General features: G+C 37.0%; 15 protein-coding genes and 3 pseudogenes across 19 annotated transcripts in view; 10 read left to right on the plus strand and 8 right to left on the minus strand.

Annotated features, from left to right (window-relative positions):
* LOC112087728 overlaps positions 1-3,053 on the plus strand; it is a 5,700-nt gene extending 2,647 nt beyond the window's left edge. Inside the window, exons 3-15 of the mRNA XM_024157599.1 lie at positions 133-222; positions 480-656; positions 725-805; positions 875-970; positions 1,049-1,126; positions 1,213-1,281; positions 1,357-1,416; positions 1,510-1,605; positions 1,707-1,738; positions 1,805-1,874; positions 1,953-2,173; positions 2,254-2,338; positions 2,424-3,053. Coding sequence (XP_024013367.1) covers positions 133-222; positions 480-656; positions 725-805; positions 875-970; positions 1,049-1,126; positions 1,213-1,281; positions 1,357-1,416; positions 1,510-1,605; positions 1,707-1,738; positions 1,805-1,874; positions 1,953-2,173; positions 2,254-2,338; positions 2,424-3,053 — 1,785 coding nt within the window. The remainder of the gene's footprint in view (positions 1-132; positions 223-479; positions 657-724; positions 806-874; positions 971-1,048; positions 1,127-1,212; positions 1,282-1,356; positions 1,417-1,509; positions 1,606-1,706; positions 1,739-1,804; positions 1,875-1,952; positions 2,174-2,253; positions 2,339-2,423) is intronic.
* A 432-nt stretch (positions 3,054-3,485) lies between these two features.
* Positions 3,486-4,267, plus strand: LOC18021115. The gene is made up of 2 exons (XM_024157600.1): positions 3,486-4,181; positions 4,247-4,267. The coding sequence occupies exons 1-2, from the start codon at positions 3,486-3,488 to the stop codon at positions 4,265-4,267; spliced, it is 717 nt and encodes a 238-aa protein (XP_024013368.1).
* A 4,193-nt stretch (positions 4,268-8,460) lies between these two features.
* LOC112087730 lies at positions 8,461-9,756 on the minus strand. The gene has a single exon (XM_024157601.1). It carries the CDS (start codon positions 9,754-9,756, stop codon positions 8,461-8,463), a length of 1,296 nt encoding a protein of 431 aa, XP_024013369.1.
* A 2,344-nt stretch (positions 9,757-12,100) lies between these two features.
* LOC18021116 (putative F-box protein At3g47150) lies at positions 12,101-13,981 on the plus strand. Its single transcript, XM_024157602.1, has 2 exons — positions 12,101-12,166; positions 12,809-13,981. The coding sequence occupies exons 1-2, from the start codon at positions 12,101-12,103 to the stop codon at positions 13,979-13,981; spliced, it is 1,239 nt and encodes a 412-aa protein (XP_024013370.1).
* Positions 13,982-32,074: 18,093 nt separating this feature from the next.
* LOC112087731 lies at positions 32,075-33,003 on the minus strand. Its single transcript, XM_024157603.1, has 2 exons — positions 32,881-33,003; positions 32,075-32,815 (listed from the first exon to the last, which is right to left on the minus strand). Exons 1-2 carry the CDS (start codon positions 33,001-33,003, stop codon positions 32,075-32,077), a joined length of 864 nt encoding a protein of 287 aa, XP_024013371.1.
* A 3,904-nt stretch (positions 33,004-36,907) lies between these two features.
* Positions 36,908-37,516, plus strand: LOC112087732. Its single transcript, XM_024157604.1, has 2 exons — positions 36,908-37,360; positions 37,439-37,516. The coding sequence occupies exons 1-2, from the start codon at positions 36,908-36,910 to the stop codon at positions 37,514-37,516; spliced, it is 531 nt and encodes a 176-aa protein (XP_024013372.1).
* Positions 37,517-42,479: 4,963 nt separating this feature from the next.
* Positions 42,480-43,646, plus strand: LOC18021117 (putative F-box protein At3g47150). Its single transcript, XM_024157605.1, has one exon. The coding sequence runs from the start codon at positions 42,480-42,482 to the stop codon at positions 43,644-43,646; it is 1,167 nt and encodes a 388-aa protein (XP_024013373.1).
* Positions 43,647-48,420: 4,774 nt separating this feature from the next.
* Positions 48,421-49,654, plus strand: LOC18021118 (annotated as a pseudogene).
* Positions 49,655-49,918: 264 nt separating this feature from the next.
* On the plus strand, positions 49,919-51,172 carry LOC18021119 (putative F-box protein At3g47150). The gene has a single exon (XM_006404377.2). The coding sequence runs from the start codon at positions 49,919-49,921 to the stop codon at positions 51,170-51,172; it is 1,254 nt and encodes a 417-aa protein (XP_006404440.2).
* Positions 51,173-52,067: 895 nt separating this feature from the next.
* Positions 52,068-54,471, plus strand: LOC112087733 (annotated as a pseudogene).
* Positions 54,472-63,871: 9,400 nt separating this feature from the next.
* On the minus strand, positions 63,872-64,377 carry LOC18021121 (copper transporter 2). The gene has a single exon (XM_006404379.2). It carries the CDS (start codon positions 64,344-64,346, stop codon positions 63,876-63,878), a length of 471 nt encoding a protein of 156 aa, XP_006404442.1. The 5' UTR covers positions 64,347-64,377; the 3' UTR covers positions 63,872-63,875.
* Positions 64,378-66,031: 1,654 nt separating this feature from the next.
* On the plus strand, positions 66,032-66,672 carry LOC18021122. Its single transcript, XM_006404380.2, has one exon. The coding sequence runs from the start codon at positions 66,032-66,034 to the stop codon at positions 66,641-66,643; it is 612 nt and encodes a 203-aa protein (XP_006404443.1). The 3' UTR covers positions 66,644-66,672.
* Positions 66,673-66,833: 161 nt separating this feature from the next.
* LOC18021123 lies at positions 66,834-68,105 on the minus strand. The gene is made up of 5 exons (XM_024158002.1): positions 67,859-68,105; positions 67,727-67,769; positions 67,259-67,359; positions 67,064-67,145; positions 66,834-66,971 (listed from the first exon to the last, which is right to left on the minus strand). Exons 1-5 carry the CDS (start codon positions 67,973-67,975, stop codon positions 66,955-66,957), a joined length of 360 nt encoding a protein of 119 aa, XP_024013770.1. The 5' UTR covers positions 67,976-68,105; the 3' UTR covers positions 66,834-66,954.
* A 9,096-nt stretch (positions 68,106-77,201) lies between these two features.
* On the minus strand, positions 77,202-78,700 carry LOC18021248 (protein THYLAKOID ASSEMBLY 8-like, chloroplastic). Its single transcript, XM_006404382.2, has 2 exons — positions 78,255-78,700; positions 77,202-77,815 (listed from the first exon to the last, which is right to left on the minus strand). The coding sequence occupies exons 1-2, from the start codon at positions 78,696-78,698 to the stop codon at positions 77,426-77,428; spliced, it is 834 nt and encodes a 277-aa protein (XP_006404445.2). The 5' UTR covers positions 78,699-78,700; the 3' UTR covers positions 77,202-77,425.
* A 4,524-nt stretch (positions 78,701-83,224) lies between these two features.
* LOC18021249 (putative cullin-like protein 4) lies at positions 83,225-85,107 on the plus strand. The gene is given in 8 exon segments (XM_024157606.1): positions 83,225-83,366; positions 83,480-83,595; positions 83,673-84,013; positions 84,100-84,237; positions 84,239-84,281; positions 84,396-84,521; positions 84,618-84,884; positions 85,018-85,107. Coding segments are annotated over 8 exon segments (1,263 nt in total).
* Positions 85,108-94,908: 9,801 nt separating this feature from the next.
* LOC18021250 lies at positions 94,909-95,284 on the minus strand (annotated as a pseudogene).
* An 8,102-nt stretch (positions 95,285-103,386) lies between these two features.
* Positions 103,387-103,752, minus strand: LOC18021251 (inhibitor of trypsin and hageman factor). Its single transcript, XM_006404385.1, has 2 exons — positions 103,683-103,752; positions 103,387-103,583 (listed from the first exon to the last, which is right to left on the minus strand). Exons 1-2 carry the CDS (start codon positions 103,750-103,752, stop codon positions 103,387-103,389), a joined length of 267 nt encoding a protein of 88 aa, XP_006404448.1.
* Positions 103,753-104,618: 866 nt separating this feature from the next.
* Positions 104,619-107,901, minus strand: LOC18021252 (subtilisin-like protease SBT4.5). 5 transcript variants are annotated; one of them, XM_024157924.1, is made up of 10 exons: positions 107,785-107,901; positions 107,549-107,643; positions 107,277-107,368; positions 106,894-107,146; positions 106,284-106,791; positions 106,096-106,190; positions 105,792-106,007; positions 105,576-105,687; positions 105,278-105,485; positions 104,619-105,157 (listed from the first exon to the last, which is right to left on the minus strand). In XM_024157924.1, exons 1-10 carry the CDS (start codon positions 107,869-107,871, stop codon positions 104,619-104,621), a joined length of 2,205 nt encoding a protein of 734 aa, XP_024013692.1. In that variant the 5' UTR covers positions 107,872-107,901. The 5 variants fall into 5 exon arrangements, with proteins under 5 accessions (XP_024013692.1, XP_024013694.1, XP_024013695.1 ...); XM_024157926.1 differs by having other exon boundaries at positions 106,141-106,190; positions 106,281-106,791; XM_024157927.1 differs by having other exon boundaries at positions 105,792-105,984; positions 106,118-106,190; positions 106,281-106,791.
* Between the last annotated feature and the right edge of the window lie 5,268 nt (positions 107,902-113,169).

Here is a 113,169-nt window from a genome sequence, read left to right on the forward strand (position 1 = left end):
TAGCTGTTAGGCATTATGTTTGGCTATTTGTAAGTTTATGTTTGATTTTTAGTTATCTGATGTATTGTTATGTGTATATGTCTATATTATGAGGATAAATAATGGTGGGTAATGTGTGCTGGTGTGAAATAGGTTGAGAAATATAAGGAGGGGGAAGTGGATGAGCAATCCGATGCAGTGGGCAGAGGCGGTGGGCTGGAGGAATTGGACAGCGTTGAATGTGTAAGAATAAAATAGATAGCTAAATAAAGTTTGACCAATTCTGATTTGATTTAATGATAAATGTGTATTATGAATCACAATACTTACAGTCCCCAACGCTGAATCAGTATGGGACTTGTATGTACGAAACGTTAGATGTATTTTTTTTTCTCAAAGTGAATGTCTAGATATTGGAATGTATTAGTTAAATGTTTGGGCAGCTTACTGGGTAAGGATGAAATGGTTATTAATAAGTAAAAGAGGACTATCATTTACAGGAACATGCAAAGTTAAACATTCAGCGGGAAGAAATGGTTGTCGTCAGTCCTAAAAATCAGAAACTGTTAAGTTCTGATATTGACTTGTACGCTGGGGTAGAGCAGCGTTTAGGGGAAGTACTTGATTGTTCAACGCCTGCGTTTGGACGGATGCAGGACGAAGCTGCAAGAGCTGAGGTAATATGGTCCATTTAAATATAAATATATTAGTTGAATTAGCATGTAGTAATGGTTTTTGTTGACAGGTTAGCGCCCAGGAAGGATCGCCAACTCATATAATTGCCTATGTCATTGGGAACCTGGATAAGGAAATGGTGGATGAACAGGTTAGTCATGGATATGCAGTGGTGGATGTGGGAAATGTTTAGTATAATTATGAAGTTAAATGTGGACAGGCACAGTTAGGGAATAATAGTGATTTGAAAGAGTTTAAGATTATTCCGGAGTCAAAAGGCGGGTTGAACAATGATGTATCTGGATTTTGCGCTGATGTATTAATAAGTTGGAACTGATAATATTTTTAAGTAGTTTATTCGTAAGTAAATGTTGAATGTGCATAAATTTGGCAGGGTGAAACTGCAGTTGAAAAACTAGAGGATGAGCGTGTGGGTGATGAAACCAACGGTGAACAAACAAAGGCGGCAGAGGTGAGGCGAAATTGTATTGTTACTTTAGAATTTGGAAATTTTATTTAGAGGAATCGCATTTTATAACTTAAAGAGTTTTACGACAGGTAGAAAAGTCTGATGCATGTTTTCAAAGAGAAGTCGATTTAACATTTGCTGAATGGAAAGACCCGAAGGTATGAAAATGTGGTGATATGGAGAAGGGTTTTTTTGAAATGTGTTGTTGTTACAGCTCTTTTTTCTGGTAATAGGATGGTGTGAAAGAGAAAGATGCGGAGCAAACACGTACAATAAACGAAAAAACGGATGTGGTAAGTGTCTATCATTTCAAGAAAGCAAGTCGCTTTCAAAATAAGTGGATATGTGCAAATGGATAACACAAAGTATAATGTCCATCGTAACAGGGTATAGTGGAAGAACCAGGTGAAAACGTACTTGTTAGTATTGAAAAGGAGATAGCGCAGTGTGAAGATACCGAAGGAGCTTTGCATGATATTGTGGTAATAAGTGGATAACATGTTATTTGTTGGGGTTGTTCCTAATTATAGTTTGTGTATCACCTCAGCATGTTAAATGAAAAATTTTGAATCGTGTTTGTTAGAAGTCTTCTGTGGTTAGCGATATATGGATACCGTAAGAAGACAATATTTTTCGTGTCCACCTATTCAGAAATACGGGATGAACTGGTGATACAGAAAGGGCTAGTGGTGCAATGGATAAGGCGAATTTAGAAGATCGCGAAAGCGAATCGGAAGATGGGAATGCAAAGGTGAGAAACATCAATACAATAGTCTGGTACTTTGATAAAAACTTGAGATTACTAAACATAACTAGCATTGTATCGCAGGGGGTCGCAGCAGGGTCACCGACCAATAGCGAGAGATCGTTCTTATCGCTGAGTGATTCATCTCCCCCACCACAAGCTCTGAAGTATAGCCCATCAGAGGGAGAGATGGAGCTAATTGGATTGTTAAGTAAGCGGTCGTTATATCCTGGTGATCTTTTACCAACATGTGATCCGGAGCACTATGAATTGTTTCTGAAAACACTGTCTGCGAACAAAAAATGGTTAGTTCAGTCAAGTGACTATCAACACCAGTATGGTTATGTGCTGCATTATTAAATGGTATGGCCGTTTACGTTGGCAGGGAACACGTGACCAATAGCGGATGCATGGTGGACAATTTGTTTTTTTTGGACTTGGCGGACCAACAGAAATGGATAGGAACTCATGTATGTGGATGGTTGCCATAGTTATTTAGGTAGTCATGTATGTGTATGTTTGTTCGGTGGTCATATATTTGTTGTGTGATGGCAGCATATGGAGTTTATGATGGCATTACTTGGAAATAGGCATGAGCGAGTTTTGGAAATTGAGCACGGTTGTTTTGCGTCCCCGTGGTTGATAAACCATATAGTTGGGAAATCAAGGTCATATCTGAAAGCGAAAGATCGGAAGAAGCATAGGTGGGATGTCCAAATTAAGAAAGCTGTACAGTTGCCCGGAAAACGATGGATGGAGGACGTGGACACCATCTATGTACCCATGTGTTGGAACAATGAGCACTGGGTCGGTCTGGCTATACACCTAAAACTGTGGTGCGTGGAGATTCTTGACCCGCTACCGTCACTTAACTGCGACCGGAAGGTGACACGATACATGGAGCCTGTGGTTGAATTCCTCCCACACATAATCCAACATCTTTGCCCACATGAATCCACATCCGCTTATGGGTTAAGCAAATTTAGATGGAATCGTGTGGGAGGTGATTACGAGAATGGCAGAGGTGGTGACTGTGGTCCAGTGACATTGAAGTTTATTGAAATTCATGCTAATGGAGGTCCCGATAGAGGAATGCTAACGGATGGGAAGGTGGACGCTATAAGACGGGAGTATGCTATGGATCTATACAAGGAGCTTATTGTTCTTTTGTATTCAGAGATGTAGTATTGTGAACTTAATGTATGTACTTGTAGGTACGTTAACGTTGTTTTTTATGTGTGAACATGTGTAATAAATGAAGTTAGTTGTTGATTATTGTATGCGGTAATTATGGTATATTGCATGATTTGGTAGGTAAATGAAAGCTTTTAATAGTATATAATAACGATATTGAGCGTGGATAGATGTTAGAAGAAATAAGTGGATATGAAAATACAGTGGTCTGATCTTTTGCTGGTTGATTATAGTAATAAAGATTATGATATGGACACGTTGTACTAGTTGACGTATGGACAGCATTAGTGGACAAGGAGAGTTAGTTTGTTTTTTTTTTTGATAATTTAAAGGAAATCGATGTTAGGGCAACAACTAGGATGGGGTATATATAAAGAAAGGTTCAGTTGTTAGTTGTGTCGTGGTAAACCAAAACGATAGAAAATGAACAGAAGGGGTAGAGGAGTGAGGGAACCTGCAGATGTAACTTACCCTGAACTTTCAGAGTATGTACAGCATCTGAAGATCGCGAATCCAGGTACATTAGCAGAGATAGAGACGTACAATGACGAATCAGGTTTGGTGCGTTTTAAGTATCTGTTTCTGTGTTTTGGAGCTAGTAGATTGGGCTTAGGTTGTGTTAGAAAGTGCTATGTGTTGGCTGGGGCTCGTTTGGGAGGAATGTATAAAGGTAGTATGTTAACTCTAGCCGGACAAGATGCTAACTTGCAAACATATCCAATAGCTTTCGCTATTGTGGACGGGCAAAATGAGGGAGCTTGGAATTGGTTTATGGTGCAAGTTAAGAGTATACTTGAAGACTCGCCGAATATGTGTTTTATCATGGATCTTAGTCGTGCAATTATGAAAGCGAAATGGAGTACATTCCCATTAGCGGCGGATGTTTTTTGCGAGCAAATGGTGGAGAATGATGTGAAAAGAAGATTCAAAGATAGGTATCTGACGGGTTTGGTTGAAAAGGCAGCGTATGCGTATCGCAAAGTAGCATACGCAAATGGGCTGTTAGAAATAAAGGATAGAAACATAGAGTGTTGGAATTTCCTGGAAAGGCTTGGGAAAGAGAAGTGGTGTCGAGCGAATTTTTCTGATGATCGGTACAACCTCAGGACAACACAGATGGTAGACCATATTAATGCAACTTTAATGGTGTGGAAAGATACTCAAATTCTTGAAACTGTGCGAAGGATAATGTCCCCCATGTGTGAATGGTTTGCTGATCGTCATCAATACGCGTGTCAACATGGGGGGGGGGGGTGTAACGCCTGCGGTGTTACGGCAAATGGCTAGGAATCTGGAGGCAGTTAGGGTGGCCAGTTCTAGAAAACTGGGGCCTAAAAATGTAGAGGTGGTTGATTTGTGTGGAGAAAAGAATATAGCCATGTTGGGCCACAGGAAATGTCAATGTGGTGAGTATGATAAGCTGAAAATACCTTGTGGACATGCTTTAGCGGGTGCAGCTCAATTGGGCGTTGATGTAGAAGAATTGGTTGGGCAATGCTACAAGACCTCAATGTGGAGACAAACATATGAAGGGCTCATCCACCAAGTCGCAGAAAATGTAAACTTGTATAGCGATGCATCCACTAAACTTCATCCACCGGTGGTGCGTGCGTCAATTGGCCGTCCACGTATGTCGAGGTAAACAGTGATTTATAAAGAATGGTATACTTTACTGTGTATGCGAGGTGATGTATATGTGAAGTAGTATTTGTTTTGACGTGCAGGTAAGAGTGTGCAAAAGGTGAGCGAGTTCAGAATGGAAGGAGCGATATGCGTATGAATGATTGTGGGTGTTGTAGTGCTGTTTTATATTATCGGGAGATGTCGATGTATTAGGAGTAATATTTGTGTTATGTTTAGAAAACTTTCCCAGATGACGATGTATTAGGAGTAAGTTTTATGTGTTTCATTGAAAGGTTGATGATGTCCACGAAAATGGATGATGTCCACGTTCAATTAAATCTTATGTTTGAGTTGAACGTTTCCCTGAAAGGTTGTTATTGTCCACGAGACGCGAAGGTGTCCACGTACTCGCAATTTTAAAGGCCTGTTGCTGTCCACAAATGTTATCCATTCATATTAAGTTTGGTGAAGAGTACCTGCTTTGTATCCATGAATATTAAGTGTTATTGAAGTTTGTAGTCATGGATTCCCGAAAATGTTACGGGAAAACGAAAGATGGGACCCATTCCCACGCAAAGCCTTATTAGGTTTTCCCACTGAATGAGATGTCTTTTTAAGTGGAAAAGAGTTTAGGTAATAGAAGAAAGAAGTCGGCAGAGCGTTAGATAGATAAGAGGTCGATGACCTATAGCTATAGCTGGAGTTCATCCGAAATGGCAAGCTTGCAGGGGATTGAAGATTTCCGGTTTGGTATACCGGATCTTTGCTACTGTGGGAATCCTGTTCGGTTGGAGACGTCATACTCGGAAGGTCAGGAAGGGAGTAAGTTTTATAGCTGCCGGCGTAGGGAGGTAAGCCTAAAGTTCTTTTATATGATATTGTCTGGTAATGGTTTGTAATTTTAAAGGATGGTCTTAGGAAGGAGGGTGTGATATTCGTAAATGGTGGGATGAAGCGATAGTTGAGGAAATCCGTCATCTTAAGGCCGAGTTTAACGAAGTGTCGAAGTCAGTGAAGTACTACTGTTCGGACGGTAATGGTACATACATTGACCCTCCTACTATGTGGAAAGATTTGGAGTCACTACGTGGACAGGTTACTGAATTATTGGAGTTGGTGCGTGTTGGCGGTCATGACTACCAAGTTTTGAAGGCCAACATTTCAGAACTGAAGGGAAGCCTCAACAGACACGGGACTGTCAAGGAGGACCGTTTGATTTTTTTTTATGTTTCTGATGGCATGTCTGGTAGTTGTAGTTGCTGTTTCGGTTCTCCTGCAGAGTAAGATCTGATTGGAGTAATATATGAAATTTCGTTTGTAGGGTTGTGTTGTAGTGAGCTTGTATGTTGTTTTGAACATTGGAGTTATGTGGAGTTATGTATCGGGGTGGCTCGACGCCGTTTTAGTTGTCTACAACGCGTTTCATTTAGAGTTGAGGACAACTGGTAGAACTTTTGTTTGTCAAAGGCGTATGTTTGAAGGCACTTTATGCAGTAATTTGATAAAGGTTTATGCAGCTTTATAATTATGTTTATAATTCTGGTAACTAGCAATCCTATATTTATTAAGTTTTTTGGATGTAAGAATCCCATTTGAGCTGTCCAGTTCTCGCAATGCAACGCTACAAAGGAGTTTTGGTATTCTATTCCTTACTGTAATGCATTAATTGCGTGGACAGATGCTGATGGACAGTGTGAGTAGTGGTTATTTACCGAGTTTATCCACTTATGATGACCATTTGTATTGGTTATATATGTTGGAACGGCGAGGAGCATGAGCGAAATAGAATCCACATATAACCAGAAACTAAAACTTGTTCGACGAGTGTATCCATATATTGATGACCATTATGTTATGTTTAACTATGGGGGAGCTGGGAAGGGGCATCCATGAAATATGAAACCCCCAAACGAGTATATTGACATGTAGATGGCGAAAGTATAAATCTAATATTAGTTGGTCCAGAAAGGTGCATCCATGATATAGTATCCACCATGCTGTTGTCCAGTCATTCCGTAAATGACCATCACGCGTGTGAGCATTACACTTTTATTTAAAAGGGAGGTGGTGACTTTGCTGTATTTTTAAGGAACCTTAATACTTGGCCGCCTTAGGTAGTTGTGGACTTTTTTTGCCGGTTCTTCCCACTTGTTTGTTTGAAATGAGCAATACATCTGTTGGTTCTACTGGGACAACGTTGGGTCGTGACAGAGGAGGAATTGTGGGCATTCCTAGAAAATGTTGGTGTGGGCAAGGGATTGTGGCTAAGATATCTAAATCGGAAAAGAATCCGAACCGTAGGTATTTCCGGTGTGTGTTTGTAGTAAAACAAAAGGTATGTGGTTGGGGATATGTTTCCCATCCGGTTTGAATATGAAGTTCCTACTATATTGTTAGTAAATTTTTTGCCATAATTTGTAGTTAATGAATGATAATCACACTTTCGCGTGGAGTGATGAGGCTTTGGCGAATGAGTGTGAGGCTTTGGCTGCTAGAACGGACGTGTTATTGAACGAGATATCGGTAAGATAACAAGTTTGTCAAAGGAAAAAGCTGATGAAATTGTGCAGGAGCTCGGATTAAAGATGGAGGAAGTTATTTGTGAAAGAATAGATAAATTGGTGGTCGAAAAACAGAGCTGAGGAAAGTGATTATGCGCACAATTGTTGCTTGTATTTTTATCGTAGTTTGTAGCAAGCTAATGGTAATATGTAAACTTTTTGTTGTAGTTTGAATCCGAAGAACGTGTATTTGTTATAAAATTAGTATCATTATATCAAATTAGATCAAAATTTCGTTTGTAGCGTTGTGTTATGGAGTAATTTATGAAGTTTTGTTTGTAGAGTTGTGTCGTAGTGAGCTTGTATGTTGTTTTGAACATTGGTAACGAGTAGTCGAGGTGGAATTATCTATCTGGCTGGATGAACACATTTGAGTTGTCCAGTAGTCGTTGTTTGGGGATGAACTGTGTCCACTGCTACTCATCGACAATGTATAATGGGTATCCACCGACATGTGTCCATCGAGAAGATGATCTACGAAGCACAGTGGATGGGTATTAGAAGGACATACGTATTTAGAAAGTGTTTGTAGCGTTGTGTTATGGAGTAATTTATGAAGTTTTGTTTGTAGTGTTGTGTCGTAGTGAGCTTGTATGTTGTTTTGAACATTGGTAACGAGTAGTATCGGTGGAATTATCTATCTGGCTGGATCAACACATTTGAGTTGTCCAGTACTCGTTGTTTGTGGATGAACTGTGTCCACTGGTACTGTTCGACAATGTATAATTGATATCCACCGATATGTGTCTATCGAGAAGATGATCTACCAAACACAAGTGGATGGATATTAGAAGGACATACGTATTTAGAAAGCAAGTGGACGGCGTAATATATGTTATCCACGAAGAACAATAAGCTGTGTATAGATGTAATACGTGTGGCCAAACCGAACCTTGAATTGCTTGAAAAGCAATTGTAAAGTAACAATACAAAAGCATGCATATTACCATTAGATTGTTTTATAATGGTAACCCCAAAAAATGGTAAACATCATTGAAAGAGACAGAATTTAGCTCGACACCCAAAAAGAAATATAAGTGGAGCATTACAAAAGATGTGAACTGGTCACATGTTAGAGAACTAAGGTTAAATGGGGTTGTTGCATTTTTTCCTGTTGTGACCAGGAAGTCCACATCGGCCACATTTGTTTGGGATTGTTTTTTGACACGAGGACCCTGAAAAGAAGGGAAGATGAGTTAATATGGGTTCTGATGTTAGAAAGATGAAAAGGATAGGGAAATGCTTACACGGATTTCTCCTGTAGAAGTATAACGAGCCTGTTTGGGACGACCGGATGGCCGTCGTGTTTTCGGTGGTAGCAAAACGATGGAGCTAATCTCCTGGGGTATGTCGACGTCCTTGGGGTCTCCTTCAGGCGATATTATAGCTTGATAAGTGTCACACCATGTCTTTGTTTTGAAACAATCAGCCACAAGCGATCCATAAGGGAGACCGACACAGTCAGCAGCCATTAGGGCGTGGCCACAAGGAATCTTCAATCGTTCGTACAGCATGCAGGTGCATTTGTGGTCTTTGAGTAAAACGTTGTTTTTTTCTCCAAACTGGCCTATTATTTCCAAACTCCAGCTAGAAATGGTGTTGATTTTGCTGCCCTTGGCCTTTTTGAGATTGGAGGTTATTTCTTTATCCATTTCTGGAGTAATAATGCCCTTATGGCGTTGGGATTTTTTCCGGCGAGCACTGAACCAACGCGTCATCATGGATTGAATGAACTGCAAGAGTTCCAAAATGGGGGAGCTTCTTCCTTCGCGCAAAGATTTGTTAAGCTGCTCACAAGCGTTGCTTGTCATTAGGTTATATCTATCTCCTTTAAAATGAGCTTTTGCCCATGTGGCAATACCGATATCGTGGAGGTATTTAGCACAGGCTGGATTTGTAGAACTGATTTGCGCAAAGATAGCACGAAATCTTTTTACCCGGTAAGCAAAAGCAGCCATACCAACCAATTTAGATAGACCCTTGTTCTTGAACCTTGACGTAACATTCCTTTGCAAATGAACAACACATGCACCGTGATGTGCTCGGGGATATACATGTTTAACCGCCGTTAGGATCGACCGATGCCGGTCTGAAATTATAGAAAGGTTTGTACTGTCAGCCAATATGCGTTCCAATTTTGTTAAGAACCATTTCCACGAATCATCGTTTTCGGAATCCACAATTCCAAAAGCCAGTGGATACACTTGGAAGTTAGCATCCTGTCCACATGCTGTTAACAAGACTCCCTTAAATTTCCCAGTCAGATGGGTTCCATCCAACACAATAATATGCCTCAGCCTGCGGAAACCAAGGATTGAAGCAGCGAAAGATAAGAAAACGTACTTAAACCTAAGTAAGTCTAGTTCGTCAGTTTCTGTCTCCAAGTCAGCCACAGAACCTGGATTTGCAAGTTTGAGCATGTACAAATACTCTGGTAACTTGCTGTAGGAATCATCATCAGAACCTCGGAGACCATTGACAGCCGTTTCTTTTGCTCTGTAACATTTCATGTAAGAAGTATTAACTCGAAGATCTTCAAGGACGAGTTTTTGCAAATCCCTGGCCCTTGGACCATTGACCGGATCGCCAAATTGGGCTTTATAGACAGCTGCAATTACTCAAGCGGATACTTTTGACGCAAAAGCCTGTCGGTTCTCTATGCCACAGGAGTGTTGAAGATGTGCTTCAGTAATTTGGTAATAGCCGCAGTCCTGTAGTTCCTTAGCGCGAACTCTCCACTCACAAGGTTTGCCGGTACAAGTAAGCACAAAATAGTTCCATTTGGTAGTAGTTTGTTTGAAATGGAACATTTCTTTGATGGCATATATAGCGAGAGCAGTTTGGCAATCTTCCTTAGATCCAAAAATCTTACCAACCCTGATGGTAGCTTCGCCTTCGTCAAAACTATCTAAATCCGGAATATCTGAACAGTCGTACAAAGTGTCATCAAACAGAGGTGGTATGTCGAACTCTTCGTCATCAAGACTTTCAAGGCGCTGACGAGACGGTACACCGGGTCTGTCTAGCAAATCGAATCCTGGTGGATTGTGTAATGTGTTCATTGAGGCAGGTGCATTTGAAAAGAGTGTACCAGAATTCCCGCCCGGGGCTGACGCGGAGCATGAATTGTTTAAAGAGGCTGGCAATCCATTCGGAGGATCAGACATTAACTCAGCTGCATCTGAACCTCCAAACTGGTCAGCAAGCAAAGGAGCCCAGAACTCTTTGTCATACTGCCGGGGAACCCCGAGAAGCTCTTCTTCTAGGTCAATATCTAAATCCCCATTGCTGCAATCGTCAGAGACAGATAGTTGAGAGTCGCCGCTTGTCGAAGTAGAGGTCCCTTTTGAACTACCACTCTTAAAAATCTCCTCTAATTGCTCCGCGTGAGTGATTAAATCTTCATCGTCGTCGATAAGCTGATAGTGTGTAGTGGAACTACCGCTTTCAAAAAGGCGTACACCGGGGTCGGAAACAGAAACGGGCTGAAATGATTTGCGCTTGAGAGGAAGCAGTGGAGTAGTGAAGCATTGGTCATCCTGTTCTGGTGGGACAAACGATGGACATGGACACTCAAAGTGGACAAACATGTTCATAGCTGAACTGACGCGGGAATGTTTGATATAGTAAGATATTGCACTCTCGGTTAAGATGAGAACCGGCGGTGTGGTAATTCCAGTCACTAATTCCTTAGTATTAGGAGGCCAGTAAGATAATGTAGCTTTCTTTCCAGCGTTCCCTTCAGGGAAGAACTCACGTTCAACGATTTCTGTAAGCTCAACAATATTAATGCCTTCTTGAAATGACACCATTCTCGACATCAAGTTTTTGTCAATAAGGAATTCCCACTTCTTGGCAGTGGTGAAAACCCATTCACCAGCAATAACAAGGCAGTGCTCTCCCATGGAAACCCAGAAAGAAGGAGTTTGAATATAAAATATTGTCCACTACAGTAATGTCCACCGATTTGGGAAGAACAAGAAAAAGAGGTTACCTCTCCAACCATCCGTGACCGTCGCTTGTCTGAACAATGGGGAACAGCAGATCCTGATTTACCCTAATCTACAGCTGTAATCGTTTCCATGTAAATCTGACTTCTGATATCTACCACAGGGACACTTGTCAAGCTCTCGTTCTTTAGATAGAGAACATTTACTGCATATTGAACGGTTCAGATATAGTAAAATTTGTGTGGGACCAATCATTTGTAGTATGGTCGTCTGCTTTATCTTATTCACATGTGAAGGCATCCACCTACGGTCGTCCACGTTACTTTATCCAATATGTCGAGTATGGTAGGCGACGTGTCTTGTGCACTCCAGGAATTACATATTTGGTCATCCAGATTGGGTCTACTTTGTCTTATCCGCATGTAAAAGGTATCCACCTGTGGTCGTCGACTTTGACTTATCCATTATCTCGAATATTGAAAAACGCCGAGTGCTGTACATCTCACAAATTACATTTGCATATAAAAATGTAAATCTCACAAACTCTGATATCTACCACGGGGGCCACTTGTCAAGCACTCGTTCTTTAGATAGAAAACGGTCGTCCACGTTATGGTCGTCTGCTTTATCTTATTCACGAGTAAAGGCATCCACCTACGGTCGTCCACGTTACTTTATATATTATGTCGAGTATGGTAGGCGACGTGTGTTGTGCATTCCAGAGATTATCCATATTTAAACGGTATCCACCTATGGTCGTCCATTTTATCTTATCCATCATGTCGAATATTGAAAACGACGGGTGCTGTACATCTCACAAATTATATTTGCAAAAAAATATGTATTCTGAAGGATATTAGACGTGATTTTAGTGTACGGGTTATGTGGATATAGAGAACGAGTTATGGATATAGATACGGCAGGGATGTCGTTCACCAAATCTGGACTTCTCGAAATCAGGCAAGAACGTGTTATGGATATAGATACGGCAGGGATGTCGTTCACCAAATCTGGACTTCTCGAAATCAGGCCAGAACCTTGTTCCCGACGAAGAAGTTTGCGAAGTTTGCAAAAAAAATGGGAGGTGTTCGGGATTAAGCGGGATCTGCCTTTCCGAGCCAGCAATTTGGGAAGTTTCCGTTTAACCAGAATTAAAACATATAAGAGAGCATCAGATAAAATTGGAGAAGAATTTGATGAGGCAGATCCGAACGGTGAGAGAAGAATATGGCCAGGGGTCCGGCTATGCCGGAAAAATGTTTAACGGTGTTTAAAGATTCTTCCGACGAAACTAGAGAAGAGGAGACACTCGGTAAAGAATTATCGAGCTCGTTTTACTGAGGGGCAAAAATGTCCTAAAAATTTTTGAAAACTCATAAAAGTCACCTAATAGCAAGAAGTGCCTTTGGCCGTAATATGAGTTGTAAAAAGTGTCTTTGAATGTAAATATCTCGACAAAATATTATGATTAAAAATACCCGAAAATTAAAACAATATATAGGAGCGAGAGAGAGAGTTTCCAAATTTCTATCAAGCTCAACAATATAAGGGGTTTACTATTTTAGGGTTTTTAGAGTCTCAAAGCTTTTGTACGATACAAGCACCAATCTAGCCTATGACGCCGGTCTACGTTCCTCTCGATCTCCAGATCAACACACTCTTAAGACTGCCTGTGAAGTCTCTATTGAGATTTCGATGCGTCTCCAAGCTTTGGTCATCAATCATCACTAGCCGAGATTTCAGGAACCAGCACTTGAAGATTGGTGCTTCCTCAGCTCCTCCTCGTCTACTCATTGCTTTTGTGGAACCTTACGGAGAAAAGGTTCTGGTAGTCTCGTCGCCTAACCCAAACGCACCTTCCTTCTCCTCTTGTTCCTACAGAGATCTGAGCCTAGTCAAAAACATTAAAGGGAATATGATGTATAATGCTTGTCGGGGCTTGATCTGCGTTGGAACCGGTTTCAAAGATGTGGGGATTTATAACCACAGCACAAGGCAGCTACATACTTTCCCCCAATTCAAATTCAAAAAAGGTCCAGAAGTGTTCCCACGCCCCAATTACATGTTAGGGTATGATCCTGTTGAAGATCAATACAAAGTGCTTGCCGTTGATGCTTTTTCTGATCAGAGATTGGAGCACAAGGTTGTGACATTGGGAGGAGAAGAAGCTTGGAGAGAGGCTCCATGTGTCGCCTGTCCTCACATTGTTTCTACACGGGGGTTATATATGAACGGAACCCTGTACTACGAGGCCTCGAGGAAATACTTGGATTACCAGAATACTATCTATATAATTGTGAGTTTTGATGTTATGCTTGAAACGTTCAACATCATCAAAGTACCAAGCAAAGTTTTAACATTGGGTATGTGGTTTCCTTATCCTTGGGTTGATACAAGTGAAAGTGATAACGACACGGATAAAACTCTGATCAACTACAGAGGAAAAATTGGAGTGGTTGAGAATCCTCGTCTCAAGGGTAGTTTTAGAATGTGGGTTGTGGAAGATGCTGAGAAAGAGGAATGGTCCATGAGCACTTTTCATCTCCCTGAATCTGCTGCTGCTGGCCTTGACTTCCTGGTCATGGATACCTTTTCTAACGGTGAGATTTGTCTGGTTCCAAAAGAGTTGTCTGATCCGTTTTGTTTGTACTATTACAATTTGGAGAAGAAAAGCATGAGAAGTGTCAGAATTGAAGGACTGCCTGTTTCCGAGTTTAAGCGAGCCGAAAGACTTTCTTTGACTATTTCAGATCATTATGAGAGCCTCATGTTTTCAGAAACCTGAAGTTAATTTTGGGTTTTTTTTTGTTTTTTATTTCTTTATAGATTTATACTTATTTTATTACAGAAACAGAACTTTGTTTTGATAAGCACCAATATTCATGTTTGGAACTTATACTGTATTTTCCAGGGATTTTTTGGCAAATTCTTATGACGAATATTCTTGTTTATGGTGTTTTGAGAAGCACCACAGTTTATATATATGTTGGCCTATTAACTAGTGATTTTTATTTTTAAAATTACTAAATTTGGGTCAAGCTTGTCATATGTGCACCTGAATCAAAGATATCTACCATTGCCCTATGATTCAAACATTCCAGCTTAAAATCATTTTATGTCTATCACATCCTTTTGACTCTCCTGAAAATGTCACAAAAAAGTAATATTGAACGAAGTAAAAACTGCAAAGAGAGTCACGATATTAATGGCCAGTTGGTCACAATGGTTTGCCAGTAATTAATCTGGATGGCTCAAACAATCGAGTATATCCGATCCCGATATACAATTGTGTTTCAAGGTTAAAATGATTTTGTATAAAAAAAATGATTTTATATCCTTTCATGGTTTGAAGATTAAATATTTTCAACTAGTGAATTTTCTCGTGCAAAGTGCTGATATAATTTTGAATTTGATTTTGAAAATCTAATATTTGTTTGAATGCATTTGTTTTTTTATCTTCTATTGTTGAATATATTTGTTTGTTAGATTTTTTTTGCAATTTAATGTTTGAAGATATGATCGGAGAAACAGTGTAGAAAAGAATAGCTAAAAACATATTAGTATCTTGACGTTGGGCTTTGTTTGTTTTTATTTTTAATTTTTGAATTTTGAGGATACATAAGGCAAAACATTATGATTATCTGAAAGAGATTTGTTGAAGGTGTTTTAATATCTGGTCAATTGGGAAAGTAGAAGCCAACATTGTGATTATGTTGACTTAGAGTCTTAGAGTAATACCGGGTTAGTCAATTAATTCCGGTTATGATAATTGGGTAGCTCTGGTTATTTCTGGTTTGTATTAAATCAATCCCTAATCTATTGCAGTCGAAGTTTAAAGTAATTTAAGTACTCAAGGATTATAAGAATGACTCTCTTATTAAGCTTTAGAAAACTCTTTCAAAAACTAAAGCACTCAAATTCAACATCTCTGCATCTCCTTATATAGAGGATAAAACCTTTTCCTAATAGAATTATGAATTTCTTTTTTTTAGATAACTCCTAAGTATGTTTAGATAACTCCTAAACATATTTCCTAATCCTAATAGAAAATACTAACTTCTAGAATGTTAATTTCAAGTTTAAGTCAACATTCTCCCCTTTAAGTTTGACACCACCTATCTCCAAGTTTTGAATTCCAATAAGCTCCCTCATTTCTTTAAACTTGATTCTTCCAAGGGCTTTTGTTAAGATGTCAGCTCTTTGTTCACTTCCTGGAACATGCTCCACTTCTACCTGACCATTCTTCACACACTCTCTTATAAAATGATATCTTCTATGTATGTGTTTGCTCCTTCCATGAAAAACTGGATTTTTGGTGAGGACAATTGCAGATTGGTTGTCAATTCGTATGACTACTCTTTCATGCGCAGCTCCGGTGATTTCATCTAGTAGATCTTGAAGCCAAATCCCTTGTTTTGCCACTTCAGTACCAGCCATGAACTCTGCTTCACATGATGATAATGCTACTGTATCTTGTTTTTGTGAGCACCAAAAAATTAAGCTTTCGCCAAAGTAGAAAACATGCCCTCCAGTGCTCTTTCCATCATCTAGATCGACATTACGGCTGCTATCGCTGTATCCTATTAACCTTGGTATCCTTTGGCCTGATCGCTTAAAGACTAGACCGAAGTTAATAGTACCTCGCAAGTATCTTAAACAATGCTTCATAGCTACTCCATGTGGTTCTCTCGGACTCTGCATGTAACGACTCAATACTCCTACAACATAAGACAAGTCTGGTCTTGTGTGGAGTAAATACCGGTGACACCCTACATTCTTTCGGTAAGTAGTAGCATCATTCTCTTTCTGTGCTCCTGACTTTGCAATCCTGCTTCCCACTACAAGAAAAACATCATTTTACGACGACCAAAATGGTCGTTATTTCGTCGTAATAAGGCTATTACGACGAACTACCAACGATTACGAAATCGTCGTAAAGTCATCGTCGTAATAGACAAATCGTCGTAAAATCGTCGTATAATATACGACGGTTTCGTTTCGTCGTAACATCGAGGGAAACAAAATCGTCGTAAATGCGTCGTACAGTTTACGACGATTTTACATCGAATTGCGTCGACTTGGTCTTCGCCTGGACCGTCGTTAAGTGGTCGTTAATGGTCGACGTAAGATCGTCGTAAAATGTACGACGCAAAAATCGTCGTAAATCAATCGTAAAGTATTTAATCATTTCGTTGTAAAATCGTCGTAAAGCACGGACGTATAATCGTCGTATTTGTGGTCGTACATTTTGGTCGTAAATTCGTCGTAATATTTACGACGAATGTACGACGGTTTTCAATAAAGATATTACGACGATTATACGACGTTTAATATAATTGAAAATTAAAAAAAAATTAATTCGAATTAAAATTTAAATTAAAAAAATAATTTACAATTTAAAATTTATTAAAATTTCAAATTAAAATTTCAAATTAAAATTAATTTTAATTTACAAAAAAACCCTACAGCTCTAAATCTAAATCTATATCTATATCGTCGATCCCGTCACCGGCCTGCTCCCCATCGTCCTAGACGTGTTCCTTGCCGGGTCTTCGGTTTGATGCTTCCGCCGGCGCCTGATCTCCGGCTCTAGGAGGCTCAACCCCGAGAGATCGGAACATCTCCTCGTCCGTCTGCACCGGCGTTTACGTCCTAGTGGATGACCCGGCGGCAGACGATCCGACAATCCCATCAGCCCGCAGCTTGTCCAACTGCGCCATGAGCACCGGGTTGTCGGCTCCCATGATCTCGAAGAGACTGTAGAGCAGGTCGATCCTCGTCTCGTAACGGGTCCGCATCTGATCGATCTCCTGGCGGATAACCGGATCCGGGACCCGGACGTGACCAGTCGCCGTAGCTCTCGGGGTATCACGGATGGACCCCATCCCTAATACCCACCCCTTTTTCTTTGGGGCAACCTAAAAGTATTTAAAAACATTATGGTTAGAAATTCAATTTAAAACTAAAGTTACATTAATTAAATATAGTAATTAAATTTACCTTTTCGAAAATCTGGTCCATCTCCGCCACCGTCAGCGCGGGGGTCGATTGGACCGAGCTACCTCCGGGAGACGTTTGACGCGCCTGCTGAGTCAGCTGCGTCTGTCGCTCCTCGATCGCCGCACAAGTGGCGTTGTAGATCTCCTCCGCTCGAGGATCCATGAATTCGCTGTTCTGCTTCTTATGCGTCTTGGTGAAAACCTTTGTCATCGGAGGAAGTTCTCCTCCGTTATCTTCGACCTACAAAATCAAAATGAAAAAATTAGTAATTTTAATTTACTTACCATCATAAGCCGTCTTCCGGCAAAAGGAATCTGACCGGAAGTGTGCGGAACGTTCTTCCGATTTCCCGCATCGTCAGTAGCGTTCCTGAAAAATATTTTCATTAGAATATATTATAAGAATTAATGAAAACAAATAATGTAAATATTAATGGAATTAACTACTTACCTAGATCCGGAACACTTGGCGGGCGTAGTCTGGTTGTGCGGATCCAACCAGTACTAGACAAGGCCCCGCCAGACGGAATTGGCCATAGGCGCCAGCTTGGCCTTGTTGCCGTCAACCTCCCACTTCTGTTTCCAGTCGGAAACGGTGTTGTTGAGGCGGAATTTGACCTTCTCCTTGAAAGCCGTCTCCACACGTCCGTGTGCGGATGTTTCCCAATGCCAGTTTTGCTAGGAAAAAAAAAGTTAGTAATTATTGTAAAAAGTTAAAATTAAAAATTAAAATTAAACGAAATTGTAAATTACTTACCGAAAAACACTTGAACCAAGTGTCAAGTGTGGCCTGATCCAGCTTCTTCCAGCTGGTATGGGGTTGTACGAAAAACCCCTTGATGATATCCGCAACGACCGACTGCATTGTCGGTCGTAAACCTAGTCAAATAGAAAGAGAAAAGTAAATTAATTTCAAATATATAAGAATAAAAATTAATTATTTTAAAAATATTGTAGGAAAAAATTTACGTACCAAAATGTTCCCGGGGCTCGATCCGGGTCGAGTTTGTTCATGGTCTCACGACCCGGCTGTGCCAGAAGATCCTGTACCGTAAACTGGGCATACGGTACAGGCGGGATCGGATCAGCTTCAGGATCGGTCGGTGCGGGAGCCGCTGGTTCGGCTGGTGGTGGTGGAGGCGGTGCCGGCTGCGGTACAACGACCGGTTGGGAAACCATCCGTTGTGTTCCCGAGGACTCCGGGATGGCTGATCCGGTCGTCGAGGTAGACGGGGCCGTATCGTCAGAATCGACCAGCTGTCGGTAGTGAAACCTCTTAGCCCGAGGAGCCATATCAACAGAATCTACAAAATTTAAAAAATTTTGTTACTAATTTTTCAAATATTTATTTAAATTTACAAAATCCGAGCCTATCTAAATTCCGAAACCTAAATCTAAATTCCGAACCTAAATCTAAATTCCGAACCTAAATCTAAAAGAATATGTAATAAAATTATTTTAAAACAAAAAACTTACAAGTATTTGGCTAGGAAGAGGTTTAGGAGATTAGGGAGGTAGAGAGAGAAAGTTTATTAGAGAGAGAAGGGAGAAGAGAGGAATGAGCGACGAAATGGGGAAAACTCGCGTCCCTTATATAGATTTTGTGATCGTCGTAAATTCGTCGTAACTTTACGACAATTTTACGACGACGAATTTACGACGATTTGGTTGTATTTCAGTCGGTCCACTGCATGACATGACACGTGTCATGATAAGAGCGTTTGACCGTTACGACGGTTTTACGACGATTGTACCATAAACCGTCGTAAACTCGTCGTAACGGCTAAACATTTATAACCTTGTACCTCGGATCAAGAGCCTATCCGGTGCAAACGTTACGACGGTTTCAGAGAACTTAGTCGTAAAACCGTTGTAAAGTTACGATTATATTACAACGGTTTTACGATGTTTTTTAAAAAAGTAATTAAACCCTAAATCTTAAAAAAGGGATATTGCATAAAGAACAATGCGAAGGTTATTGTATCCTAACATATAACAAAAGGTTTACAACTTTGCATGTCTGATGGATTTATGACATGACATAGTAAATATTGAAATTCCGTAATCTAATGTATAACCTTTTACTCATGCATTTACGAAAACATGCATGAACATGTAAATATGTATGTTTTTTTTCAAATTTTTGATTTTGCTCAGATTGATAGCATTTCATATAAAATAAGATAACCAATCAAAAACATTTGTGAAATACCTTACAACCAATAAGATATAAAATATTCAAATTCTTGGATTTCAACATTACGACGATTTTACGACGAAATAGTGTACTCGTCGTAAAACCGTCGTAACTTTACGACGATATTACGATGGTTCGTCGTAAAGACGTCGTAATGTTGAAACCCTATTCATTCAGGGCTTAAAACCTAGACTTAGGGTTTAGGGTTTAGAAAAACCGTCGTAAAACCGTCGTAAAATCGAATTTTAGGGTTAACATTCACTAAATACAATGCATGAAACTCAATCAGATTCATCTTCCTCTATTACTTCATCACCATCACCGTCTTCTTCCGCCAAATCGTCATCATCGGTTTCAGCAAACTCATCATCACCTTCTTCTTCTGTATCGTCGGGAAGATCTTCAACTTGCCTGTTCCGAGGGTCTATTAAGAAAATCTCCTCATCAACATCTGGTTCAGACAGATCTACGCAAGTGTCCTGTTGAAGTGGAACATCCTCAACCCCTATAATCTTGCCCCTCGGAGCCACTTTAACTACAACTAACCATGAAATTCCTGTTGATCGAACTCGAGGGTATGGCAGAAACGTTACCTGTTCTGCTTGAGAAGCTAATATAAATGGCTCAAACCTGTTGTACCGTCGTGATTTGTTCACGTCAACAACTCCAAACTTGTTTAGACGTACCCCTCTTCCAACAGTTGGATCAAACCAATCACATTTGAAGAGAACAGTTTTCAGCCTTAACAATCCAGGATACTCTACTTCAATTATTTATTGCAGAACTCCATAAAAATCTATTTCACCCCACACACAAACTCCATAGTTAGTTTTCGCCCGCTTTGCACCGTGACGGTATGTGTGAAAACATAGCCCTGAGTGAAATACATGGAGGCTGTAGTTATTTTTGCCATCGGACCTAGTAGTAACTCATGGAACCATGTTGAAAATTCATCCGGATCATTAGGGTCCACCTAATAAGAAAAAAATTCCGCTTTAATTTCTTGATTTGGATATATAGCAAATTAAAGTAGTCTTTTAATTAAAATTTTATACGTACTTGTCCTTTTAACCACTGGGCATAGTGTTGATCTTTACGATCATTGATTTCAGTTTTAGAAACCCCAGATATGCATTCTTTAACCTCATCAACAAATGTGCTAAGAAAAACAACAAATAGTTATTAATACTGACAACTCATATAAAGATATTATTAATTAAAAAGTACCTTTCATACGATGACAACTCTTCACAATTTAACAGGATATACGTATGTGCACTGTGATAATCTTTTTCATTGGACCACCAAACTTCTTTTAGTTTTCCACTAAGACGTCCGATCGGCGAGAATATGTCAGGTACACCTTCAACGGCATATGTATGGCCAACTCCTCCATCATCATATCGACGAGTAGCTCTTTTGCGTGTTCGTACTTTCGGTGCAAAATAGTATGAAGTGAAGTGTGAAGTCTCTTGCGTCAAACTTCCCGCCACAATTGGGTCTTCCACTTTAGCTAGGTTTTTGGCTTTACCTTTAAGATGCTTCATGAAACTCTCGAACGGATACATCCACCTGTACTGAACGGGTCCACCGAGCTCTGCTTTGTGTGCGAGATGAACAGGAAGATGTTCCATAACATCAAAAAATGATGGTGGGAAGATCTTTTCCAAACTGCACAACAAGATTGAAATATTCAATGCCAGTTGTGATATTACATCAACTGATAATGTTCGTGTACTAAGATCCTGAAAAAAAAAGCACCAATGCCTCCAATAGCTTCATGGACATTTTTGGGCAAGAGTTCAGCAAATGCAAATGAAAAATAATCGTTGCATAAACACATGGCAGTCATGGCTTTTCATCCCAGCAAACTTTACCCCCTTCTCAACAATTTTGGAAAGATTAGAGACATACCCATCAAGAAATTTAACGTCAGAAGAAATCCATCTGAACAATGCTGACTTTTGATCTGCACTCAACCGAAATACAGGAACTGGTGCTTTCCCATTTCTCAGTAGATGCAACTCACTTCTGTTGCATAAATCAGGCAAGTCCAATCTTGACTTACCATTGTCTTTTGTTCTTCCCGCTACGTTCATAACTGTATGCATGATGTTATCAAAAAAGTTTTTTTCAATGTGCATGACATCAAGATTGTGTCTGAGCAGATGATCTTTCCAATAAGGTAGTTGCCAAAAGATACTTTTCTTGTGCCAATTATGATGAACTCCATAACCTTCAGGCATAAGTGTGCCAATTTCCCCCACGCGTTACTGTTTCCTCTGCCCTCCAATGATCGATTTGCGCCTGTATATCAGCTCCTGTTAAATTAACGGGTGGAGGGACATGTACACTTTTTTTCTTCATAAATAACCTCTTGTTCCTCCAATATGGATGGTTATCCGGTAAAAACCTACGGTGACAATCAAACCAACAAGTTTTTCTACCATGTTTTAGCTGAAACGCATCAGTTTGATGAAGACAATAAGGACAAGATAGCCTCCCATGTGTAGTCCATCCTGATAGCATACCATAAGCGGGGAAATCACTTATTGTCCACATAATCACAGCCCGCATAGTAAAATTTTTCCTCGTAGAACAGTCATATGTACGAACGCCAGTATACCATAACTGATTCAACTCATGTATGAGTGACTGCAGAAATACATCGAGAGCTTGCTTCGGATGATTTGGACCTGGAACCAAAATACTTAAGAAAAGAAATTCCCTTTGCATGCACAAATCTGGAGGAAGGTTATAAGGAGTTAGGATTACTGGCCATAATGAATATTGTCTACCAGACATACCAAATGGACTAAAACCATCAGTGCACAGACCAAGATAGACATTCCGTTTGAACTTAGCAAAATCTGGGTATACCATATTGAAGTGTTTCCATGCCTTTGCATCTGATGGATGAACAACTTCTCCATCTACTTGTGTATGTTCTGCATGCCATCTCATTGATGCAGCTGTCCTTTCAGATTGATAAAGCCGTTTTAACCTATCAGTTATAGGGAGATACCACATACGTTGGTACGGTATCCTTTTACGCCCACCAGTTTGCGGCCTGTATCTTGGTTTTTGGCAAAATCGACATTCCTCCAGCTGATCATCATCTTTCCAAAAAATCATACAATTGTCAACACATACATCTATCATCTCAGAAGGTAGACCAAGACTAAAAATCAACTTCTGAATTTCATAGTATGTTCCCGCTGTCAAGTTATCTTCCGGTAGATACTCCTTCAGAAGATCAGCCCAATCATCCATGCAAACCTCAGCCAGGTTATGATCTGTTTTTATTGACATCATCCTAGCTGCCAACGATAATTTAGACAAGCCTTCTCTACATCCTTCGTAGATTGGCTGATTAGCATTGTCTAACAAATCATAAAATCGTTTGGCATCTACATTAGGTTCCTCAACAGCATTACCAGTATGTGTTTCATGAAATGCATCAGTCACCATTTCGTGCATCTTATCATGATCTACACTTTGATCATATTGATACTGATTAGGCTGATGACCATAATTCGATTCATCAATATCAACATGACTTTGATAATTACTACTACTACCAGCATTCCCATTAGTATTACTGCCATATCGTTCTCCATGTAGATACCAAACAAAATATTGCGGCATAAACCCTCTATTTAATAAATGCGTCCACACGGTTTTGGTTAGTGTATACCTCGTATTCTTGCATTTCAAACAAGGACAAAACATCTTCCCACTATCTTTCATTCTCTCCATATTTTTAGCCTGAAACATAAATATTTCTAACCCGTTCTTGAACTCTTCTGTCAACGCCCCATCTGAATCTTTACGCATATACATCCAACTTCTTAGCTCGTATATAGACATCTTGAAAATAAACTCAAAATACTATCTCTTTTATTGATTAGACAATTGTGTCACGTCTAGCCACGTGAATGGAGTAAATTAACCTTATAATATTATTACTTTTTTTTTCAAAATAATATAACTCTTAATTCGGATTTCCAGCAATGGACAACCCAATATAACTCGTATTCGGATTTCCTATGTTTGTTTTGCTCTCCCAAACTAGATCTGACACCGGATGAACACTTTCGTGTCACCAAGCGTCTGGATCAGATTGTAGTTCATGACGCTACTCTCATGCAGTAAAAGCGAATTCAGAAGAAAAAGTTCTAAGATTCGTCTCAAAAGCTCATGGAATCCTCACCGAACATATAAATCCCCATCGAAAATCCTTTAATCCCAACAATAAAACTACTCAGACATAATGAACAAAATCAAAAACATAGTATTAAAAAGTAGAATAGAAACCGAAATTCAAAAAGAAAGAACAAGGGGTCAAGAGACAAATCTCTCTCTCCCTAAAACCTAAAAAAAAAAGCTTAAAGTAAAATTTCTGTAAAGTATTTCGTCTCTATTCTTTTTTTCTTAAAAACAACCTAAATGACATGTATTTATAGTCTCCAATACTCTGGTGTCTAGGGTTCCGGAAATGAGGCTGGGAAAATGATACGGGCTTCAGAAATGGGCCTTCGGGCTCAGAGTTAGCTGGCCGCAGTCGGGATGAGTGCGACAGCGGGAAATGGGTGGCTGGCCGCGGTCGCGGTGCTTCTGACCGCGGGGATTTGTCTGTTGGCCGCGGGTGGAAATGCTTGCCGGCTGGTTTACGGGACATCTTGCTCTTCGCGTATCTTTTGATTGAAACGTTTGATTGCCAAGCTGTAAAGTGTGCTGGAAAGTGATACTTCCATCTTTAAGATCTCCAAATTTGAGCTGGATCATACGGTGAGAAGGCCTTCAATCGGGGGTGAACTTCTGACGGTTTGACTCTGAGCTGAAATCTGGTTTTCTATCCATTTTTTTTTTTAAAGAATAGGAAATGCCTTTTAAAGAGAGAGAGACTAGAGGACGAGATTGTACCAAAATTTGAGATTTTTCTAAGGCAAACTGAGCTTCCTCTTGTGTTGAATGCTTCCGGGAACTTTTTTCGGCAAATCGCAGGTCTTTGTCCTTGGTGATTGAAAACTGCATTGTTCTTCTTTCTCTCCAACGTTTTTGCACTTATCTGCATATAAGACAATAGAAAACAAGAGTGCATGTGGTTTGAAAGATGATTGGTTAAGGTGGGGAACTAACTAAAGATGAACTAACCATTCAGGATCAACTAAGAGTGGTAAAAGGATAAAGGAGTCCTGAATGTATGATTCGTTTCCCTGGTCTAAAGTTTCAATGAGAAAATTAAGTCCAGATTAAGTCCAAATAAAACAGAGCTAGTGTATTCCTTCATCAAAATCGAAATCATTCAAATTCCTCTGGGGTACTTCGTTTCAAATATGCTTAGCTACCGTCTAGTCTAGTCCTAAATCATGAATGAGCATGTCACTAGGAATAGTCTAAAAGCACACAGTCAACTATCATTGATTCATGTTCACCATTCCCTTTTAAAACGTATTTTGTTTTGAAAACCGATTTTGAAAAACTTTAAAGAAAATACAAAAAGTGTAGATAATGCAAGACTCATAAAAGAAAAGTGGTTAGAAAGGGATGAAATCCTCCCCCAGACTTAAATCACATTGTCCTCAGTGTGAAACAAGTCGAGATTGGATGAGAAAAATGCATAGATAATCGAATTGGTAAGGCCAAAGAGAACTTACCTGGATCCGGGATTCTGGTGGAGATGAACCGGATTCATTCGAAGAGGTTTGGGAAGGTGATAGGTGGTGATGAAGGTGGTGGAAAGTGATGAATTAGGTGGAGTGGGGATTGGTGAGGTGGAATGAGGTGAAGTGGGTGGCTTAGGGTTGGGTTTCATCTCAACGACCATTTGCCGCGGTTAGGAGCCACGCGACCGCGGTAAACAGGTGCTTGGCCACGGTCAGAAACACGCGACCGCGGTCGAAGAGGCGTTTCCCGCGGTCATAACACCTGCGACCGCGGGGGCTTATCTCGCGGCCTCTTCCTGCTTCTCCTTGGTTCCTGCTGGGCCGAGCAGTCAGGGACCATCCTTCATTTTGGTTTTTTCGGGTTTTTTGATTTTTTTGGCTTTTTTGTTTTATAAGAAACACCTGAAACTAAAAAAAAAAAAGAAAAAGATCAATAGAAAAAGAAAGAAAAATCCTAAAGAAAACAATACATAAATGGGTTGCCTCCCATTAAGCGCTTCTGTTTTAAGTCGTTTAGCCCGACTTTTGGTGTTGGACGTGGCTCAGTCCTTAAAAGGGAACGTCTTGGGACAAGTACTCTTTGCTTCTCCTTTTATTTCCTTTGTATATCCCTTATAACGCCATTCCCAATTGGAAATTTCGTCATTAGGTTCGAGATGGTAGCCTCCTCCAGGATCAAAAATCAGTCTTGGAACTTCTTTGAGGTACGAGTCTTCAACACCACTTGTGATAGGAGAACGTCTTAGATGCTTGTATGATGAGGTGAATAAGGTCTCTCTCATGTCATAGCATTGAACCATGTTGCAAGATATAAGGACAGATGATTCTTTATGATCTGAAGTGGTGGAGATGATTAAGCATCCAAGGTGAGGACAATTTGGTAGGAGAGGTGTCGCCATGGCTCTAACTGTCCAAGGGTCGGTATAAAGAGCATTCTCCGCGGGTGGAAGTGTCGCGACCGCGGGGAAAGGTGGTTTGGCCACGGGTGCAAATGTCGCGACCGCGGAAAAACATGGGTTGGCCGCTGGTAGGGCACACGCGACCGCGGTGCCGAATGTCCTAGGAAAGATGTTCAGATCCTCTTGCTTCTTGTCTCCAATTCTTTTTCCTTGTGGAGAGTCTTCGGAAAAGAGTCTTGAGAGCCATTTAAACTTCACTCTTGCTTCAATTAAGTCTGCATCACCTCTCATATGAGCATTGGTTAAAGGTGTGCATAAGAAAATACCTTTGTTTGTCAAATTTGTAAATCCGGCGTTTTCTTTAGGTGCTCTTCTTTCTAGAACGTATCCAACATCCTTTGTAGCTCCTCCAGGGTCAAATATTGGATCTTCTATGCTGCCTATGATCAAACAATGAGAGTTCCTTGTAGTAATCACCGGGTATGGGGTTTTCTTGTTGATCTTCAGGAAACTCATATGTTGATGCAGGTAGTTGATGAGTGTTCCAACAGATGCTAGGAACGAAGTACCAAGTATCAAGGGTTTTGTTGCATTGTTTCTCATCTCCATAGCATGGGAACCAGTAGAAACAAGACAACCTTTCCCTTGAAAAGGCAATTCTGGTTTGGAACCAAGTAGAGCTGCACCAGAAAAATCTCCATAGTGAATATAAATCTTAGAGGGATGAAAAATCGAAATACCTATATTCTCTGCAATGGCCTTTGGTATGAGATTCACACCAGGTCCAATATCACAAAGAGAATCACGAAATTTCACTTCCTTGATTGAGAATGGGGCATCAAACTTCTCGGAATCCTTCGTCTTAGAAAGCGCCTCCAATGGTGGTTTTGATGTCACCATTAGTGTCTTATCTTCCACGTGGTCTGTCTTACAGTCAAGATGGTGAGGAGCTGAAGGAGAAAAAGGCTTTGGTTCATCAAGAGGAAGGGACTTATGATCTTGTTTGTCGTCTCCAAAACACTTGAATGAATCGGTAGAGACGAGATCGTCACTAGGGATAGAAATAGGTTCTCCTTTTTCTTGATGGCTGGCTTCCATGACGTGATGATCCAAAGTAATTTCATTTGATGGCCTCTTTCTAACAAACTTGATGGAGGATTCTCCATCTACTTCACAAGCTATCCAACACCCATCATCCATAGATTCATTGAGCTCTTGAAGCATATCATCAATCTTGGTTTGGGAGACAGACGACATATCTTCATCAAAGAGAGGATCATGGATATCTCAGTGGGCATTGTAAGTTGAATGAGGGTCGTGGTCCCAGTAGAATCCTTGTTCCTCTAAAGCTTCACGAATTGATTTGTTGTGGCTGCGAAGTCCTCTTGTGTGGTGGTTCGGAACTGAATTCTGATCCATTGAGGATAGATCATGACTGTATTTTGCTTCTCGGCGTCGAGTGGCTTGAGGAGTGTTGTAAAAACCTCCCTCAGAGTAGTAATTTCGTTTCATATGGTTCATTGCTTCATAACCTGAAACAAGAAGAACCAAAAACGAAAAAAATAGAAAAGGTGTTCTAGAGTCGATTTACCAACCTTTCTTAGGGTTTTGCAGAAAAGAAAACGCGTGCCTTCCCCGGCAACGGCGCCAAAAACTTGATGTGTGTCGTGTGTGAGGGTTGTCAAGTTTTACCCTAAATGAAATCAATAGCCGCAAGTGCACAGCTGATCGATTGTAGTACTTAGGGATCGAATCCACAGGGAAGGAGGATCTTTCCTGCAAAAGCCTTCAAAAGAAATATAAAGTAAGGAAGTCTAGAACCAAACGGTTTTGTGGGGGTTTTGGTAATGTGTTTAAAATGTAAAAACGAATCTTAAAGAGAAAATACAGGAATTAAATGACCTAATAACTAAACTTAGCGAAAACGAGTAAAAACGAGAAAAACGACTAATCTAATTGCTTAAATGAAAATCGATTAAAAAGGAATGAGAATATTGAACTAAAGCTTGAAATAAAAACGGTGTGAATCTATAAGAAAGAAAGTGCTGGGTTTCAGAGAAGTTTTCTCAGGGGTACGAACGATTCAAAACATTGCTAGAGAGTAAAATTGATAAGATCTTAGCTTAAACTTTTCGAACTGGAGTCACGAACGTATGAATATGCCACTGTCGTGATCATAGACAACTATCTCTCTCAACCCTGACCAGTAGGTTTCCACTCTGACCCTGGAAAAGAAGAGATGCATTATGTTTAAGACTCGTCAGCATTCACAAATCGCCCATAGGTAGGTTTCCACTCCTATGTTTGTTTTGCTCTCCCAAACAAGATCTGACACCGGATGAACACTTTCGTGTCACCAAGCATCTGGATCAGATTGTAGTTCATGACGCTACTTTCATGCAGTAAAAGCGAATTCAGAAGAAAAAGTTCTAAGATTCGGCTCAAAAGCTCATGGAATCCTCACCGAACATATAAATCCCCATCGAAAATCCCTTAATCCCAACAATAAAACTACTCAGACATAATGAACGAAATCAAAAACATAGTATTAAAAAGTAGAATAGAAACCGAAATTCAAAAAGAAAGAACAAGGGGTCAAGAGACAAATCTCTCTCTCCCTAAAACCTAAAAACAAAGCTTAAAGTAAAATTTCTGTAAAGTATTTCGTCTCTCTTCTTTTTTTCTTAAAAACGACCTAAATGACATGTATTTATAGTCTCCAATACTCTGGTGTCTAGGGTTCCGGAAATGAGGCTGGGAAAATGATACGAGCTTCAGAAATGGGCCTTCGGGCTCAGAGTTAGCTGGCCGCAGTCGAGATGAGTGCGACCGCGGGAAATGGGTGGCTGGCCGCGGTCGCGGTGCTTCTGACCGCGGGGATTGGTCTGTTGGCCGCGGGTGGAAATGCTTACCGGCTGGTTTACGGGACATCTTGCTCTTCGCGTATCTTTTGATTGAACCGTTTGATTGCCAAGATGTAAAGTGTGCTGGAAAGCTGATACTTCCATCTTTAAGATCTCCAAATTTGAGCTGTATCAGACAGTGAGAAGGCCTTCAATCGGGGGTGAACTTCTGACGGTTTGACTCTGAGCTGAAATCTGGTTTTCTATCCATTTTGTTAAACTTTCTCCTAAGTTACCTGAAAAGAGTCTTGGAACTACAAATACTAAAAAAACGTAATAAAAGTACTTGAAAGCAATTAAAAACATAGAAAAACGTATTTCAAAACGATCCATAAAAGTGGTCAAAATACGGTGTTATCAAAGTAACAGATGTTCCTTTACCCTTTTTCGATAAACTGATGGCTCCTTTGAACACTTTTCAAATTTAAGCTCTTGTAGAATCTGATTCAACTTGTTGTTCCATGCTCTCGGAGCTTGCCTTAAACCGTATAATGCCTTATTAAGTTTATAGACTTTGTCTTCCTTTCCTTTTTCTTCAAACCCTTCTGGTTGAGTTACAAAAACGGTCTCCTTCAACTCTCCATGCAAGAATGCTGTTTTAACATCAAGATGATGTATCTCCCATTCATTTGATGCTGCAAGACTGATGAGAAGTCTTACAGTTTCAAGACGAGCTACTGGAGCAAAAACTTCTTCAAAATCAATCCCATATCTTTGTACATAGCCCTTTGCTATGAGACGAGCTTTGTACTTGTTGATACTCCCATCAAAATTTTGTTTGATTTTGAATAACCATTTCAAACCAATTGGTTTCGCTCCATTCAGCAGATCCATAAGACTCCATGTTTGATTTTTCTTGATTGATCGAATTTCATCTTCGCATGCGAGTATCCACTCCTTTGATTCCTTTGCTTCCAAGAAATTTCTTGGTTCATCTTTTAAACACTGTAATAACTTTTCCCCTTCTTCTTCTGCGAGTAAGACAAAGTCTTCAAGGTGTTGAGGTTTTCTGGTTATTCTCTCAGATCTTCGTAAAACTGGTGGAGACTGAATGTGATCGTTTGAAACCTCTGCTTCCTGCTCCTCATAAATTTTGGGTTCATCGTCATCTTCATTATCTATCTTTTCCGAAACCTCTGTTTTTTGCTCTGTTTCGGAACTATTCTCGTTTGTTCTGCGAACCCCACGATTTCCAAATTCTCCGATGATTACCTTGAAGCTTCCATCTCTTAAGCGATCTGAGTTGTTTGTATTCCAATTCCAGCTCTTTGTTTCATCGAATATCACGTCACGGCTTACAACTATCTTTGATTTGTTTGGATCTAACATGCGATAGGCCTTTGAACCAGGTTCGGTACCAAGATGTACAAGCATGCGTGTCCTGTCATCTAGTTTCCTCAAGTGTGGAGTCTCTATTTTAGCATATCCAATACATCCGAAGACGCGAAGGTGATCGATGTTTGGTCTCTTCTCTCTAAAGATCTCATATGGTGTTTTATCTTTGATCGCCCTTGTAGCGACTCGGTTAAGAATGTATGTGGAATGCCTTATTGCCTCTCCCCACAGGTAGTTTGGTACACGCATGTGTTTCATAATGCTTCTCGTCATCTCCAATAGTGTTCTGTTGCGTCGTTCCACTACACCGTTTTGCTGAGGGGTGTATGGTGGGGTAAGGTGACGTTTTATTCCTGTTTCTTCACAAAAATCTTTGAACTCTTGTGACACGAACTCTCCTCCTATATCTGTTCTGAAAGCACTACAAGAAAACATGCCGAAAACCTACAGAAAATATCGTCAGAAAAACGTAGGAAACGGCCTTTTCTTACCAAATTTCTACGAAATTTTGTCATAAGAAATCGACCGTCGGAAATTGTAAAAGGTAAGAAAATGGTAGAAAATTTCCTACGAAAATGTTGGTAGGACAGTTTTCCTACGGAAATTTTAGTAGAACTTTCCTACCAAATTACTACAATTTTATATCGATTAGTGTTCCTTCCAATTTCCTACGAAACATTACTTACCTATTTCCTATGATTTTTTACTAATTTTTTACTACTAATTTCTTACTAATTTCTTACCAATATAATTTTATAAAAATCAAAAATTAAATTCATATCGGAAATTGAATTTAAATTAAAATATAAATTAATTATAATTTTGATTAATGAAATATATACAAAAAAACAAAATAAATTCTCTAATTACTATGAGTCTAAAATTTGACTAAGTAATTATTAATTAGAGGGAGAGAAGGTGAAGACTCTTATTTATAGAGCAACTTCTTCACCTAAATTAACTTAGATTGTCGATGTGGGACAAATAAAAAACATAAGTTTCCTACGAAATTCCTACGATTTTTCCACAAACGATTTTTCGTAGAAAATCCGTAGAAAATTTTAATTTTGCTCTTTTTATAGTGCAGTTTTTCGATGTGGGACACACACATATTTTCCTACAAAATTCCTACAATTTTTCTACAAACAATATTTCGTAGGAAATCCGTAGGACAATTTCCTACGAAATTTCCACCAGTGTAACAGTCAATTGGATCCTACAACTTTCCTACCTAATTTTGGACCGTATTTTCTACGAATATAAATTTGGTAGGTTATTGGTTGGATATATCCTACCACTTTTTGACATTTTCTTTTCGTAGGAAATTTCTTACCTATTTCCTATCACTTTTATTTTTCGTCATAATTGCGTAAGAAATTGGTGAAAAATATTCCTACCAAATACATTCGTAGGAATTTTCGTAGGAATATGACATGTTTTCTTGTAGTGAAGTCTGTATCTTCGTCTCCGTTTCTTGCTCCACCATGCTTCGAAATCTTTTGAATTTAATGAAGGCATCGCGTCGATGAGGACAAAGATGTATTTGTTTCCAGCCATTGTACTTGGCGTTATTGGACCACAAAGGTCTCCATGTACGAGTTCAAGTTTCTTGGTTGCTCGGTATGTGGTTGACTTTGGAAATGCTTGCCTTGCTTGTTTTCCAAATAAACACGAACTGCACATCTCCTTTTCGATTTTTACCTGCGGAATTCCTTCTACAAGCTCTTTCTGTATCACATTCTTCATCATTTCAAGATTGATGTGACCTAAACGAGCATGCCATTTACTTGATTCAGTCATTGTGGTTAATTGCAGACAAGTTGTATCTGTAAATCACATTCGGACTTTGTATAAGCGGTTTCTCGATCTGTTAGCTTTAACAAGAAGTCTTCCTCTGGCATCGCATAATAAGATAGTCTCCTTTCATCCCGATGTCGCACCCTGATTCTGTAGCTTGTCCAAGGCTGATAATGTTACTCTTTAAGTCTGGGATAAAGTAAACGTTTGTTATTATCCTTGAATCACCATTCCTATCGATGAGCTCTATCGATCCTTTCCCTTTGATATCGATTCGAGAATCATCGCCAAAACGTACTTTCCCGGTAACAGAGTGGTCGATTTTCTTTAAGTATCTCTGATCACCTGTCATATGATTGCTGGCTCCATTGTCGAGATACCACATGTTCTCTTCCCCTGTGCTGGTTTCGTATTCGCTTGGAATACAATTCTTGTTCAAGTATACGACCTCGTGCATAATAAGCTCATCAGCATCTTCTGTCTCATCTTTCTCGTTTTCCTGTGTCTCTTGTAGTTTAAGCAGTCGATCCGGGCAACTTGAGGCATAATGACCTGTTTTATCACAACGGTAGCAAGTGATTTTTGATAGGTCGGTAGTTCCTCTTCCTCCATTGTACCTTCCACGACCTCTTCCTCTTGAGTAGCGTCCTCCACGTCCTCTGCACCTATTCTCTCCGTTGTATTCCCGATTTTGAGTTTCGGTATACATTAACTTGGTTTGGTCTTCATGAGCTTCTTCTTCCTCTTCGAAGATTCGCTCTTCATAAGCTTTAAGGCGTCCTATGATGTCTTCAAAACTCTTTGTTTTGAGATCCAAGACCTGCTCAAGGGATGCCACTATGTGGATGTACTTCTTCCGAGGAAGGCTCTTGAAGAATTTCTTACCAGTTTTGTCTCTTCGATGTTTACTCCTAGGGCAGCTGATTTTGACGAAATTTCTGATAGCTTCCTAGCAAAGTCATCAATGCCTTCAGTGTCTTTCATCTTAAGCTGATAAAATTCGGCCATTAATGTTTGTAATCTCGCCTCCTTTACGCGTGCTGCTCCCATGTATCTTGTTTTGACTGCTTCCCACACTTACTTCGCTGATTCTAGTTCTCCAAGTTGGAGAACAATGACTCGGGTATCGATTGAAATAGGAGATCTATAGCGAGGTTGTCCTTCTCTTCGTCTGTCGTTCCCGTTTCAATTGCTTCCTATACCTTGTGCACTTTTAGACAAACCATCATTCTTATGGCCATACTGTGTAATTTGTCGAGTTTAGCATAGGGCATTGGATTGAAGAGGACACACTTTCTTTTGGTTTCTCCGTAGCTGCAACAATATCGCCCATGATTGGATACCGTAGGATCTTCGTTGATCACGTCTTGGAAGAACCCTAGTTTGGACCTTTTATTTTGCTCTGATACCAATTCTTGTAGTCGAAGTTTAAAGTAATTTTAAGTACTCAAGGATTATAAGAATGACTCTCTTATTAAGCTTTAGAAAACTCTCTCAAAAACTAAAGCACTCAAATCCTCAAACTCATAAGTTATGCAACATCTCTGCATCTCCTTATATAGAGGATAAAACCTTTTCCTAATAGAATTATGAATTTCCTTTTCTTAGATAACTCCTAAGTATGTTTAGATAACTCCTAAACATATTTCCTAATCCTAATAGAAAATACTAACTTCTAGAATGTTAACTTCAAGTTTAAGTCAACAGAGGGAAAGAGAGAGAGATTGAATCAAGTGAGAATTTGTTGCGTGTGATCGAAATATCAGAATTTAATTCTCAACAATATCCAGTTATCCACTCCCCAAGTACATTTTAGGGTACAATCCTGTTGGAGATCAATACAAAGTGCTTGCCGTTGATGATTTTTCTTGGATATTGGACCCCAAGGTTGTGACATTAGGAGGAGAAGAAGCTTGGAGAGAGGCTCCGTGTGTCGCTTGTCCTCACAATGTTTGTACAAGGGGTCGGTATATATGAACGTGTACTACGGGGCTCCCAGGAAGTACATAGATTTCCCAAATATTAATTCTATGAATTGCGAGATTCGATGTTAGGCTTGAAACGTTCATCATCATCAAAGTTCCAAGCAAGCTTTTATAAATGGGAAAAATGTCAAAAAAATAATTCAACTATTTAATTTTTAGAAGAAACTCACACAAACTTTTAGCATTATCAGAAACTCACATAAAATATTTTTTCGATCGATAAAAAAATTTAAACTTTTTAAAGTTTTATTTTTCCTCCTCTAGTTTCACGGCTGTTAAATTGCTAAAAAAATACCTCAACTATTTAATTTTGCCTGAAACCCGCACAAATTTTTTGCATTGCCAGAAATCTACATAGAGTATTTTTTGTATCTATAAAAATACTCGAACTTTTAAAGTTTCATTTTCTCTCCACAGATTTCACGGTCATTAAAAACATAACGGAATCGAAAAACTGCATAACACGTGCTAATTGCTGTCGGATTAATACCATTATTACCTTTAAAAAGAAAAACCTAAACTCTAATTTTTTTCCTCTCACTATTTCAAAAATTGAGTGAATCAGTTGAAAATGTGGTTAGTTGAGCAATAAATCATGTTCCAAATATATACATCATCTCCTCTAATTGCTCTTATTAGTCTTATATACCACACGTGTTGTTTCCGACTTGATTTAGACTACCAACCATATTTTTCAACCGATTTCACTCAATTTCTAAATGAGAGAAAAAAATTAGGGTTTAAGTTTTTCTTCCCCAAATCGATTTAGGGATTTTCTAAAGATACCAATGGTATACATCCTAGAGTAATTAGCACAGGTTACGAAAAACTAACATAATGACCGTGAAACTTGAGGAGAGAAAATGAAACTTTAAAAAAATTGGATAATTTTATGAATCGAATAAATAGTCAGTTTAGATTGCTGGCAATGCAAAAAAGTTTGTGTGGATTTCTAGCAAAATTAAATAGTTGAGGTATATATTTAGCATTTTTTCTTACAAAAAAGTAACGCTGTTTATTGATTTCGTATGTCCGTTAACGACCGTAAAATCAGAGAAAGGAATATAGAACTTTAAAATGTTTAGGTATTTTTATGGATCGAAAAAATAGTTTATGTAGGTTTCTGGCAACGCTAAAAGTTTGTGTGTTTCTTCCAAAAACTAAATAGTTATGATAGTTAAAAAGATTTATAGACGTTTTTAAGCATATTAATAAAGTTAGCTTATAAAGTAGTTCATGGAAATAATTTTTTTTTCTTAGTGATATTTTTGAAATGGTATTTCTCAAATTTTCCCCTCATTTTGCTAATTTGCTTTTAGGATAAACAAACTAATTATTTTGGTTTTCAATTGTTGAGATAATTCATAAAATATTTTTTATATTTAGCTATTTTATCCCAAAATCTCAGACTTGTATATGAATTAATTGGCGACAAAAAAAAGTATATGAATTAATTAAACGATGTTATAGATGATCTACCTGTATACAACATGTTATGCTTGTATTGACAACTCTGGATCTTGAGTACTTTTTGTTCTTAAAGTCGGTTCGGTCTTTCTAATCTCCTCTTTGGTTTGAATCTTCTTTTTATCTAACCTCTAAGGTCTGGCCATGTTTGTTTTAAATTTGATTTAAAATACCGGAAAATAATGTTCAAAAAAAAAAATGTGTTATAAACAAATGGACTTCTAGTAACCGGCCCATTAACCATCAGGTTAATGTCTCATGGCCTATTAGGGTTTTTGATACATTAGTTATGTAATGTATATATACACTGCTTATGGAAACAATAAGATAAGAGTTTTTCCCTTAATACGTTATCAGCACGAAGCTCAACTTCAAACGATCATATCTCTCAAAATACAAGGAGTTAGAAGGCGATCTACATATCATTTTGAAGCCCTGGAAGAGAAAAATCTAGTGGTGAAAACCGCTCCTCAATCCGACACCAGACGCGTCCTCAAGACTCAAAACAATCGGCGTTGTTCCACCTTAGTGGGTGATTCTTTCCAAGCGGTGGTTCCTCCATTGTAGCAGCTGTTCGTCCTCCCTTCTGGCCATCATTCTCAGGAGCTTCCAGTAGATATCTGTGGTTTTTAGCTCCCAGATCATAAGCCGGTCAGAAATCCATTTGGCGAAAAGGTATTATCTAAACCCTAATGCTTTGTTCAAACCCTATACCGATCGGTCCTAGCATCATCTAAACCAAACACTAAAATTCCTTGCAAACCGAAACCTAAATCTTTGCAAAACCCTAGATCTAAAATCGTTTTGGTTTGTCTATCATTAAACCGAGATCGATCGGTTTAAATCCTAAACCGATCGGTTATTTATCTTAGATCCGATCCTTGAAAACCCTAAAACCGGTCCATGCAAGCTCCTAAATCCTAAACCAATCGACCCCTTAAACTCTAAACCAATCGATCCACCTAAACCGTTTATAAACCGATAAATTCTAATCCTAAATCGATAGGGTTTAAGTTTAAACCGATCGGTTTTTCTTAATAAAAATTAAACCCTAGCAAATTCGTTTAGTTTAATCCCTTAACCGATTAATAACCCTAATAACCGGTTTCCAAAATTAAATCTAATTTAACCGGTTTTTTTTTGTTTAATCGATCAATCCGATCGGTTTAAGCTTAATCGGTTAATTTCAAATTAGTTTAAAAAAAAAAAAAAAACTAATTTGAAAAAAAAAAATTAATTTCAAATTATTTTATCTATTAGAGCTAAATTTGGAAACCCTAGTAAACCGGCTAGGTTATAAACCCTAAGGTTCGATTTTAGAGTTCCCTTATATAGCAAGTTTCCTAAAATAGCAAGTTTCCTGAAATGGAAAGTTTTCCCAAGAATACCTTAAATCCCTTATTCCAATGATCATAGTCTCATACTATTGATTATTTAACATAAATTATTATATGTTTCAGATGTCAAACATTCAGAAGGTCGAATATGAGGCACTCACTGTCTCCGGAGATAACTACCTCAAATGGGCCCTTGACACCAAGATCTACCTCAACTCAAAAAGTCTAGGTGAATGCATCCAAGATCCCAACACCGCGACTCAAACAGAACGGTACTCGGCGATATTTATTATCCGCCATCACCTCGCTGAGTCTCTCAAGCAACAATACCTCACTCTTGAGGATCCACTCGAACTTTGGGTGGCACTGAAAAAGCGATATGACCATCAGAAAACGGTCATACTGCCCCAAGCCAAGTTCGACTGGAAGAACCTACGGTTCGAAGATTTCAAATCCGTCGAAGAATTCAATTCCGAACTCTTTCGGATAGTTGCACTCATAAGACTATGTGGCGAGGAGGTCACTGATAAAGATATGCTAGAGAAAACATTCTCTACTTTTGGCACTCCCAATATTGTTCTCCAACAACAATACCGTGCCATGAATCATAGCACCTATGAGGATTTGATATCTTGCTTACTGCTTGCTGAGAAGAACAATCAGCTTCTGTTGAGGAACAGTGCCATGCGGCCTCCAGGATCAGCCCCATTGCCAGAAGGAACCAGAAAATAGTCCAACTTCGTCCAACGTAACAGATCCTCAGATCGTGGACGTGGACGTGGAAATGGACATGGACTGCGCGGCAGAGGACGCGGTAGACCGAACCAAGATAACCGACCTAACCTCAGTTTTGGTCGGGGTAAGGGTCGTGGTATCAACAAACCGACCCAAAGAGGCAGTTCATCTAGACCAACTCCTTGCTCAAGATGCGGAATGACTAATCATTGGGTCAAGATCTGCTGTACTCCCAAATATCTTGCTGAGCTCTACCAGAAGTATGGGAAAGATAATCATGAGGCTAACCTGGTTCATCAAGTCAATGAAGATGACTCAAAGGATGATAAGATTGATGGCATGGATTATGAGCTCTCCGACCTCCTTGATTGATCTCAAAAATCTGAATTTGTTTTTCATTACTCCTTAAACTTTTATCTTTTGTTTTTGGGATTTATTGTCTTTACTTTGGATTTTTAAGACCTTTTTGCTTTTACATTTTAATTTATGGAGTAATGTTTTATTTACATCTCATTTTTGCATGTTATTGAATTATAATTCTTGTTTAATGAAGATATGCAAGACAATATGGATATCATTGTGGATAGTAATCAAGGATGATCAAGATGCGGAATGACTAATCATTGGGTCAAGATCTGCTGTACTCCCAAATATCTTGCTGAGCTCTACCAGAAGTATGGGAAAGATAATCATGAGGCTAACCTGGTTCATCAAGTCAATGAAGATGACTCAAAGGATGATAAGATTGATGGCATGGATTATGAGCTCTCCGACCTCCTTGATTGATCTCAAAAATCTGAATTTGTTTTTCATTACTCCTTAAACTTTTATCTTTTGTTTTTGGGATTTATTGTCTTTACTTTGGATTTTTAAGACCTTTTTGCTTTTACATTTTAATTTATGGAGTAATGTTTTATTTACATCTTATTTTTGCATGTTATTGAATTATAATTCTTGTTTAATGAAGATATGCAAGACAATATGGATATCATTGTGGATAGTGGATCGAGCCACACCATTCTAAAAGACAAGAATTACTTCATAAATTTAGTAATCAAAACCGCAAACATTAGCACTATAGCGGGTAGTTCGAGCCTAATAGAGGGCCATGGCCAAGCTAATGTGCTGTTATCAAATGGCACATATCTAGACATCTCTGATGCCTTATACTCACCCAGTTCTAAGAGAAACCTATTGAGTTTCAAAGACATAAGATTGAATAGTTTCTATATCGAAACTCAGGATGAAGGGAACAAAGAGTTTTTAATTATCACTAAAATGATAAATGGCCATAAACAAGTTTTTGAAACTATACCCGCCGTATCTACTGGCATTTACCATGCTAAAGTCAGTATGATTGAGGCTAATGCTGCTATCAAAGCACGGTTTTTAGATTACACTATTTGGCATGATCGCCTGGGTCATCCCGGTGCGAACATGATGCGTAAATTAGTCCAGAATTCTAAAGGGCACAGCCTTAAACCAAATGGTATTTTCCCTCAGCACCTCAAGTGCACAGCTTGCTCACAAGGGAAACTGATTACCCGACCTTCACCAGTCAAAGTGTCTAAAGAGACCTTGAACTTTCTGGAAAGAATCCAAGGAGACATATGTGGACCAATTCACCCACCTTGTGGGACATTCAGATATTTCATGGTCCTCATTGACGCATCGACCCGCTGGTCGCATGTCTGTCTGCTCTCTTCTAGGAACCAGGCTTTTGCTAGATTATTGGCCCAAATCATCAGATTACGAGCCCATTTTACAGACTTCCCATTAAAGACTATACGTCTTGATAATGCTGGTGAATTCACTTCCCAAGCGTTTAATGAATATTGTATGTCCATGGGGGTAAGTGTTGAACATCCCGTTCCACATGTCCATACACAAAATGGATTAGCTGAATCCTTCATTAAACTAATTCAATGGGTTGCTAGACCATTACTCATGAGGTCACAACTCCCGGTCTCAGCTTGGGGACACGCAGTCTTACATGCCGCTGAACTAATACGCATACGACCATCTAGTGAGCACAAATATTCACCATCCCAATTGCTAACGGGTCATGAGCCAGACGTCTCCCATATTAAAACATTTGGGTGTTTAGTCTATGTACCCATTGCACCACCACAGAGGACTAAAATGGGACCTCAAAGGAGGATGGGAATATATGTTGGTTTTGATTCTCCCACCATCATAAAATATCTCGAGCCAACTACAGGAGATCTGTTTAAAGCCAGATATGCAGATTGCCGATTTGATGAATCGGTATATCCTAGATTAGGTGGTGAGACAGACAAGCTGGTAAAAGAACTTTCATGGAATCAAACATCCACACAATGGCAAGATCCTCGGACTCTAGAATGTGATTCAGAGGTCCAAAGAATTATACATTTACAAAAGCTAGCTAATCAATTGCCAGATTCCTTTGCTGACCCGAACAAAGTTACCAAATCGTACATACCAGCTTGTAATGCACCAGTACGAATAGATGTCCCCTCAGGGAAAAGTCAAGTTGCTACAGAGTCTGACGCACGTAAGAAACGTGGCAGACCACCAGGTTCCAAAGATAAGAATCCCCGGAAATCAAAGAAAGGTGCAATGATTGAAACCGGGATTCAAGAGAACACGGATACAGCCTCAGCTGATACTTACCCTATCGAACCATCTCAAGAGGTTTGGGACGCCAAAACTCAAGGTTCTGAAGGGATTGATAATAATGAGATCTCAATCAATTATATCATATTCGGTTCTCTATGGAACAGAAAAGATGTCGACATCAATGAAACTTTTGCATACAAGGTAGCACTTGAGATTACGCACACGTAAGAGGATCTAGAACCCACGTCTATAATTGAGTGCACTCGTAGATCAGATTGGCTGAAATGGAAAGAAGCCATAAACGTGGAGTTGAATAGTTTAAAGAAATGGAATGTGTTTGGTCCGGTCTTAAGGACACCATTCGATGTTAAACCAGTGGGAAACAAATGGGTCTTTGTGCGTAAAAGAAACGAACTCGGCGAAGTTGTTAGATACAAGGCACGCCTTGTAGCACAAGGATTCTCACAGAGACCCGGAATCGATTATGAGGAGACTTATTCTCCAGTGGTGGATGCAACTACATTTCAATTCCTCATAAGTCTGGCCATAAGAGAAAACTTAGATTTGCGGTTAATGGATGTTGTAACCGCATATCTTTATGGACCACTGGACAGTGAAATCTATATGAGATTACCAGATGGTATTGAGCTCAAAGATAAGCATGCATCTCGTGATAAACACTGCATTAGGCTGAACAAATCCTTATATGGACTGAAACAAAGCGGACGTATGTGGTATAACCGGTTAAGCGAATATCTCATCAGAGAAGGCTACGAAAACGATCCGATCAGTCCATGCATCTTCATCAGAAAATATCAAAACAAAGGATTTGTAATCATAGCAGTATACGTGGATGACTTGAACATCCTCGGAACATCTGGTGAAATCGCCCAAACAGTTGAATGCTTAAAAGCAGAGTTTGAAATGAAAGACCTAGGCAAAACTAAATTCTGTTTGGGATTACAACTTGAGTACGTCAATGACGGAATCCTTGTGCATCAATTGGCATACACTGAAAAGGTACTCAAGAGATTCAATATGGACCAGGCCCACCCATTGACCAGCCCAATGGTTGTGAGGAGCCTTGGATTGGATAGTGATCCATTCGGTCCAAAGAAGGACGATGAAGAAATCCTCGGTCCTGAAATGCCATACCTCAGTGCCATAGGAGCATTAATGTACTTGGCTAGTCACACTAGACCAGACATCTGCTTTGCCGTGAGCCTCTTAACTCGCTTTAGTTCGTCTCCAACTCAAAGGCACTGGAACGGTATTAAGCACATCCTTAGATACCTTCAAGGTACTAAGGACTTGGGATTATTTTATTATAACCATAACAAGGATGGTCTAGTTGGTTTTGCTGATGCAGGATATTTGTCAGATCCGCACTGTGCCTGGTCTCAAACCGGTTATGTTTTCACGCATGGAGGAACAGCCATATCTTGGAGATCCATGAAGCAGACTATTGCCGCTACCTCATCCAACCATGCGGAAATCTTGGCCATTCACGAAGCTAGTAGAGAGTGTGTTTGGTTGCGGTCCATGACTCAGCATATCCGATCAGATTGTGGTATGGACGAAGATAAGGAGCCTACGGTGATGTATGAAGACAATGCAGCTTGTATCGCTCAACTCAAGGACGGCTACATCAAAGGTGACCGGACGAAGCATATTCTGCCCAAATTCTTCTTCACTCATGAGCTACAGAAGGATGGTCAGGTCAAGGTTCAGCAAGTCCGATCAAGCGAAAATTCAGCCGATCTATTCACTAAATCATTACCGACTTCTACACTCCGGAAGCTCATTCATCAGATAGGAATGCGTAGACTTAGAGATCTACAGTGATGCCTAAACCAGGGGGAGTAATGCGTGTTGTACTCTTTTTCCTTCACCATGGTTTTTCCCACTGGGTTTTCCTGGTAAGGTTTTAATGAGGCAACGTTCCCCAGCGCATTATAGAGATCCCGGTTTTGTGACAGGCACGGTTACCTTGTCCAAGGGGGAGTGTTATAAACAAATGGACTTCTAGTAACCGGCCCATTAACCATCAGGTTAATGTCTCATGGCCCATTAGGGTTTCTGATACATTAGTTATGTAATGTATATATACACTGCTTATGGAAACAATAAGATAAGAGTTTTTCCCTTAATAAAATGCAAATTATACATTTTCTTTTTTTTGTTTTTTTGAGGTCGACACCGGAAATTATTCAATATAAAGGTAATTTCGCACAGTCCAATTAGGTTTAGTTAGGTTTGGCTGAGGGGTGCGTACTGCGTAGTGCGTAGTTTAAGGGTTTCTTACGTATAGGGTTTTGTAGAGAGACAAAGCTTCGTACTTGAATCTAATAGACGTTTAATGAGGAGGAAAGGCAACAAAAGAAGGCTAAAGCGAGCCCGAAGGAGAAGAAAGTTGTTTACGACACCATACATTCCTCTTGATCTCCAGATCAATATACTTTTAAGATTGCCTGTCAAGTCTTTATCGAGATTTCGATGGGTTTCCAAGCTTTGGTCTTCTATAATCAATAGCCGAGATTTCAGGAACCAACACTTGAATTTTGCTTCTTCCTCAGCGCCTGGTCGTCTCCTCATCGCGTTTGAGGACTTTCACCAAAAAAAGCTTTTGCTAGTCTCGTTGCCTAACCCACACGCATCCTCCTCTTACTCATATTGTGTACCCTACAGAGACCTGAGGCTACGCAAATTTGATGGGAGAGTGATGTATAATCCGGTTCACGGCTTGATCTGCGTTGGAAGTAGACTAATGGTTGAGATTTTTAATCCCATCACAAGGCAGCTCCAAGCTTTTCCCCAAGATGATCCAAAAGGACATGACTTCTTTTTCGGGTACGACCCTATTGAAGATCAATACAAAGTGCTAGCCATTGATGAATCGCCTTTGAGAGCTGAGCACAAGGTTCTGGTTGTGGGAAGAGACAGAGCTTGGAGAGACCCACAATGTGTTGCCTGTCCTCATGTGTCTCATACCACCGGACTGTATATGAACGGAACCGTGTACTACGGGGCCTCTACCAAGGACATTGATTCCCCGAATAATATTCCTATAATTATGAGTTTCAATGTTAGGTTTGAAACGTTTAACATCATCAAATTACCAAGCGAAGTTGTACCAATGGGTATTGAGAATATGTGGACTGATAAACCTCTGATCAACTACAGAGGGAAACTTGGTGTGGTTAAGAATCCTCGTAATGGTTATTTTCGAATGTGGGTTTTGGAAGATGCTGAGAAAGAGGAATGGTCCATGAACACTTTTCAGCTCCCTGGATCTGCTGCTGCTGTCCTTGACTTCAAGGTCATGGCTACCTTTTCTAACGGCGAGATTTGTCTGGTTCCAAGAAAGTTGTCAGATCCGTTTTGTCTTTACTATTACAATTTGGAGAATAAAATCATGAGAAGTGTCATAATTAAAGAACTGTCTGTTTCCGAGCTTAAGCGAGGCGAAAGACTTTCTGTAACTGTTTCGGATCATTATGAGAGCCTCATGTTTTTAGAAACTTGAAGTTAAATTTGGGTTTTTGATTTCTTATAGATTTATACTTATTTTATTACAGAAACAAAACTTTGTTTCGATAAGCACCAATATTCATGTTTGGAACTTATAATTTATTCCAGTGATTTTTTTGACACATTCTTTTGACGATTATTCTTGAGAATCACATGATTCATGGTGTTTTGAGAAGCACCAAAGTTTTCTTTTATATATATACTAGGTATTTAGGTAAATATTTGTGTAACGTGCAGTTTTTTTTCTTAACTATTTAAAATTTACATATTTGTCTAAAAAATATAATCATAATTTGTTATGTGTTAATATATTATTATAAATTAATTAATTTAAATTATAATATTATTAAAAAATTAAGAGTTTATAAACATCAATATTTTCAATTAATTATAACATAAATTCTTGTTTAATATTTACATAAATGTTATTTAATTAGGTGTCTTGTCCGCGCCTTATGCATATCCAAAGAGTTTTGAAAAACGTAAAACAAATTTTCATATTATAAACTGAAAAGAATTGAATTAATCAATTGAAACATAAAATCAAAATACAGCGAACCCGATAAAATGTAAACACCATTTAAATTTAAACACTCAAAATACAATACTAATTTAGTTTATGAAATTCATAAATGAACTATACTAAGACAAATGTGAAATCTTTGTCTTCAGATAATCATTTTTCATCTTCTTTATCTTTTGGGTTTTTTTATTTATTATTTTTTTCTTATTTTTCTTTATTATCTTCTACATTTACCTTTCTTTCCTCTCACGTATTCTTTCTTCATTTTCTTTCATTTATTTGTTATATTCTTTCAGGTTTTCTTCCTTCTTATGCTATTCATTCTATATGTTTTATCTTCTTATTTTTTGGTTTCTCTTTGTTACGTCTTTTCCTTCTTCCTCATAGTACTGTATTTGACTTTTCCATCTTCCTCCTCATATACATCTTTTGATTTTCTTTTATATTCTTCTGTATAAGTGTATGAAACCCACAAACCAAATGAACTAAAACAAACACGATTTTTTCATCTCCACATAATCCTTCTTCTAATTTTTATATTTTTTTCGTCATCTTTTCTTTCTTCCCCTTATTTATCAAGTTCTTCCCCTTATTCGTCAAGTTCTTCATTCTCTTTATCCCTTTATTCATCTTTAAGGATTCTTTCTTCTTCTTTATCGTCAATTGACTTCGACTTCGTCTTCATCTTAAATATCTTTCGATTTTCTTATTCCTCACCTTTTTCTATCATCTTCATCATCGTCTTCGAATTTACTTCTTTTTCTTTTTGTGTTGTTTCTCGACTAACATCTTGGTCTTTTAAACTCTATGTTTTAGCCTTTTAAATTGTGTGGTTTTTTTATCTTCTAAATTTTTGTGGATGCTGTACTTTGTAGTTTTTAAATGGGGTTTTGTCGTCCCTTTTCCTCTGTAATGACTTAATTTGTACAATTTTTCAACAAACGAAAATGTCTCGATACATGTCTAGTTGGTGGTTTATCAAGTACACTCTTAAATATTAAGAAAAAGCATGAAAAATATCATAAGAAATATATAAAATGAATCCTCGACCATTACTGATGAGTTAATTTAAAAAAATAAATTACTTATTTATCTAACCATAAAAAGAGTTATAGATGCCGCCATCAACGCAAACTCAGACCCACCGGCACTACCGATTACCAGAAACTTGACCTGGTTTGCATTTGAAGCGTAGTAACTACACTGTGCTTGTATCGCCATCTATTTTCCCGCCCAAAACAGAGAAGAATCGTTCCAAGCTTTGTTGTTTTGGAACACAGAAATATGAGTAAGAATAAGAGTTTTTTTTTTTTTTCAAAAATGAAGTCATCTGTGAGTTTTTTTTTCCCAGATGTTTGTGTTCTTATATGAGAAACAAAAAAACCATGGTTCAACTAAATGTGATCGTATTTACCTTAATGGAGCCAGCAGGCTTGGCTGTAACATCCAAAACGGTTTGCACTATTTCTTTTTTTTTTTTTGGTGAAAGAGTGCATGAGAAGAAATGCTAACCAAAAGAATGAAAACTCTCTGTTTCCTCTTTAGCTTGAAGTTGTGCAACTTCAGAAGTATCTTGCTCCAGAAGATTAGTTCTTGGGAGAACACATTTTTCTGCAAAGCCAGGGACAAAATACAGGAGATGATTAACAAAAAGTTGATATAAGCTGAGGTGTACTCTCATCTTCAAGCGATCTGCATCAAAGCTCATAGCATATCTAGGATATATATGATTCAGTTAGAAATGATATTCTTCCAAGAGGAAAAACATAGTGGTCACTTACGTCTAGGAGTGGTGAAAGTCGTCTTTGATGGCTTCAATAATCAAGAAGGAGCACTTCATGTCCACAGCTTAGAGGGCTCTTCTCGATGGTGTATACCTTATAGCAACAGCTAATCCCAGCTGTTATACTAAAAATCTTAATCAATATAATCTAGTCCTAAGTTGTCAAGTTGATTTATGAAATAAAAATACTAAAATGAGTTTCAACATTATTAAATAGTAGCAGCCATTGATTGTGGCTTCTCTTCCACTTCCAAAACTTCCCACTCTGTCCCATTTTCTTCATTGCTTTTATCTTTCTCTTCTCTTCGAATAAAAAAGTTGATTCTCTCACCGAGACATTTGGTATGCTTTGTTGCTCGACGATATGAAGATGAATGAAAACTCGCGAATACAGATATGACCTGGCAAGAGGATGATCACGATTATACTGGAATCAAGCTAAAAATTTATCATTTCCAACACGCTTAGACGTCTAAAAATAGTATTTGCAGTGGAGGAAGATGATACAGCAAAATCTGAGGGTCAATGACACGACCATTACCAACCGCTACATAGACATAAATAAAAGCTAATGATGAAGCTAAGTTAAACCAATAAACTATTAGCAAAGCACATACATATATTAACCTTCAGTTCCCATTTATAGAATATATAACAAACGATCAAAATTTTCTTTATGAAGCCGGCCACTGTAAACCGAGCAAATATCTAAAAAATAGATCCACCTGCACAAAAAAAATAGTAAACGTTGCAGTAAAGAAGATCAACAAAGAGCTTAAACGATATATTATTAATCAGATCAGTATCAACATAGAAACAAATCATTAGTTTAAGACAAATGACAAAAGCAATAAAAACAATAGCATAGAGACAAAATCAGAACAAAGAAAAAAGAAAAATCATACAAGCTTACATGACACAGATATGTATACCTCTACAAAGCAGAAAGGATGCACACCCCGAGTAATTTTCTCTAAACTCAGAGCCACCTACACGTTCAAAATAAACTCTAAGCGCATCTATATTGTTTCATGTCACAAAATACAACGACTAATTATATTAAGAACAGCAAGACATATATTAAACTCGATTGACAAATAAACGTAAGAGGTAAATACAAAGAGACAATACCTAAAGTGCACCAACATCAAAACTAATAAAACCGAGAATCCGAAAGGTGTGTATATATAGCTCTATGAACACATTAGGGTTTTGCACGGGTTTTAAAAAGACGATTTAAACTCATCCAATGGTATTTGCTGGCCCATAGTATAAAACAAATTCATTCAATTAAGGGTTTAATGAAATTCGATGGCACATAGTATAAAACGAATTCATTTTATTAAGCGTTTAATTTTTTTCTCGTTTAATTTATTCGTGACGTTTTATAACAATCATGGAAATCATTTCAAACCGTTCCGTATCGTTTTGTACCGCTAAAATCCAAAAACTGTTTCCCTCAAGTGTTTGTAGTTGCGGGCGGTAACGGTGGACAAAAAACAAAAAAACGTTAAAAAGGGTAAAAAAGAATGTTAATTTTTTTTATAAAACTCTAACTTTACTGTATTGTCTCTTATATATATATATATATATATATAAATCCACTTTTTATCAAATTCTAGTCTTTGTATCATAATCATGACTTCTATATCATTTGAAAAAAGTCAAGGCACAAGCGTAAGTACCATAATACTTTAGAGAAATTAGATCTATTGAAGAAATTTTATGTCATGCATAAGCCAAATCATGAAGATTCCACATATTAGAGTAATTTTTTACCAATTCATTATATTACTGAACATAATTTTGGATGATGTTCCCAACAATTGAAATAAAATATGTCATCATAAAATTTAAGAGTTGTTGAATACTTATTAAGTATTTATTTTTGATCTGTTATTATCAATTATTTTGTACTAGTGATTTTGATTTTTAGATAAATATAGTATTTTCTATTTTTTGTATAATTATATATTATGTTTATTTTAGTAATTTCATGTTTAACCGTTAATACATCTACTGGTTAACCAGTTCAAAAATATTTCGCAAACAGACTCGCTTTCAACAGTTGAATCAGTCGTGCAAACCACTAAATAACGCTCGCTCAATATCGCAGTCATCCACTTTTGTAAACTCCCACATTTATAACTGCAACCGCTACATTTGAACCAGTCTAACCCAGTCTAACCTCTAACGTTCGCCATATTTGTTTTTTTTTTTGATTTAAAATGCCAGAAAATAATGTAAAAAAAAAATCCTGATATTATACAAATGTTTTTTTTTTAGGTCAAAACCAGAATTTTCCATATTCCAATTAGGTTTGGTTAGGTTTTGCGAGAGGTGCGTAGTTTTACGGTTTCTTAGTTATAGGGTTTTGTAGAGAAACAAAGCTTCGTACTTGAATCTAATAAACGTCTTGATGAGGAAGGCGATAAAATTGTTGGCTAAGAAAGGCGACCAAAGATGGCTAAAGCGAGCCCCAAAGAGAAAAAAGTTAACCTCCTGTCCAGTTACGACACCAACATTCCTCTTGATCTCCAGATCAATATACTTTTAAGATTGCCTGTCAAGTCTTTATCGAGATTTCGATTCGTTTCCAAGCTTTGGTCTTCAATTATCAATACCCGAGATTTCAGGAACCAACATTTGAATTTTGCTTCTTCCTCAGCTCCTCCTCCTCGTCTCCTCATCGCTTTTGAGGACTTTCACGAAAAAAAGCTTTTGTTAGTCTCGTTTCCTAACCCACACGCATCCTCCTCTTACTCATATTGTGTACCCTACAAAGACCTGAGGCTACGCACATTTGATGGGAGAGTGATGTATAATGCGGTTCAGGGCTTGATCTGCGTTGGAAGTAGACTAAAGGTTGAGATTTTTAATCCCATCACAAGGCAGCTCCAAGCTTTTCCCCAAATCAAATTCAAAGATGATCCAAAAGAACATGACTACTTTTTCAAATTCAAAAATCAACAGGCCTGTTGAAGATCAATACAAAGTGCTAGCTATTGATGAATCGCCTTGGGAGCATAAGGTTCTAGTTGTGGGAAAAGACAGAGCTTGGAGAGAGGCTCCATGTGTTGCCTGTCCTCATGTGTCTCATACCAAAGGGCTGCATATGAACGGAACCGTGTATTACGGGGCAACCAAGAAGGATATCAATTTCCCTAATAATTCTATTATTGTGTGTTTCGATGTTAGGCTTGAAACGTTCAACATCATCAAGGTACCAAGCAAAGTTTTAACATCAATGGGTTATCAGAGTATGTGGTTTCGTTATCCTTGGGCTGATACAAGTGATAACGGCACGGATAAAACTCTGATCAACTACAGAGGGAAAATTGGAGTGGTTGAGAATCCTCGTCTTAAGGGTAGTTTTAGAATGTGGGTTGTGGAAGATGCTGAGAAAGAGGAATGGTCCATAAGCACTTTTCATCTCCCTGAATCTGCTGACCTTGACTTCATGGTCATGGATACCTTTTCTTCCGGCGAGATTTGTCTGGTTCCAAGAAAATGGTCTTATCCGTTTTGTCTTTACTATTACAATTGGGAGAAGAAAAGCATCAGAAGTGTCAGAATTGAAGGACTGCCTGTTTCCGAGTTTAGGAGAGCAGAAACAATTTCCGTGACTGTTTCGGATCATTATGAGAGCCTCATGTTTTTAAAAACTTGCAAGTTAATTCAGGGCTTATCTTTGTAGATGTATAACTTTGTTATAATAAGCGCCAAGATTCATGTTAGAACTTCTACTATTTTTTCAGGCATGTTTCTGGCAAATTCTTTCAACGGTTATTCTTGAAAAGCACCAATACTGTATAAAGGAAAATTTCCACATGCATATTAGGTTTGGTTAGGTTTTGGATAGGGATACGTAGTTAAAGGGTTTCTTATTTGTAGGGTTTTGTTCGAAAAACCCAAGCTTTGTACTTGAATCTCAAATCACATAGACGTCTTGAGGAAGACAATGAAATTATCCTTTCAGATAGTGTTCATCCGCTGGAAGAAAAGGTTGGCTGAGAAAGAAAAGAGAAGAAGGCTCCCAACGAGAAGAAAGTTAATCTCCTCTCTAGTTACGACACCAATCTACATTCCTTTCGATCACCAGATCAGTATACTCTTAAGATTGCCTGTCAAGTATTTATCGAGATTTCGATGCGTTTCAAATCTTTGGTCTTCTATGATCACTAGCCGAGATTTCAGGAACATGCACTTGAATTTTGCTTCTTCCTCAGCGCCTCCTCTTCTCCTCGTCGCTCTTGAGGACTTGAGCAGAAAAAAGCTTCTGCTAGTCTCGTTGCCTAACCCTCACGCATCCTCCTCTTCCTCATATTGTGTACCCTACAAAGACCTAAGCCTACTCAAAATTGTTGGGAAAGTGATGTATAATGCGGTTCGGGGCTTTATTTGCGTTAAAAGTAGACTAAAGGTTAAGATTTTGAACCCCATCTCGAGGCAGCTCCAATGTTTGCCCAAAATTAAATTCAAAGATTATCCGAAAGGACATCCATTCTCCGAGTACTTTTTTGGGTACGACCCTGTTGAAGATCAATACAAGGTGCTCGCCATCGATAACTCACCTTCGAGAGCGGAGCACAAGGTTCTACAAGTGGGAAGAAACAGAGCTTGGAGAGAGGCACAATGTACTGTTGCCTGTCCACATAAGGTTCATACTTCAGGGCTGTATATGAACGGGACCGTGTACTACGGGGCTTCCAGGACGGACATTGATAGCCCAAATAATTCTATGATTGTGAGTTTTGATGTTAAGCTTGAAACGTTCAAATTCATCAAAGTACCAAGCAAAGTTCTACCAATGGGTTATGAGAACATGTGGCGTGTGCATCCTTGTGCTTACGGCACAGATAAAACTCTGATCAACTACAAAGGAAAACTTGGTGTGGTTGAGAATCCTCGTCTTAAGGGTAGTTTTAGAATGTGGGTTGTGGAAGATGCTGAGAAAGGGGAATGGTCCATGAACACTTATCATCTGCCCAAATCTGCTGCTGGCCATTACTTCATGGTCATGGATACTTATTCTACCGGAGAAATCTGTCTCGTTCCAAGCCAGTTGTCGGATCCGTTTTGTCTATTTTATTACAATTTGGAGAAGAATAGCATGAGAAATGTCATAGTTGAAGGATTGCCAATTTCCGAGTTTAAGCATGCTTATGTGACTGTTTCAGATTATTATGAAAGCCTCATGTTCTTAGGAACTTGAAATTAATTTAGGGCTCCTCTTTATATATGTGCTTTATTTATAGAAATTACACTGTTAGTTTTTTTTTGGAGAAATACAATGATTCAAAGATAATTTTTTTTCTTTGATTAATATATCATAGAGCCTTTTTTTAACTACTTTATGATAGAGTTTACATGGAATCAACTAAGAACAACATACAAAAAAAAAAAAAAAACAAATCAAAGGCCCGACACGAAGTACGTTTAGGAAGAGAGAAGGATCATGTAAGCCAACATAGAAAGAACAATTCACATCCTTGCGGCAATTGACTGGCGTGAAGACCATAAGTCAAGAAAAAGTGTTGCATAGCCAAACTTGTTTTTCACTGATTTTTTGCTAACGATAGTCCTTAGAAGAAGAGTTGTAACTTTTATCATATATCCACGCTGAAAAAAAAAAAGAAGATTGTCCCGTGATTGATTTGCTGATCAACTGTTATAGATAGGATATAGAATAAAGAATAGAATGAGAGCCCTTTCTCCATGTATATCCGCATAGAAAAGACACTATGGTCCCGCGATTCGTGTGCTGATCCGCGGAGCAAGCAAGTTAATTACTATGGTCCCACAATTTATGTGCTGATCCGCAGAGCAAGCAAGTTAATTCAATTTCGTGACTCCAAGTCGCAACTCCATCCAATGTGGTTGGTTTCTGGACCTTCAAGTAGTTCCAAATATATATGCCATTTTTTGATTTGCAATTTATTGTTTAATGTCAAATAAATAAGAGTGTTCTTAAGTCTTAATACATGTGCCTTGTTTAGACGTTGCTTTCTTTTCCGAATCTTGTGTTTGTAGTTGATCAGCTAAACCGGATCTAATAACTGTATTAAACCAGCCCTACCGGCAATAGAAATCGGTTAGAAGAGGATCACATGTCAAACTCGAATCCATCGGTGCGGACCGTGCGGTTACTTCGAATAGAAACATAGACCTTGAACTATATGTAGTTTTTCATGTCCTATGTTTGGAAAACGTTATTCTGACAGATATACATCATTCATAATAATAAGTACGTAGAAAATGATAAAAAATTGAAAATTTCCTATATATTAATTGACGACTGATAAAAAAAAATATTGACACATGTGATTTCTAACCATACTGACGTGTCATCACTATAATAATTTTCAGAATAATATAAAAATAAATTCATTTATAATAATTAGATTCTAATCTGTATCAAATTTTGTAATATAATTTGTGTCTTGTGTGTTTAAATATAATTTATTCATTTTTATAATAAAAAATATAATTTATTTATATATATATATATATAATTTTTTTAATAAATAATAAAAAATTATTTTATATTGAGATATAATTTTTTATATTTAATTTTTTAATATAAAATATGACCACCATTATAAAAACACAAGCCTAAATTTGAGGAACCAACACTTGAATTTTGCTTCTTCCGCAGCTTCTCCTCGTCTCCTCATGGCTTTTGAGGATTTTCACGGAAAAAAAGCTTTTGTTAGTCTTGTTGCCTAACTCAGACGCATCCTCCTCTTCCTTGTATTGTGTACCCTACAAATACCTGAGCCTACTCAAAAGTGTTGGGAGAGTGATGTATCGGGGTATGATCTGCGTTGGAAGTAGACTAAAGGTTGGGATTATAACCCCATCACGAGGCAGGTCCAAGTTTTTCCCCAATTTAAATTCAAAATTGATCCGGAAAGATATGACTACAATTTTGGGTGCGACCCTGTTGAAGATCAATACAAAGTGCTAGCCATTGATGCATGGGCTTCCAGAGGGGAGCACAAGGTTCTGGTTGTGGGAAGAGACAGAGCTTGGAGAGAGGCCCAATGTGTTGCCTGTCCTCATGTGTCTCATACCTCTGGGCTGTATATGAATGGAACCGTGTATTACGGGGCAGCCAGGAAGGACATTGTTTGCCCTAATAGTTCTATTATTGTGTGTTTCGATGTTAGGCTTGAAACGTTCAACATCATCCAAGTACCAAGCAAAGTTTTAACATCAATGGGATATATGAGTATGTGGTTTCATTATCCTTGGGTTGATACAAGTGATAACGACACAGATAAAACTCTGATCAACTATAGAGGAAAAATTGGAGTGGTTGAGAATCCTCGTCTTAAGGGTAGTTTTAGAATGTGGGTTGTGGAAGATGCTGAGAAAGAGGAATGGTCCATGAGCACTTTTCATCTCCCTGAATCTGCTGCTGATGGCCTTGCCTACATGGTCATGGATACCTTTTCTAACGGTGAGATTTGTCTGGTTTTAAAAAAATTGTCTGATTTGTTTTGTCTTTTCTATTACAATTTGGAGAAGAAAAGCATGAGAAGTGCCAGAATTGAAGGACTGCCTGTTTCCGAGCTTAAGCGAGCCGAAACTGAAAGACTTTCTCTGACTGTTTCAGATTATTATGAGAGCTTCATGTTATTATAAAACTAAAGTTAAATAAGGGCTTTTCTCTGTGCCTTTTTTTTAAAAAAATTTCAATTTGTTATTTTGTTTTGAGAAGTACAATGATTCGAGGTTATATTTTTTTTTTTTTGAATCAAATAATAAGTGGTAATTTTGACTCATTCTAATCCCTTTTTGCTGATCTTTTTAGAGTCTTTAGAGTCATTTTCAGGCCGTTTCAGGTAATTAGGAAGCTTTAGGTGAAGATTGGAGCAAAAAGGAGTTGAAGCTGAGTAAGAGAGCCCAATTCATACGCAGATGGATAGTCGGACCACCTGCTCCCGACTAACCCTCTTTGTAGAGCACCTGCTCCAACCTCTGGAGAAAAATAAGAAAATAGATTTTACCTACTTCTGAGACGTGAAAGATGATATAAAAGACCAGAGCTGCCTATTTTTATCATTATGCTTTATTTTTACACTTTTCTCGACCTTTGGAGTTTTTGTTTGTAAGATTTGGGAGAACAATCTTTGTTACACTTGAGAAGAATTCTGAACCCTTTTGATACCTCTGAGTTTTATTCATGAATTCTTTTTCATCTTTAGTTGTTGTTTTTTTCGCCATATCTGAGTAGATTCTTTAGCTAGATTAGGGTTTTCAAGAGATTTTCATGACTTAGTTAATTGAATGCAAATAGGGCTTAATACTGATTGTCTTCACCATTGTTAGTCTTAATGTTTAGGTTGAATTGATCACTCAATCTGCAATTTTAAGTTAACATGTTCATCAAAAATGTAATAGGTTGCTAGAAGAGACATTGGTGAGAAATTCGTCCTTAGCCAACGACAGTTGATGTTAAGGCGGATCGTGAACAAATCAAACATGTTTGTTAAGGCTTGTCTGTGATTTCTAGGTTCTAATGACATTTTAGAATTTAGAATGTTCGACAAAGTTATCGGTGCCATGACAGTGGGTCGATATGCATTTATGTTTGAGTTCAAGACTTGCAATTAAATTGTGCCTTGAATAGTCGTTCGGTTTCTATCTCTGGAAGTCCTGCGAATTGCCTTAATCTAGTGTTTATTTTCATCACATTTTAATCATCATTTGTTTTTTTTTACTTCTCACCATAAACACAATCAAATTATTTTTTTTTTCAGTTTTGTTTTAGTCTTCGTAGAATCATAGAGTAACACTGATCCTCTGGATTTCAAATCTTTTATACTACAATCTCAAGTTGTTCTATTGTAGTAGAAACTAGAAAATAATATCCAGTGAATCATCAAATAAGAACAACATACAACGTAAAAAGAACAAGTACGTTTAGAAGAGAAGGATCATATAAGCCAACATAGAAGGAGCTATATATATTCACATCCTTGCGGAAATTGATTAGTGTGAAGACCATATATAAGTCAATAAGAAGAAGAAGAGTACCCATAGAGGATCCAGTTTGTTGCATTGTCAAAACTTGTTTTTCACCGTCGATAAGATGTTTCTGACACTTGTCCTTAGAAGAAGAGTTGTAGCTTTTTCTATACATCCGCACTAAGACCAGCTCCATTGGTGAGACTGTAACAGTCTTTTAGAATTAAAAAGGTTTTAAAATTAATCTAAAGTGAAGAAAAGGTTTAAGACTGTCTCTAAAAATCCTTATTTTAGAGACATATCATCACAAGTCTCTAATACACGTGTGTAACTTTAATTGGAGAGGGGATGGGGATAAAAATATGGGCCAATAACCTTTTCAATAATAAACATAGCCCATTCAAATTTTTAGAGATTCCAAAGATATCTCTAATGGACCACGAAAATTAGGAAGATATCTTAACAATTTTTTTTCTCACCTAAACTATTAAAAAAATGACTAAGAGACATTTGATGATAGTCTCACTGATGGAGCTGCTTTAAACAACAATTGTCCCGTGATTCTTTTGCTGATCATCTGTTTTTTTTTTCTTTACAATATATATATAGTGGCGAAGGCACATGTAAGAAAATGGGGGCAACTGCCCCCAATAAAAAAATTAATTAGTATAAATTCTTAAGAAAATTAATTATTGTCCCCACACCACATAATATATTTGAAAAAAGCAATATTACATTGAATCGAAATCTAGATTGAGCATGCATGATGTCAAAATTTTCAATGTTGATTAGGTTTTCTCTATGGTCGTGTGGCGAACCGTTCTGCAAGGCCATCCTCGTAAGAATAATCTTCACTGATACCGTGATACGGATTGAGCTTAGACAATTCGGAACATTTTTGTCGATGAGCTTAATGAGTCGAGATGTTGGTGAAAGCGTTTCTCCATATCTACGACCATTTTTCTCGCGCAAATGTGGTATAAGGTTGATTGGAAGGCATATACCTTGGCAGAAACTGCGTATTAGCTGATCATCTGTTATTGTTAAGAGGAGAAGAGAAAAATAGCATTAGCATGAGAGTCCTTTCTCTATATATCCGCAGAGAAAATACAATATGGTCTCACGAATCATTTGCTGATCCGCAGAGCAAGCAAGTTAATTCAATTTGGTGACTCCAAGACGCAACTCCACCCAATATTGTTGTTAGTTTCTGGAGCTTCACTAGTAGTTCCAAATAACCTTTGAAGTAAAAGATGTTTGGGAGCAGCCATCAGTGGACCATACTGGGGCATCAGATGAGACCGATCGAGGGATGTGAGTGTAGAGTAAAACAAGTTTATCAGACCTGGAGCTGGAAGGAGGCAGATTCAAAGTTAATTTAGGTTTTCTTCTTTGTATAACCGTGTGAGTGCGGTTCCTTAAAATAGAAATATAGAATATTTGGGGAGTAGTTTAAGATATATTTAAACATTTTAGCCGAAATCAAGTAGTCCCTCGAATCATTACTTTCCTAATTAAGAAATAAAAGGCGTGAACCTTGCGGTCCTTGCCGTTTGATTTGGTATGTACTACTTATTTAATCGTTTGACCGTTACTAAAATATTGTTTAACCTCAAGATATATCTATTTAGTGATTATTTTGTCAACGACAGTGTCTATTTCTTTGATTTTTTAATAGTCTATCATTTCAATTTCTTAATAGCAACAATAATGCATAAGGAAAGCTTGGAACTGTTAAATTATTTGCAGTATCCAGTTCTATCAAAACGATTTAAAATCTTGTCTTCTATCGTCTAGTGTTATTTTCCCCTATTTTATCAATAACCTGTTATCTTTTACTTTGTATCCGGTTTCTTGTTAATCTATAGTCCAATGTTATTGTCTGCTATTTTGGCATTTTGTTATGTTGATTTGCGCTTTTACTCCGTTTGTAAGATAATTTTTCTTATGATCGTTATCACTATAATTTTCTACCTGAATTTCATTTCGTTTGTGTAATGAATAATATCATAAATGAATTTATCTTTTAGGAAGTAACAAAGGATGAATATCAGAAAGAAATTTAATTTTATCTTAGGTATAGAGTAGTCTAGCCATATCATACATATGAAAATCAATATTTTAGAATCTTCTCCATTGATGTAGCTTCTTAAGTTCTTAACCAATGAAAATTCACCTTCTTTCGCAGAGGACTGACTTAAACCAGTGGGGTCATTATATCTAAATTTAAGGGACAGCGTTTGTTATTATAAATTTGTGGTTCGAAATTAATCTTATATTATTATTTTACAAGGAGAGATTAAAAAAAAACATATGTGTCATGTGTAATTTATAATGATGCCATGTTGAGGTGTCAAGTTCAGAGAGCTTCTCAGATATTTTTTAAAAGTAGATTCAATTTATTAGACTAATTACATCAAATGCCATTAACATTAATTTGGTTAGAGATTAGTATATATCAGTTATATATTTAATACTCAAAAGTTTAATTTGTAAAGATATTTTCTCTTTTTCTATTTTTTATCAACATATTTATAAATTTTTTTTTTTGGGATGAATGTTAAATTGTATTCACACCGAAAAAAAAACAAACGTTTCTATATCAAAGATGCGAGCTGTTTAAGAAAAAATTTGCAACAATCTAAAATCAACGCATAGAGAGTAAGTGGTGCTGGTGTCGGGTAGTTCCATTAAGGTCTGGAAGCCAATCACATCTGAAAGCCCTGCTCATATTTGTTGTCCCCGAGAAGACGAATAGAGCTGAACCGGTTTTTGATTCCCTTATCAATGAAGCTGATCAAGGTAGCTGCAGAAGATGGAATAGATCCCTGCCGCCTAACGTTCCTTTCTCTCCATAAGACGTGAATGGTCATTTGAAATAAGTACTGAAGTATGAAGCTGTGAATTCTGTCTCGACGAGGGTTGGATATAAGGACAATCAATTCAGACCAGTCCGTGGAGTACTCATGACTCAGGACTCCCCTTGCCAAATTCTCCCAAACCTGAGACGAAAATGAGCACGAGAAGAACAAATGAGATCGAGATTCATAAGGGTCTTGGCAAAGTACACACGCCGTGGAGACATTTGGAGCCCAACTCTGCATTCTATCCCCTGTTGTAAGATGATTGTGTAGCGCAAGCCACGTCATAAATCCATATCGAGGGCAACAATGAGTGAACCAAACCCCCTTAGACCAACTGACCCGCGGGTGTTTGGTTCGAAGCTGCTCTCTCGTGGCTTTCGAGTTGAATTTGTTGCAGTAAGTTGATTCCTTAGTCCTCCAGAGAAAGGTATCTGTCACCGAAGCTCTGTATCGGTTTTTAAAAATGTCAATGTTATCTTCGATGGTGTTTAAGAGCTGTAACCGATGTCTGCGACGCCGATGCATGTGAATCACCTCCTCCACCGTTGATTCCGCTCGAACGCCCATGTCCAGAATACCACGAGCACCAGTAAGACTAATCAGCGGGCCAAGATTAGACCAGTTATCATACCAGAATAGAGAAGAACGACCATTGCCAAGCTCGACTTTGAAAAAATCCGCAGCTTTTTGGCGAGTTTTCAGGAGATGTTTCCACATCCAGGAACCTGATGAGCTATTTGAGGGGTCAGGCGTGGTCCAAATGGAATCATGCCGCATTAGATTAGCCTTAGACCAACTCACCCAAAGCGAGTTAGCTGTAAGAAGTCTCCACAGAAGCCTTAGAACACAGACATCATTTGCTACAGAGATGCTTTTTAAACCCAGTCCTCCTTCTTTACAAGGCCTGCAGACATCCACCCAAGCGATTTTCGCTTTCTGAGGATTAAGATCCGGTCCTGACCAGAGGAATGCAGAGCAAATACGATCGATCTCCATGATACAACCATTTGGCAAACGAAACGCAGATATCCAAAAATTCGTTGTACTCGCAATCACCGATGACAAAAGCTGTAGTCTACCTGCGAACGATAAGGCCCGCGCTGTCCAAGAATTAAATTGTCCTTTGACTTTTTCGATCAAGGGCGCATAATCAAGAGTGCGCATTTTTTTTGTTAACAGTGGCAGTCCCAAATATCTCACCGGTAAGGATCCAAAATCAAAGGCAAACCGTTGGGCGATCTCATTTCTGACCGAGTCCGAGACCCCTGCAAGAAAAATTGTGGACTTTTCCACACTGATCTTTAAGCCTGAAATTCGTGAGAACTCGTCGAAGACCTCAAGAATACCTTCAATAGATCGCATAGTTCCATCAGAGAAAATCATCAGATCATCTGCAAAACACAAGTGTGTTAAGCTAGTATTTGCACACTTTGAATGAAATCTGAAACGTCGCTGGTTCGCTGCTTTGTCAAGCATCTTTGAGAGAACATTCATACAGATAACAAACAAATACGGTGAGAGCGAGCAACCCTGTCTTAAACCCCTCGAACTACCAAAGTAACCTGACAGCTCCCCATTAACTTGCACAGAAAAAGAGGCTGTCGATATGCACAATTTGATCCAGTGAATGAACTCCGGAAGAAGATTTAGAGCCTCTAAAATACCAAGCAAGAATCCCCACTGAACCGAATCAAACGCCTTTGATATATCTATCTTAAGAGCACATCGAGGGGATATGTTGCTCTTATGATAACCCGAGACCAACTCAGAAGCAAGAAGGAGATTCTCAATGAGAAGACGATCTTGAACAAAAGCAGATTGATTTGATGCCACAAATTTCGGCAGGATTTGTTTCAGGCGATTGGCCAAGATTTTAGAAATGATCTTATACAGCACATTGCAACATGAGATCGGTCTAAAATCTTTCATTTGCTTTGCCCCTACTTTCTTGGGAATAAGAGCAAGAATGGTTGAGTTAACTCCTTTGGGTAAGAATCCTTTGAGGAAGAAGGATTGGATGCTCACCACCAAATCCGAACCAATGATTGGCCAGCTCTGTTTAAAAAATTCAACCGTATACCCATCAGGACCTGGAGATTTGTTTGAAGGCATGCCAAACAGCACATTTTTAACCTCTTCCAACGAGACCTCTGAAACCAGCTGACTTCGATCTTCTGCAGAGAATTGAAACCCAATCAACTCACGCATTTGGTTTACACTAGCCATCTGAAGATCCTCCGGCACAAGATTTAGAAACGCAGAAAAATGGTTTGCTGCAATTTCTTTAATCTCATTCCTGTCCGTGACAATCATACCAGCAACCTCAAGTTCTCTAATCCCATTTCTGGCTGCTCTAGTTTTAACTGCACGGTGGAAAACTTTGTTGTTTCGATCTCCAATATTTAATACGTAATCTTCTATTATTATTATTTTACAATGACACATTAAAAAGGATTTTTGTGTCATATGTGATTTACAATTGTGTCATGCTGAGATGTCAAGTTCAGAGAGCTTCTCAAAGTTATATTAAAAGTGGTCTTTAATTACTAGAATAATTACAATTCTGCTATTTTAAACTATAACAACCATTTACATTATCTTATCTTATGTAAATGATTTTGTGTCATATGTGATTTACAATTGTGTCATGCTGAGGTGTCAAGTTCAGAGAGCTTCTCAAAGTTCTATTAGAAGTAGTCTTTAATTACTAGAATAATTACAATTCTGCTATTTTAAACCATAACAACCATTTATATTATTTTATCTTATGTAAATGATTTTGTGTCATATGTGATTTACAATTGTGTCATGCTGAGGTGTCAAGTTCAGAGAGCTTCTCAAAGTTCTATTAAAAGTGGTCTTTAATTACTAGAATAATTACAATTCTGCTATTTTAAATCATAACAACCATTTACATTATCTTATCTTATGTAAATGATTTTGTGTCATATGTGATTTACAATTGTGTAGGTGTCAAGTTCAGAGAGCTTCTCAAAGTTCTATTAAAAGTGGTCTTTAATTACTAGAATAATTTTTTTTTTTTGTCACGAGATAATACATTCACTTAAAATAGATTCGCTAAAGGCGAATTTTCAACATCTAACCAGAAAGGCACCGACGTGCTCACATAAGAGAAAACACGATTTCGGGTGCGAGCGCTCCTAGCGAGGAAGTCCGCTTGTTGATTTCTGGTTCTCGGCTCAAATACAATGTTGATGTCGGGGGAGAAGCCTCCAAGTTCCTCAAGTTCTTGTAGCTCTGTTGCAAATGCTGGCCATTCTTTTGGTCTAGTAACCATTTGTACTAACTCCTGTGAGTCTGTAACAAAATAATTACAGTACCGGTTGTGTCTATTTAGACATCTGAAAGCCCAAATCAGGCTGAGTAGTTCGAGATGGAGAGGAGAGATTCCTTGTAGGCCTAGGAGGTCTATAGATCCATCTTGAAGGTGCAAGATCCAACCCACACCGCTTGTGGGATTATCTTCTTTCCAAGATCCATCTATTCGACAAGTGAGAATTGGTGGATCCATAACTTGAGAATCTATATCTTCCGTTGAAAGATCAATGGAGTCCGTATCTTGGTTAGCTGAGAACCATGCTTCGCTTTCCCATAGTGCAAGATCAAGTGTTTCAGATGGAGATCGGTCTTGTCCATTGTATAACTTATCATTGCGTGCTTTCCAAATATACCAAACAAGCCAAGGGAACACCCTAGTCGACTCTGTAAAGTTCTCTCTGTTTAGGATGTTTTGTAATAGGTAATCCACATTCTCGTAGAGATTTTGTGATGGGAACATCTCTGTCGCAGAGGGAATTGATGATAGGGCCCAACATTGGAGAGCTGGTGGACATAAAAATATGGTATGATTGATAGTTTCTTCTGCCTCTCCAAATCTAGGACAGCTGGGATCCGTTCCTATATGCCTTTTGGTTAGGCGCTCATTCACTGCCACTGCTCCAGATAGCATTTGCCATAAGAAGTGACACATCTTCTTTGGTGATTTAAGCCTCCAAATTTCTCTTTTTAGGGGATTTAAAGAGGGTTGTTGGTAGGTGAAGGCTGTTTCTTCGTCTAACTCAGAGCGTGCTAATTTGTAGCCCGATCGTACGGAGTATGCTCCCGTTTTTGAGAGATTCCAACAGTATCCATCATCATTAGGAGTGTGACTTATGTGGATACTGAGTATCAAGGGTATATCACGAGGGTCTATGACATCCCGGATGAGGTGAATATCACATGTTTTTGTGTCAGGGTTGATGAGATCAGAGACTAATAAAAGAGGGTCATTCATCCCTGGGACACTTTTCGGTGGACGAGCTAATGTATCAGGTAACCATGGATCTTCCCAGACTAGGGTTTGGGTTCCTGTACCAATAGTTCTGCGAGCACCTTTTAAAACTAACTCTTTCGCAGCCCACATACTTTTCCAGCCATAAGATGGCCTGGACGCTTTGGGGGCTTTAAACGGGTGCGAATTCTTGAAATATCTGCCTTTTAACCCTCTAGCCAAAAGGGAGTTTGGGTGTTGTTCAAGACGCCATAATTGTTTAGCCAATAAGGCCCGGTTAAACTCTTCAAGAGATCGAAAGCCTAATCCTCCATCATGTTTTGGCAAACACAGTTTGTTCCATGCAATCCAGTGCATTCCTTTGGAGTTAGAGGCTGAGCTCCACCAGAAGTTGGAAATAGCACTAGTAAGCTTTTTACAAAGCTCTTTCGGAAATAGGTAGCATGACATTGCAAATGTCGGAATTGCTAGTCCTACGGATTTAATCATTATTTCTTTGCCCGCTTTTGAGAGAAGTTTTGCGGACCATCCATTAATTCTTTGATGGAGTCGGTCACGAATATACGCAAAGACTTGTGTCTTTGATCCTTGGAGTTGCTCTGGGAGGCCTAAGTATTTACCAGACCCTCCATCTGCCGTGATGCCCAAGATATTTTTCAAAAGCTCTCTACTTTCTGGCAAGACTTTTTTTCCAAACGTGATGGCAGACTTCTCAAAGTTTATTCTTTGCCCTGATGCATTTCCGTAGATTCTGAGGATGTCTAGGAATGAGTTGCATTGGGTGGGATCTGCTTTACAGAAGAAAAGGCTGTCATCTGCAAATAACAAATGAGAAATCGCTGGGCTTGTTTGAGCAACTTTCAAACCAGATATAAGGCCAGCTGATTCTGCCGCCTTGATATTAGAAATCAGGACTTCTGTACATAGAATAAAGAGGTATGGCGATAAAGGATCTCCTTGTCGTAGTCCTCTAGATGAAATTATTTTCCCTGTCAGGGATCCATTTACGAGGATACTATAGGAAACTGATTGCACACATCTCATTATCCATGATATCCAAGTATTATGGAATCCCATTTGAGTCATCAGAGCTTCCAAGAAGTTCCACTCGACTCGGTCATATTACTAGAATAATTACAATTCTGCTATTTTAAACCATAACAACCATTTACATTATCTTATCTTATATTTTAAGATATTATCATATACTACTATGTTTATATATTTGCATAATTCACAAATTTAATATATATGAATAATGTAAAGTATAATGATATTACAACTATATTTGGAGGCATGTTATAGATGCATTTTTAATTATATGATGATATTACAATTATTTATTAATATATTATGTATGTATTTTAAAAATGTAATTTATATGCGTTAAACAAATCACAAGAATATTTGACAAAAAACCAAAAATAATTAATCATAACTATTATATAATATATACTTATATCTAATTAAGTTTTTCAATATAATATTTTTTAAATAAATCTCACTTCGTAGTTATATATAGTATTAAAAAAAACCATATCCCTTAAAAATTCAAAAGTAATGGAATGGGATTGGACATGATTTTCATTAGATTCCAAAAACATTAATGAACTTGTGGAATTAATTTTGTGAAATTATTTGTACTAGCTACTAACCAAAGAAAATCAATAGAAAATATTTAACTTCCACTATTAGTCGATGTAACCATAACGAAATATTAAGATTCAAAGCAAACCACAACGCAAACGGAAAGTTCTTTATAAGGAAAAATTCAAAAGCTATTATCATCAGCAAACGCAGCCTGACGACGGCGGGAGAACGTCGGCGATTTTCCGGTCATCGGATGGTTTCTTGAAAGTTTTGCTTCCAAATACCAAGAAACCAACGGCGTATCCGGCGATAGCGACGATGAAAACGCCGCCGTTAAAGGACATAACGGCGAGCATCACGAGATACGAGAGACCAGTCTTGAGTGTGTACGCGGCGGTCTGAGCGATCCCAGCGGCGCGGCTGGTGGAGCCACCGCCACGGAGGATGGGAGAATGTGCGAGCCATTCGGCGATTACGGCGAGGAGGAAAACAACTATGAGACAAAGAGCGTACATGCCGGAGCTTGTCCCGGGCCAGCCGGAGAAGAGAACCTCCGTGTTCTTGCCCCAGAAGAAAGTCATGTGCATCATCATCATGTGGGGTTTTGTTTGATTCGCCATTGATGATGATGACGGTGGTGGCATGTTATGCATGTTATCATGATCCATGGTGACGATGAAATTCTGAGTTTGTTTGTGTTTGAGACCAAAATCTTAAAAGAGAATGGTTTCGTATTTATTGAGATTTTCTTTTCTTTCTTGTGATTTCTTAAATGCAGTATATGTAATGGTATTGTAGTACAAGTACAGCACCTATTGAATTGTCAAACTTTGTGTGGTACAAACAGTCATTATTTTAGATAATCCCCTAAACATATATATTTGCCTTGTTTACGTGATGTATAGCTGTAATCCTTCTTTCTATATCAAATTAGTATATTATGAATAAAAACATGCATATGAATGAAGAACATCTAAGATTAGAAAGATACATATAATGTTTTGGATATAAAATATATTTTCTTAGAGATTGATTAACTTAATTTTCAAAATAAAAATGTTTTATAATTTATTTGTTTTTCTTTTAAGGCACAGCGTGTTTAGTAACCAAAATTGAATTCTTTGTAAAAAACAAAAAAAAAAAAAACTAAATTGAACTAAATTGAACTAAATTTTCAAAACTTTATGCTGACTCTGATAATGAGGTGGTGAATGTCCGATTGTTGGAATTAAATTGACAAAATGTTCCTGTAATATTTGACAGAAATTGTCTCTTGGGAATTGGGACTAACAAAATTTACCATGGTTTTTATTGGCAGATTCTTAAACCGAAGAATTGTTAATTTTTCGCTCGTTTTAAAATATAAGAATGTTAAGGCTTCATTTAACGCTAATGAGAGTCTTAAGACAACCAAGGCTCATGAAGCATCTTTGCACCTTTGGTTACGTTGTTACATTTATTTTTTTGGTATGCACGTTGTTACATTTATAGCTCTTGGAAGAGTGATATTACCCACCAATGGAGTTTAAATGTGTATTCATTAAAACTACAAAATGGTACAATGTATATCCTGTGGTTTCAAGGATTTCAACATGGGATCTAAGCTGTTTATATAGTTTTTTTTTTTTTTTGCGAAAAACTCTTTATATAGTTGGAACAACATAGTTTAATATGGAGGATGACTTGGTCTTGTCTTATACGGCATAACTATTTATGCACACATTTTATAATGGACTCCAAAAAACCTGGCTCATGTGGTATCAATTACCAATGGCCGGTTTCACGACTGAGCTCAACGAACTTGAAGATTTACGAGGATTTGTTTTTTTTTGTTTTTCTTATATTTCAATCTAAAGCATTAATTCCATAACGTAATAGAAAATGAAAAACAGATTTTCATTTGTAAGATGATGATGCAAATGTATTTTCGTTTGATTAGTTGAAGTTCTTTTGGGAAAGAAAATAAATGAATAAAGGATGTAAAATGTCATCGGTTCATGTCCTCTTCGCAGATAAATAATCAATTGCATCAAATTGAATCCAAAATTTTCATAACTATAAATATAATTAACTATGCATAAATCCTCTCCACATTTCTAGTCCAAAAGAGAAATCTGTGGTTACACAAGAATAAATAAATAAAAAGACGACGGGTTCACGTTGCCCATCATCACCTGTCCCGTCGTTTTTCCTCACCAGAGACGACACGCATTTCTTACCTTCGACGCTACACACTTACTCAAACTCTAAAAAACAACTTTTATTTTTCTTTTTGGTTCAAATAAGTTTCCATTTCTCTCAAAAGTGTATATACTTTTATATAGCGACTGAAACAGCCATTCAAATTCTCTAGATGGCAATCTCCGGCATCGCCGTGGAATTTCTCCGACGACGGCTCCTCCCAACGACGCTAATCCACGTCACGGCTCTCGACGGAATCGTGAACGTCAATTCCCTCTTCTCGCTTGCTCTTTTCCTCGGCCTCACCACAAGCGGAAACATCACCTTCCCTGTTTCCTCATCCTCCTCCGCCGCCGGAAACCATCATCTCCACCGATGTATCGCCGCAAAAGGCACCGTGCTAGCGGAGAGACTAGTCTCAAGCCACGTTTACTCCTTCAGCTTCTTCCTCTTTTCCAGCCTCATCGCTATGTCTCTCAAACAAACAATCAAGACAACAGCGAACAACGGGAGCGTTGTGGAGGAGGCGCGTGTGTTAAACGCGGGAATGGGGCGCGTGAATCTAATGGCTTTGAGAGTTGGGATCGTTGCTTCGTGTGTCGGGTCGGTTTTGGGATGCGGGTTCTTGACGATGGCGTTAGTGGATCTTGTTCAGATCAAGCTTGGACCTTTGGAATGTAAGAGAAGCTTTCATGCACTTGCGGCAATTGTGCCTCTTGTTGTGTTAGTTCCTTCTGCACTTGTTATCTATGTCTTACTTGTTCTCTACGCTTTTATTTATTAACCCTAATATGTCCCCTTCTTTTTTTGGTTTAAGCCCTAATATTCTTTGTCTTCAAAGATTTGAGTCTTTTCTTTTTATTAGATCACTTAGAAGGCCAGATATAATCCTCTGTGTTTCTCTGCCACTTCAGGCAGAATTCAAGCACTTTGATAAGTACAAAAATATAATCTTTGATTTAACAGTAGACAGAGAGACAAACAAAGCATCGTATGGATACAATTTCTTTCCAACAAGTCAAACTAAGAAAGATACGATCAAAATCGTTCTCTGTTTCAACTTGATGTTCTTCATAGTTCCGAAAGAAAAATATTCTAATAATAAAGTGAACCTGCAATAAATGTCGAGATACAGGAAGTGTTAGAAGGTAAACAAAAGAAAGACATGAGATTAAAAGAGAAATCGGTATGTCAGAGAATATGCCTTGCCACCAGTTTCCTCTGGATGCGTCCTGCGAGTTGTTTCCACTAGCGTCATCGTTTCCTCTGGGCTGTGCCTTGTTAACCTGATTGATTTAGCATTTTGACAACGTCAAGCATATATCTTTAAAAAAAAAAAAATCAGAAGATTAAAATGATCGATATGAATTAGTAGCAACACGGATAGATTATGACTCACGGTAGGGTAAGTATGGTTGCTTGTGGATCCAGAGTAAACGTCTTGACCACCGTAGTAAAGAGATGAACTTAGATTGCAGGTTGCCGATTCCTTACGTTCGTCTGTGAAGAAACCACAAAAACGGAGGAGATCATGTATTTGTTAGATCAGCTAAATTCGGACGTTTTCTTCATTAAATAATAGTTTTTGCATAGTTTCAAGCAAAAGGAAGCAGTTTGGACAAACTCTTGATTGATATTTTGATGTTCTTGATTTGACTTAATACCAAACAAAAATAAAGCAACTTGAGCCATTCTTGAATCAAGAGTTACATGTGTTTCGAGATGAATCAGAACGTTTTCCGATGAAACTTGGCTTCATGTAAAGCAAAGGAACCATATAGATTCAAGAAGGACGACAAGATTTCTGAGGTTTAAGTAAACAGGTCCAAACAAAAAAAAAAAGTACGAGAAAGACTTTTCCACTGACCTAGGGACCCATGTTTGGAGCTTAGGATGTTTCTTGCTGTTCCCTAAGAAAAGGAAGAATGAAATTCAAGAATCAATCAGGGAAAAAATACACAACAGAAGGATTTATAGGAAGAGGGGATAATAGTAGGACCTTTGAGGGAGGAGGGAAAATAGAGTTGAAGTTGGAGGAGGAAGAAGGTTCCTTGGGGCCAAAGAGTTGAGTGGTGAATGAAGAAGAAGATGATGATGATTTTACTTTATATTCCATTACTAATTTCCTTTATATGTATAAAATAGAGAAATGTGTTCTTAAGACTAATGGTTTTTTGACCAAAAAGAAGAGAAATGTGCGGAGGAGATGATAAAGAACCAAGAAGAAGATAGTAGTTTGATTAGGTGTGTAGCCACAACAAGATCAGTGGATATATATAGAGAGAGACAATGCTTGCAACTACGATCACGTGTAAAGTCAAACAAAAACTAATCTTTAACCACTTCAGATTAGTCAATTCGGTTTGTTTTTTTATTTATTTATTTACCAGGTTAGATACAATTTGGTGTTGATTTTTTTTATCTAGTCAAATTATTTTTGGATATTCGACAAATCTTTTAGACATATCTGTACTAAAAGATGTCAAGGGAAAGAATATTTGTAAGACCGCGAAATCCGATTGAAATCACGAATAGAAAATAGCAATATTATAAACGATATGTTAAGGTAAGAGATTAAAATGAGAGTTTGAAAACCGATTGAAAACAGACGAAAACACGGAGTCGAGATATGATCTCTTTCCTTAACTCAATAAATCGCCCGTAGTGTGAGACGGTTTGTTGCGATTTTTGAATCCCAGGACACAACCGTGATGAGACTATTACGCAACACCCGTAATAGAATCTGTGAACTAAAATACTACGCTATAACTCTCGAGACACTTACGATATTAAGACGAGAGGGATTTGCTGTGTATTTGGAGTATTCGAAAATCCGATTCTTAATTCGATGATCTAGAATGAGAGAAGAGGGCGTCTATTTATACCGTAAGGTTCAGCTTGATTCGCAAGGAATAAGCTTTTGCGAAAAGGAATATTACGAGATATTCTCATATTTCCGCGAGTAAAAGGATTCGGAAATCTTCCGTTATTATCTGGACGCAATCTTTTATTTCCTAAGATTTATCCTTTCAATATGCAAAAAATATTTCGCAGGAACTAAGAAGCCCACGACCCACACCCAGCTATATAGAGCCCAAGAGCCCAAGAGCCCAAGAGCCCAAGAGCCCAAGAGCCCTAAGAGCTAATTAAAAAATGCAACGAGCAACGAGCAACGAGCAACGAGCAACGAGCAACGAGGCCGAGCCCGAACCCGGCACTGGTACCGGCGACGGCGACGGCGGCGGCGGCGCGCGTAGGTGTTTTTGCATAATGCCCTTTTACTTCCACAATGCTGTTGACCCTTATTGTGAGAAGGTCATATTTATACAAGAGATTTTTCTCCTTTGTGAGCAATGTGGGACAAATACAATTCCACTAAACTTCCACTTTTAGTTATAGCCAATAGGAACATTTCATTTCCATAGGCTCAAACCCAAATCTCAAATGAATTTATAAGGCCCATTTGCTTATTAAACTTCATTTCTTATTCACACACAAACTCAATATTACAAGTCCAAATGCTTATTAATATTGGGTTCCAACAATCCCTCACATGAATAGAAATGACTCTATACATATGCAGACTCGATAGACTATGCAGACTAGACTCAAACTAGACTACTGACTCGACAGACGGACTTTTCGAGAGTATAAGCGAAAACTAACTGTGTCTGAGGAAGTAGCGTTTTTCAGCCTTGAACTACTCATTGTTAATATCTGTCGGATTTACTCTCCAGGAAGTGAACATGATGTCTTGAACCACCCGAATTTTGGTGTAAACCAAATCAACAGATACAACCCAGCTTTGTCTTCTCGTAGCATTCAGTTCTCTATTGTGTTCATTGTGGCCTTGAACGTGCCTGGTTTATCATGAGTGAACTTGGAGAGTATAGACTTGTCTTCGTTCTCCTAGAAACGGCCTCATTTCACACTCACTAGGTGATTGCCAAGTACCTGTCACATACACAGAAAGTATCCTGTTATACTCTATATACATGTATATGAAGGCTATGGTCTTATCTCATTAAAAGCCATAAAGCTTAACCTTACATAATTACAGGAAGCACTGTTTATCATCATGGAAATTGAGCATTTTTCAGTGCTTTTCTCAGATTCTGCTTGATTTAGTTGTTCCTTTGAACCAACCTCTTGGGATCTCCAATCGCATAGGTGGGGTTTCCATCAAACATCCTCTTTTGTGATAGGCAATAAGCCCATTCCCTTAGATGATTTAATGATTTGATCTCGCGGCAAGTTTTTGGTGAACGGATCCGCTAAATTTTCCGCTGACTTGATGTAATCAACCGTGAGTACACCACTTGAGATCAGATGTCTAATGGTCTTATGTCGTCTTCGTATGTGACGAGACTTGCCATTGTACAGATTATTCAGTGCCCGAGATATAGCCGATTGACTATCACAATGTACACGTAATGCTGGCACTGGTTTTTCCCACATCGGGATATCTTCCAGGAAGTTCTGAAGCCATTCTGCTTCTTCGGCTGCTTTGTCTAAAGCTATGAACTCTGACTTCATGGTTGATCTGGCCAGGAGTGTCTGTTTGGAAGATTTCCAGGATACTGCTGCTCCAGCGAGTGTAAAGATATATCCACTTGTGGATTTGGAATTTCTAGAATCTGAAATCCAATTGGCATCACTGTACCCTTCTAACACTGCTGGCTCTTTACCAAAGTGCAGCCCATAACTCTTAGTGTATCGCAAATAGTTCAACAATCTAGTTATTGCTTTCCAATGAGTATGACCTGGATTACTTGTGTAGCGACTTAACACGTTTACCGCATGCGCTAGATCGGGTCTTGTACAATTGGTCAAGTACATCAGACTTCCAATTACCCGTGCATACTCCACCTGTGATACTGGTTCACCTGTGTTCTTGGTTAGGTGAGCTTGCATATCCATTGGAGTTTTTGCGGTTCCATTCGAGTAGGTCTTAAACCTCTCTAGGATCTTTTCAGCATAGTGATCTTGAGACAGAGTAATTCCATCTGAAGTTCAAATGATATTAATCCCAAGAATGACATCTGCAAGTCCCATGTCTTTCATGTCAAATTTTCCATTGAGCATGTTCTTGGTTTGTTGAATGATATCTTTGTTACTGCCAATAATCAGCATGTCATCTACATACAGACATAGTAAGATGTATCCGTTTGGAGTACATATGTAGTAGATGCATTTATCACATTCGTTAATGCTGAAACCATTTGACATCATCACATTGTCAAACTTTTCGTGCCATTGTTTTGGAGCTTGTTTCAGTCCATACAATGATTTCACGAGTCTACACACTTTGTGCTCTTGACCCTTAACCTCGAAACCTTCGGGTTGTTTCATGTATATTTCTTCTTCTAAATCACCATTTAGAAAGGCAGTTTTAACATCCATCTGATGGATTTCCAAGCCTCCCAAGGCTGCTACGCCAATCAATATTCTGATCGAAGTTATTCTCGTAACTGGAGAATAGGTGTCAAAGAAATCTAGACCTTCTTTTTGTCTGAATCCTTGCACCACAAGGCGTGCCTTGTACTTATCTATAGAACCATCAGCTTTCAGCTTGGTCTTGAAAATCCATTTACACCCTTGTGCTTTGAACCCTTGAGGTAAGTCAGTTATCTCATAGGTATGATTCTGCATTATAGAATTCATCTCACTATTGACAGCATCCTTCCAATAAGGAGCTTCTGGTGTAGACATGGCTTCTGTGTAAGATCTCGGTTCATTCTCGACAAGAAAGACCATCATGAAATCTTCACCAAAAGATTTTTCCTTACGAGCTCTTTTGCTTCGTCTAGGTTCATCTTCAACCTGTTCTACTTCCATCTCATTTACAGAAGTATTCGCATCTCTTTCTTCACGAGTGCGTTTAGTAGTTTGCTTATCTTTATATGGAAATATGTTTTCAAAGAAAGAAGCATTCCTTGATTCCATGATAATATTCACTTGGACATCTGATACATCTGACTTATGTACCAGAAATCGATAAGCACTACTATTGTGAGCATATCCGATAAAGATACAGTCCACAGTCTTAGGTCTAATTGTGACCTTCTTTGGAGGTGGCACTGCGACTTTTGCTAAGCACCCCCACACTTTCAGGTATTTGTACGAAGGTACATTACCTTTCCAAAGTTCATACGGTGTTTTGCCAGTTACCTTATGAGGTATTTTGTTGAGGATATAATTTGTGGTGAGCAGTGCTTCCCCCCACAGATTCTGGGGTGTCCCAGATTCCTGCAACATTGCATTCATCATCTCCTTCAGAGTTCGGTTCTTTCTTTCAGCAACTCCATTGGATTCAGGTGAATAGGGGGCTGTAGTTTGATGGACAATTCCGTTTTTCTGGCAAAACTCATTGAAAGGTCCATCATATTCTCCACCCCTATCACTTCTGACCATTTTGATGGTCTTTGCCAGTTGCTTTTCAACTTCGAGTTTGTACTCTTTGAATTTGTCCAAGACTTCATCTTTACTACGCAGCAAGTACACGTAGCAGTACCTTGTACAATCATCAATGAAAGTCACAAAATACTTTTTACCACCTCTTGATGGTAGATATTTTAAATCGCACAGATCAGTGTGGATTAATCCAAGAGGTTCGGTAGTTCGTTCAACATGAGGTGATGGTGTTTTTGTGAGCTTTGCTTGGACACAAATTTCACATTTGTCTTTGCTAATTTTGCATTTTGGAATCATGTTCAAATTCATCAGTCTTTGAATAGACTTGTAATTAACATGTCCTAAACGTTCATGCCAAATATTGGAAGACTCAACCACATAAGCAACTGGATTCTTATTAATTAAATCTTTGGAATCAGGTACAACTTTGTTTTTCTTCAGGATTGTCATTACAGACATTTTGATCAATCCTGACTTAACATAACCTTTTCCTATGAAAACACCATTCTTCCTAAGTATCAGCTGGTCAGACTCAAAGTTGATTGCAAAACCATGCTTGCTCATTAGAGTACCAGAGATCAGGTTCTTCCTCATGTCTGGAACATGTTTCACGTTGTTGAGAGTAACCTCCATGCCTGAAGTCATCTTCAACACAACTTTTCCAGTACCTTCAATTTTGGATTGGGAGACGTTTCCCATCTTCAATTGATCATCAGTCTTGCACTTCTGATAGGTACTGAACATCTCTCTGTCAATACAGATGTGTGTGGTAGCACCTGTGTCATACCACCACGCCTTGGGGTTCTCTTCCACCAAGTTAGCCTCTATAACCATTGCACACAGGTCTGCTTCAGTCAAGTGAGCTTGGTTGTTCTCAGACTTAGCCTTTCGGCGACACTCTGAAGACTTATGTCCAAGCTTGTTGCAGTAGTTGCAGTTCCCATTGAACTTGTTTTTCATGGGTGCTTGACCTTGCTTCTTGAAGCTAGTGTTGTTTCGTGGAGGAAACTTGTTAGGCACAGCCTTGTTGGACTGTTTGCCTTTGCCCTTTTTCCTGTACTCAGCCACGTTTGCATCATGGATAATGATCTGACTATCTTCTTTTCCAACTCTGTCACGTTTTAGAGACTCATTCTGCAATCTGGAGATCAGATTTGCCAGAGACAGGGCCTTTTGCTTGTAAGCAAGATAGTTCTGGAAGTCTGCCCAACTTGGAGGTAACTTCTCAATGAAGCAGTTCACCGTGAATGTCTCACATAGCTTCATTCCTTCAGTCCTAATCTCTTGAAAGATTAGTTCCAGCTCGTGTACTTGTGGCATGATGGGACGAGAATCCACCATCTCAAACTTGAGGAGTTTCGCTGTAGCGAATTTCCCAGAGCCGACATTGTACGACTTGTACTTCTTTTCCAAAGCATCCCAGAGTTCTTTGGAAGTTTTGACCTCACTGTACACATCAAACAGCTGGTCCACCAGGCGATTCTTGATGTGTCCTTTGCATAGGAAGTCTGAGTGCTTCCATGCTTCAACAGTAGCTGGAATCGTAACATCTTTGTTTCCGTCTGGCACTGTTGGGGGATCCTTTGTGAGGTACTTGCTCAGCTGCATTGACGACAGAAAGAAGTGCATCCTTTCTTGCCACTGCTTGAAGTTCGAACCATCAAACTTGTCGGGCTGAAGTCCTGCGGTTACCGACGCTGGCATCCTGACTTCACCCGAGCTTCCATTGGTAGTCATGTTGACATCACCATCAGTCATAGTTGAATCTGTTCACAGAAGATAACCGAAGTTAGTATTGAGAACCAAGATTCAAATCAGCGATTAAAACGTTTAAGTCGCTATGAACAGCATTTTTCCGAAAAGGATTTGCTTTCAGTTTCCACAGATATTACCAACAAGTATTCTTAGAACTCGAAAATAGGTGTTCCCAGAATCGTCTTTTGATGACGTTCTTAAACCCTAACACGTTTTGCGGGCCTGTCTAAGACTGCCGCATAAACCGTTTCAGAAGATTCGTCTTTAACAGATCAAAAGTTCTACGAAATAGCTAAGAAACTTTTGCAGACACTTTGTAGATCGATTTTAAAAACTCGTTTTCTCAAAAAACCGTTTATAAGAACTGTTTCGCAAAATTCAATCCGATTCAAGCGATAAGCAGGAAGCGGATTTATTGAGTTAAGATTGTAAGACCGCGAAATCTGATTGAAATCACGAATAGAAAATAGCAATATTATAAACGATATGTTAAGGTAAGAGATTAAAACGAGAGTTTGAAAACCGATTGAAAACAGACGAAAACACGGAGTCGAGATATGATCTCTTTCCTTAACTCAATAAATCGCCCGTAGTGTGTGACGGTTTGTTGCGATTTTTGAATCCCAGGATACAACTGGGATGAGACTATTACGCAACACCCGTAATAGAATCTGCGAACTAAAATACTACGCTATAACTCTCGAGACACTTACGATATTAAGACGAGAGGGATTTGCTGTGTGTTTGGAGTATTCGAAAATTCGATTCTTAATTCGATGATCTAGAATGAGAGAAGAGGGCGTCTATTTATACCGGAAGGTTCAGCTTGATCTGCAAGGAATAAGCTTTTGCGAAAAAGGAATATTCACAAAATATTCTCCTTTTTCCGCAAGTAAAAGGATTCGGAAATCTTCCGTTATTATCTGGACGCAATCTTTTATTTCCTAAGATTTATCCTTTCAATATGCAAAAAATATTTCGCAGGAACTAAGAAGCCCACGACCCAGCTATATAGAGCCCAAGAGCCCTAAGAGCCAATTAAAAAATGCAACGAGCAACGAGCCCGAGCCCGAGCCCGGCACCGGCACCGGCGGCGGCGGCGCGCGTAGGTGTTTTTGCATAATGCTCTTTTACTTCCACAATGCTGTTGACCCTTATTGTGAGAATGTCATATTTATACAAGAGATTTTTCTCCTTTGTAAGCAATGTGGGACAAATACACTTCCACTAAACTTCCACTTTTAGTTATAGCCAATAGGAACATTTCATTTCCATAGGCTCAAACCCAAATCTCAAATGAATTTATAAGGCTCATTTGCTTATTAAACTTTCTTTCTTATTCACACACAAACTCAATATTACAAGTCCAAATGCTTATTAATATTGGGTTCTAACAATATTTACCACCTCTCTAAAAGTTTCCAACCTTTCTTGATCACAAAGAGCCAATAATAATTGTACTTGAGCTTCTTTAACATTATTTTCAAAAAGAAGATTAAACGGCGGGAAGATCTTAACGTCATTATCAAAAGATTTCACCAGTAATGTCACATTAATAAAAAGAATGGTCAAATATCTTTGATCCCAAACCAAAATTGTTCTCCTTGTCTCGTCAAGTGGATGTCATAATTTAGTACTTGCTTCCAAACACTCATAATTTTTTTTAAGTGTTTAAAAATAATTTTAATAATTATTTATATTTAATTTCGAAAATTATTTATTAATTTAAATATTTTTATAATTCCTTAAATATAGGTAATTTAGATTTGATTTGATTTGATTAAAAATAATAAATCAGATATTAATTTAGATTTGATTTAAAGATTCTAATTTAAATAATTTTTATACTATTAAACATTTTTATCAAAAATATAAAACATAATTCACATATAAAAATTAATGGTCATATTTGAAATATAAAATATTTATAATGATGTAAATGATATGATATTTATGTTGCTTATATAATATATTTACGATTATGATTTATTTACAAATTAATAATAAAATAATAAGTAAAATTCAAATATATAATTTAAATATTAAAAATACATTTTTTAAAATTCATAGAACTAAAATTATATAAAAACCGGGTTAAAAATATTTTGGTAACTAAAATCACTAATTTTGAATTATACAATCGAAAATATATTTTTCATACAAAATCAAAACATAAAAAATTAAAAATTATTGCATACACTATAATGTGGTTTGAAAAATCAGTTGTACACTCCCTTCGTTGATTAAATTTTAGAAAACTATAATGCTAAATAATACTGTTAATACATCTCAAACTTTTAACAAATATTTATATTATACGGTAATATGAACGAAAAAGTTAGAATTATGTTTTTTGAATAGTTTATTTTGAATTAATATTACCGGACGGGTTAAAATTATATTTTTATAATCATAATTAATTTTAATACTATAAAAATATATCTAAACACAAAAATCAATATTTTCACTTATTAAAAAATATATTTATAAAAATAATTATATCTAAACTCAAAAACCCAAATTATATTACAAATTCGTTAAACAATAAAAAATATTCTCATGCGGATGCACGGGGTTAGAATCTAGTGTATACTTAAATTTCTATGTTTTTTTTCCAACAATAAGGTGAGGATAAGTATAATAATACTATATGACCACATAATATTCGAGATACTCAAATGGATTTAGTCATGTGAGAGCTAAAAACCAGCATGGCACTTAAGTTTGCAGATGCCTTCGCTTTTTGGGAGTCAATAATCACATTAAAAACAATTAAAACATAAAAAACCGTGAGCGGCAGGATTCAAACCTGCGCGGGCAAAGCCGTGCACGCCAACAACGATTAAGTAGAATAATCTGCTAAACAGTATTAAATCTCTACCAAATTGATCATGAAGGAATAACGTAAAGAGAACCCCTTCAACAACTTGAGAGGCCAGAGAGAAATGTGGAAAAGTTGTCAACTTAGAATCTTTTCACAAAAGTTCGGTCTTTGACTAATATTATGCAGCATCAGAACAAGGAATAGTCTCCACGTTATTTGGGTTCGTATAAGTTCGTTGTGATGTAACGTCTATTGATGTTTACTTCTTCAAGAGAGAACACAATCTCGATCTTGATCAAGATAGACTTCCCCTGTTGTTATTGTTCAGAGCTTACACAATGCACACAAGTCATAAGCACGTTGATATTGAATAACAGTCACAGACCTTTCCTGTTGATATTGTTTCAGCGTGCAATTCAAGATTCATACTGATCTACAATAAGACATGATTTTTTTAACTACTTTATTGTGTGAAAAGACTGAAACTTCATAAGAGGAGTAAACACAAATTCCAGAGAAACAAATTGAGAAACACTGAGATATAGTAGAGTAGAATTTTTATGCATACACACCTCAACATCTACCAAATATCTCTTCTGGTGGATCATAAGCATGTTTCTCAGGGAACAACTCCTCGAAGTCTTTCTTCACTTTGTTTCTGAGAAGCGGATGCGGCAAAAGCCCCTTCAACAGAACCCTAAACGGCAACTCTTCCGGCGGATCTGGAGATTTCAACATGTCTTCATACACATTCATGGCATCAGCGGGACATCCATCTCTCAGAAACCCTCTGATAACCTCAGTGTAAGTCTGCGAATCCGGAAAGAGGTTCTCTTTCTTCATTTTCTCCCAAAGCCCCATTGCTTCATCCATTCTTTTACTCTTTGCTAGAGATACTATAAGGTCCTTGTACATAAACACATCGGGTTGGTACCATTCCTGCTTCTGTATCACCTCGAACATCTGTTTAAGGTCAAGAAACCAATCGTTAACAACCACAAAATGAAATGTATGAACTAAGAGGTACAAAAGAAACAAGACTTAGGAAAGACACAGAACCACGAGAACATGCGTATATGATTCATAAAGGAAAGTTTTGAACTTGATGATGAGTTATTAACTTAAGCATACAGATTACTCTAATGTCAACTCTGCTCAGGCATTTCGTCGAACAGTTTACGAGCAACTTCACAAGACTCTGCATCTACCAAAATTGACCCACATTTTCTGAACAGAAACATCGAACATTATGATGCAAACGGATACACGATCGTAGTATCCATAACAGGTCAAATAATTTTCCCAAACAAAGACCCACACCTGAAATCAAACTAAAAGCGACGCAAGTAAAAAGATAAGCCCGAAGCGAAAAAAATCCTGAGAGAGAACATGGAGGAATCACCTTGATAGCTAGCGCAGTCTCTTCCTGTCTTTCAAGCTCGCCGATAACAGCTAACATGTCTAACTTCAACAATCTGAAAACATGGGTCTTTATAAACTTGTCCAGCTTCTCGTCGTCTTCCTTCAACCTCTTGAGACCCAGAATCACGAAAAGGGCCTCTTTTCCGATCAGCTTCTTCCCTCTCCAGAGAGGACCCCTTGGCCTCCCGTCATGGAACTGAGCAGCAAACACCGTGAAGGGTTTCGGCGAAACAGGGTGTAGGGTCTTGGGTTTAATTAGATACGAGAATGAAATTCGATGTATTGTTGGATTTCTAGTCAGGTTTTGGAAGAAAATCGAAGCGAAAGTTGGGAATTTTCGCGACAAGACGCGAATTGCTACCATCTCTTTCGGCCTCAGACTCCTAAGAGCTTTGAATCGTCTCTCCTCGGCATTACATAACATAAGCACAACGGCTGTTAGATTTTTAAAACGGTAGCGTTTTAACCGTCAAGCAATATGGCCCCAAACGATAGCTTTTGAAGCATCATGCGATATAGTTTCAAACGACAGCGTTTCAAGGGTCAAGCGATGCGGTGGCAAACGAAACGTAATGCGATATCGTGCCAAACGACAGCGTTTTAAACGTAATGTGATCTTTAGCCATTGAGACAAATGTAAAAGTAGAGTTAATTGTAAAAGTTACTCTTTCCCAAATTTCCTTCCAAAATTAATTCAAATAGTTGAATCAATTACATATATAACTTTTATAATCTGCGATATAAATGAAGAAGCATGCTATAACAAAATACATGCAAAGCACATCTCTATATAATTATTTAAGTAGATATTTACAAAAATGAACTTTTATTTGTAAAATATTACAGAATATTTTACATAAATAAATATTTATTTATAATATATTACATAAATAAATATTTACTTATAATATATTAAATAAATAAATTTTACAAATATAGAAAGCTCAATTAAATATTCTATAAGAGATAGTTAAAAAAAGAGTTTACAAATTTATTTTGAATATATATAGATATAAATAAAAAGTGTATTTAGTTTATTTACTTATTAAATATTAAAATATATTATATCATTTTAAATAATAATCAATCAATATATGTGAAAATTTTTATTTAAAGTTTTGCAATATTTTTTCATTTGTATTTTCATCATTAATTAGTAAAATTTTCAAAAATCAATTCAATTATTTTATAAAAAAACTGAAATATATTTTCAAAATTTAAATTGTATTTTTTACGGATTGGTCGAAAATATATTTTATTAAATTTTGAAATACATTAAGTAAACGGATTTGTCCACTTTGACAATCCTATATATATCATTATTAACACATATTATAGAATTTATTAACTAAAAATGATAGTTGATCTCTAATAAAATATCACAATTAAATTCTTATTTTATGGATATATATATATATATATATATTCTAATCCATATTGATATATATATATATATATTAACATTATATCACTTGCACATTTAAAAACTACTAATAATTAAATTGCATAACAAAACTAGCTCAAAATCTTATTCGGTAGATATATATACAAATAAATATCGGTAAATATCGGTTGTGTAATATTTATATATTTATATATTGTTATCTAATTGCCACTAATTTGAATTTAACCAAAAATATTAAAATTAAAGACAATTTAGAAAACATTATAGCGCACAATGTGTAGGTTAATTCCTAATTATACTACAATCCAAATGCACTAAAAAATTGCATAACAATTAAAATATATACATGATTTTGATTTGATATCATGAAGATTGAACTTAAATACTTATGTCACAAGCTCATCTGTCTTGTTTATTTATTTTGTATTATCTTGTTTTCTTGTTTTGTATTGTTGAAAATACGTTCTCTTTACTTTATAAAGTGATATCTTCAATAAAAAAAATTTCACATTTATGATTTAACAAAGAAGAAGTTATAGTAAATTGATATCTTATTGATGATTGTTTTATTAATAGTAATGGTAAAACATATAGAGATAATAGGTTTACAAAAGATTAGCTAGCCGCCTAGCCGATCTGAGGAATCATTGCAACATGTCCCTTGGAACCTACAAAGATAAAAACCCTGTTGCAGCAAAAGTCTTCAATCCGCTTCCTTCCATTTGGCAAGATAAACCCTGAAACATTTAGATTTTCTCTTTCGATCGTCATTTTGGCAATTTCTCCACTTTCTCCAACAAGTTCTGGCCACTCAAACTTTCTTCCTGAGAATTTTAATATTTATTTTCTTCTGTTAGTAATTTAATTATCTTTAAAAAAAAAAAGTAGTATGTCAGTGGCATAAGAAGCATATGCAGTATGCTGCTAAAAAAATGATTTCGATTTCTTACAGCTTGGCAGAAATTAAAATGCATGAAAATATTCCTCCGACATTCCATGTGATTATTCTATCTTCCGTCGATAATCTATTGTGCATCGCAAGCCATGAAATAAAAGAGTATTTGGGTGTTGCGTTTGAAAGCCATACGCCCTTATACTACTTTTGGGTCGGTTGTATTGTACGAGTTTGCTTCCATGTTGTTTTTGAGTTGAATTAGCTTGAATTTTGTCTCCTTCCCATCGCAATAAATTGTATGTGAAAATAAAGATTAAAAAGAGTATTTGGAAGCTCCCAATACCTTTTAAAATGTTTTACTAATAAAACTTGATTGGATGATAAAAAGTTTAATGCTCTTGTAAAAAGTTCAATGTTGTTGTAAAATATTACAAAATATTTTACATAAATGAATATTTATTTATAATATATTACATAAATAAATTTTACAAATATAGGAAGCTCAATTAAATATTCTGTAAGAGATAGTTAAAAAAAAAACTTACAAATTTGTTTTGAATATATATGGATATAAATCAAAAGTGTATTTAGTTTCTTTACTTATTAAATATTAAAATATATTCTATTATTTTAAATAATAATCAATCAATATATGTGAAAAAATCTATTTAAATTTTTGCAATATTTTTTCATTTGTATTTTCATAATTAATTAGTAACATTTTCGAAAATCAATTCAATTATTTTATAAAAAAACTATATTTTCAAAATTAAAATTGTATTTTTTACGGGTTGGTCGAAAAAATATTTTAGTAAATTGCAAAATAGATTAAGTAGATGGATTTGTCCACTTTGACAAGCCTATATATATCATTACTAACAGAAATTCGGTTTCAAGGTTGATTGAGTATGAAACTTAACTTGTAATAAGTGTTGGAGGTGAAAACTGCACCCTCGATTTTCTTCAGTACAAACTGAGATCGGCACGAATTAAATTTAGTTTACGAATGAACTGTACCGGGAAGATTGAGCCCAACAAACTCCTGGACCGAACATGGCTCATTATCACGAAGTCGGTCAGACCTTCTCAAAGGAATCAAGAAGGATCCTGAGTTCGAGTAGAAAAGGAATAGTTCCCGAACGAAAAATGAAACTCGAGAGAGAAAAAAACTCGGTCCCATATCAAGGAGATGTCTTGCGAAGACCGACTGAAAGCACATATATAAAAGGAGAAGAATCGACACTAGAGGACCTAATAAAATCCGAAGAGACTTAGAGACAGAGAATTCAAGATATTGTTAGCTTCTTAGTTTCCTAAGTCTTAGTTCGTTTATCACTCTCATAAACGAACTCAGTTGTATTTTTCGCTGATCTGATATTAATAAAATCCGAATTACCGATCTAAATTACTGTTTTGCCCCTTTGTGTGATATCACATATCAACAATAAGCTAGAGGTGTATTCATAGTTTGTTTGACTTCATCTTAACGTTTGAACTGGCTTAGCGACCCTCCTAGAATTGATATGGTAGTGAACATATTACATACTACCAAAACTTTCACACATTTGTTGATTAGGAGACTACAATGATACAAGACATAGAACAATGGCATTTCTGGTATAGAAAAAATGTGGAAAAAATTGCCATGCTTATAAGTAGAAAAGTGAGCTTAGATATTAAGCACAAGAAAAACAGTAAAATAGTAGCAAAGCTGGAAACCAAGCCAAGATAGGTCAAATTGATTGCAAGAACAAGTCTAGAGAGTGCTGGTGAGAATAAACTCAGAGGGAGTCTTACCAAAAAAATTCATTGGTTTTTTTTTTGGCACTTTTTACATGTAAAGGTTGAAATTAGATTTGAAAACCAGAAACTTGTTTAGAATTGACATGTCTAGCTCAACCTAAAAAAGAAACAAATAATAGATCAACCAATCTGATTAGGCATAGACAAGGATAAGGTTTTTGCGTGTTCCTTGTGTTTATGAACCTAATGTTTAGCTAAGCTGATTATAGGTCAATGTTTTTGCTTTGGTTAACGAATAGTTCAATGTTGACAAATTAAAAATAGCAACTGAAGCCAAAACAATATAAAAAATTAATTTTAGTAGGATTAGGCATAGCTGCATAGGTATAGCGATACGGTTTTTGGCGTGTTTAAACAAGTCTTTAATAATGTAACACAGTTTGTGATAACAGAGTAAAAAACCAACCAGTATAATTGCAGCAATATATGGTATCATCAAAAGATGAATATGAAGACCATGGGAGTCAGGAAAGAGTCTTGAAATCCTTCCGGTAACATGGATAGTCCCTGAAAATACGCACACAGACCACATGCCAGTAAACTACATGTTTTGGGCTTCTAATGAGATATTGCCAATAAAACGTTAAAAATGAAATCAGTTGTTTGTTCGAAACAACCCTCACACGCAAGGTTTGGTTTTATACAATTAGGGTTTCGTTTGGCCGATTTGGTTTTAGCGAATCCGACCGTCTTATAGTCTTTCCTCCTTTCAGTTGCGTTCTTATGTCGAAATCAGAATCCCCGATGTCATCAGACGCTGTCTCTGCTGGATATGTGGATAGTGTTGCCACTGAGATTTATTTCTCTTCACAATTGGCAATCAATAAAAGACCGCCCATCAGACGCAATGAAGATCCGTACGTTTTTTCATGGTTCCGAATCGGCTATGGTGAATCCACAATCCACGAGATGCTCAACCAGTTTTAGCGGTCCTATTAACAAGAAAACTGCTCTTCAACGTGTTTTCAAGATCGCCATCCCTGAATGGAGTACGTATTGATTCTCAAAACTTTTTTGTCTGTGTATTTTGTTTTCGTGTCTATAAATATCTTTCTGTTTGTGTTTGTGTTTTTTTTTTCTTTTTCTTTTTCAATATCTCTAGCTAAAGTAGACCTCAAAATTAACTACTTGGACAATGCTTGGGGAAAGCTAAAGCCAGCTATAAGAAGCATCTTCCTCGATGAGCCACAATGTTTCATCAGCATTGATATATTCAACGTATGTTCTTTAGAAGTTTTTGACGATTATTCTTCTTTCTTTAAGGGACTTGTTAAGCTGTTTGTTGCATCAACCAGGCTGTTCATCTCGCATGGAAGGATTCAAAGGTAGGAGCAACCCTTTACGATATGATTCTGGAGGAGTGTGGGACATTCATCTCTGCAGACCTACAGTCTTTAGAAGGGAAATGCAATGATGATCCCTCCGTTTTCTTGCCACTCATGGAGAAATGTTAGCTGGATAATTGCCGCAAGATGGAGTATCTCTGCACTTTGGCCGGAAGTGAAGCTCATCAGAGAGTCCGGGAAAGTTCGTTTTGGGAGTTGGGTCTTGAGCTTTTCCCCACACGTCTCTGCTTGGCCTCTCAACTTTGTGACAAGGTTCTTTCCAACATTGTAGTACTCATTAGAGATCAAAGGTAAATGAGCTGTTGCCTATTGGAATAGTTTTTTTTATTTTATTAGGTACTGTTAGAGTTTTACTCACTCCTTTGTTCACCACCAGATCAGGCAAATCTGTTGACGTGAGCCTGCTAAAGAATATTATGGCTATGTTTAGAGGGGATTTTTTCTATGCGACTCGTTTCTTTGAGAAGCCTTTTGTTGAGTGTGCGGCTGAATTTTACGCTGCGGAAGCTGTGCAAGTCCTGGCAATCCGACCTTCCACAGTACTTGAAGTATGCCGAGGTTACATTTCTTCCCTTTCTTCATATAAGCTGTTTTCACGGATTTGTAGTTGCATAACCCCGGAGTAGCTAACTCTTTTCTCTTTTTTTTTTTTTTTTGGGTGATTGTTTGCAGCGAAGGTTGTGTGAGGAGAAGGAAAAATGCCACACCCTCTACTTTTTTAGAGTGTTCGAGGATGAGCTGCTTAATGTTGTAGAGAGGGAACTCTTGGGTGCTCGTGCTTCTGCCATTGTTGAAAAGGTCCTCACAAGAAAGCCCTTTCTTTCTCTCTTGATATGTCTCTGTGATTAATTTTGTGAGTAAAGTTTCCCTCTAAGCAAGCACATGTGGTTGCAGGGTTTTGAGGAGATGATGGATAAGAGATTCAGGGAGGACCTTCATAGGATGTATGATCTGTTCTCTGAGACGAATTTATTGGGTCATATCAACAATGCTTTGAGCTGCTACATTTTGAAAACCGGAAAGAAGGTCTTAGCGGAAGGCTCATCACTGCAAGAGTTCAAGGATTCTGTTGATCGGATATGCATTTCCCACTTCTGTGAAGATGTTGTGTTGGAGAAGACTGTCGAACAGTGTTTCAAGGATCTTGGTTTGACTTGGAAGGTATCAAAAATCTCCCGTTTTCCCTTTTCTTGCCCCTTGTTTCCTCCTTGGAAGTAAAATGTCAGATCTTGACCTGCAGGATCGATGCACCGTGAGTTTTGTATCTGAGACTTGCGAACCTCACACTGTGTAGTCTAAGATGAAGGGTCTTCAAGAAGTTGTTGGTGGTAGAAGAAGCAAGAGAAAGGACATTTACAATATTTTACGATTTGATCAGAGTTAATTATATCATCTTGGTTTCTTTCATTTCTTGTTCCACACACTATGTTTTGAAACCAAACTATATATTCTCCTCCTATGATTAACTAATTTTGGACTTTTGATATCCCTTTTGCAACGAAATAATATTTATGAATATATTCACTTGCCACTTCGCTCTCTTCTCAAGACTTTGTAACTCACGAGTCAACCTGCCTAATCACAATGATGGATCTTCAACTGATTATCATTCCACCAAAAACTATTTATAAATAACATCTATCAGACACATTGTGCTAATCACATAACATTACATACATTTTTTTAGTTTCTTCATTTTTTTTTCGAATCAATCCTCAAAATATTATAAACGATTTGAGTTCAAAGATATTTTACATTCGAGTCGGTAGTTTTTCTTAAAAATTACATGAGTGTTAGCTCTTTACATGTTGGTTTCATTTCGATATGCTCGTTACTCTCTCTGTAATTTTGCTTCTTTCGTAAGCTTATCCACTTTTACATTTTCTTGTTTTCATATCTTTTGAGTGGTTGGTGACATGAGTTACACTTGCATAAGCTTAGTTGGACCAGACTACAAAACAATATTTAGATAATGCTTGGTATTGCTACAGCCAGCTTCTCAAAATAATCTTCCTCGATGAGCCAATCTCGTTCGGTTTGTAATGAGACTTTATGGATAAAAACATACTTTTCGTGTAAGGAGATAAATGATGTCCCCCCAGATGTTCGTGTATCTTGCTCCCATGAGCTGTCGAGTTTAACCTGCCCACACCTCCTCTGCGAAGCTGCACTAAAAAAAATATGATTTCGACTTCTAGAGCTTGGCAGAAATTAAAATGCATGAAATGATTCCTCCAACATTTCAGGTGATTATTTTATCTCCCGTGCATAGCAAGCCATGAAATAAAAGAGTATCTGGGTGTTGCCTTTAAAAACCATACGCCCTTATACTACTCTTAGGTCGGTTGTGTTGTACGAGTTTGCTCCCATGATGTTTTTTAGTTAAATTAGCTTAGAATTTTTTCTCCTTCCCATCGCCATAAATTGCATGTGAAAGTAAAGATTAAAAAGAGTATTTGGATGACAAAAAATTTAATGCTCTTGTAAAAACTCTACCAATCAAGCCCGAAGATGGTTGATGGTTTTAGCCGATAAAAAAAAATTCATTTTATAACTCTCCAAATTACATCAAAATTCTTTTGTCATAATCATGACTGTTTTGATATAACGGATATGGTTTGAATTATAACAAATTATCACAATGCAAATAATCTAATCTTGTTTTCTTCTTTTGTATTGTTGAAAATACGTTTTCTTTACTTTATAAAATGATATCTTCGATAAAAAATCACATTTATGATTTAACAAAGAAGAAGAAGCTATAGTAACACTACAAGAAAAACACCATTTTACAATGGCCAAAATCGTCGCTAGTTCGTCGTAATAGCCATATTACGATGAACTACCGACGATTTCCAAATCGTCGTAAATTCATCGTCGTAATAGATAAATCGTCGTAAAATCGTCCTATAATCTACGATGGTTTATATTCGTCGTCACATCAATATAAAAAGATCGTCGTAAACGCGTCGTACAGCTTACGACGACTTTACATCAATTTGCCTCGATTTGGTATACAGCAAAACCGTCGTAAACTCGTCGTTAAAAATCGACGTAGGATCGTCGTATACGACGCAAGTTTCGTCGTAATTCAATCGTAAAAGTTTTTATCATTTCGTCGTAAAACCGTCGTAAAACACGGACGTATATTCGTCGTATCAGTCGTCGTATAATATACGACGAATAGGTGGTCGTAACTTCGTCGTAAGAGTTTCGACGAATATACAACGGTTTAATAAATTAATAATAAATATATTACGATAATTATACGATGTTTTTTTATAAATAAAATTAAAAAAAATATTCGGAATTAATTTTAAATTAAAAAAGCAATAATTTACAATTTAAATTTTAATTAAAATTCAAAATAAAAATAAATTCTAATAATTACAAAAAACACTAAAATCTAAATCTAAACTAATGTCGATCCCGTCATCGTCCTGCTCCCCATCCTGCGCCACATGTTCTTTGCTGGTTCTTCGGTTGGAAGTTTCCGCCGCCTGATCTCCGGGTCTTCGGTTGGAGGCTTCCGGCGCCTGATCCCCGGCTCTAGGAGGATCAACCCCGAGAGACCGGAATATCTCCTCGTCCGTCTGCACCGGTGATTGCCTACTAGAAGATGAAGCAGATGATCCGACAACTCCAGCCGCCCGCAACCTGTCCAACTGCGCCATGAGCACCGGGTTGTCGGCCCCCATAATCTCGAAGAGACCGTACAACTGGTCGATCTTCGTCTCATACTGGGTCCGCATCTGATGGATCTCCTGGCGGATAAGCGGATCCGCTGCCCGGACATGACCAGTTGCCGTAGCGACTGGGGTATCACAGATGGATCCCATCCCTAAAACCCGGCCCTTCTTCTTAGGGGCAACCTGAAAATATGTAAAAAAATTATGTTAAAAAGTATAATATAAAGTTAAATTTACACTAAATAAGAAAAAGAATACACTTACCTCTTCGAAGATCTAGTCCATCTCCGCCACCGTCAGTGTCGGGGTGGATTGGACTGAGCTACCTCCGGGAGACGTCGGAGGCGCCTGTGAGTGAGCTGTGTCTGCCGCTCCTCGATCCGCGCACAGGCGGCGTTGTAGATCTCCTTCGCCCGAGGATCCGTGAATTCGTCGTTCCTCTTCTTATGGGTCTTGGCGAAGACCTTCGTCATCGGAGGAAGTTCTCCCCCGTTTTCTTCGACCTACAAAATCAAAATGAAATTATTAATAAGAAAAATAAGAGTTAATTATTTAAAAACAAAAACTTATTAATAAAAATTTACCATCATAAGTCGTCTCCCGGCGAAAGAAATCTGACCGGAAGTGTGCGGGACGTTTTTCCGATTTCCCACATCGTCAGTAGCATTCCTGAAAATATAGTAATTAGAATTGTATTAAATTAAAACACATATTTTAGTTTAATCTAAACACAAAAATACCTGGATGTGGAACACTTGGCGGCAGTAGTAGGATTGTGCGGAGGCAACCAATATTGCACCAGACCCTGCCAGAAGGTATCGGCCATTGGCGCCGGCTTGGCCTTCTCACCGTCGACCTCTCACTTCCGCTTCCAGTCGGAAACGGTGTTGTTGAGGCAGAACTTGACCTTCTCTTTGAAGGCCGCCTCCACACTTCCGTGTGCGGAAGTTTCCCAATGCCAGTTTTGCTAGAAAAAACAAAAAGTTAGTAATTATTGTAAAAAATAAAAGATAATAATATAAATCGAAATTTTAAAGAAATACTTACAGCAAAACACTTGAACCAAGTGTCAAGAATTGCCTGATCCAGCTTCTTCCAGCTGGTATGGGGTTGTACGAAAAACCCCTTGATGATGTCGACAACGTTACGCCCGACCGCGTTGTCGGTCGTAAACCTAGTCAAATGCAAATAAAAATTAAGTTAGATATTTCAATTAATTATAAATATTATTTGTTTAAAAAAAATTTGAAAAAAAAAATTTCGTACCAAAATGTCTCCGGCGCTCGATCCGGATCGAGTTTGTTCATATTCTCACAACCCGGTTGGAGTAGAAAATCCTGAACCGTAAATTAGGCATACGGTACAGGCTGTATCGGGGCTGCGGCTGGTGCTGGGGCTGCTGGTTCAGCTGGTGGTAATGGAGGCGGTGCAGGCTGTGGTACAACGACCGGTTGCGAAACCGTTCGCTGTGTTCCGAAGATTCCGGGATGACGGACCCTGTCGCTGAGGCGGACGGAGCCGTACCGTCCGGATCTACCATATGTCGGTAGTGGAACCTCTTTGTCCGAGGAGCCATATAATCTGAATAATCTAAAAAATTTAATGAAATATAATTACTAAATATATCATTTAATTATAAATTCTGGGCCTATCTAAATTCCGAATCTAACTAAATCCCCTAATTATATCTATCTAATTATTTAAAATTAAACAAAATTATAATGAAAAAAAAAATTTTTAAAAATCTTACAAAATAGCTGGAGAGGAGGGAGAGGAGGGAGATGTAGAGAGAGAGAGAGAGTTATTTGTAGAGAGAGAGAGAGAAGTGAGGAATGAGCGACGAAGGAGGAAAACTCGCGTCCCTTATATAGATTTTGTGATAGTCGTAAAATCGTCGTAACGTTACGACGATTTTACGACGATTTGGTTGTATAACAATCGTACCAGTGCATGACATGACACATGTCATGTTCATAGCGTTTTAACATTACGACGGTTTTACGACGACTAAACCCTACATCGTCGTAAAACTGTCGTAATATGCCAACATTTATAACTTCATATCTCGGATCTGGAGTCAATCCGTGAGCTGTTAGATGTATGATCGTCATCAACGTTACGACGGTTTAACGATGGTTTAAGGATCATTCGTCGTAAAACCGTCGTAATGTTACGATCATGTAACGACGGTTTTACGATGTTTTTTAAAAAAGTTATCAAACCCTAAATCTTTCAAGGCTTATTGCATAAAGAACTACATAAAGCTTATTTTATACTAACATATAACAATAGGTTCATAACTTTGCATGTATGACGGATTTAGTACATGAGATAATAAATATTGAAATCATCTTATCTAATTTATAACCTTTTACTTAACATTTACAAAAACATGCATGAACTTGTAAATATGTATGTTTTTTTTTTCAAATTTCTGATTTTGATCAGATTGACAACTTTTCATATAAAATAAGATAACCAATCAAAAACATTTGTGAAATACCTTACAACCAATCAGATATAAAAGATTCAAAATCTTGGATTTCAATGTTACGACGATTTTACGACTGGCTTGTGAACTCGTCATAAAATCGTCGTAATGTTACGACGATGTAACGACTGATTCGTAAAGTCATCGTAATGCTTAAACCCTATTCATTCAGGGTTTAAAACCTAAACTTAGGGTATAGAGTTTACAAAAATTGTCGTAAAACGGTCATAAAATCGATATTTTCATCATTAAAAGAATTTAAACAAACACAGTTACAAATTACATAATAACAAATATTCACTAAATACAATGCATGAAAATCAATCAGATTCATCTTCCTCTATTACTTCGTCACCATCACCGTCGTCTTCCACCAAATCGTCATCATCGGCTTCAGCAAACTCATCATCACCTTCTTCTTCTGTATCATCGGGAAGATCTTCAACTTGTCTGTTCCGAGGGTCAATCAAGAAAATCTCCTCATCAACATCTGGTTCAGTCAGATCTACGCAAGTGTCCTGTTGCAGTGGAACATCCTCAACCCCTATAATCTTGCCCCTCAGAGCCAATGAGATTCCTGGTGATCGAACTCGGGGGTATGACAGAAATGTTACCTGTTCTGCTTGAGAAGCTAATATAAATAGCTCAAACCTGTTATATCGTCGTGATTTGTTTACGTCAATAACTCCAAACTTGTTTAGACGTACCCCTCTTCCAACAGTTGGATCAAACCAATCACATTTGAAAAGAACAGTTTTCAGCCTTAACAATTCAGGATATTCCACTTCAAATATTTCTTGCAGAATTCCATAAAAATCTATTTTACCCCTCACACAAACTCCATAGTTAGTTGTCGCCCACTTTGCACCGTGACGGTATGTGTGAAAAACATAGCCCCGAGTGAAATACATGGAGGCTGTAGTTATTTTTGCCATCGGACCTAGTAGTAACTCATGGAACCATGTTGGAAATTCATCCGGATCATTCGGGTCCACCTAATAAGAAAAAAAATTGCTTTAATTTCTTGATTTTGCATGGAACAATGTTGGAAAATCATCTGGATCATTTGGATATATATCAAAGTAGCCTTTTAATTTATATTTTATACGTACTTGCGCTTTTAACCACTGGGCATAGTGTTGATCTTTACGATCATTGATTTCAGTTTTAGAAACCCCATATATGCATTCTTTAACCTCATCAATGAATGTGCTGAGAAAACAACAAATAATTAATTAAGACTGACAGATATATATATATATTATTCTTCTGTAATTAAAAAAGTACCTTTCGTACGATGATAACTCTTCATAATTTAGCAGGATATATGTATGTGCACCGTGATTTGGACCACCAAATTTCTTTTAGTTTTCCACTAAGACGTCCGATCAGCGAGAATATGTCAGGTACACCCTCAACTACATATGTTTGGCAAATCCTCCATCATCATATCGACGAGTAGCTCTTTTGCGTGTTCGTACTTTCGGTGCAAAATAGTACGAAGTGAAGTGCGAAGTCTCTTGCGTCAAGCTTCCTGCCAAAATTGAGCCTTCCACTTTAGCTAGGTTTTTGGCTTTACCCTTAAGATGCTTCATGAAACGCTCGAACGGATACATCCACCTGTACTGAACTGGTCCACCGAGCTCTGCTTCGTGAGGGAGATGAACAAGAAGATGTTCCATAACATCAAAAATGATGGTGGGAAGATCTTTTCCAAATTGCACAACAAGATTGGAATATTTGATGACAGTTGTGATATTACATCAACTGATAATGTTCGTGTACTAAGATCCCGAAAAAAAACACCAATGCCTCCAACAGCTTCATGGACATTTTTGGGCAAGAGTTCAGCAAATGCAAATGGAACTAATCGTTGCATAAACACTTGGCAGTCATGGCTTTTCATCCCTGCAAACTTTACCCCATTCTCAACAGATTTAGAAAGATTAGAAACATACCCATCAGGAAATTTAACGTCAGAAGAAACCCATCTGAACAATGCTGACTTTTGATCTGCACTCAACCGAAATACAGGAACTGATGCTTTCCCACTTCTCAGTATATGCAAATCACTTCTGTTGCATAAATCAGGCAAGTCCAATCTTGACTTACCATTGTCTTTTGTTCTTCCCGTTACGTTCATAACTGTATGCATGATGTTATCAAAAATTTTTTTTTCAATGTGCATGACATCACGATTGTGTCTGAGCAGATGATCTTTCCAATAGGGTAGTTGCCAAAAGATATTTTTCTTGTGCCAATTATGATGAACTCCATAACCTTCAGGCATATTTGCAGGAGTGTGCCAGTTTCCCTCACGCGTTACTGTTTCCTCTGCCCCCAAATGCTCGATTTGCGCATGTATATCAGCTCCTGTTAAATTTACGGGTGGATGGACATGTACACTTTTGTTCTTCATAAATAACCTCTTGTTCCTCCGATATGGATGGTTATCCGGTAAAAACCTCCGGTGACAATCAAACCAACAAGTTTTTCTACCATGTTTTAGCTGAAACGCATCAGTTCGATGAAGACAATAAGGACAAGATAGCCTCTCATGTGTAGTCCATCCTGATAGCATACCATAAGCGGGGAAATCGCTTATTATCCACATAAGCACAGCCCGCATAGTAAAATTTTTGCCCGTAGAACAATCATATGTGCGAACGCCGGTATACCATAACTGATTCAACTCATGTATGAGTGGCTGCAGAAATACATCGAGAGCTCGCTTCGGATGATTGGGACCTGGAACCAAAATACTTAGGAAAAGAAATTTCCTTTGCATGCACAAATCTGGAGGAAGGTTATAAGGAGTTAGGATTACTGGCCATAATGAATATTGTCTACCAGACATACCAAATGGACTAAAACCATCGATGCACATACCAAGATAGACATTCCGTTTGAACTTAGCAAAATCTGGGTATACCATATTGAAGTGTTTCCATGCCTTTGCATCGGATGGATGAACAACTTCTCCATCTACTTGTGTATGTTCTGCATGTCATCTCATTGATGCAGCTGTCCTTTCAGATTGATAAAGCCGTTTTAAACCTATCAGTTATAGGGAGATACCACATACGTTGGTACGGTATCCTTTTACGCCCACCAGTTTGCGGCCTGTATCTTGGTTTTTGGCAAAATCGACATTCCTCATGCTGATCATCATCTTTTCAAAAAATCATACAATTCTCAACACATACATCTATCATCTCAGAAGGTAGACCAAGACTAAAAATCAACTTCTGTATTTCATAGTATGTTGCTGCTGCCAAGTTATCCTCCGGTAGATACTCTTTCAGAAAATCAGCCCAATCATCCATGCAAACCTCAGCCAGGTTATGATCTGTTTTAATTGACATCATCCTAGCTGCCAACGATAATTTAGACAGACCTTCTCTACATCGTTTGTAGATTGGCTGATTAGCATTGTCTAACAAATCATAAAATTGTTTGGCATCTACATTAGGTTCCTCAACAGCATTACCAGTATGCGTTTCATGAAATGCATCAGTCACCATCTCATGCATCCTATCATGATCTAAACTTCGATCAGACTGATACTGATTAGGCTGATGACCATAATTCGATTCATCAAAATCAACATGTCTTTGATAATTACTACTACTACCAGCATTCCCATGAGTATTACTGCCATATCCTTCTCCATGTAGATACCAAACAAAATATTATGGCATAAACCCTCTATTTAATAAATGCGTCTACACGGTTTTGGTTAGTGTATACCTTGTATTCTTGCATTTCAAACAAAGACAAAACATCTTCCCGCTATCTTTCGTTCTCTCCATATTTGTAGCCTGATACATAAATATTTCTAACCCGTTCTTGAATTCTTCTGTCAACGATCCATCTGAATCTTTACGCATATACATCTAGCTTCTTAGCTCGTATATAGACATCTTGAAATAAACTCAAAATACTATCTCTTTTTGTTGATTAGACAATAAAAGAGCCGGTCTCTCGTGTCACGTCTAACCACGTGAATGGAGTAAACCTTTTAATATTATTACTTCTTTTTTTCAAAGAAATAACTACTAATTCGGGTTTCCAGCAATGGACAACCCAATATATCAGGATTTACAACACTATACTAAGGTTTAAGAGACCTAAAATGGGTCTCCAGGATGCTAATGCTCTTATGTTTGAATGATGATGTGTTGTGAATGAAAGAAGGAATGACGATCTATTTATAACAAAATATCGGACTTTACGACGCTTTTACGATGATGTTTTACATCGCTTTTACATTCAACAATAATATTACGACGATTTTACGTCGATTATGCGATAAAATATTTCATCGACATTAGTTAGGTAACACATGTTTTAAATGTTCTTCACCTAACTTCTTTGTCGACGTAAAATCGTCGTAAGTGTACATCGAATATAAGTCGTCGTATATTCGTCGTAATGTTACATCTAATTTACGACGATTTTGCAATTAATATCAAATCTCTCGTTATCGATGTATAATCATTGTAATTCATCGTAAATCGTCGTAAATTGTACGTCGAAGTTACAACGATTTTTTTGTACGACGGTTTTACGACGTTCTTTTGGTTTGACGTAAAATCATCGTACAATCGTTGTAAGTTTGCGACGATTTTTAAACCGTCGTAATGGACCATTGGAAAACGATTGTTTTCTTGTAGTGTAACCAAGAGGTGGTAGTGGGTTGGTTCCTTTCTAGTGGAAGATTTGACTTTGTGGGTCTAGACCAGGGATCGAGTCTCCATAGATGCGGAATTATCACATTATTAACTCTTAGCCATCCAACCATGTAGACTGCTACTAGACTTACATGAAAAGAATGCTAAGCTTAAGAGAGATTAGTCTGTGCCCGAAGGGCCTGAAATTTACTTCCGGATATAGAAAAAAAAAAGAAGTTATAGTAAATCGATATCTTATTGATGATTTTTTTTATTATTAGTAAGGGTAAAACATATAGAGATGATAGGTTTATAAAAGATTAGCTAGCCGCCTAGCCGATCTGAGGAATCATTGCAACATGGCCCTTGGAACCTACAAAGATAAAAAACTTTGTTGCAGCAAAAGTCTTCAATCCGCTTTCTTCCATATGGCAAGATAAAACCTGAAACATTTGGATTTTCTCTTTCGATTGTCATTTTGGCCATTTCTCCATTTTCTCCAACAAGTTCTGGCCACTCAAACTTTTCTCCTGAAAATTTTAATATTTATTTTCTTCTGTTAGTAATTTAATTATCTTTTTAAAAAATATTGTATGTAAAAATTAAAACGAAGATGAGAACGAAAGTATACCCAAAGCACAACACTTTGGATCGGTGCAGCCTGACGACTCACATGGAGGATAGGGATGCAAATGAGCCATCTCTTCCTGTTTCTTTTTTAATTAGTAAAGCTTTATTTCTTTGATTTTACTTGAATTCTGACTATTGATGTTCCCATTATATAGCCATTAGTTATATGCTTTCATATGGAAATAAATAAATTGTAGTTTTGACTGTTTGAACAAGAAAATCCCTTACAGTATTTGTTACACTGACCATGTAAATCATTTACCTTATCTATCAATGAATTAAATTTTGTTTGAACAAGAAAATCATTTATTTCTTACGTTGTCCACGTTAACCATTTACTTTATATGGACTATTAATGAATCAAATATTAACTACCATATCCCGGTCTCATACTGATACTCTCAGATTCAATCGTTTCTCCTAGGCATCACATAATCTATACTATAAAACTTAACCAATTCTCTCCAGTTTTTCGCCACGTCATCACTTACACCACGTGTACACCAAAATTTTAACTGTTGTGCTTCCTTTTTTTCTCCCTTCAAGCCTTTTGCAATTCTCTAACGGAATATAAATTTTTCCAAAACCTTCAATTCTCGTGGCATATAAATGTGGAAATGAATCGCGAGATATGTCTCCACCGATGTACAAAATCTCAAAGAGAACCTAATTTCAAGTCTTAGCTGAGGCATAGCCACGTCAAGCATCTCCCATCGCCAAAGTATCGCTGCCAACGGAGAAAGTTCAGGGATTTCCTCTCATCTTCTCACTTCTGAAAGGTATTCCAATCTATGCCTCTAAAACATGTTCCACCTATTTTACGGTTTCTGATTCAATCTACAATTCACATAGCTGAAATTCTGGGAAAGAGTGAAGTCGGAACTCGTGGAACTCTTGCAAATTGGAATGTTTCTGGTAATGATCTCTGTTATTGATCAGGGGTTATTTGTGTTGACGGTAAATTACATATTCTGTAAGTTCCTCTGTTACACTAAGATATGAAGAATGGGATGATTATTGTCTCTATATTCTGACCAATTTTGATTTTTTTTCAGATCTCTGCGTGTTTCTTTAGGGATCTTAGTGGATATACTTTGGAAGGAACGTGAGCTCTTGAGCTTAGCCAATTGAGTAACCTAAGATTAATGTAAGGGATATCTACAACTTCCCCTTTTTGGCTTTTGGTTGATTTATGGGACTAAACCACTATTTTTCCTTACATAATACTCTCCATGAACCATTTCTCCGGTTAAATTCTAAAGGAGTATGAGAGTTTCTCAAATCTGGAAGTCCTAGATTTGAGAGGATAAATTACACCTGACCTAAGCAATGAATTCTCTAAAACACTTGTGATTTTAATCTTCCGTGCTTAACAAAAATGTACTGGAAATTATGTAACTTTAACCTCCTTAGATTTGAACAAATCCAGGTTGCTTTCTGGTAACAAATTTTGGGTGATATGAGAATAAAGGTCCTGAGATTTCAATCGCTGTATGAACTCTGGTTAAACAACAGTCCAAAGTACTCTCCTTTTGCTGTTCTTGGCTGTCAAAATGGAAAACTTCGACATTGGTAAGCCCTTTAATACTCTGATTCATCTAAAAAACCATATAAGCTCTGTTTTTTTTTTTGTTATTCATCTTCACCGTTACCTTTCTTTGCAGTGTTTCAAGAAACCATTTCATTCGAGTAAAAAAAGGTATAAGCTTTTGTATTCCGGATCAAAGCAACCTCCAGACGTTTGATTCACACTGGATGTACTCCTAGTTTCTACTGCAATAGAACAGTGATGTAGTTGTAATATAAAGGATTCGGAATCCAGAAGACCAATGTTACTCTATGACTTTGCGAGAATTGAATTAAAGCTAAGACGAAAGATGGTTTGTTTGTAACGTTAACGACAAGTAAAAACAAGCTAAAAACGATTTCAATTCAAATTTAAAGCAAGCACTAGATCAAGGTAATTTGCAGGAGTTTCAGAGATGAGAATCAAATGACTATTCAGGGCACAACTTAAATGCAGGTTTCGAACTCAAACATAAAAGCTTATCGATCCACTGTCGTGATCTCGATAACTTTATCTAACAACCTAAATTCTAAACTGTCGTTTGAACCTAGAAAATTGCAGACAAGCATTAACGAGCAGGTTTGATATGTTCACGATTTGCCTTAACTTCAACTGTCGTTGGCTAAGGACAAATCGCTCACCAGTGTTTGTTCTAGCAACCTATTACACTTTTGATGAATAGATTAACCTGTGAACGTAAATTGAATGGCCAGTTCAACCTAAGCGTTAAGTCTAACAAAGGTGAAGACAATCGATTTTAGACCCTATTTGCATCCAATTCTCTAACTCATGAAATCCTTTGAAAACCTTAATCTAGCTAAGAGATCTACTCAGACATGGAGAAAAGAAACACATAAACAGATGAAAAGGAATTCATGAATTAAAATCGCAGAAGAGATAATAGGGTTCAGAATTCTTCTCAAAGTGTAGCAGATTTCTTCTCCCAAAAGCTTACAAGTAAAAACTCTCTGGTTCAGAAAATTTTAAAAAGAAAGCGTAGAAAGTCTGTAGAAAAACGTGATGATAAAAGGTAGGCGGCTCTGGACTTTTTATTTTCTTTCTCATCCCAGAATTAGGTAAAAATCGTTTTCCTTATTTTTCTCCTGGCTGGAGCAGGTGCTCCACAGAAGGTCGAAATCGGGAGCAGGTGCTCGCGGCCAAGAATGATCCAACTTTGTGTGAATTGGCCTCTTTTGCTCAGCTTCAGCTCCTTTTGCACCAAAAGCCCCAGCTGCTCCAAACCGTCGCCTTAAGCCTCCTAGTTACCTGAAACGACTTAACAAAGACTCAAAAGACTCTAAAAAGATCAGTAAACACAAGTTATAATGAGTCAAAATCTCCACTTATCAACGTTTCTTGAAAGAATTCCCAAGTAAGCCTCGGATTTCTCATTTCTAACGCAGAAACAAAAGGTTAGTATCTCACGGCTTCAATCTGATTCTTGCAGGTTTTTGGAAGAAGCTGATATTTTCAACACGTGAGTTACTCGAGGAGACAAGTAATTTGGCAGCTGACCCTGCTCCTCCGTCTACAAAGAATTTGAACATAACTGAACATGAGAAACTGGAGTCCGAGCTAAGACTAACTACAACATAAGCAGAGCATTGTATCCACCTCTTTGACTCTTACTTAACACCATATTGCCTAATTAATGTATGTCTGTTTATTGAGCATCTATGTGGTATATCGACATCTGAGGGACAACCTAGAGTGAGCATGCAAAGAATGGTCTACAAAGCCATTTGGGAGGAGCGTCAGAACGTAGTTCATGTCGTAGATCAAATGGCAACAAAGACTCCAGAAGAAGTTTCAAGCTTCAAATTTTCTAAAATCTAAACACTAAAGCATAGATATCTATTATCTAAACACTAAAGTTTTAGGATTCAAATATTAAACATCTTCTTGATCTTCTTAGATTGTAACTAGAAGTTGGGTATGATCTATTAGAAATGAAGGCTTTGCCGCATATTAAGGCATTGGTTTACATTTTATTGTCATGCGACTATGTAGTATGTGTGCGTCTATACTCTCGAATAAACATGTACCATCATGCTTCCTTGTATGAATATTTATATCTTTCACACTTGCATTATATTAAAGCCATTAATCTAAAAAACTTATAATGGTTGGTTTCGTTGTTTGTTAAAACGACAGTACAAAATGAAAACACAATGGGAGGGACTCAAATTCGGGAGTTTAAGATGAATTTATGGTTACTTAAACGTGGCAAAACAATAAAATTTTATGTGTGCTCCTTCCTCTGCTCTTTGGTACCCAAAACAGCTTTCCCTAATTTTTTTGGTCGTTTTTTGTTCATTAAGATTGTATGTATATATGTCTGCTAAATGACAATATAGTTGTAAGGAAAATATAGGAATATAGTATTGAAAACGTACAAATTATTTAGAATGTTATATATAATTTTTAATAAATATAAAGATTATTAGTTGACTATTACATTTAAAATGACAACTTTACAGCTAAAACCCGCGCATAATGCGGATACTCACCTAGTATAACTAAAAAACACAAAATGTCAAAATGATATAGTAAATTTATAAAAACAACAGCGTTTAAATTGACGTGTTTAATCGGGATTTCAGTTCGATTTCAAATCAGTTTTTAATTTTTTTATATAGTATGCCAGTGGCATAAGAAGCATATGCAGTATGCTACTAAAAAAATGATTTTGATTTCCTACAGCTTGGCATAAATTAAAATGCATGAAATATTCCTCCAACATTTCAGGTGATTATTCTATCTCCCATCGATAATTTATTGTGCATAGCAAGCCATGAAAGAAAAAGAGTATTTGGGTGTTGCGTTTGAAAACCATACGCCCTTATAACACTCTTGGGTCGGTTGTATTGTACGAGTTTGCTCTCATGTTATTTTTGAGTTGATTTAACTTGAATTTTTTCTCCTTGCCATCGCAATAAGTTGCATGTGAAAATAAAGATTAAAAGAGTATTTGGAAGCTCCCAATACTTTTTAAAATGTTTTATTAATAAAACTTGATTGGATGATAAAAAGTTTAATGCTCTTGTAAAAACTCTACCAATCAAACCTTAAAGATGGGTGATAGATTTCGTCAATTAAAAAAAAGTTGATGTAAACAAAAAATGGTTATGGATGAATTTGTAACTCTCCAAATTACATCAAAAATCTTTTATAATAATCATGACTCTTTTGATATAACGGACAAGGTTTAAATTATAACAAATCATCACAATGCTAATAATCTAATCTTCACACATAGGTTTTTTTATGAGAAATTAGTTAGATTGACTCTAGTTTTAATAAAAATGACTAGAATGATTCTCTGTTGAAAGTTTTACTAGAATAACTCTAATTTTAATTAGAAAAGACCAGTAAACCTTAGTTTTTTTCGATAATCACAGTTGTGCTATTTTGATTTAATTTTACAAGAAAAAATCACTAATTTACACAATCATCAATTATTAAGTAGTAAAAATATTTTTTTTACACATTTATTAAGAAAATAAACATTACTAACCCTAATCATTGATGACATTCTTCTCTTTTCTCCTCTTTACATACGCCGCCACTGGTCAGTGGTCAACCAACTCCGGCCTCCTTCTCATCGATAGGTAAGATCTTAAACCCAACATCCAAATCTTTTTTTCTCTGTTTATTTCTCTCACTTGCTAATCTCACGCTCTCTCGTTCTATCTGTTTTCTTCGCCGCTAACTCTCTTTTTTTTCTCTCTTGCAGATCCGTAGGCGGCTTCACTCATGCATAACGCGCACCTCCGTCTTCTCCAACATACCAGTTCAAAAATGTGGAGATGGATGCTTTGAATTTCGTTTAAGCTATTGTAGTTTTTGAAGAATTTGTTTTGTACCAAACAATATTGGGTTGTTGTAAAGATTTCTCCCTATTGATTTTTAACGAGAAGAGAAACAAACTCTAACCACCGTCTGCTCACGGTGTGTTCCATATTTTGGATAACAGATTTATGTAAATTTAAATCAGTTTGGTGGCATATTTCTTTATATGACGTTGTGATGCTACACTTTTTTTGCTTGTAAGATAGTTTTATTAGGTTATGGCAAAGTTAAAATATAGTTATAGTAGATTTTCATAGTAAACTTGTTCTATAACATTTTGATGGCAATCATTTCTGTTGTGGCATATTTTTTTTTTTAAGTGACGATAGAGTTACTATAATAGACTTGTCATCAGCTGATCAGAATTGATTTCTCCCTTTCTTTCTTCACAATCCATTGTGTTCATTTTGTCTTGGGCTTTGTTGCTTATCTCAACACACATCTTTACTGTGTTAGACACAAACTGACTAGGAAGCCTTGAAATTGTCTGCAGTTTTGAACAAAAACAGGTTGTGTATCCCGTGCGAGTTTGCTAAATATCCTCTTTGGTAATATGTAGCTAAGCTTTACCACGTGCATATTCTCGTCTAAACCATAATCCTCAAAACCATGCATAGGAAATCAGCATACTGTGTACTTTTATTTGCAGCTAGAATTTTGTACCCTCTTGTATTATCGACAACAAATAGCCACATGCAATTTTCAAACTGCCAATGTCCACATACAAAAATCACTTGCTCCATAGTTGTCGAAAACCTCTGATGAGTCTATCACAAAAAGAACAGATAGAACTTGCGGCAACCCTAGGGAAACCAATGTTTGATATGATCGTGTTTTAGGAAGATTAATAAGGGTTATTATGGATATACCGTGGCTAAAATATTTTTCATATCTTGAAATTAAATCTGTTTGTAAAAGTATATCATAACAGTTTCTGTTTAATTCTACCATAAGTATTCGGTAAGTCTATTTACAAATCTTTACCAACATTAAAATTTATATATCTGCCGAAAATAAGTTTTTTACCAGAGAAAGGTTAATCTAGTAACAAAACAAATTTGCTATGTTGTTGACATTGTAAATTTGCCACCAAATAGCAGATATTTATAAGTTTTTTATATCATATAAATAACTCTATCATGACATAAGAGTCATATTGGTAATTAAAGTAACGCTTGAATAAATCTGTGAACTCATAGATTTATTCAACATGATTATAACATTGTCACCATAGCCAAATCTCTATCATGTCTTCGAAGGATAACTCTGTCAGATTAATAATAAATATGTCATACATTTACGTTTTGTATTTTAAAAATGCCAAATTTGAAACATATTTATGGACTTTATGGTAAATTAATTTAAAATTTGTATGTACCAAAAATAAGTCTGGAAAATTTCTATAAGTGTTTGTGAAAACTTTAAATCTCTCACAATGCAACACAGATTTATTTAAATAAGTCTGTGTTATATAATCAAATCTGCCATAGGTAATTAAATCTTTCATCATACGCAATAGATTTATTTAATTAAGTCTGACAATCGACCAAAAATCTATCATCTGTAATTAAGTCTATTACACTCTAACAAATCTGTTGTAATTAAGTTGATAGATTTATAGAATTTGGAGTTTGGCAGACATATTCAAGTAGAGAAAAACGGTGGCAAAAAATAAAGTGATATTTTTGCTGACGTGGAAATTAATTGATAATGGCATTTTTGTTATATTTTTTTTCCTACAAGTTTATAAGGGTAGTTTAGGTACGATTACTACTAGAATAACCTAAATTTTTAGTAAGTCGTTCTAGTAATAATTGTAAAAATTAAGGTTAATCTAGTTAATCTCCCTTTTTTTATTCCAAAAATAAAAAATTATAGTTTTCAGCATAAAAAACAATTTGGCTTTTCAAAAAATTGGAAGCCGTCAGACAATATCAAATGTGCATACACAGTTTTCCGGCTCGGGAGCTTTGCCTGAAATGGTCACCGTGATTTTTGTACACCGATTTAAGAGACTAGACATTAGGAACAACATTTATTTGAGTTTCAATCCGACTATGTTTCCTTTGTAGGTAGTGTAAGGTATACCGACGTTTTGTAGCTGTTCTATGAAACGTCATGTTGAACGGTTATGTCGCTGAGACTATCAGTCATCAATGTGTATAGTTTAGGTTTCGTGGTAAGGTGTTTACAGTGAAGGTGAACTCATGAGAATAAACCATGGAATAGTAATCCGAGTTGGTAGCGATTGAATTCACAGACTAGAAAGCCATTAGTCCATCAAATATCTAATCAGCAAGCGAGAAGATAATCTACTATCACTGATGAACACTTGGTGAAATTTTTTTTTTTTTTTCTATGAATGAAATTTGTTTTCTCAAACCCTAACTTTTGAGCTTCAAATTTAAATATGGACGATTAAGCTATGATAGTGTGCAACAATTAACAATTTATTACTCTAGAACGAAAAGGTTGATCGCGATTGAGGAGGTCGATTGAATCTAGAGAATCTCATTATTATAAGCTTATATAATAACTAGATAATTGAAAGAAAGAAGCAGTTTATAGCAAATGCCATGATGGCTTATTGATAATTATTTTATTATTATTAATGGTAAAACTCGTGTTAGGCCGCTAGGCAACCGATTAATCACCGATTTTTGGCCTAGGCGTTAATCGGAGTCCGTCCACCTGCCTACCGCCTAACGATTATTTGAACATAAGGTAAAACATATAGAGATTATAGGTCTACAAAAATCAACTAGCCGATCTTAGGAATCATTACAACATGTCCCTTAGAACCTACAACGATAAAAACCCTGTTGCAGCAAAAGTCTTCAATCCTCAAGGTCCCATATGGCATGATAAACCCTAAAACATTTGGATTTTCTCTTTCGATCGTCATTTTGGCTATTTCTCCACTTTTTCCAACAAGTTCTGGCCACTCAAACTTTCCTCCTAAGAATTTTAATATTTATTTTCTTTTCTTAGTAATTTAATTATCTTAAAAAAATATTGTATGTAAAACTTAAAACGAAGATGAGAAAGAAAGTGTACCCAAAGCACAACACCTTGGATCGGTGCAGCCTGACGACTCACATGGAGGATAGCGAAGAAAATGAGCCATGTCATCCTTTTTCTCTTTTAATTAGTAAAGCTTTATTTCTTTGATTTTACATGAATTCTGACTATTGATGTTCTCATTATATAGCCATTAGTTATATGCTTTCATATGGAAACAAATAAATTGTAGTTTGATTGTTTGAACAAGAAAACTCGTTACATTATTTCTTACGCTGACCACGTAAACCATTTATCTTACAATTTTGTTTGAACAAGAAAATCAATTACTTTTATGTTGACCACGTTCATCATTTACCTTATATACTGTATTAATGAATTAAATTTGATTGTATTTCTAATTTTATGCTCATTGTATATCTGAAATTATTCTAAGCTATTAGTTTGTATATTGATATTTTTTTTTCAAAATATAAATAGAGAATTGCTACCACCTCTTGGTCTTATATCGATACTCTCATGGTGTGAATCCTTGATTCGTGTCTCCTCGGCATCACATACTACTCTTGTAGCAAATTTACAAAACGACAGTTTTAAGTAGAGGCGTTCAATCAGGATTTCAGTATTTCAGAACTAATTCTTCGGTAGTGAACTTCGAAAACAGAATCGTTTAAAAACAATTATAATATCTTTTCTTTTTCATGCTCAATTGTATGATGCCTTGATAGTTCTCCAAATTACATCAAAACTTTCTTATGATTGATTCTAATGAGGTTTTTGATATTTAGCGTCGACCAATGTATAATGAAAAACATGAAAAATTATGCAAAGAACAATCTCTTAATTCAAGGTTTAGAACTAAAGTAGGTAAAGGAACAAGAAACATCATAAACAGCTAACATAGCATGAACACTAAGAATTAACAATCATAATCGACGATAACATATTGAGACAGAAACTGATTCTGACTCATCAGTATGATGCGTAAACAACGATGGGACTTCTCACAGAGTGGAAACCATCAGACCAGATAAGATGTGTAGACACAAGTTTTTCAGCTCCGGGACCTTTGCCTGAAACTGTCACCGTGAAAGACTTCTTCTCGTGCAAGGACTTAAACGACAAGACACCGGGCACAACCTTGGCTTTGAGTTTAGTTCCAACTACCTTTGCTTTGTAAGTAGAGTTAGACATTCCGACGTTTGTGACTGTTCTACGGAAAGCAACTTTGAACGGTTTTGTGGCCGAGACTTGAGCAGTCATGGAAGGATAGTTTAGGTTTCGGGGTAATGATTTAGTCTGTTCTTTAGTGCAACTGACGCTATCGCCGGAGATGAGTTTTAAGTTCTTTCCGGTGTAGTTCAAGCCGCAGAGAAAAGCGATGTGATCGGATTTATTAGCTTCATAGACAAGTCCAGGATGAATTGCGCTTATCGGATCAACATGACCTGCTCCGTAAGCAAACTCGTCCATCTCGTTGATCGGAGAAGCAGATGCATTCATTGGCCAAGCTGCAAGAAACAACCCCAAAAACAGAGTAGTTTGAGTATTTCTTGCGACACAAGGAGGCTATGTTCCTAAGCAAAAACAGCAGGGTATTCTAAAAACAGAGTGCATCTTATGTTGCTTACCGGTAGTCATGATGGCAGATTGGATCATGGAAGGAGACCAGCGAGGGTGAAACGTTTTTAGGTAGGCGGCTACACCAGCAACGTGTGGACAAGACATTGAAGTTCCGGTCAAAAGAGAGTACTTTACATGTCTAGTGTCTGATTTGCTCGGTGGAGCATCAGGAGAATAAGCAGCGAGTATCTCTGAACCCGGCGCTGTAATATCCGGCTGCAAATTAAATTCAGCATTCAATCAGAAAAACAAATGCTAGAAAGACCTATACAAGCAATTGATATCTTCTCCTTTTCTATATATTACCTTCAAAATATCAGGAATGATTGTGTTTGGACCACGGGAAGAGTAAGAAGCAATGACGGGAGCTGTCTGCTTAAAGGTCGTCCCACTTTTCAGAACAGCCGCTTTAGGGTTTCTGTCCAATACCAAAAAGAGCAAGCTATGAGACAGCAAGCTTTGAGATTGAGACGAGGTCTACTTTGCGGAATTCATACAATGAAAAGAAGAGACGAGGTCTACTTTGTGGAATTCATATACGAGAGGACAGTGTTGTAGTCGTCTTCCGACAGAACAGAGACTGAGAAAGAGAAGATGGTGGCGAAGTCTGCTTTGCTGCTCTTAGTAATGGATGCAATGGCTCCCATAGCTTGAGCTTCATCGGGATGTTCAGCGGAGTCACACAACACAATCTTTCCCTTCACAAGTTTACTGTCTAGACATCCCGGTGAGCAGAACCTGAAACCGCCAAATTACCATTTAAACCGGCTATGTGTGAAAGGGCAAAAAGGTATGAAGATCAAACGTTTCTTGTGACGGAAGTTACCTGGCGGAATCAGCATCACAACTTCTTGTTGCTGATTCTCCGTACACTAGAGGGTACTTTGTTCCTTTAAGATCAAAGGAATTCACCGATCTTCCCTGTTTTGCCAACAAGAATTATCATTAGCAGAGGACAAGATACGATGGTGAGTTTTCATTAAGAACAATGATGTGTTTCTTGGTACTCACGACAACTGTCTTGCCGTCTCCGAGAACAACTTTGGTGACGAATCCGCGGTTCGTATTACTAGCAGCAACGGTAAAGATCCATGGAGCAATGCTCGATACAGTGCTACTTTCTGGACCACTGTTTCCAGCTGAATTCAGAGTAAGGATACCCTTGGCCATGGCGTGGAAAGCCCCGATAGCGGTCGGATCAACTTCAAACGGCTGACCGGTATCCCCACCGATGGAGATGGTGATGAGGTCCACGTTGTCAGCTATGGCATCATCATATGCCGATAGAATTCCATCACCAGTGCACCCTTCGAATCCGGCCTCACATACTTTGTAAACCGCTATTCTTGCGGCTGGAACGCCTCCTCTCGCGGTTCCATTTCCTAGTCCGTAAAAGCTCACGTCCTTCACAGCGTTTCCAGCTGCTGTAGAAGCTGTGTGCGTTCCATGTCCCATGTTGTCTCTTGCTGAGTGAGGAAACTCATTTGTTTTGGGTGTGTAGGACCTTGCTCCAATAAGCTTGCTGTTATACAACAACACGCATCGGGTTTTTCACATTCAAACTACAAGAATTACATATCTTTACGCAATTTAACTGTGTGATTAGTATGAGTGGTTTTATTACTTGTTGCAAGAAAAGTTTGTGCCGCCTTCACAAACACCTTTCCATTTCTTCGGAGGAGGACCAAAGCCTTTGTCACTGAAGCTTTCGGATTCAGGGTAGATTCCACTGTCTATGACACCGATTATCGTATTGCTCTCGATGCTAGGGTTTCGTTTCGCCCTTTTACCTTCCTTGAGACCCATGAAATCCCAAGACATCGTCGTTTGGAGCTTCAGTTTCTTGCTAGGAAACACCGATACAACATCTTCCATATCTAAACAATGAATACAATAAAAAGTTACATTTTCTCAAAATTGTTAAAACAGACAAAGTTGATTAATATAAGCACATGTATATTTTTGAAAATTTTCGGGTCGAATAAACCCCTCAATTAGAACACTTACTAGCTAGTATCTCTCTTTCTGATTCTGTTAGCCGAGCAGCAAATCCATTAAAACTCCTTTTATAACTCCTAACCAATCGATTCTCGATGGAACTGCATAAACAAGGAAATACGTTAGTTATAGGATCTTTATCGATCTATGACTTAGATCGATTAAAATGAAACTATTACTATATGTATACAAATAATCAAACCCGGATTTGATCGATTAAATTTCATTTATCAATTCCAGTTATGCCTTATGCTGTTAAAAATGAAAATAATTAATTGCACCTCTCTCCGATGACCTCTTGAAGAAGACTCGTGTGATGGGACATTGGCATGTAGTCAACACGAGCAGGAAGTGCACCCATGTATACTATATATACCTACAAAGGAATATTGTTATCATCATCATCATCATCATCATCATCATAATCATCAATTCATAATCATGGTTTGTCAAATAAGTTAATAATTATGTAACCAAGAGATTATCATAATAATTAACAAAGGATTCAGGAGATTACCTGTTTATCTTGATCATCTTTGGCTGCTGAGGCAAAACTCACTAGCAAGGCAAAGAGGAGACAATAGGAGCATGCAGGTTTTGCCATTTTTTTTCTTTCAATGAGTTAAATTAAGATGTCTTAGATTGCGAGAATGAAACGATAACTTATAGGAAGAGCTTATGTATGGGGTCTAAGAACGCAATCAAAGTCCTTAACAATTGTTTCTCTAATTATGAATATATTAATGGCAATATAATGTAGTTTCCATCTTAATGACTTGATTGGAACGTTTAATTTGCTACCGTTTCTCATTCCACCATTCCACCATCATTTTTCGTCTTTGTTCATGAATATGGAAAACTACTAAATAGAAAGAACCTCCATTTGACTATACATATATTCTCGTTGATAAATAAAAGCAATTAATTAATTCGCACTAATTAGTAATAACCACTAAAAACGGATGTTTTTCTTTCATAAAATTATGACTAGAGTCTAGAGAGATGAATGTCTGAAAGAAAAAAATTATAACTAGAGATGAATTATGCTGTGTAAAATTATGTGTATTGTAGTTTGAATTCGGTTTTATTATGGCAGCCTAATCATGTGAGGCAGGTTAGTCATTTGACCTTACATGAGCGAACAAATTATATCCTTCACGCGAAGTTCTTTTTTTTATTAAATATTTTTTAAAATTAGTTACCTTTGCATGGAATGTATCTAACCCTTCTGATCAAGAGAATAAAAATGTATCAAAGAAACTTAGAATGTATCAAGAAATTACTGTTTCTCGGATTATAAACAATCCATCACAAATTTGATCACTTATTAAAAGTCATTGTTAACATGTTAATATTACATTTTATTGTTAACACACTACTAAGTACCATATATTATTTTTACAGATGATGAATAGTTTTCACCGCTTAATTTGTAGTTGTACAGTGTTATGGGGGAATTTATAAACAGTATCACCCAATTGAATTATTGACAACATATTTTACGTGTTAATAGCAATATGAGTACTAAAAAAAAAGAAGAAGGATATTATGGGCTAAAAAAGTTTCTCTTTCCTACAAAACTAATTTTAAGTTATCCATTAGTATATACTTAATTTTTTGGTCAACCTACCATATTGAGTGAATTAATCCATAAATAATAACCAACAAAAAAAATTCTAAAATTATTGCCAAACTGCTTAGAGTAGAAACATAAACAGTCAACAGAAACTTATTAATAAAATTTTTTTGTTGTTTCTTAACAATGCCTATTGTTATATGTTAACAATGATATATGTTAACATATTTACTTGTTAACAATAATATTTGAATATTGTAACATATTTAACATAGTATATTACTATGGTGCAATAAAATATATGATATTTGTTAAAGTGTTAACAAAAATATTAGATATTTATTAAGATGTTATCAGTAATAAAGATTGTTTGTTGACGTGTTATCTGACATTTGTTGGTATGATAACAATTATGACATGTATTGTCCACATGTTATAAGTATAATATTATTAACAAACTAGTTAACATGTTATAAGTATTACATATTATTGTTAACAAGTAGAGATACTAACATATATCATTGTTAAAATGTTAACCAATATTTGATATTGTTGTTAGCACACTAACTGGTATATTATGAATGGTGTCATAGACTTTGAATGAACAGTGTTGGCCGCTAATGGTAAACAGTATCAACAGCTGATGGTGAATAGTCTCGGCAGCTGATGGTGAATATTGTCGACGGTTTTATTGTATGTTAATACAGGTTTCATATTGATGGTATCATATGTAGTTATATGGAATTAAAAGGATATAAATGGATTCTTTTTATTTTTTTTCTTACTTAATTACTTAATTTTAAATCATATTTTAGTATTTATTTAATTTTTATGTTATTTGTTAGTAGTTAATGGCAATTCTCATTATTTATTACAAATCTTATACATAAAAGTTGTTCATCTCTCTCCAGTTGAATGACACATCAGAAGTGAAAAAAGTAACATATGTCCATTTAAAGTAATAAAAAAATAAATAATTAATAAAATTTAAAGAAAATATATTAAATAACATAAGTAAATATTAATATATATTTATATTAGAATGAAATTCAAAAGTTAATTTAAATATATAAAAACTTATAAATATTATATAGTACAAACTTTTTAAATACACCATTTTATTTTCTTTCCTCAAGTGATTTTAAATTTTATTTTCAAACTAAAAATATAATTAAATTTAATGCAAGTCAAAAATAATTATGAGACTGAATAAGTTAAGAAGTTTCAAATAATCTTATATAAAAATTCAATTAATAAAATTATAAAAAACAAAGTAGATTTAATAAATGATTAAAGAGATAAAAGTTATTAAAAAAATAATAGTAAAAAGAAGGGTGTCCACATAAAAATGTTTAATATGGTTTTTTTAAAATGTTTTTTTTTAAATAAAAAAAAGATGGAATCAATAATATATCTATAACAAAAAAATATTCAAAATAGAAAATTGAGAAAGTTAACAAATATTATATTAGTAAGATTTACAAGAATAAAAAAATATGAAGATCGAAGAACAAATAAATATTCCTCTCTGATATTCGGGGGAATTGCTAAAAATAGGCCACAATTTGATTCAAAATGCAAAAGTATACCCCAAATTCAACCTATTGCAAAAATAGGTCAGAGGGGTAGAGAAATTACCATTATCTCCTACATGAGTAAACAATAAAACGGATGTCTCGATTACGATTATAACCCTGCGAAGTCTGCAAATACTAATGAAGTCTTCTCAGAAGACTGATAAAGAAGTCTACTATATTAATAAATCTTAGTTTTAAATTTTAAAATTATATAAAAATAATGTAAACTGAAATTTGTTTCTATAAATCAAATGTCAACAAGTATGATCTATAAAAATTATAATTTAATAAAAATGAATCATTTTTAACCATCTAAGATAAACATAAAAAGTGAAAAGTTTTAAACTAGGACTGCAGACTTCTTTATCAGTCTGCTCAGAAGACTGATAAAGAAGTCTACTATATTAATAAATCTTAGTTTTAAATTTTAAAATTATATAAAAATAATGTAAACTGAAATTTGTTTCTATAAATCAAATGTCAACAAGTATGATCTACAAAAATTATAATTTAATAAATATGAATCATTTTTAACCATCTAAGATAAACATAAAAAGTGAAAAGTTTTAAACTAGGGCTGCAGACTTCTTTATCAGTCTGCTCAGCAGACAACGGATCGAAGTCTTGTCAAACCAGAATAATTAACCTAACCGAAATTTTTTTTTAACATAGTATATAAAGAAACTTACCAGTCGTTACCATAAATAAAAAAGGGTGATTTTATTATATACCAAAAGTTGACCAAAAAATTAAGTAGATACCAAAAGAAACTTAAAAATTAGTTCTTCCACTCCACGTCAGCAATTTCTCTCCAATTTACCCCTATTGCTCATGATGTCAAGACTGACATCTATATTAAACAAATATCAGTTCTCTTTCTCCTGGATAATGACACATGTCGTCTGCCACAAGATATGATGTATCTAAGTATTATGTGGTAGATGACGACATAATAGTCTATGTATTATTGTTAACGTTTGCTAACTTTAATGTACATATATCCGATAACTATATATGAGTGTTATCGTTTGTCCGGGTTATGCTAACAATGATATTTAATACAAGTTAACATGTTAATAATACTGTTTGTTGTATGTTAACAATGATATATATTAACATCTCTACTTGTTAACAATGATATATGTTAACTTATTTACTTGTTAACAATAATATCTAATATTGTAACATGTAAACATAACATGTTATTATGATGCAATAAAATATATGATACTTATTAACATGCTAACAAAAATATCAGATATTTATTAAGATGTTAACAATAATGGATAGTGTTTGTTGACGTGTTATCCGATATTTGGTAACATGGTAACAATAATAACAAGTATTATCAAAACGTTATAAGTACAATATTATTGTTAATATGTTAACATACTAGTTAACACATTGTAAGTATTACATATTGTTAACAAGTAGGGATGCTAATACATATCATTGTTAACAAAATAGGGATGCTAAGAAATGGCAACTGTCTGTTTTTTTCTTTCTCTTTCCATTGTCGTTTTCTCTTTCCTTTATTATGTATTGAAGACTGCCAACGGTTGCGTGTAAAACAGATATAATATTTCCCTGACATATTTTCCAATATTCAGGACCCACATCTTGAGAGAGAAATCCTTTAAAAGAATAAATGTTTTAGGGGTCTTATGGACTTTTTACAGTTAACAATATCAAGTCAAAAACACTTTTCAGAGCCAGTTAATTTTGATGTTATCTGTTGGTATATACTCATATTACTCAATAAAAACCCCTAGATCACTGTAAAACGGCGCTGCACTCTGGTCTCTCTCGCCGCGACTCTCTCTCGCAGTAAGCCTTTCCCGGCGCTCCCCATCTCTTCTTTTCTGTTTCTGATGCATATGTTGTTTCATATATATATCACTACATATATTGTTGCTGCAGATCTCAGCCGGCGTCTTCATCGTTCTTAGTTATCTCTCCAGATCTGTGAGTTATTCGCCATTACATTCTCTGTTTAGTCCGTATCTTATTGTTTACTGGTTTGTCCTTTAAAATTGTTCTTTTGTCCTTTTGCTTTACTGTTTTTTTAACAGATCTAAGTAAAAATACTTTTTTCACAGATTCCGTGAGCAAGTAAGTAAAAATATTTCGATTTTTTCTTTATTTCAAGATGTACCTTTTTTGTTATTTTGTTGTTTAGCGAGTAAGAAATATTTGTTTGGAAAGTTTGTTTTTGTTGTTTTGTTTTTAGCTGCAAAGTTATTATGTGGTCGTATCTGTTTTAGTTTTTTGTTTGTTAACTGCCAAGTTTGTTTGCTTGATCTCTACAGAGTAATGCCGATAAGCTACACCAACAACTCATCTTCCAAAGCAAGCTATGACAGCGGGTGTGCCAAAGCTGATGGAGACTTTGGGATACCTGAACGATGCTATTGCGGCCTTCGATGTAGATTGGAAGAGTCTACAGCTCCAGAGACGTTTGGCAGGAAGTTCTATAGTTGCCCTGAAATATTAGGCGAATGTGTATAGTTTTAATGAGGTTTTTCTCAATATGTGTATAGTTTTAATGTTATTCATCGAGTATAACTGAAGTTTTCGTTTGTCATATGTGTAGGATAAACCGGGTCACATCTCCAAATGGTGGGATGAAGCCATTGAAGAGCAGCTGACCATTCTTCAAATACGAATTGACAAGCAGATTGAAAGCATGTTCCGTGACAACCGAACAGCCCTTCTGCAATCATATGATGAGAATTCAGCTGTATGCATT

The sequence above is a fragment of the Eutrema salsugineum genome, unplaced genomic scaffold (genome assembly GCF_000478725.1).
Source record: "Eutrema salsugineum unplaced genomic scaffold, Eutsalg1_0 scaffold_16, whole genome shotgun sequence".
NCBI classification, from domain to species: domain Eukaryota; kingdom Viridiplantae; phylum Streptophyta; class Magnoliopsida; order Brassicales; family Brassicaceae; genus Eutrema; species Eutrema salsugineum.

Excerpts from the sequence above, each read along its gene's own strand:
- LOC18021115 (XM_024157600.1), top strand. The coding sequence starts at position 3,486 with ATGAACAGAAGGGGTAGAGGAGTGAGGGAACCTGCAGATGTAACTTAC. Across the intron at positions 4,182-4,246 it reads ACCTCAGGACAACACAGATG|GATAATGTCCCCCATGTGTG; the intron begins GTAGACCATATT and ends AACTGTGCGAAG.
- LOC112087730 (XM_024157601.1), bottom strand. The coding sequence starts at position 9,756 with ATGAAATGTTACAGAGCAAAAGAAACGGCTGTCAATGGTCTCCGAGGT.
- LOC18021116 (XM_024157602.1), top strand. The coding sequence starts at position 12,101 with ATGGATATAGATACGGCAGGGATGTCGTTCACCAAATCTGGACTTCTC. Across the intron at positions 12,167-12,808 it reads TCGAAATCAGGCAAGAACGT|CCTATGACGCCGGTCTACGT; the intron begins GTTATGGATATA and ends GCACCAATCTAG.
- LOC112087731 (XM_024157603.1), bottom strand. The coding sequence starts at position 33,003 with ATGGCCGAATTTTATCAGCTTAAGATGAAAGACACTGAAGGCATTGAT. Across the intron at positions 32,816-32,880 it reads ACATCGAAGAGACAAAACTG|GTCTTGGATCTCAAAACAAA; the intron begins GTAAGAAATTCT and ends TCCCTTGAGCAG.
- LOC112087732 (XM_024157604.1), top strand. The coding sequence starts at position 36,908 with ATGTCAAACATTCAGAAGGTCGAATATGAGGCACTCACTGTCTCCGGA. Across the intron at positions 37,361-37,438 it reads CTTTTGGCACTCCCAATATT|AACAATCAGCTTCTGTTGAG; the intron begins GTTCTCCAACAA and ends CTTGCTGAGAAG.
- LOC18021117 (XM_024157605.1), top strand. The coding sequence starts at position 42,480 with ATGAGGAGGAAAGGCAACAAAAGAAGGCTAAAGCGAGCCCGAAGGAGA.
- LOC18021119 (XM_006404377.2), top strand. The coding sequence starts at position 49,919 with ATGAAATTATCCTTTCAGATAGTGTTCATCCGCTGGAAGAAAAGGTTG.
- LOC18021121 (XM_006404379.2), bottom strand. The coding sequence starts at position 64,346 with ATGGATCATGATAACATGCATAACATGCCACCACCGTCATCATCATCA.
- LOC18021122 (XM_006404380.2), top strand. The coding sequence starts at position 66,032 with ATGGCAATCTCCGGCATCGCCGTGGAATTTCTCCGACGACGGCTCCTC.
- LOC18021123 (XM_024158002.1), bottom strand. The coding sequence starts at position 67,975 with ATGGAATATAAAGTAAAATCATCATCATCTTCTTCTTCATTCACCACT. Across the intron at positions 67,770-67,858 it reads TTTTCCCTCCTCCCTCAAAG|GGAACAGCAAGAAACATCCT; the intron begins GTCCTACTATTA and ends TCCTTTTCTTAG. Across the intron at positions 67,146-67,258 it reads GCAACCATACTTACCCTACC|GTTAACAAGGCACAGCCCAG; the intron begins GTGAGTCATAAT and ends TAAATCAATCAG.
- LOC18021248 (XM_006404382.2), bottom strand. The coding sequence starts at position 78,698 with ATGTTATGTAATGCCGAGGAGAGACGATTCAAAGCTCTTAGGAGTCTG. Across the intron at positions 77,816-78,254 it reads AGACTGCGCTAGCTATCAAG|ATGTTCGAGGTGATACAGAA; the intron begins GTGATTCCTCCA and ends GACCTTAAACAG.
- LOC18021251 (XM_006404385.1), bottom strand. The coding sequence starts at position 103,752 with ATGGCTCATTTTCTTCGCTATCCTCCATGTGAGTCGTCAGGCTGCACC. Across the intron at positions 103,584-103,682 it reads TCCAAGGTGTTGTGCTTTGG|GAGGAAAGTTTGAGTGGCCA; the intron begins GTACACTTTCTT and ends TAAAATTCTTAG.
- LOC18021252 (XM_006404386.2), bottom strand. The coding sequence starts at position 107,871 with ATGGCAAAACCTGCATGCTCCTATTGTCTCCTCTTTGCCTTGCTAGTG. Across the intron at positions 107,369-107,548 it reads CAAGAGGTCATCGGAGAGAG|TTCCATCGAGAATCGATTGG; the intron begins GTGCAATTAATT and ends TTGTTTATGCAG. Across the intron at positions 105,486-105,575 it reads TCATTCCTGATATTTTGAAG|CCGGATATTACAGCGCCGGG; the intron begins GTAATATATAGA and ends TTTAATTTGCAG.